General features: G+C 40.2%; 3 protein-coding genes and 15 non-coding genes across 18 annotated transcripts; 4 read left to right on the plus strand and 14 right to left on the minus strand.

Moving 5' to 3' along the window:
• Positions 1 to 35,628: 35,628 nt before the first annotated feature.
• On the minus strand, positions 35,629 to 36,582 carry LOC124227384 (olfactory receptor 2M3-like). The gene has a single exon (XM_046641360.1). The coding sequence runs from the start codon at positions 36,580 to 36,582 to the stop codon at positions 35,629 to 35,631; it is 954 nt and encodes a 317-aa protein (XP_046497316.1).
• Positions 36,583 to 37,528: 946 nt separating this feature from the next.
• LOC124227482 (U6 spliceosomal RNA) lies at positions 37,529 to 37,636 on the minus strand. Its single transcript, XR_006885492.1, has one exon. It is a non-coding gene; the product is annotated as a U6 spliceosomal RNA (small nuclear RNA).
• A 23,402-nt stretch (positions 37,637 to 61,038) lies between these two features.
• On the plus strand, positions 61,039 to 61,112 carry TRNAN-GUU (transfer RNA asparagine (anticodon GUU)). Its single transcript has one exon. It is a non-coding gene; the product is annotated as a tRNA-Asn (tRNA).
• Positions 61,113 to 64,306: 3,194 nt separating this feature from the next.
• On the minus strand, positions 64,307 to 70,365 carry ABT1 (activator of basal transcription 1). The gene is made up of 3 exons (XM_046641236.1): positions 70,092 to 70,365; positions 69,204 to 69,409; positions 64,307 to 69,049 (listed from the first exon to the last, which is right to left on the minus strand). The coding sequence occupies exons 1-3, from the start codon at positions 70,351 to 70,353 to the stop codon at positions 68,669 to 68,671; spliced, it is 849 nt and encodes a 282-aa protein (XP_046497192.1). The 5' UTR covers positions 70,354 to 70,365; the 3' UTR covers positions 64,307 to 68,668.
• A 2,088-nt stretch (positions 70,366 to 72,453) lies between these two features.
• Positions 72,454 to 72,543, minus strand: TRNAY-GUA (transfer RNA tyrosine (anticodon GUA)). Its single transcript is given in 2 exon segments — positions 72,454 to 72,489; positions 72,507 to 72,543. It is a non-coding gene; the product is annotated as a tRNA-Tyr (tRNA).
• A 4,829-nt stretch (positions 72,544 to 77,372) lies between these two features.
• TRNAY-GUA (transfer RNA tyrosine (anticodon GUA)) lies at positions 77,373 to 77,459 on the minus strand. The gene is given in 2 exon segments: positions 77,373 to 77,408; positions 77,423 to 77,459. It is a non-coding gene; the product is annotated as a tRNA-Tyr (tRNA).
• A 3,432-nt stretch (positions 77,460 to 80,891) lies between these two features.
• Positions 80,892 to 80,964, plus strand: TRNAA-AGC (transfer RNA alanine (anticodon AGC)). The gene has a single exon. It is a non-coding gene; the product is annotated as a tRNA-Ala (tRNA).
• A 1,847-nt stretch (positions 80,965 to 82,811) lies between these two features.
• On the minus strand, positions 82,812 to 82,900 carry TRNAY-GUA (transfer RNA tyrosine (anticodon GUA)). The gene is given in 2 exon segments: positions 82,812 to 82,847; positions 82,864 to 82,900. It is a non-coding gene; the product is annotated as a tRNA-Tyr (tRNA).
• A 15,414-nt stretch (positions 82,901 to 98,314) lies between these two features.
• TRNAK-CUU (transfer RNA lysine (anticodon CUU)) lies at positions 98,315 to 98,387 on the minus strand. Its single transcript has one exon. It is a non-coding gene; the product is annotated as a tRNA-Lys (tRNA).
• A 1,222-nt stretch (positions 98,388 to 99,609) lies between these two features.
• Positions 99,610 to 99,681, minus strand: TRNAP-AGG (transfer RNA proline (anticodon AGG)). Its single transcript has one exon. It is a non-coding gene; the product is annotated as a tRNA-Pro (tRNA).
• A 1,212-nt stretch (positions 99,682 to 100,893) lies between these two features.
• On the minus strand, positions 100,894 to 100,967 carry TRNAI-AAU (transfer RNA isoleucine (anticodon AAU)). Its single transcript has one exon. It is a non-coding gene; the product is annotated as a tRNA-Ile (tRNA).
• Positions 100,968 to 101,553: 586 nt separating this feature from the next.
• Positions 101,554 to 101,625, minus strand: TRNAA-CGC (transfer RNA alanine (anticodon CGC)). The gene has a single exon. It is a non-coding gene; the product is annotated as a tRNA-Ala (tRNA).
• Positions 101,626 to 102,477: 852 nt separating this feature from the next.
• Positions 102,478 to 102,550, plus strand: TRNAK-UUU (transfer RNA lysine (anticodon UUU)). The gene has a single exon. It is a non-coding gene; the product is annotated as a tRNA-Lys (tRNA).
• A 15,857-nt stretch (positions 102,551 to 118,407) lies between these two features.
• On the minus strand, positions 118,408 to 118,480 carry TRNAV-CAC (transfer RNA valine (anticodon CAC)). The gene has a single exon. It is a non-coding gene; the product is annotated as a tRNA-Val (tRNA).
• A 547-nt stretch (positions 118,481 to 119,027) lies between these two features.
• On the minus strand, positions 119,028 to 119,100 carry TRNAR-ACG (transfer RNA arginine (anticodon ACG)). The gene has a single exon. It is a non-coding gene; the product is annotated as a tRNA-Arg (tRNA).
• Positions 119,101 to 122,861: 3,761 nt separating this feature from the next.
• TRNAT-AGU (transfer RNA threonine (anticodon AGU)) lies at positions 122,862 to 122,935 on the plus strand. Its single transcript has one exon. It is a non-coding gene; the product is annotated as a tRNA-Thr (tRNA).
• A 3,935-nt stretch (positions 122,936 to 126,870) lies between these two features.
• TRNAL-CAG (transfer RNA leucine (anticodon CAG)) lies at positions 126,871 to 126,953 on the minus strand. Its single transcript has one exon. It is a non-coding gene; the product is annotated as a tRNA-Leu (tRNA).
• Positions 126,954 to 136,563: 9,610 nt separating this feature from the next.
• On the minus strand, positions 136,564 to 142,040 carry BTN1A1 (butyrophilin subfamily 1 member A1). Its single transcript, XM_046641308.1, has 7 exons — positions 141,974 to 142,040; positions 141,373 to 141,720; positions 139,278 to 139,559; positions 138,288 to 138,437; positions 137,777 to 137,797; positions 137,656 to 137,682; positions 136,564 to 137,237 (listed from the first exon to the last, which is right to left on the minus strand). The coding sequence occupies exons 1-7, from the start codon at positions 142,038 to 142,040 to the stop codon at positions 136,564 to 136,566; spliced, it is 1,569 nt and encodes a 522-aa protein (XP_046497264.1).
• Positions 142,041 to 144,179: the final 2,139 nt, after the last annotated feature.

The raw sequence follows: 144,179 nt of genomic DNA on the forward strand, positions 1-144,179 counted from the left end.
ATTAGAAAAGTAGTGTTCAGGGATTCATTTTATGAGGTATGTTGTGTTGAAAAGCTTGAATGAGCATGGCAAAGTTGAAGACCCAGGGAGTCTAGTTAAAAACTGCCCAATTGGAAAAGTATAAAACCTAATGTGGTTTTAGGGATATATAGACAAAGTACCAACTAGGGAAAGATGGAAATTGTCATGATTAGCAAACTCAAAAGGACAAAGCTGTTTGGTTACTTTGGTGATGGCTGACAGAGAAAGAAATCTAATAATGGTAAATAGGCATCCATCAAAATGATGTGAAAGCCAGTTAACGTATAACCATTTCATGCTAATTAATACAATTAGTGGATCATGTGCTGGACCTGTTGTGACATAAATATCTCCTATATGCCAAATCTAACTGTTTAGAGTCATATTGCTACAAATTTATGTAGATTATAAATAATATGGTCAAATTCATATATGTTACCTCTGAGACGCACTTCAGAATTAAATACACACATAAGTTGAAAGTGAAAGGATGGAAAAAGAAATTTCACGCAAATAGAAACCAAGAAGTAGCAGATGTAGCCATGCTTATATCAAAGAAAACAAACTTTAAGTCAAAATTTATCATAAGAGATAAAGAAGGTCATTGTACAATGATAAAGGAGTTAATTCACCAAAGGATAAAACAACTGTAAATACATCCAACTTTTCAGCACCTAAATTTATAAAACAAATATTAACAGATCAGGAGGGACAAATACACAACAATGCAACAATAGTGGGGGACTTCAATACTCAACTTTCAACAATATATAGATCATCCAATAAAAAATCAACAAGGAAACCTTGGAATTGAACCAAGCATTAGACCATATGGACTTAACAGAGTTATATAGAACACCCCATCCAACAGAAGCAGAATACAAATTCTTCTCAGGTGCACAAGGAACTTTCTCCAGGATAGACCATATGCTAGGCCATTAAAAAAAGTCTTAACGAATTTAAGAAGATTGGAATTGTATCAAATATCTTTTTCAAACACAATGGTGTGAAACAAGAAACCAACAACATGAGGAAAACTGGAAAATTCACCATTATGTAGAAATTACTCAACACAATCCTAAATAACAAATGGGTAAAAGAAGAAGTCAAAAGTAAGATAAAAAATGTCTTGAGGCAAACAAAAAATGGAAACACAACATACCAAAAGTCATAGGATGCAGCAAAAGTAGGTGTAAGATGGAAATTTTATAGTGATAACACCTTCAATAAGAAATAGGAAAGATCTCAAGTAATAAGCCAAAGTTTATACCTCAAGGAAATAGAATAAGAACAAACTAAGCCCGAAGTTATTAGAAGGAAAGAAATAAAGATTAGGGAAGAAATAAATGAATTATAGACAAGAAACACAGTAGAAAAACATTAATGAAACTAAGTGATGGCTTTTTAAAAAGATAAACAAAATTGACCAACTTTTATCTAGACTAAGAAAAAGAAGAAAAGACTCAAATAAATGAAATTAGAAATAAAAGAGGACACATTTCAACTGATAGCACAGAAATACAAATGATCATAAAGACTACTATGAACATTTATATGAGAATAAATTGGATAACCCAGAAAAATTAGAGAAATTCCTAGAAACATACAACATACCAAGACTGAATCATGAAGAAATAGAAAATCTGAACCAACCAAAAATAAGGAAAGAGATTGAATCAGTAATCAAAAATCTCCCAATAAAGAAAAGCTCAGGACTAGATTGCTTCATTGATGAACTCTGCCCAATATTTAAAGAAGAAATAGAACCAAACCTTCTCCAACTCTTCCAAAAAATTGAAGAGTAGGGAACACTTCCAACCTCATTTAACAAGGTCATTATTACCCTGATACCAAAACCAGACAAGGATACCACAAGAAGCGAAAATTATGTGCCAGTATTCCTGGTGACTGTAGATGCAAATCCTCAACAAAATTATAGCAAACCAAAATCAAGAGCAAATTTCAAAGATCATACACCATCACTAAGTGGGATTTATTCCTGGGATGCAAAGATTATTCAATATATACAAATTAATGAATGTTATACACCATACTAACAGAATGAAAGATAAAAATCATATGACCATCTCAATAAAAGCAGAAAAAGCATTTGCCACAATACAACATCCTTTCATAATAAAAGCTCTCAACAAATTCGGTCTAGAAGAACTGTACGTCAACATAACTAATAAAGGCCACATATGCAAAGCCCACAGCTAACATCATACTCAATGGGGGAAGGCTGAAAGCTTTTTCTCTAAGAAGAGAAACAAGACAAAAATGCCACTCTCACAACTTCTATTCAACATGGTATTGGAAATCCTACCCAGAACAATTAGGCAAGAAAGAAATAAAAGGCACTCAAATAAGAAAGGAAGAAGTAAAATTGCCTTTGTTTGCAGATGACGTGATATTATGTACAGACATACCTCGGAGATATCGTGGGTTCCATTCCAGACCACCGCAATAAAGCGAGTCACACAAATTTTTTTATTTCCCAGTGAATATAAAAGCTATGTTTACACTACATGATAGTCTATTAAGCGTGCAATAGCATTATGGCTAAAAAAAAATGTATGTACCTTAATTAAAAAATACTTTATTGCTGGGGCCGGCCAGTGGCGGAGCGATTAAGTGCACACGTCCTGCTTTGCCGGCCAGGGTTTGCCGGTTCGAATCCCAGGTGCAGACATGGCACTGCTTGGCACACCATGCTGTGGTAGGCATCCCACATATAAAGTCGAGGAAGATGGATACAGATGTTAGCTCAGGGCCAGACTTCCACAGCGAAAAGAGGAGGATTGGCAGCAGTTAGCTCAGGGCCAATCTTCCTCAAAAAAAAAAAACCTTATTGCTAAAAAATGCTAACCATCATCTGAAACTTTAGCGAGTTATAATCTTTTTGTTAGCGGAGGCTCTTGTAAAAAAATGCAAAATCTGTGAAGCACAATAAGGAAAAGCAGAATAAGATGAGGATGCCTTTATAGAAAGCCCTTAAGACTCCACCAAAAACCTCTTGGAAGTAATACACAAATTCAGTGAAGTTACAGCATACAAAATCAAATATAAAATCACTTTCATTTCTAAACACTAAAAATGAACTATACGAAAAAGATATTAAGAAAACAATTCTATTTACAATAGCATCAAAAAGAATAAAATACTTAGGAATAAATTTAATTAAGGAGATAAAAAATGTGTACTCTAAAACTATAGAACATTGATGAAAGAAATTGAAAAAGACAAAAATAAATGGAAAAAGAGTCTGTGTTCATGGGTTGGTAGAATTAATATTGTTTAAATATCGATATTACTCAAAGTGATCTATAGATTCAATGCAATCTCTACCAAAATTCCAACGGCATTTTCACAGAAGTAGAAAAAAACCTTAAAATTCGTTTGGAACTACGAAAGACCTCAAATAGCTAAAGCTATCTTGAGCAAGCAGATTGTAGCTAGACTATATCATTTCCTGATTTCAAATTAATTTACAAAGCTATAGTAAGAAAAACAGTATGGTACTGATGTAAAAACAGACGCAGAGGGCCGCCCCGGTGGTGCGGTGGTTAAGTTCCCACGTTCCACTACTCAGTGGACTGGGGTTCGCAGGTTCAGATCCCAGGTGCAGACATGGCACCGCTTGGCACGCCATGCTGTGGTAGGCATCCCACGTATAAAGTAGAGGAAGGTGGGCACGATGTTAGCTCAGGGCCAGGCTTCCTCAGAAAAAAGAAGAGGACTGGCAGTAGTTAGCTCAGGGCTGATCTTCCTCAAAAAAAAAAAATAGACACAGAGACCAACTGAACAGAATCAAGAGTCCAGAGATAAATCTTCAACCAGGGCACCAAGAAGATACAAGAGGGTAAAGTTAGTCTCCTCTATAAATGGTGTTGTGAATACTGGATATCCACATGCAAAAGACTGAAATTGTACCTTTATCTTATATCATATACAAAAATCAACTAAAAATAGATTAAAGAATTAAATGTAACACCTGAAATTGTAAAACTCCTAGAATAAAATATAGGGGACTAGTCTTTGGCATTTGCCTTGGCAATGATGTTCTGCATATGACACCAAAAGCAAAGACAACAAAGTCAAAAATGAACGAGTGGGACTACATCAAACTAGAAAGTTTCTGCAGAGAAAAGGAAACAACAAACAGAGTGAAGAGACAATCTACGGAATGGGAGAAAGTATTTACAAACCATACATTTGGTAAGGGGTTACTATCCAAAATACAAAGGAACTCAAACAACTCAATAGCAAAAAAACAAGTAACCTGATTAAAAAGTGAGCAAAGGAACTGAATATACATTTTTCTAAAGAAGACATATAAATGGTCAATAGGTATACGAGAAAGTGTTAAACATCAACAATTGTCAGTAAAACACAAATCAAAATCACAATGAGCTATCGCCTCACATCTGTTATAATGATTATCATCAAAAAGACAAGCGATAACAAATGCTGGCAAGGATATGGGGAAAGGGGAATCCATATATACCGTTAGTGGGAATGTAAATTGGTACAGCCATTATGGAAAACAGTATGGAAATTCCTCAAAAAATTAAAAATAAACGTACCGTATTATCTAGTAATCCTACTTCTGGATATATATCCAATGGAAATAAAATCAGCGTCTGGAAGAGGTAGGCCCTCCCATATTCATTGCATCATTATACACAATAGCCAAGCTATGGAAATAGCCTAAGTGTCAGTGGACAGTGAATGGATAAAAAAAATTGGTTATTCAGCCTTTTAAAAGGACAGAAATTCTTTCATTTGTGACAACACGGATGAACCTGGAGGACATTATAATAAGTGACATAAGCCAGACACAGAAATATAAATACTGCATGATCTCACTTATATGTAGAATCTAAAAAAATTAAACTCATAGAAACAGAGAATAGAAGGGCTGATTACTAGAGGCTGGAGGGCAGGAGAAATGGAGAGATGATCAAAGAGTAGAAACAATCAGTTATAAAATGAGAAAGTTCTAGAGATCTAATGTACAACATGGTGACTGTAGTTAACATTGTATTGTAAACTTGAAATTTGCTAAGGGAATAGATCTTATGTGTTCTCACTCTCCCCCTGAAAAACCCAAAACAATAAATATGTGAGGTGATGGATATGTTAATTAGCTTGATTGTGGAAATCATTTCATTTTGTATACATATATCAGAACATCATGTTGTATACATTAAATACATATAATTTTTATTTACCAATCATACCTTAATAAAGCTAAAAAATAAATAAATGAACGAATAAGCGGTCGCAGATTTAAACAGTAATTTCTCCAAGGAAGATAGACAAATGGCCAATAAGCTCATGAAAAGATGCTCAACATCATTAGTCATTAGGGAAATGCAAACCAAAACCACAATGAGATACCAATTCACTTCTATGATGATGGCTACAATTTTAAAAACAGCAGCCTCAAGAATAGTTTTACCATTTCACGACAGAGTTCCAAACTTTCTCAGGAACCCTAGGGGCATTTCATGGTCCAAAGACTCCCCCTTCTGTGGAAACTATATACTGATGTTCCCAAAATTTTTGTTCCAAGTGATTTCTTGAGTCCAACACATTTTCCATTTACAATGAGGAATTATTTTCCCTTAATCACCACATTTTTCTCCCTATTTGCAAACCCTGAACAGAGATGTGATCCACCCTTAGGTTTATTTGAGTGTTGAAATAAAACTCATTCTAAAGATCTAGAACCTAGCAAGGAGTTGTTTGGTCCCTCATGTAATGTAATTCTGAATTACCTTTTATTTACCTCAAATACTCCTAGCTAAGTAGTTATAAAATTGGATCAAATAGAAGCTTGACAGAAATTTAAATCTTGATGTTTTATATGACGATATGTCTAAATGCTAATCCCATGGTACATTATGTCCATTACACCCCAGTAGAAATAGTGTAAGTATAGTATTTGTTGTTAACCAGTTTTCTATAACAGAAACTTCGGTGGGAGTCTGACATGATTAGTTCAGTACTTGGACAAGTTTGGAAGTGCAAATGTCATTTTTCTATGTCATAAATTGTATTTACCATAATTCTTAGACAAATGTGGAAATAGCTTGCTGTTTACATGATACATGCAATAGATACAAACTGGTGTTTAAAATTTGTGGTGCTGCCGGTTTGCGCCTCCATGACCTTGCTGATTCACACGGTTTCTGCTATGACTGCCTAACCAAGCTGGGTAGGTGGGGGCAGGATCAGTTTTACTTGTGGCCTAGATAGTGGCAGCGAACTCTTGCCTTCACAGGGCCCCAAACTACCAGATGGGAGTTTCTCTTCAGTGGCGTTTCCTGCCTTAGAACCTCCTCTTTTATTAGGGCATCCCTGCGGGACTTCGCCTTTCGAAAGTGGTTCGAATTGCACATCCTGCCTGCCTCACTTGCGACTTGTAGACCACCAGGCGGTCTGTTTAATTGACATTGATTTTTTTTTTCCTCGCTAGTTGGAGGACTAAACTCCAGTGGCTCTTCTGGAAGTTGAGAGTTACACTCCTAGGCTTATTGGGAATCGCAGGGTCACAGCCCAGAAGCACCACGCTGTCGAGGACTGTGGGTCTTGGTTCCTCTGGGCGAAAAGATCGTGAGCCAGGGGGCGCGCAGTTCCTGACCCCAGCTTCTGAAGTCAGCACCTGTGGTCACCCACCCCCGCCCCAGTATGAATCGAAGAATTTGGGAGTATTTGCTGGGAGAAGGGGCAAGTTTCGTGGGAGCGCAGGACTCCCTTCCACTGCTCTTTCTTCGTCTTTGCCGGCAGCGGATCCTATCTTTCCTGAACCCCGTGCGCCCCTCTCCAGGTAGAAGGTTGGGTGCGCCGTTTGGGAGACACAGAGAGTTTGAGGCAGTCAGCGCCACATGACCGAGCTGTGGTGGCCTCCATGGGAGCTGCCTCCCTTGAAAGAAGAGTAAGAGAGGAAACAGGCCCCCAGCCTCTTTCACTTCTTCGGGTCCTGTCGCGCCCCCTCCCTTGGCGCCTGAGACCTGAGCATTGAGGGTGGAAATGGACTCGCGACAGAGCAAACAGGTGGCAAGGAGGACGCCATCTTCATTCTCCAGTCTCAGGGTTCTGGCTTTCCCTGCAAACTTCTTCTGGTCAACGATCCCAGGTAGGAAGGACCTAACGGAAAACTCTGAGGAGGACTCAGTTGGGGTTCCAGGCCTCTTCCCTGGTCTTTGATGATTCTTTGGTGGGTGGGGGTGGCCTAATTCCTTATCTAGTTGTTTTGCTAGTAGCTGTGTCATACGCAGGGAATATGTTAATTCAAGGTGGCTGTCTTTTGAAATGGACACCTCAGCAATCAAAAGCTTAATGTCAGGCACTTACACTACATACTCTTACCATACAGTCCAGCAGTCATGCTCCTTGTTATTTACTCAAATGGTTGAAACTTGTGTCCACACAAAAAACTGCACGCAAATGTTTTTAGCAGCTTTATTCATAATTGCCAAAACTTGGAAGCAACCTGGAAGGAAGATTTCCTTTAGTGGGTAAATAGATAAATAAAAGGTGGCACATCCAGACAATGGAATATTATTCAGTGCTAAAAGAAAATGAGCTATCAAGTTATGAAAAGACATGGAGGAATCTTAAATGCATATTACTAAATGAAAGAAGCCAATCTGAAAAGGCTTCTGTATGATTCCAACTATCTGACATTCTGGAAAGGCAAAAGTATGGAGACAGTAAAAAGATCAGTGGTTGCCAGGAAGGGGGCATAAATTTATCAATTTTTACTTTTATGGATCATGCTTTTGTAACCACAGGCCCACTAGAACCAGTTCCAACTGACCCGATCTTATCAACAGAGTGATTAACAGTTGTTTTTCAGAACCAGTAAGCAAAAAACCTTCTGCCAAGTTGTGTTGCCAGAGTACTTGCAGAGGAGAAAATCTTGACCTGAAATGACATGGGAACCAAAGATTCTCCCCCCACAGAACCAAAAGACCAGGACATGACCAGAACTTGAACTCTTGTTAGAAGCGAGGGGTCCATTGTCCAGGAAGATCTGGTGTTAAAGCCTCTTCTGTACCTTACCATAAATGTTTAAAATAGCACCGTAAAAGTTTAAAATCGCCCCATAAATGTTTAAGGCCCATCAATCAAAACCTGCCCATTGGTGTTTCTGCATACCAGCCTGTTCTCCTTAACCTCTTAAATTTTACCCCAAAGCTTGAATCAAGGAGACAGATTTGAGAGCTTCTGCCTCCTGTCTCCTTGCAGGTCAACCTCACAATAAAGCCTTTTCTTTTCTCAAAAGCGGATGTCATAATAATTGGCTTTTTTTAATGTGCATCAGGCAGAGAACCTCCTTTTGTGCGTGGCACTTTTGGTGTCAAGTTTAAGAACTCTTAGCCTGGACCCAGGTCACAAAGATGTTCTTCTATGCTTATTTTCCAAAAAGTTTCATAATTCTACTTATAGAATATTATACTCAATACAAAAGTCCACCAGCCAAGGCCAGCAGGGACTCACATATAGTTAAACAAAGTTAGATTTTTTGGTTTTCTGTGGCAAGTGAGGATGCACCCCAGAGGACACTTGAGAACATTTCAGTAAGGAAGATAGGGGAGGGTTGTTTGTCTGTTTGTTTTATATATGTCTAGTGTTTGACCTTGTACTGGCTGTGTATAGCTCCAGCGGAAGACATTGGTTTACCCATTGGCTAATTTAACTTCTGGAAGAGGCTCAAGTACCAACAGTGAATGTGGGTTAGTTATGGCTTAGTGTGCTTGATAGTTTTCAGTTTTATTTTTAGATATGAACCTTGTACAAATAAATTGATAAGAGTTATCTGAAGGAGTTTCCCAGAGAGCTATAACAAAAGTTTTTTAAAAAAATGTATGATTCTCCTTCATCTGAAAAGGGAAAGTAAATTAATTTCCTTCATCTTTAAGGAAATTTTAAAAAATGGATAGTGGATAATAAAGAGGAAATAAAGAACAAAGACATAACATCTTCAGGGCCTTTCGTCCCTCCCATAAAGTATAATCTAAATATCACTTATTGACAAAGGTGTTTAAAGCTAGAGACAAAATCTTTTTGGCAATGAATTTGTTGACATTCAATCATGTCAGTCTTTGTAAGTGAACATCAATATTTTTATTTTAATATAAAAAGGACACAATTGTATTTCAACAACCATTAAAACATATCATTAATATATTTTTTGAATTTATCTTTTTTAAAATTGTAAAGTTTTAATTAATAGACTTCATTTTTTAGAGCAGTTTTACAGAAAAAATGAGCAGAAAGCACACAGAGATCCTATATGCCCCCTCACCACCCTACAGTTTCTCCTCTTACCAACATCTTGCATTAGTAGGATACATTTGTTATAATTGATGAACCAACATTCACACATGATTATTAAACTAAATGCTACAGTGTTATAAACTAAATCCCTTTGTGTTACACAGTCCCATGGGTATGGACAAATGCATAATGTAATATATCCACCATTACAGTATCCTAAAAATTTTCGCTGACCTAAAAATCCCCTACTCATGCTTCCCTACCTCCCATCTGCCGCCTGACTCCCTGGTAATGATTGATCTTTTTATTGTCTCTATCATTTTGCCTTTTCCAAAATGTCACATAATTTGATCATACAGTATGTAGCCTTTTTAGTAATATGCATTTAAATTTCCTTCATGTCTTTTCATGGTTTGATACCTCATTTCTTTTAGTACTGGATGATATTCCATTGTCTGGATGTACCATGGTTCGTTTATCCATTCACCTAATGAAGGACATCTTAGCTGCTTTCAAGTTTGTGCAAATCGTGAGTAAAGCTGCTGTAAACATTTGTGTGGTTTTTATGTGGACAAACATTGTTAACTCATTTGGATAAATACTGAGGAGCGGAATAGCTACGTCACATGCTAACATTATGTTCACTTCTGTAAAGAACTGCTAAACTGTCTTCTACAGTGCCTGTACCAATTTGCATTCCTATCAGCAATGAATGACAGTTCTCACTCTACATCCTCATCAGCATTTGGTGTTCTGGATTTTAGCCTCAGCATGACCTGACCAGTGGTGCCATGTCCACGCCCATGATCCCAACCAGCAAAACCCTGGGCCACTGAAGCAGAGCACACAAACTTAACCTCTCAACCACAGTGCTTGCCTCACATCTTCTCTCTGATGTGCCCAGATTCACCAGAAAGATCTCTTTCAATGACATACCTGGAAGTTAAAGACTGCCTACTCTGAATTCTGGTATGAGAGTTGGGGAAGAGGGCCGAGATTCAGCAGCCAGCATGTATAAATTTGTGTGATAATTCTGTTTCCCCACCCATGATATCTATCACCTTACCTGGGTGATACCTGGGGCCTTGTGTCCCTCCTTCAATACACTATCTGTTTCATCTTGTTTATGCCAGGGTTGGAAAGACATTCTTCCTTATTTTAACCCTTCACCAGTTCCCTCTCAGTTCCAGAAGTACCTATGGTGATGAATTCCTGAGCCTTTAGAAAATTCTGTAGGGCAACTTAGGTTGGTTTTTAGTTTTCCCCACTACAAAGGTAGAATTAAATTTTCTCTTTTCATCTAGGTAAGTTGACTCTGGTCCATTTGTTCTTGGCCTTTATGGCTGTACGTTTTTTTCCAAAATCAGTTTTTGTGCCCCATTTGTTTTAAAGTCATATATCCTATAAATATACTTTTTTGCATTGTCTTGAAAATTTAGCACTTATAATTAATTTAACAATATTTAAAATTAATCAACATATTTACAATTATCCAAACAATACAATGGCCTTAGAACACTTATATCTTATGACTTCCCTCCCAAAGTTCATGATTTTATTATTCAGTAATCTGTTTGCTTTATATAATCATAATACCATTATTGTTTCATACAATGTATTAATTTACCCACATATTTAGTAATATCATCTCTCCTCACCGTTTATGCATGTAATATTTTCCTCTTGGAAATAAAAATATGACTATGAAAGTAAATACTCTGGCTGTATTTATATATCTTTGCAAAATAATAATATTTTTATGTTCATATATATCAAATGTGTGTACACAATACATGAAAAAATGGTAACATTGTCTATCTTTGGAGAGGAAGGAAATGACTAGGCTTAGGCATGATCAAGAGGATATTATTTTTGTATATTACAGTGTCATGTAATATTTCAATTTTTTAAATTAACTTTTTCATCTTGAGAGAATTGTAGATTCACATGGATTTGTAAAAAACATTACAGAGAGATACCAGTTTCTCACAGTGGTAACATCTTACAAAACTATAGTACAATAATACAACCAGAATATTGACATTGATACAGTGAAAATACAGAACATCTTTATAACCTCAAGGATCTTTCCTGTTGCCTTTTTATAGTCACACCCACCTCATTCCCCCATCTTCACCCCTGGAAAACCCTAAGCTATTCTACATTTGTATAATTTTGTCATTTTAAAAATGCTATGTAAATGGAATCACACAGGTTGTAACCTTTGGGAATGGCTTTTTTCACTCCAAGCAAGTATTTCAATATTTTATTTTTATTAAGTGGATCCTGATGAGGCTCAAAGCTGCCCCACTGAGAGAAGCCCAAGGCATCCTGGCCTACATGCCAATCTATATCATCCTCCAGGAAGTATATAATGTCCTGACCTGATTTGACCTGATTCATTTCCAAAGTTATATGACCACGCGATAACCAGACCCCACCTGCACTGATACCATTTTAACGACTTTTTTACATGATCTGTGCTTTGTTTAGTAAAGAAATAACTCACATACCCATGCCTTATAAATTTAGCCTACCCTCAACCCATTGCAGCTCTTCACTGCCCATGGGTCCTGTCCCCATGCTACTCCATGCTATTCTCTGAATAAAAGAGCACTACCACCAGACCTTGAGAGTCCAAAAGGTCTTTCTTTTGACTCCTTGGCTCGCTGAGCCTGCACCAGATTATATTATTTTTCTGGTTGAGGAATTAAAATTTATTTTCCTAAAAACAAGAAAGTGTGAAAACACTATCAAGTTTCATTGTTTATTAATTGGTATAATTATAATTTTCATTGAATTAACTGACTGACCAGTATCTCATCATTGGAATGGCAATGATTCCTTTGTAGTATGATTTTGACTAATGAACTTCATCTTTTAGTCATCAGTTCCTACTTTTCTTAAAGACATGTGTCCAAAATCTGTGGAGGTGGTTGTCTTTACTGATAAGAATCACGGGGCTTTAATAAAGCAAAGCCCACCCCAATGAATTTCTTAGCATTCAAAAACACAGGTTCATTTTTTGAAAAATAACCTAGACTGAAGGAAAAAATCGCATCAAACCCATAGAAAGAGATGAAACGCAGAGTCAAAATGATGATCTTTTCCATTGCTCTCATCTCAGGGCTCCTTTTGAAATTCGTGCTTGATCTGTGAAGGTGCTGTATTTGCTTATGATGTCTGTAGAGGCGAAGCATCATATACACACTAGTCCAGCACACAGAACCCAGGAAGGAGACATCTCGAAGGCCATGAATGTGAGAAAGAACCACCTAATTAGGTCATCCATTCCTAAAATAAAACAAGATTTGACAATGACTCTGGATAGAGACCCATTCCTTAAGGTTGACACTGAGATAATTCAGTTAGAACAAATGAGTAGATTAAGTATCCAGCTGAAGAAAACAGAGTAAAGGATGTACAATGGGTTTCTGATTTTGAATGCTGCCCAACAAGAGCTACCAGGACAAATGGTGAAGGCTTGCAGAGTGCTTAAAAGACTTGTCAAACAGATGGAAAGACCACGCGACACTCTGTGTAGATAAGCATTTGTCTTACATACAGCATCATCCATGAAAGTTCTAAAGCCCAAAGCTGCTGCTTCCTCAGGGATTCCTATAGTACAAACTAGTAACATGTGAACCAAGGATAAGTGTATTATTATTAAGCATATGGGGCCTTTGTTTGATTCTCACAATGAAAATATAAGCATAGCCTACAAAGAGAATGACATTCCCCATGATACCAAGTCCAGTTTGAAAGAGAAAAGCAATTCCCAGGATGCCACCCACTGAAATCATTCTGACACTTCATGGACTGCAGAATTACAGGATGAACTTCTAGTACTTGTTTTTTTAAATTCCTAATTTTAGCAATTATTACCTGTGGTCTCAAAGAGGCATTGAAAAGATTAACCATGCTCTAGGGTTGCCTTCTAGGGTTTTATTTGGTGGAGAATGTTGCTATAATCACTTTAGAGTGTTTTGCATCTGAGAATGCTTGACTATAGCTAACTGTGTGTTGTGTGATGATATATTAGTAATATTCAGCAAGATTTGCAACTCCATTTCCTAAGCCCATTTGTCATGCTCCAAGATTCCTCCATGTTGTTAGCTCTGAGAAGGAAGGTAATAACAGGAAGTAGAATAAATGGTGTTTTTTTTTAGCACAAAACAGATATGGAAAGGGCAAGCTAGGGTCAGCATTCTTTTGGAACAGTCATACAGTTCAATACTTACTCCATTCTTCATTGTTCATCTAAATTTTTGCACTGATGCCTTAACTATGTAAACGTCACCATTTAAAAATCTTAAATCATTTATTTTTCCTTCTTTTTACTGATAACTTCCCTATCTAGAGGACCATCCCTTTTATCAGTTCTTTCTAAGAAAAATAAAGTTTTGGGTTTATTGGTCCTCTGCATTGTCTTTTTGTTTTTCCTTTCATGAGTTGCTGGTTTTTATCCTCAACTATCCTTCAAAATAAGGGCACTGCTTACTTCATTGCATACTGCTGAGCATGGATCTCATTCCTCTGGGTTCTAGCCAACACTCTCTCTCCTTGGGTTTTCAGTTCTACTAATATTAACACCAAGTTCCTGCTGTATCCGTTGTAGATCCCGTTTACTTCACTCACATCTTTGTCGTCAGTCACTTTGCAAGTAACACTTCTTGATCCATCCTGATTTGTGTGCCATCTTTTTCCTGTTGAGATTCTGGTACCAAGTCTGCAATCTCTCATTATCAGTTCCAAAATCAGAAAATCTCTAAAACTGAAAGTTTTTTTTAAACATTCGTTAAGCAACAAAATCTGACCTGACTTGCTGCACACGTTGCATTTCCTCCCCACTAAAAGCTAGCCTGAAATTATGTGAAATTATGTGAGATTTATGTTGATGTCATCTAGCATGGATATCCATGCATTTTGTAGCAAAAATATCAATGTGATTAGTTATGTGTGCTGCCCTAGGCCTTGTTGCGTGTTCTGTGTAATATTCAGTACATACATTGTATTATATTTCTAAATTCTGAAAAAACTACTTATCTCTGAAACACAATTGGCCTCAAAGATTTTAGATAAAGGATTGTGAGCATGTAGAAACTGATTTCCATATATTTGTAACTCACAGCAATCTATTACATAGGCACCATTATTATTCCCAGTTATTTAATAAAAGGGTGACACAGGATTCAAATCAAGGACTCTGGCTCAAAAATTAAGTGCCTAACAAGTTATTACATATTGATTCTCCTATAGCTGTTTGGAAGCTCCAAGTACATGTTTGGGAACAGCAACTGAGAGTCTCAATCTAGGATTATCTAAGATATTTTGTTGGCAAGTCTTCAACTCAGTATATTGACTCTTTCTTTTTGTCATGTTCATCAAAAAAATTCTTCCAATTGTCCTGTATACATGCTGAATGCCTGTTTCCCAACGTCCTGGGACTGAAGATCACAGTATTATTTTCATGGCACCTTTGTAATATTAAAAACTATAGTTTATGACTGTGTTGGTATAAAAATTAACATAATCCAGGCTAGAATCATTATTATATATTTATTGTTGTCATACTGTTTTTTCTTAGGATCTTAATAGGAATTAAATTTAAAACATTCTCACAAAAAGCATCATGCTCGCTAGGCACTGGGCCTTCTATGCCTGCTGTACCTAATGGATTAGTTGAATTTCCCTTGTATTCCACGCACTATCTCTGCTTCTAGTGTGCCTCGTGTCTCCCATTACAGAGACCCTTTTTTTATTCTCTCCCCATGGTAAGCTTCTAGTTTTATGCCTGGGTTGCAAAAAAATGGCTGGTATATGGAAGGAATGGAGAAGATTTCCAGCTTTCAGCACCTTATTTTTATGATATGTCCTTTCAAAACCGCTTCAAGAATTACCTGATAATTTTGAATTCTTGATAATTTGGGAATTTTTGAAATTCTCTGGTTTTCATTGGTGTGATTCTTGTATTTCTGCATTGTTGGGTGAGATTCAACTGTCTAGAGTCTGTTAAGTTGGGCACCTCTGATTCTTATGGTTTCTTGTTACAAAAATGCTGTTGCTGTTTTGTCCTATTTTAGTCTCCCCATCTGGATTTATGTGTTAAAATTTCCACCACTGTTGTTTAAGAAACTTTATTCTTTCAACATACATGATTTTTCATGATATCAGACAAGATGTCTAAAAAATGTCAGCATTGGCTTTATTTAACAAGGCTTTATTTAAAAGGGATGTCATATAAAGAGACGTGAAAAAGTGAGGAAACAGGAAATGAGGTAGTGAGCAAAAGGGAGATGGATGTATATGAACATGTATCATGAGGCATTAGAAGATGTATAGTAAGTATGGGAGAAAAAAGATGTAAAGAGAAAGAGATGGAGACTGTAGAAGAGAAAAATAAAGGAAAGTGAAGCATCACAGAAGAGAGAAAGAGGGAAGAGTGAGGAGGGAGAGTGGGGAATGCAAGGGAAACAATAAAAGGACAATAGCAAAAGTGAAATTTGGAAGAAAAACACTATAGCATTGAAAAATCTATCAAAAGGGAAATTAAAACCCATCAAAATATAGTGGGAAAGGAAGAAAGGAAAAATAGAAGAGCAAGTTGAAGAGGGTCACATCAGTATCACAGCAGGATGAGTTGTTCCCTTTGTCTCTCCCCTCTAAGTAACAACCAGTAGGACATCCATTGACCAACAAAGGACTCCCTGCAGAGCACACCAGAATGCCTGAGAGATCTATGTATCTATACATCTGAAAGTGGGTGGACTGGATCTCCAGGAGGCAGTGGAAGGAGGGAAGTAGCCCTCTCCACCTCCCCCAGTGGAAATCCAAAACACAGATACCCCTGGCAGGGGCAGTGGTGCCCTAACCTGAGATTTCAAAAAGCACACCAGTGCACACTGGTGACTAGAAGCTGAAAGAGCAGTAATGCTGCTCACAGCTCAGCCCCTTCCACTCCCCCAGGAGTGGTAGTTGGCAATGTGACCTGAGGCTTCAGGAGCCACAGCATAACCCATGACAGTCCCCATTGGCAGCATCCTTGACACTGGCTCTACTAGCTGCAGGGACTGCATACAAGACCCAAGACCCCTGAGAGTGGCAGTGACACTTGTGAATGCAGCACCCTAGCAGTGGTTCTGCCAGCGCTCCCAGATAATCCAGGAGCAGCAGCACAGGTGGAGCATGGGGTAGCAGCATCTGAGCCTATGGAGAGCTTTCAGAGAGCTTTCAGAGAGCCAGTGAGGGAATAAAAGATCCAGGCCACCCTGAAGGCATCAGAGGTACTTGCAACCTGACAGCTCTGGTCGTGACACATATCACTGCAGTGACATCATAAGCAGCAAGTCACCAGCAACCTTGGAGGCACAAGCAGCAGAAGAAGAACACTGATGATGCCTTTAGCAGAGGAAGTAGAGGATGAAAAGTGAAGGCTCTCAAATACAACGAGAAGCAGCTCAGAATCAAAGTAACCAAAGCCTTACCTAAATAAGAAAGGTGTTTACTACCACAAATGCACCAGAAGAGGATCAGTTCATGAAGAAACATGAAGAACTACAGTAACACAGCAGAACAGAAAGAAAATGACAACTCTCCAGAAACAAAACTTGAACTCACAGAAGATTGCTATCTGACTGACAGAGAAGTCAAAATAGCTGTCATGAAGAAACTCAATGAGTTACAAGAAAACTCAGAAAGGCTGTTCAAGAAAATTAATGAACAGAAGTTGAACTTCACCAAAGAAATTGAAACTCTAAACAGAGACCAAACGGAAATTCTGGAGATGAAGAACACAATTAATGAGGTGAAAAATAAAGTATAAAACATTGGAAATAGAGCAGACAATATAAAAGAGAGAATTTGTGAGCTAAAAGATAGAAATCTATAAATGATTCAGATGGGAGAGGAGAGAAAACTAAGATTTTTAAAAAATGAAGACATTCTACAATAAATATTTGATTGAGTTAGGAAAGGCAACTTAAGGATAAGGGGTATCCCAGAAGGACAAAAGAGGCAGAAAGGAGCAGAGAACTTATTCAAAGAAATAATAGCTGAGAACTTCACAAATCTTGGGAAGGAACTGGATATACAAGTACATGAAGCTAATATAACTCTAATTATCTCAACCCAAAAATATCTTCTCCAAGACACATTATATTAAAACTGTCAAAAGTCAAAGACAAAGAAAGAATATTAAGGGCAGCCAGAGAGAAGATAATAACCTACAAAGGAACTTCCATCAGGTTTTCAACACATTGCTCAATAGAAACCATACAGGACAGGAGGGAGTGGAATGATAAATACAAAATACTGAAAGATAGAAATTATCAGCCAAGAATACTCTGTCCAGTAAAACTATCCTTCAGATATGATGGAGAAATAAAAGCTTTCCAAGACCAAACTGAGATAGTTCATTGCCACCTACCTTACAAGAAATGTTGAAAGGAGCCCTCCTACATAAAACAAAAAGGCAAAGGTATATAAAGCTTTGAGAAGGGTGATAAATAAACAGAAAGAATCAGAAAATTGCAACTCTATAACAGAATAGGTTAGTAAACAATTATAACATAAAGCCTAAAGGGAAAGAAAGCATCAAAAGTAATGATAACAACATAAACTTGGTCATAAACTCACAACACAGATAAGAATAATTTGTGACAACAAATATGTAAAAGGAGAAGAGGAAAACAAAGGAAACTGCATAGGCTAATGGAGGTAAGAGGCTATCAGAAAAAGGACTATCTCATATATGGCGATCTTTTATACAAACCTCATGGTAACCACTACACAGAAATTCACAACAGAGTCACAAATCATAAATAAAGAGAAAACTATTGCAGAAAACCACCAAACTGAAATGGCAGACAGAAATGCAAGGAGAAAGAAACAATGGAAATATAGAACAACCAGAAAACAAAAGACAAAATGGCAGTATTAAGCCTTCATATATCAATAATCACTCTAAATGTAAATGAATTTAATTCACCAATCAAAATACACCGAGTGACTGGATGGGTTAAAAAACAAGAACCAACAATATGCTGCCTCCAGGAGAAGCATCTCAGTTCTAGAGACAAACATAGGCTCAGATTGAAGGGATAGAAAATGATACTCCAAGAAAATGGCAACCAAAAGAAAGTGGGTAGGGACATTATATTACGATAAAAGGGACATTCCACCAAGAAAACGTAACACTTATTAATATATATTCATCTAACATAGAAGCACCAAAGTATATAAAACAACTATTAACAGTCTTAAAGGGAGAAATTGACAGCAACACAATAATACTAGGGGACTTTAACACCCCACTTAAGTCAATGAATAGATCACTCAGACAGAACGTCAACAAGGAAACAGTGGCCTTAAATGAAAAACTAGAACAGGTGGACTTAATAGATATATATAGAACATTCCATCCAAAAACAGAATACACATTGTTTTCAAGTGCTCATGGAACATTCTAGAAGATATACCATATGTTGGGGGGAAAAGCAAGCCTAAATAATTTAAGAAGACAAATCATGTCAAGAAACTTTTCCAACCACAATGGTATGAAACTAGAAATCAACTACAAGAAAAAACCTGGAAAAGTCACAGATATGTGGAGACTAAACAACACTCCACTGAACAACTATTGAATCAATGAAGAAATCAAAGGATAAATTAAAAAAATACCTGAATACAAATGCAATAAAAACACAATATGACAAAACTTATAGGATGCAGCAAAAGGGGCATGAAGAGGAAACCATATAGTAATGCAAGCCTACTGCAAGAAACAAGAAAAGTCTCAAATAAACAATTGACCACTACACATAAAAGAACCAGAAATAGAACAAAGCCCAAAGTCAGTAGAAGGATGGAAATAAGAAAAATCAGAGTGGAAATAAATGAAATAGAGACTAAAAGACAATAGAAATGATCAATGAAACTGAGAGCTGGTTCTTTGAAAAGATGAACAAAATTGACAAACTTTTAGCTAGACTCACTAAGGGAAAAAAGAGAAGACTCAAAAGTAAATAAAATCAGAAATGAAAGAGGAGAAATTACAACAGATCCAACAGAAATATGAGGGATTATAAGAGAAGAGCATGAAAAGCTATACACCAAGAAGTTGAATCACCTAGAAGAAATGAATAAATTCTTAAAATCATACAGCCTCTTAAAATTGAATCAAGAAGAAATAGAGCCTCTGAAGAAATAAATCATGAGTAGAGACTGAAAAAGTAATCAAAATCTCCCAAAAAACAAAAGTCCAGGACCAGACAGCTTCTCTGGTGAATTCTACCAAACATTCAAAGAAGATTTAATATTGTTCTTTCTCAAATTCTTCCAAAAAATTGAAGAGGATGACATGTTTCCTAATTCATTTTATGAGGCTAACATTATCCTGATACCAAAACTAGACAAGGACAATACAAAAAAGGAAAATTATAAACTAACATTGCTGAGGAACACAGATGCAAAAATCCTCAACAAAATATTAGCAAATCAAATACAGCAATACATTAAAAGGATCATACATCATGATCAAGTGAAATTTATACCAGGGACACAGGGATGTTTCAATATTTGCAAATCAATCAATGTAATATATCATATTAACAAAATGAAGCATAAAAATCACACAATCATCTCAATAGATGCAGAGAGAGCATTTTACAAGATTCAACATCCGTTTATGATAAAAAAAAAAAAAACTCTCAATAAAATGGGTATAGAAGGAAAGTACTTCAACATAATAAAAGCCATATATAACAAACCCACAGCCAACATCATACTCAGCGGTGAAAGACTGAAGGCTATTTCTCTAAGAACAGGAACAAGACTAGAATGCCCACTCTCACCACTCTTATTCAACATAGTATTGGAAGTCTTAGCCAGACCAATTAGGCAAGAAAAAGAAATAAAAGTGATCCAAATTGGAAGGATGAAGTAAAACTGTCACTATTTGCATAAGACATGATTCTATATATAGAAAACCTTTAAGAATCCACCACAAAACAATTAGAAACAATTAATAAATACAATAAAGTTGCAGGGTACAGAATCACCCTACAAAAATTGGTCATATTTCTATATACTAACAACAAACTAGCAGAAAGAGAAATCAAGAAAACAATCACACTTACAGTTGCAATAAGAAGAATAAAATACCTAGGAATAAATTTAATCAAGGAGGTTTAAGACCTATACACTGAAAACTGTAAGACATTATTGAGAGAAATTGAAGAAGACCTAAAGAAATGGAAAGATATCCCATGCTCATGGATTGAAAGAATAAACATAGTTAAAATGTCCATACTACCTAAAGTAGTCTACAGAGTCAGTGGGATCCCAATCAGAACCAATCACATTTCTCACAGAAATAGAGGAAAAATCCTAAAATTTGTATGGAGCAACAAAAGACCCTAAATAGCTGGAGCAATCCTGAGAAAAAAGAACAAAGCTAGAGATATCACCCTGATTTAAAGATATGCTACAAACCTAAAGTAATCGAAACAGCATGGGACTGGCACAAAAGCAGACATGAAATCAATGCAACAGAATTGAGAGCCCAGAAATCAACCCACACATATATGGACAGCTAATCTTTGACAAAGCAACCAAGAACATATGATGGAAAAGGGAAAGTCTTTTTAATAAAGGGCGTTGGGAAAACTGGACAGCCACATGCAAAAGAATGAAAATAGACCATACACAAAAATTAACTCAAAATGGATTAAAAACTTGACTGTAAGACCTGAAGCCATGAAACAGCTGGAACAAAACGTAGGCAGTATGCTCTTTGATGTGGGTCTTAGTAGTATCACTTTGAATATCATGTCTCCTTAGGCAAGGGAAACAAAAGAAAAAATAAACGAATGGGACTACATCAAACTAAAAAGTTTCTGCATGAAAAAGGAAATCATCAATAAAATGAAAAGATAACTTACCAACTGAGAGAAGATATTTGCAAATCACATATCCAATAAGGAGTTAATATCCCAATATATAAAGAGCTTATACAACTCAACAACAAAAAAATGAACAACCCAACCAAAAAATGGGCAGAGGATATCAACAGACATTTTTCCAAAGAAGATATACACATGGTCAATAGGTACATGAAAAGGTGTTCAGCATAACTAATTATTAGAGAAATGCAAATTAAAACTACAATGAGAAATAACCTTACATCTCTCAGAATGGCTATTATTAAAAAGACAAGAAATAAGTGTTGGAGAGGATGTGGAGACAGGGGAACTCTTACACGCTGATAGTGGGCATGCAAACTGATACAGTCACTATGGAAAGCAGTATGAAGATTTCTCAAAACACTAAAAATAGAAAGACCATATGATCCAGCTATTCCACTCCTGAGTGTTTATCCAAAGAACATGAAAACATTGATTTTAAAAGTTATATGCACCCCTATGTTCATTGCAGCATTGTTCACAATAGTTAAGGCTTCAAAGCAACATCAGCACCCATCAATGGATGATTGGTAAAGAAAATATATTTTCTTTATATATGGATAACATTATATATATATAACACATATATTATGGAATACTACTCATCCATAATAAAAGATGAAGTTGTGCCATTTGTGACAACATAGGTGGACCTTGAGGGTATTATGCTAAGTGAAATCAGTCAGACCAAGAAGGACAATCACCATATGACATCACTCATATGTGGAAGATAAACAAACAGATACAGAGAACAGATTGGTTGTTACCAGAAGGAAAAGGGATTGGGGGAGGGCAAAAGGGATGAAGGGGCACATACGTTTGGTGATGGATGGAAACTACACGTCTGGAGGTGAACACAATGCAGTCTATCCAGAAGTCAAAATATAATGATGTACACCTGAAATTTATATAATGTTATAAACCAGTATGACCTAAATAAAATTAAAAATTTTAAAATATTGTTTTTAACAAGGCAAGTCCAGGAGACTGAAATGAGAGAACCGGCCCCCTAGCACGTTCCTCCTTTGTCCTTAGTGATTTGCAATCACGATATTCAAGGATTTTTCTCTCCATTTTGTACCACCGGCTTACTGGTAAAGGCATAGCAATCTATTTAGGAAGATAAAGTACTGTTTTGTAAGTCAATAAATTTAAGGAAGTGGACTCAGGGTTTGGGGCATCTGCATTTGAAGCAACCACTTCCCACAGTTGAACATCTTGTTATTTAATAAACTAATCCATACGTTACAGAAAGCTTGAAGATTTAAATGTTTGTGAGTATATTGCTTTAGATTGAGAAAGAAACCTTTAAAGATCAAAATATGTTCCAGCATAATTTCATTGATGTATAATTCACTGTTGAAAATAACACTGTGTAATTCAAACCATCCTACATTACATGAGAATTCAGCATTTCAAAATAATTAAACATTGTTAAAAGTCTTGTTGCTTTAGGATCATCTATAAACTTCAAAAGGAATCATTTGAAAGAGCTATATGTGATTAAAGCAATTTTCAGTTTAACTGAACCATTTGTAAAGATGTAAAATCCAGGCAGCAATTTAAATATTTCAAACTGCTAGTCCACAAGCCTAATTGGACCCACAGTTTGGTTTTCGTGTTTTGGCTTATTCTGTTCACATTTATGTTACCTGCACATCCATATTTCTCTGAGACACTGAGTTAGTAATCTCTAAAGGTGATATTAATTTACATTAGCATAACAAAGAAATCCAGATATTTTATAGAGGCCAGCCCAGTGACCAAGTGGTTAAGTTTGTGCACTCTGCTTTGACAGTCTGGGGTTTCACGGGTTTGGATCCTGGGCACAGACATGGCATCACTGCTCATCAGGTCATGCTGAGGCTGCATCCTACACAGCACAACCAGAAGGACCTACAACTAGAATATACAACTATGTACTGGGAGGCTTTGAGGAGAAGAAGAAGAAAAAAAAGAATTGGAAACAGATGTTAGCTCAGGTGCCCATCTTTAAAAAAAAAAAAGATATTTTATAAAACATCCTTTCTTGATGTTACAGTGATGAGTTTTGTTGTGTATGTTTTAGGAAACAAATTAAAATAAGTACCATAAAAATTATCTTAATGTTGAAAATTCTTCTGGCACTGTTCATAATGACTCTACAAAACTCATCATTTCTACATTATAAGTAAATGTAATTATCTATGACTCAGACTGAAGACTCCTAGTTGGCAATAAGTCAAATTGTTTTCTTAAGGAAATAAGAAAAATCTGAACGGACTTAATTCTTAAGCTGCTTCCTCATTTCTTACAGATGATGCTCCCCATGGTCCAAAGTATTTCAAAACAATGCTTAGTTAGCCAATAAGTATTAAATTCCATGATTTTTTCAAATAACTTTTCTCAGAATGAAGTCTACACTCTAAGGAGAGTTAGTCTATCCAAACATTTTTTTTAATTTTCTTATTCAAAGGTGTCAGCGCTGCTTGAAGACTAGGATTGCATCCAACTGACTAACTGAACTGATTTTATTTACAAAATTTCGTCCTTTTTTAGCTGTTTCACATATATGTTATCCCTCCTTCTCATAGCCACATTCTTCAGAAAAAAGAGATTCTTCTCATTTGTTGTTTTGAGTATAGTTACCCTAATGTACCCTCAATAAGAATTCATTGTATTCTGTTGGTAAAATTCACCCTTGTTATGCTCCTTGTCTGCACACTTTTTCTCACAAACTCTGGCAGAAATATGTTGCATTTCTTTGCTTAGTAACATATTTAGATATACTCAACCCATCCCAGTTAATTCTAAGATGAATATCCAAATACTTGGATGTTGGTGATTTGAATCATTTCTCTTACAGCTCTGAATTTTTAATAGAATATAATCTGGTGGAGGCTTCTTGTCTAAGGCTGGTGACCCACAGTGGAATTTAAAGTCTGGTCCCAAGACATATTTCCATTCTTGTTCCCTCATATAAGTGTATTTCTGATACTCCAGATATGCTACATTTCCCATGTTTACTAGACACACTCTGAACTCTTTAGTCTGTGTAACACTCCTCAACTTTCTCTGTTTCTGGAGTATCTTCTGCCCATCTCTACCTCTTGAAATCCTATTCATTTTCAAATGTACCTATGAAGCATCAGCAACCCATTGAAACTTAACTGATACTGTATTCTCCTAAGAAAGTTTCCCAGAGGGTTATTTACACACGAACACGCATTCACATACATACCCCATATCTCACATTCTGATAAGGTATATACTGTCTATACATATGCTCATTACCTTTTCTGTAAGTGATTTGCCCTTTGTCAAAACAAATATGAAATAAAAATCATTCCAACTCTAGCCTGCAGTGCAATGAATATGTTCTGTGTGCACACATCCTGTGTGTGCCTGTGTGGGTATGGTTGTGAAAGGAATAGATGTGTAGTCATGTATTTTTGGAAAAGTGCAATAACAAATCAATAGCTGTGCCCTCACACAGGCAATAATGCTTATCCTCATGCATTATTTCTCTGGTTCCTCTTTTAAATGCTGACAAGATTTTTCTCTGCATCATACCATCTTCTCTGTCCTTTACTCCTGATCTTTCCTGTGCTAATGGGACAACTTCAAAGCATAGCTTCTGGGCATATTTCCAGTACTTTCACTTCAATTATCCCTTGCTGTATACCACATTACCCATCTTCCTCGATTTTATAATGGGGTTACCTTCTAATAAATGTATTGTAAATTGAAAATATTGTAAGTCAAAAAATGCGTTTAATAAATCTAACCTACCCAAAATCATAGTTTAGCCTGTCCTACCTTAAGTGTGCTCAGAACACTTATTTTAGCCTATAGTTGTACAAAATCATCTAACAAAAGCCTATTTTATAACAAAGTGTTGAATATCTCATGTAATTTATTGAATACTGTACTGAAAGTGAAAAACAGAATGATCATACGGGTGCAGAATGGTCGTAAATGTATTGGCTGCTTACCCTCCTGACCGCATGGCTGGCTGAGAGCTGCTGATCACTGCCACTGCCCAGTATCATGAGAGAGTAACAGTACAGCATATCACTAGTCCAGGAAAAGACCAAAATTCAAAGTATAGTTTCTACTGAATGTATATTACTTTTGCACCATGATAAAGTCAAAAAGTCCTAAAATAGAGCCATCTAAGTCAGGGACCATCTGTATCTGAAAGAGGAGATACACTGTCAGACTTACGTAATTTATTTCAATGGAAACTCTATTTTCATTTCCTGGAAGTTGTGCTAAGCACTGACTTTGGCTAGACCCAGGACTTCTAGTTTCTTGTGGGGCTACATAGCAACACTCCTGGAATGAGGAGTGATATGTATTTCTCAGTCCCAGCAAAGAATACTGGTTAATCCTTAAGAAGAAGGATTAGAAGGAAGTGTGTGTGTGTGAGTTTGTAACTTTAATTACTTAGATAATTAAAGTTTAACATTATGGGACTTTTATTTTCTTTCTTGGCTCTGTGATTATTTTAAAAAGGTATTTTTAAAGTGTTTGAAAAATATGTTTAGGTATTTATATAAATTTAAAACAAGGATGTAAACTATTCTTGTTATTTTAAATCAGTAAAATTCTTTATCAAAAATGACAAGAAAATTCACCTAAATATTATGAATGGGTGTTCATATTCTCTGTTCAAGGATGACTGCTTTTGCCTTTTTTTCTATTTCTTTATTCATTTAGAGTTTGACAAATTTAGGGTCAACTATGCATTGATTTTATATTGAGAAATAAAACTGAAATTTTAAAAATAAATATGAGATAGTTTAAATAAGGAAATTGGTAAAAGCCTACTAGGAAACTACAAGTGTGATTTTGAGAATATTTAAAAATTCTGAGTGGCTCAATTTTTCAAATGTAAACCTCATATTTTTCCACCCACTAGGGAGGTGGCATCCCACCTAGTCTTGTAAGGTCCTTCCAAAGAGTGATATGGGTTTATTGTCCACATTCTTTATTCTCTTTTGATCATATCCCATAAAAAAGATGAGAAAATACTTCTCCTTATGAACAAACAGGAGAAAAAAAACTCACCCAAATCATCAGAACTATAATGAGGCTAGTGGGAAAATTGAATAATAAATATTCAATCCTTAGAACAACACTATGAGGCAGGTATGATTACTATTTCAACTTTATAGAAGAAGAAACTGAGATACAGTGAAGTTAATACATTGCCTAAATTTATAAAACTAGTAGATGACAGAACAAGGATTTGCACCCAAGGAGTCAGCCTCCAGATCCATGATGTTAATTCCCATTCACACATGTGATTTTACATTTTTAAAAGCTCATTCCCAGCAGCTTCTATGGAGTAAGCATTTATTGGAGCAGCACCAAAACAGCACCAATGGGACAAAAAACCTTTGCAGTCACACTCAAGGATTCAGCCATCATCCCACATGTGGATTATCTTCAAACTTTTATTCTCACTCATGAGTTCTGATACTTCCTGAATTAATTCCCTCCAGTGCTCAAATAGTACTTTCTAAAAGCTTCTTGAGCACTTTTCTTTGCTGCCTTAATTAATTTTTATTCTTGGCCCTTTTTTTTCAAAGCCTAAGGTTTCATTTTACTCACCTGAGTGGAAAGCTCCTATTTGCTGTGAATCTTGGCAGTTAAAATCACATTAAATAGTAATGGTAAACGTAAGTAATAAAACCACATGTGTTTGGAATTTTAGAATGTATTTCTAGGAAACTCATGAGTTAAAAGAAGTAAGAATTGTAGAAGGGAACAATGCAAGTACATTTCAACATGTGGGAAATAATTATGATCCTTGGAACGGCTTTAAAATTATTTCATAAGAGAAAAATACCAAGAAAACAAATGTTTCCAATAAGTTTGGAATTTTAGGGAAAGAAAAGAATTTTCTAGACAGTAAAGATTAGAAACATCAACTTGAGAATAAATAAAATCATGAATAAACAAATAATTATTACAGAAATCAATTAATCCAGGTATTCAAGTATAATACACTCGAGGCACATAAGATTATATGGGTGAGTTATTACAAATCTTTAACAGATAATTCCTGTTACACCAAACTGTTTCAGAGAATGAGATATCAACCAACCACAACCAACAATGATCTAGAGTCTTTTACCCAACTCATTTATAATCTAGGAAAGTTGAGATATCAAAGCTGGGCAAATGTAGTAGTAGAAATAAAAGTATGGAAGACCTCATTATGTATAAATTTGAAAAAATCCTAAATAAATTATTATCCAGTTTAGTATAGCAATATTCACATACATATATCCAATTTCATGATTGAATGGGGTTAATCTCATAAATAGGAGTATACCAATAAGTATATTGGGCTGTACTATCAAATTCAATTGAAAAAACCAGCATTATCAAAAAGTTCAACTAAATTTAACACTGTACAATGATAAAAACCTTTAGCAATCCAAGAATAAGAAAATTGTCTTAATGAGGGGCATCCAGGAAGATCTCATTACAAACCTCAAAATTCATTGTGAGACATTTTAAATATTTTACTCAAAATCAGGAATGAGCAAAGATAATAACTATTACCACTACTATTCATACATTGTCCTAGAAATTCTGGTGATGCAAAGAGACAAAAACAAAGACAAATTAAAAATCAAAATGATTAAAAATGAAGAGATAAAATTGACATTATTTTCAGGTAATACAATTTCAACATAATGTCTTCAGAAAATCATTGTTGTTGCTGGATGTGAGCTTAATCTGTACATAAAAGTAAATAGCATTCTGATACACCAGACAAAGATGCCAGAAATATAAAAGCAATGTGCTAAAAGAGAAACACGAGGGGGTAATAAACTTAGATGTTCAACCTCACTATTAAAACAACAGTCAGCTAGAGATGGGTAAGTATTCATTGCAATGCTTATTTACCCATTGATATATAACATATATCAGCCCAAATTTCTATCAATAGGGGCATGGATAAATAAGTTGATGTTATATTTATACAGGGAAATATTCTACAAATGTTTAAAAGTTCACATGAATAACTTGACTTATATCGACATAGGTTAATTTCAAAAAACAGTGTATGAAAGATGCAAGTTGAAGAATTATTTGAAGAGTAGAATATCTCATGTATCGAGTATAAATATCTTCCTAATGACATTATATAAGTTTTATGAATGCATACATATTCAGAAAAATATACAGTATTTCCCCTTATCCTTGGTTTCCCCAGAGATAAACAATTCTGAAGTTTTAAATTGTGCACCTTTCTGCGTAGTGTGATGAAATCTCACACTGTCCCACTTTGTCCCACCTGGAGCATGAATCATCCCTTTGTCCAGCATATCCATGCTGTATACACTACCTGGCCCGTTAGTCACTTAGTAGCCATCTCAGTTATCAGATTGACTGTTACAATATCACAGTGCTAGTATCCAAATAACTGTCGACATCATCTGCTCCTGAAATCCAGCCATCTACCTTGTCTTGACTCAATGATTCTCCTTCTAACCTGTCTTCAGAAGGACCATAGTAGCCTAACACTAAATCATTCACCTCACTTCATCTCATCACATAGGTGTTGTCTCATCTCACATCACCACAAGAAGAAGAGTGAGCACAGTACAATAAGATATTCTGAGAGAGAGAGACCACATTCACATAACTGTTATTACAGTATATTGCTATAATTGTTCTACTGTCATGCATCACTTAATGACATGGATATGATCTGAGAAATGCATAACTAGGCAATTTTGTCATTGTGGGAATATCACAGTGTTCTTACACAAATTTGGATGGTATACCCTACTACACATCTGTGCTATATGGTGCTAATCTTATGAGACCACCATCATTGACCGAAATGTCATTATTCAGAGCATGACTGTATTTTATTAGTAGTTATTGTGTTAATCTCCTACTGTGTCTAATTTATAAATTAAACTTTATCATAGGCATGTATGTATAGGAAAAAACATAGTATATGTAGGGTTAAGTACTATTTTCAGTTTCAGGCATCCACTGGAGGTCTTAGAATGTATCCCCTGCATTTAACGGGGGGACTACTGTAATAGCATACCCAGGAATAATTATCACAAATTCAACTGTCTGATTAAGAAAAGAAAAATAAGAAGTGAGTGGTATGATTGTGGGAAGTTACACAGAGGGAATCAACTCTAGGTAGAATTTATTTTCATTAAAAACAGGAAAAGAAATAAAGTCATAAAGTTAAGATGCAATAAACTTTTAAATTGGATATCTGCATATTTATTCTATCACTCACTTTGTACCATGTATCATTAAAATATTATGCAGTAATAAAAACAATAAAATAAAGTAATTCCAGGAATAAAATTCTATTTTATTTTTATTTATTATTTATTATTTTATTTATTTAGTGCCTCAATAAAACTTGATTTGATGATTCAATTGACTACTGAAATCATGTAGAGTTGGTTACTTGGCTTTTAAAAAGAGAAAAATCCTAGTTTGAATACAGTGAGTAGTCTAAATATTGAATACAATGGAGTCTAACGTAAAATCAGTTGACAGAATAAATGATCTCTTATGATCTAACTATAAAGCAGATTACTAGATTATTTTCTATGTAAAACATCCTGGATTCGTCAGAAAAAGTGTTTTTAATTCCAGATGTACATAAATTTGTAGAGATATGATTTTAATTTTAAACAGATTTGGCCTATAGGAGACATTTATGTCATAACAAGCCTAGCACATGCTCTAGTAATTGTATTAATTAGCATGAAATGGTTATATGTTAACAGGTTTTTCATATCATTTTGATGGATGTCTATTTACCACTATTAGACCTAATTATCTGTCAGCTGTCACCCAGGTCACCAAACAGCTTTGTCCTTTTGAGTTTGCTAATCATGAAAATTTCCACTTTCCCCTAGTTGGTACATTGCCCTATGTCCCTAAAACCACATAAAGTTTTATACTTTTCCAACTAGGTAGTTTTTAACTAGACTCCCTGGGTCTTCAACTTTGCCATGCTTATTAAAAGTTTTCAGCTCCCATGAGATACCTCATTTAATGAGTCCCTCAACACTGTTTTTCTGATAGTACCACTGAGCGTGGAACAAAGTGCTCCAAGTTTCCAGCGATCTGAGATGATGATCACCCCAACTGATGTTAGAGAACATTAGAATAAAAAAACTCAGAATCAATTTTAAATTGTAACTTGACTTCCAGACATGTTGAAATCTAAAAGACTTATCATATATGTTACCAATCTCGTGATATATTTAGAGATGGCAATGCAGAACCTTTTTCAAAGAACTGGTAAAATTTGCAAGTTCAAATATAAATCTATAAGAAATACTATATTGGACTAGAAAAAAAGTGATCACTGTAGTAACAATCAAATTTCATTGTGTTAGAGTGTATTTGGTCCTCCCCAGCCTTGCACATTTATTGTGTTAAGTTTCCTAAAATTTTTAAGCTCTCTTTGATGAGTCTGTACAATGCAAAAATCTGCGACCATGATAAAATCTTTTCTTATCTCTGGACACCAATAACTACACTGGGTTCCAGGTGGGTATGGAGGTCTTTTTCAGTTTTAATATGTTATAGTAACATAGTAAACATAGTGGAATATTCTACTTTAAAATTATAAGTTAGCTGAACGGATTCTGAGGATTCTAATATTTTGCACATTTGTTTTATCTTAGTGGAGATGATATTTATCCTGACACTAAAGATCACAAATGAACGGGACACCCCTTCCTCAAACCAGAGAGGCTTGAAAAAAACGTATTTAGAACCATATTCAGGTAAATACTCGTTTATGATTTTTATATTCCAGGCCCCCTCCTCCATTTCAATTTCATTCTTGTAGAGATGGGTTAGACAGCATGATCATATAACTGTCACATAACACAAAATGTTGGCTGAGGGTTCTCTCTGCCCTTTCCTGCACAAATCTCAACTCTATATAGTTAATTTTCGTGGCACAGAAGCCCAATAAACCAGAATGAGAGGAAAGGCAAAGTGTCCCCTGATAATTTAGAGCTATGCCTGGACTAACCTGTCCACCTAATATCTTCTCTAAAGGAACTGTTCTTGGCATGACCTATTGTCCTTCACTACTTATATTGAAAAAGAGATATTTAACCCTTTCCTCATTCATACCTAAAGATCTCTATACTCTCACCATATGCATTTCATATTCCTATTCTTGATCCATTGGTACCAGCACTCCTACCCAGGAAGAAGAGCAGGGAAAAGTGTAGTTGAGCAGAATTGAACTACTCTAGACACCAATATTCTCCCAAGTTTCTTCCTTTTCCTTTGTAAACCTGGATGTGTTTAACATCTGGGTCTGTGAACAAGGATACTGGACTCCACACAGGGTATCAGTGGAACATTGGTGACCCTCAGATTATTCTTTATGGGTTCAATTGCTCACACTTGGCAGAATATCCACACGTTGTGAAACATATTAGATGTGCATTTAGGACCTTCAGTGTCATTAAGAGTGTTTCTTTGATGAGGATGAAGCAGTAGGTCCTGAAACTGATTAGGACACACTTAATGAAGTTTCCCTGAGGCCTATTGCCTTATCTCATCATGAAGTGTGTTCAGTGAGTTTATACAGTTCATCACTCACCATTTAATATGTACAAGATACAGTTTCACTCAAATAATGGTAGATACTATGATATCAGATTAGATGTGAGATGAATAGTGCCACCATCCTCTTCCCCACTTTCCTTATCCTTCTTAAGAAATGGAATCCCAATAGCTTTCAGAGCACTGAGTTTCTTCAGCATATGCAGCCAGGCAATCTTCCATTCAAACATGCATGGTTCCTTTAGCACCTCAGAGGTACACAATTGAAACTTTTGCTTACATGTATCCAAAGTTCCAAATATTCTTATGGTCTTCAGAATAACTAAGACTATAATAACACCAAGAAAATCTACAGGCTGTAGCAACCAATTAACATATAAGCTGTATTAATTCTTTATGATATTTTTTCTTAAGCAAAAGCAAACTCCCATGATCTGAATATAACAATCTAAAACAATGCTATATTTCCATTGATAGCATATTATATGTCAGTAAGATGTACCAAGAGAAAAAGAGAGAGAAAAACATAAATAAGAAAGAAAGTTTTAAAAAACATAATCTGATCACTTTTGAACTTAAAAGATCAAATTAGAAAAGCTCTCTGTAAAGAACTATTTTTTGGTCAACAAAATATTTGCAGACTGAATTCAAGAACACTTTGAAAGAATCATATACCATGATCAAGTGGGTTTTATTCCAGGGATTCAAGGATGGTTCAACATCTTCAAGTCAGTCAAAGTGAAACACCACATTAACAAATGAAGGGTAAAAACTCAATAGATGTAGAAAAAGCATTTGACAAAACTCAACATCTGATAAAAACTCTCAACAGAGTTGGTATAGAGGGAAAGTAACTCAACACAATAAAAAGCCGTATATGACAAGCCCACAGCTAACAACATATTCAACAATAAAAAGCTGAAAACTTTTCCTCTAAGATCAGGAACAAGACTAGGATGCCCACTCTTTCCACTATATTTGGCAGAGTATTGGAAGTTTTAGCCATAGAAATGAGGCAAGAAAAAGAAATAAAAGGCATCCAATTTGGAAAGGAAGAAGTAAAATTGTCGCTATTTGCAGTAACATTATATTATATGCAGAAAATCTTAAAGACTTCACTAAAAAACTGTTAGAGCTAATAAATGAATTCAGGAAAGTTGAAGAATACAAAACCAATATACAGAAAGTTGTTGTATTTCTGTACACTAATAACAAACTATCAGAAAGAGAAATAAAGAAGATTCTATTTACAATTGCATCAAAAAGAATAACATGACTAGGAATAAATTTAACCAAGTGAAAGATCTCTTCATTAAAAGCTATAAGACATTGATGAAAGAAATTGAAGAAGACACAAATGAATAGAAAGATTTTCTGTGCTCATGGATTGGAAGAATTAATATTGGTTAAATGTCCATACTATACAAAGCAATCTACAGATTCAATGCAATCCCTGTTTAAATTCCAATAGCATGTTTCACAGAAATACAAAAAAAATTTCTGTGAAAGATTGAAAGTAGACCATTATCTTACACAATAGACAATAATTAACTCAAAGTGGATTAAAGACTTGAATGTAAGACCCGTGGCCATAAAACTGCTGGAGCAAAACGTAGCCAGTATGCTCTTTGATGTGGGTTTTAGTAGTATCACTTTGAATATTATGTCTCCTCAGGCAAGGGAAACAAAAGAAAAAATAAACGAATGGGACTACGTCAAAAAACATATGCAAGGCAAAGGAAACCATGAACAAAACAAAAATACAGCCCATTAACTGGCACAAAATATTTTCAAATCATGTATCTGACAAGGGGTTAATTTCCAAAATACATAAAGAACTCATACAACTCAACACCAAAAAAACTAACAACCTGATCAAAAAATGCGAAGAGGATATGAATAAATATTTTTCCAAAGAAGATATACAGATGACCAAGAGGCACATGAAAAAGTGCTCAGCATACTAATTATTAGAGAAATGCAAACCAAAACTACAATGAGATATCACCTTACTCCTCTCAGAATGGCTATAATTAACAAGACAAGAAATAACAAATATTGGAGTGGATTGGAGAAAAGGGAACCCTCATACACTGCTGGTGGGAGCACAATCTGGTGCAACCACTATGGAAAACAGTATGGAGATTTCTCAAAAGATTAGAAATAAAAATATCCTACAATCCCACTATCCCGCTACTGGCTATTTACCCAAAGAACATGAAATCAACAATACAAAGAGATTAATGCACCCTTAAGTACATTGCAGCATCATTCACAACAGCCAAGATGTGGAAGCAATCAAAGTGCCCACCAACTGATAAATGGATAAAGAAGACTTGGTATGTATATACAGTGAAATACTACTCAACCATAAAAAAAGACAAAATCATCCCATTTGCAGTAACATGGATGGAGCTTGAAGGTATTATATTAAGTGAAATAAGCCAGACAGAGAAAGATAAACACAGTATGATTTCACTCATAAGTGGAAGATAAACAAACACATAGATAAAGAGAACAGATTAGTGCTTATCAGAGAGGAAGATGTCGGGGGGGCTGGGCTAAAGGGGTAAAAGGGCACATATGTATGGTGACAGATAAAAACTAGACTATTGGTGGTGAGCATAATGCAGCCTATAAAGAAAATGATATATAATCATGTACACCTGAAATTACACAATTTTATAAACCATATGACCACAATAAAATTTTTAAAAATTCCTAAAATTTCCTTGGAACCTGAATAATCAAAGCAATCTTGAGAAAGAAGAACAAAGCCCAAGGCATTACACCATACTGTTTTGGTGTGATGATTTTAAAGTATATTAGAAAGCTATAGTAATCAAAACAGTATGGCATGACATAAAAACAGACACATAGATCAATGAAACAGAATACAGAGCCCAGAAATAAACCCACACATATATGTTCAATTAATTTACAACAGAGAAACCAAGACTATACAATAGGGAAAGGACAGACTCTTCAATAAAAGGTGTTGGGAAAACTGGACAGCCACATGCAAAAGACTGAAACGATCACCATCTTACACCACAAGCAAAAATTGATTCAAAATGGATTCGACTTGAACGTAAGACCTGAAACCATAAAACTCTTAGAAGAAAACATAGGCCAAAGCTACTAAACATCAGCCATGGCAATGAATTTTTGGATTTGACACCAAAAGAGAATCTGCAAGTATATAAACACACTCAGCACATCAAGGGAGTCACTTTGCAGAAAAAAAAAAAAGAGCAAAACTCCTTCCTCTGTCAATATAAGAAGCATTCAATATAGAATAAACATTTTGGTAAATGAGAAAGTATCTGTGACTCTGGTTTGGATATTTATTTTGAGTGAACCAATAACAAAAGGAATTAGGCAGGTGTAGTATTAGGACATAAGACACAATATAAGCAGTTCAATAAGACTCTGGGCTTTCAAAATAAGGGAAAGCATTTAATACAGTTTTATTTGCTACTTAGTTCTGTAACCAGGGTATACTTGCTTATTGATTTAATTTTTCACTCTTTAAGAAATTTAATTAATTTATACTTAAAACCAAAACAAATACAATAAATTCAAAATATATCAATAGACTGGATGTGTACCCAGAGTCTATCAACCAAGAGTCTATCAACTCTGACGCATATAAATATCTTAGGAAAATGGTCTATACATGTGTAGCTAAAACATGTTTCTAAATAAATGAGTGTGTCAGATTGAGAGAGAGGAGTTATGAGAGGAAAAAGGCCCTTGTTGACCATTATCCAATTTATTCCCTAGATTTCCCCTTCCCTAGGACCTTACTGAATGCTTTGGCCACATCTTTGTTGCGGAAGCTGTAGATAAGGGGATTCAGCATAGGGGTGAGAATGGTGTAGAAGGATGACACCATCTTGTCCTGGGTTAGGGAATGATTAGAAGTGGGCCGCATATATATGAAAATACCTGCTCCGTAATACATCCCGACAACAAGAAGGTGTGAAGTACAGGTCGTGAAAGCCTTGTGCCGACCCTCCTCAGAACTCATGCGAATGACAGCCATGATTACACGAGTATAGGAGATAACAATGAGTAACAAAGGGAAGAGAAGCATTAAAACACAACAGATAAAAACAAGTGTTTCAAATGTGGAAGTGTCAGTGCATGAGAGACTTAGGAGTGCAGACACATCACAGAAAAACTGGGGTATTTTTCGGGAGCCACAATATGAAAAGGACAAGGTAGTGGCTACATCAACAATCCCATCAAAGGAACCAAGGATCCATGAAGAAGCAACCATGAGTCCACAGACTTTTTGGTTCATGAGATTGTGGTACTGAAGAGGGTAGCAAATGGCAACATAGCGGTCATAGGCCATGACAGCCAATAGGAAGCATTCACCACCAAGGAGAGACACATAGAAGAGTATCTGGGCTTCACATCCTGCTACAGAAATGGACTGCCTGCCAGACAAGTAGTTGCAGGCCATTTTGGGTACAGTGGTGCAGATGAGCATGAGGTCCATGAGGGAGAGTTGGCTGAGGAGGAAGTACATTGGGGTGTGGAGTCGGGTATCCAGGTAGATAAGGAGAATCATGACACTGTTTGCCAAAAGTGCCACTGTGAAGATGCCCAGGACCAAAGAGAAGAGGAAGATATGAGTGCGAGTGTGACTGAAGATTCCCATCAGGATGAAGTCAGAGCCAGATGTCTGATTCTCCCATTCCATGATGAATAGTTTCATTATCTAGAACCACAAGAAGTTATAAAGTTAAACATCTTGGTAGTGTTTGGTATCTATTTACTGTCTATTCTGTGTATGGTGCTCTGGTACCAACATGCATGATATGGCCAGGACTGTGTAAAGGAATGAACAGAGACTGTGCAGTCAGGTAGCATTAATCACATTCAAGCTCCATCACTACAAACTTGCATATCCCCTGACAAATTATTTCTATGTGCTTAACTTACTTCCTTTACAAAGGAGAAATAACATTTTAACTGAGTTGTTGTGGTTGTTAAACAAGATATCACAGCATCTGGACTGATCATCTGAGTCCTCAAAGACCATATTACCTAGTATTAGCTAAGAATATAACCATAAATAAATTTATCATATGTCAGTATGTAACAAATTCTGTAACAGAGGAATAGAGCATTTTGAATGTCATTGCCTATATAGTAAAATAAAATAACTATGATTAATAATCTGCTGTTTCCAAGATACATTAACATAGACATTTATATAATTCATTTGTGCACCAAACTTAAAGACCAAACATGGTTACTCGTTATACAGTTACATAGATGATGAACCTCCAGTTCAGAATAAGTGTGAAATAATTGCAAGTAATTCATACATTATGACTAGATGATTCAATCATGGATGAAGAAGTAAAACAATAAAATTATCATTTATGTCTCAGTTTGAGAAGGGCAGTATTTTAAGATTTCTTTCTTTTCACACCCACAGAAATGAAGAACCTTTAAGAAGGTATAGGAACGTATCCACACGCCATATACCCTGTGCTTCTGCTGAATTTCATTCATCAGCACCAAATGGAGCAAAATAAACATCTTGGTATATCTCTATCAGTGTAAGAGTGAGCCAGGGTCAGCTTTTAGTACTTAGGGGAAAATGTAGTTACTATACAGAGGATTAGACACAAGCGAACTGGACAGAGACTTTTTTTTTTATGGAATGCTTCACGAACTTGCGCGTCATCCTTGCGCGGGGGCCATGCTAATCTTCTCTTTATCGTTCCAATTTTTAGTATATGTGCTACTAAAGCGAGCACTAGAGACGCCTTTTTATGTTGTTGAAACATCAATGAAGAGGAACCCAGCCAACTGCATGACATAATTTCTTTTGTCGTTAAAGGAAGCATATTCTTTCATTCTGCCCACCACTGACTCAATCCAACTGTGTTTAAAGATTGAACAGGCTTCATGCTTTTACTCCCAAATACTGTTGAAGCCAGCTTTCACTGCTCCTGTGGTCTCTAGCTTCTATACTGCAGCCCCATTATGACAAAATTTTCTGGGAAAGAGGTAGTATGTTTTTAAATCCCCTTATTTTCACATCTCTCTCTGTTTTTTCATCCCCATCCAACGGAGGATTTACCTGAAGCTCAAGTCCATTACAAGGACTTAGCAGTTCTGTATTCATAATTGTGTGTTCGGTTTTTTTTTCTTAAAAGTGCCCTCAAAGGTGTACAACTTTGAAGCCCAACCAGGACTGGAGCAGCCCTAGCTCCCATCCCTCCCTTGGCAGAAGGCTTATACAACTCTGTCATTCCAGAGGTACCTGCTTCTCCTGCTGTGAAGGTGGGCTGTGGCAGGTGACCCACGATTGCACTCTACAAATCGTATGCAAACAGTATCTATCCTGTTTTCTCATACTCTCATTTTTCCCCCTCTGGAGATTGCTTCTCCACACTAGATTGCCCTTCCCTCAAAAATTTGTGGTGAAATTAGTGATTTGGGTGTGTGGATTGTAGGAGGAGACTAAGAAGGCCTATAATATGCTGTGGTCCAGTCTATTTAGGCAAAACTAATTTAGAAGACTAATAACATCCACATTTAGTCTTTTATTTTTTCTGGAATACATTGGGTTTTAGAGACAGACCCTCTATAATAATAACATAACAGTACATTTACTTGTAGCCTAATAATACCTCAATTTTATAATAGTATGTCATGCTTAATAAAATTCAAATGAAACTAACTATGCAGATAATTGCAATAAAATAGACAAATTAAGACCACTCTTAACTAAATTCCTTCATTCAGCCAATACTTAAATAAAACTTTTCTCCTGTTTAGAGGATTATTTGGAAGCAGCCAATAGTCAACATCCCTATTTACTAATGATAGCATTAGCTGACAAGAATTTTACTTTTATATATCTATGCAAAATTATTTTCTAAGTAAATGGTTAGAGAAATAAGCATGTTTATTTGGCAAAGTGTTATCAAAATATAAGGACTTCTCATATTAAAACCATCAGTTAGAATGCAAATTTGAAATTCTTTTTTTAATCAGGCTAATTCAGCAATCTTGTAGTGGTTTTTTGCTTTTCCCCACATTACTTGTTTTAAATTTTAAAGTCTATAATTATAATAAAATATGCATATTAAAATGTGAAATCTTCACTTCTATCTTATTCCCCAGAGGCAACTAGTTTTTAATAATTTATTATTTTACCTGCTGGTTACAGTCATAATAATATGTTTTTTTCCTCTATTTTGTGAAGACCATATCTGACATGAAAGTTAAGAATTTATGCCTTGAAATAGCTCTCTATATCTTATACCATTTTCTTCATAAATTTTGAATAATTATAGTATTTTTCATGTCCGTTTCTTCTATTATCTCTCTTTAGAAATTTGTAAAATATCATTAAAACTCGATTGCTTTTTTATTGCATTCATAAGGGAGAACTATGAGTCCCCATATCTCTCACTGTGTTCCTTCACCATCCCTTCCATAACCAAATATTGTCCCTGTTGATAGTAGTTATTAAGACGTCTTTTTGAAAGATCATATCATGGTTGTCTATTGATTTAAATATTTTAACACCAATGCAATTTTGTAATTTTAAGAGCATACAAATATTAGGAGCACAAATTCCTCTTTTTGTGGTAGAGATAGGACTGATTCCTCTACAGGCCTCTACCCTGAAGGGGTAGCTGAAATGTAAACGCTTAAAATGAGACAGTTGGATTTGGGAGTTTTAAGAGCTAACTCTTCAAATGGGACTTTCTGAATACCAAAATAAGAGGTGTATGTAGGGGGACCAACACACCAGGAAAAGCCTTTATCCTTTCAGTCAATTTGGTTGCTGTCCCCAGAGAGCAGTACTCATTTGTTTTGCTTCCAGGTATGCACCTTGCCGCCAATTACTCTGCATGGGGAGTGAGAACCAGAGACAATAGTGGTGGGGATTACTGGAACAGCATTTTTTGAACAGATCTTCAGTTAATGTTTTTTCACATAGGGCCTTTGTGTGTAATTCATGACTGCATAAATCTCTGGTGGTTTATTCAGCAGATATTCATGTGTTTTGATCTTTCCACGTATCCCGTGTAATATTTAGTTTACTGATCATCTCTTCTCCTATAATCATTGTCCTTATTTATTGCTACATATACTCCTCAATATTCTTGAGTTGGAAGCACTCCCATAACTTTTTAAACATAACTCTACAATAGCACTCATCAAATTGCATTGTAATAATTATTATATATGTATATATGTTAGGCATAGGTATATGCACACATATGCTCTCATCTCCATGAGAAAATAAATACTTCCTTGAAGATGTCCTCACCCATTTGCTCATTCTGTATTTCCAAAATACTTATATCCACAGTCTTCCTCAATTCTTTAGCTGTACATCTCAGTAATCGTAAAGCACTTCTTTTTTTACTCCCAAAGATCCAGTCACACAGTCATACAAATTTCTTCTTAAAACTAACTCTGTCATCATACAAATATGTCTGTTCTTATTTCCATAATAACAACCTAATCTCCATATATTGCTACATATTATACCAGCTAATTAAGCTTTACTTCTAAAGTTTCTTAAATTTTCAGCTCATCCTTGTCGGTGTCGCAGTCCAATATACACATCAGGATAGATGCGGAGAGGGCTGATGGCCACTCTGAGTTTATTATAACCAGTGTTTCAATACATACATAGCTTACATCTGTTAAACATACACAGGTGTTCTGGATGAAGTAATTAGCGAATGCCAAGAATTCTTAGTGATTTCTCAAGGAGCCCTCCCTTGGCCTCTGTTTTGATATTATCATGTTATTGCTGTGCTCCTATATTTTTATCTCGGAGCAGGCAAGGTCTCTTAGGCAACGGTCCCTCCTGCTCCTGATATCGATATCATTTCTCCATCTGTGCCCCCGGGCGGCCGCCGCCTGGCTTAGGTTGCCCCCCCAGGGGGTCTTACCCGTTATTGGCTAGCCGGCCTTCTCACCTCCGGGTCACAGTTTGTTGGCAAGCTTTTTCCAGTGATTATTAACCCTTCCTGTGTCAGGGGCAGCTACAATCCTACAAGTATATATTAATGACCATCATTGTACTTCAAAAACTCCAGAAACTCCAACTTAACGTTCAACATGTTCAAGGATGTACTCTGCTTACTAAATACAGTTTAATTATCCATGGGAAACTTGTACCTAACTCAAGCTGGCATATTTACTGACCTTGAAATATTTTGTTAGGTAACAGTATTGAAAACACTGAAATAAGGCAAAAAGGCAGTTGACGTGCCTTTACAAAATCATACAAAGAGATTATTTAACAGACTCTTCCAAGGATTATTTAATTCAGGGAATGTACCTGTATGTGTGTGTGTGTGTGTGTGTGTGTGTGTGTGTGTGTGTCCCTATCCCTGAGAACAAGTAGTGTGTCTGAATTCCTCGCAATTGTAATGAGAATTTGTGATTAAAAAGTTATCTTTAAATTTGCTAGAGAGTTTAAAGAAATAGCAGATTAAAAAATCTCAGTATTATCACCTGCAAAACTATATTTTGCAAAATATTAGTGGCCAATAAGATTGTGATTAAATAATTTTTAAAAACACCTTAGGCTGCCTTTAGTTATGGAAATAATAATACAAAGGGCTTATATGCATTAATACACTCAAAACTTAAATTTCATTAGTTCAACCTTTTGTAAAGTATAGTAAATTCTTCCTCATAAAAGAAAATCCACATCCAAATTCTCACAAAATGTTTCACACTATATAATTATGAATCAAAGGCTTGAGTTTCACTAGTGTCACTGGTTGTTAAAAACACTGCATCATAAAGCACTAATAGAAGCTATACTTAACTTTTAGAGTACAGAATTATACTGAGATTACCTTCATTCCTACTTACAAGAAGGACCATTCCAAATATATATTAAATATACGTATATGTTAAAGGAAAATGGGAGAAAGGAGGAAAAAAAGGACAAATGTGCTGATGAAGCTGATTAAATAAGCATAAATTTTAAGAAAAATAGAGACTTAAGAGGAATAAAAATATAGGAGAGAGGGGCCGACTCAGTGGCACAGCGGTTAAGTGCTCACGTTTGCTTCAGCAGCCCAGGGTTCACCAGTTCGAATCCCGGAAGCAGACATGGCACGGCTTGGCAAGCCATGCTGTGGCAGGTGTCCCACATATAAAGTAGAGGAAGATGGGCATGGATATTAGTTCAGGGACAGTCTTCCTCAGCAAAAAGAGGAGGATTGGCAGCAGATGTTAGCTCAGGGCTAATCTTCCTCAAAAAAATAAAATAAAATAGGAGAGACCATATGGAAAGGAGAGATAAAAACTTGAACACAGTTGGAGCATATCAAACATGAAAGGTCAATTCATGTGTGGATACCATAGTGTTTTCTAATTTGCATTCTCCCTCAGTTACAAACCCAGCAACACCATCCTCCTGCAGAGCACAGTAAAAAGCCTGCAGCAGGTCAGCTGGATTACCATGGCACACAAGCATGACATCTAAGATGGTTAGAAAGTACTCATTTAGTCCAGTGGTTCTCACAGTATGATCCCCCAACCTGGCAACACCAACACCTGGGAACTCATTGGAAATGTGAATTCCCAGGCACCACTCCAGGCCTATTGAATCAGAAACTGTGGAGGTTGGACCCAGAAATATGTTTTCACAAGCCTCCGGGTGATTTGGATGCTGGCTAATGTTTGAGAACCACTGATGTAGTCCATCTTCCTGCCTTCAAAGAGGACTTTCTCACAGTATCCCAAATAGAAAAAAGTTAGTACCTCTTGGAAAGACATACCGCTACTTCTGAAAATTTCCTCTGTCTTTCCTTGTAACCTCATCCGGTTTCCAGTTAAAGTAAATCCTTTACTTTCCATCCTCTGGATACAATATTCTCTGATTCATTTTTTTAGTACCATTGAGTTATGTCACTCTCCTCAAAAGCCCCCACAGGTTCCAAAATGTCAGAAAAGAAAATGGTAAGTACTTATTTTGTGGTTCAGGACACTGCACAGGAGGTTATATCCACCATCTCAAGAGGTTTCTCCTCATTGTTTTTCAACACAAACCCTGACAATCCTACTCTTTCGTCCCAAACATATCACTATAATTTTCTGCTGGGAAGTCTTGGCTCAAGTTACTTCCCTCATGCGGAATACACTTTGTTCCTCAACGACATTTTCAGTTCATTCCTTCATTCAAGCTCTAGAACAAGTTCATGATCCTCATGAGCTCTGTTTCATTTTAATAGATAACATTCTCCACATTCACTAATCTCAGTCATTTGGTGTCTTCTGCTCTTTACCAAAAGTGGTGCAGAGTCTTGAACAGGGATATGGGTTTGGGGATCAGACATGTCTGAGTTTCAAAAATCATTCTACTGCCAAATGTGGTATCATCAGACTTCCTTTTTTTTTAACTTCTATAGTGAGACTAATACATCTCTCTCAGAATTATTGTAAATATTACAAAAGATAATTTTTGTGCATCACTCAGCACAAAGCATAACCCAAAGTATATGTTTAAAATATACCAAGTATATATTTCTCAGGAAATATGTTTCAACTATTTTAATCATTACCATTATCATGATTTTGGCATGTAATCATATTGTATTGCTTTGAAAGTGCTGCCACAATAAGATGCCACAAATTAGGTGGAGTAAACAAAAAACCTTATTATCTCACAGTGCTGGAGGCTAGAAGACTCAGATCAAGGTGCCAGCAAGGTTGGTTCCTTCTGAGGGTGTGAGAAAGAATGAATTCTATGCCTCTCACCCAATTCTGGTGGTTTGCTGGTAATCTTTGGTATTCTTTGGCTTGTAGAAGCATAACCATACTCTCTTTCTTCATCTTCACATGGCAGTATCCTTGTGTTTGTATCTGTCTCCAAATTTCCTATTTTTATAAGGACACCAGTCTTTTGGACTAGGGCTTCCCCCTCCAATGACCTCATTTTAAATTAATTACCTCTGTAAGGTCCATATCGCCAACTAAGATCACATTCCGAGGTACTGGAGTTTAGGACTTCCCTATATAAATTTTGAGAGGATACAGTTCAACCCATACCACATATATTGATTTCCATCTTTAATTACCACCTATTATTTTGTGTAATAACTTACACTCAACTAGAGTATAGGCCCCTGGAAGGTAAAGTGTATGGCTTACATTATTAAAATAATATTTTAGTCAAACAGAACTACACACAGAGTTGACCAGGTGGACCTTAGGGGAAAAAATGTCTTCAGCTATAAGGCTAGGTCCATGAAGAGATTCTCCGAGTGATTTTTCAAGTAGCATACATTGGAGGACAACTAAATCATAATGAAGCATTACATTTTTGTAGTATCCTTTTAAAAACCACAGAACTCAAATTTTTAAAAACCCCAAAACTCAAGTTTTAAATATGGGATGAACTAATGCATGCCAAGTTAATACAAAAATGTATCTATTGCTTTGGAAGTATCTAAAAAATGTACAGGTTTTCACCCATTTCTGCCTCATTGAAATCAAGAAGTTCCTAGAATTTTTGTAATTTAAATTTCTTTTTCCAATCTTACCGTCTGATGTTTCCCAAGAAGATATAATAATACTGACTGAGTAAATTAAAAGGGCTTAAATTCATAGAGATTGTTTTCCTAGTTAAATTTCTTAGTCCACAGAGATTCAGTCCCTTGCCTTTAATTACAATGGTGAAATTGTCCTCCAATTTTTGCCTAAGTGACCAAGGTAATTGTTATTATTTCACCATAACCACTATTTATTTTTTACACCAGGTAGTAGAGATTACCTGTGTCTTTCATTCATTAATAATATAAACTGCCCGAAATGTTTCACCTCTCTAATTCTGATGTTTAAAAATATTAATAATTTCTCATGCCTCCTGTCCCAATGGTTCTCAGGCTGGAATACTCATGAGAATCTTTTAAGAAGCTTCAGAAATGTTTTCCAGGCCAGACGTTTCTGAGATCACTGCATTAAAGTGTCTTGGAAATAGTCCAGGCAGTGCTGTTTTTAAAATATTCCCAGTTGATTCTACTGTTGATTCTGTTCTTTCCAAAGTTAACAATGCCATCTTGGTCCTCAGATACTATTGTCTTCTATTCCATGATAAAACTTATTAAATCAGGTGTTTTTGTCCCTCATACTTTCTTTGTCAGTTGGTACTTTTACATTAAGCTACTAATAAGGCCAAACTATCCTATTATTCATTAAAGAGCATCCATATAATGCATAGGCTTGCTGCCAGAGACATTTTACTTTACCAAGGCTGGGAAAAGAAAAATAATTAGATGCTACCTCATCAACAAAAAGCCAGAGGTGATTACTGAGATAACGAGAGATTTTCCTTTTGGTACCAATTTTTTTTAACATTTTTGGAGGATTATTTCCACTATTCAGAAATTGTCACACATTGTCTTCAAGTAGAGATTACTAGACAATATTACTCTCTTTTTTCCTTATGACAGTAGTGGCTCAAATATTGGGCCTTTACTCTTAGTCATTACATTCTTAGTTCTCTCTGTAATGACTCCCCAAGGTGTTTCCTCCCCAGCCCTACTTTGGAGGCTTTAAAAGCTCAGATGCAAATATCTGTTACTTATCATCAATTAGACAGTTTGAGGAGATGATGTGTTAGTTTCTGTGGTCACTGAGAAATGTGGAATCTTCTCAAGTCCATAAGATGACCCTTGAGGGATGAACCCAGGTAAACACTCAGAAGCCCAGTAACTCTATGAGATAGAAGAGCTTGAGAGTTATTTTAAATAAGTGACAAATGAGGGATAGATGGAGCCTCACCAAAATTATACTTAACTTGCTTCATCTCAGTTTTTGAGTGAATTAATGTGTTACATCATGACTTTATTGGGTGAACAGAGGAAAGATGGAACTTACTCTGGAATAACATTAATGAGGGGGCCTCTTCTTTTTTATACAAGATGTCTCACATTCAATCAAAACAACTAGGCATGGAAAAAGACAGGATCATATAATTGAATACAAAGCAAAAAGATGAAGAAAGGATAATAGACAAGACTTATGGGTAATCCAATGGAATAGAATTAGGAGTCAAGGACTAAATAAAATTATTTTAAACGTGTCAGGAAAAAGAGAGACATGATGGAAAAATTAGATGAAAGTGTATAGCACTCACCAGTGATTGCAGTCTATGATAAAAAAAATCAAACAATGCAGTAATGAAAAATATAATAACCAAACTTAAGAACTCAATAGATGGATTTGATAGTACGCTAGACACAGCACAAGAGATCATTAGTGTACTGGAAATCAGGTTGATATTAACTATACAAACTGAAGCTCAGAGAAAAAAACACTGGGAAAAAAGAGCATAAGAGATCCATAGATCATAGTTAAAAATTCTAATGTACATTCAATTGGAATACCAGAATGAGGGGAGACCAAAGAGAAAAAGAAATATTGAAGAGACCAGAGTAGAGAATTTTCCAAAATTGATGAAAGGTAAAAATCCACAGAATGAAGATATTCTGAAAACCTCAGCTAGAGGAAAATTCAACCTAACACCAGTGTAGTCAAACTGCTGAAAAACACAAATAAATTGAGAAAATCTTAAAAATCAGCGAGAGATAAGATATATTCCTTTCAAAAGAGCAACAATAGGTTGAGAAGACAAATTATCAAAATTGACACAATAAGAGTTTGAATTCAGAATAGTCTTATACTTACTAAAGAAATTGAATTCATAATCAGAAAACTTCCCTTAATGAAAACCCCAGTTCCAGATGTTGTCACTGGTACATTATAACAAATATTTAAGGTACAAGTAATACCAATTTTAGTCAAAATCTATCAGAACATAGTGGAGAATTGTACATTTCCAATTTCACTTCATAAGACCCATGTAAGTTTTTTGCCAGAACTTGTCAAATAAATCACAAGAAAAGAATGTCCTTCATGAACAGATGCAAATTCTTAAACACTATTGGAGAACTGAATTGAGCCATATAGAAAAAGGATAATAAATTGTGACCCAGTCAGATTAATCTGAGGAAAGCAAACCAACTTTATTTACCTTGGTAAAATCAATCAGTGTAATTCACCATATTAAAAGAAAAAACCAGAAATACAATAGACCATATTCCATAAATGCTGAAAGAACATCAGATAAAATCTAACACCCATTCATGAATAAAAGCTCTCTGCACACTAAGAATTGAAGGAATTTCTCCAATTTTACCAAGGACGTGTACAATAAAAACCTACATACCACCAGATTTAATGAGGAAATATTAAATTCACTTCCCCTAACATTAGGAAAAAGTCAAGGTTTTCTTCCCATCCCACTTCTGTTCAACATGAGACTAGAGGTCTTAGCTGATATAATGAGTTAGAAAATGTAGTAATGGATGTAAAGTTTAGAAAGGAGAAAAAAAGCATTCTTTATTCCAAGATGACATAATTTATTCTTGGAAAATACTAAGCAATCTACAAAAAAAATACACTAAAGTCAACTGGATTTATATATACTAGCAGCAAACATTTGGAAGACAAAATTTTAAATAGCTATATAAAATAATATAAAAGCCAGAAGACACATAGGACAATTTTTTGTAAAAAATGTAGAACCATTACTGACAGAATTTTTAAAGGTCATATATAAATGCAGCGATATACCATGTGCTTATATTGAAGAAATAATATCATAATGTCAGTTCTCACCACCTGATCCAATGCAATTCCAATGAAAATTGTATAAGGTTCTCTTTGCAAATACTGAGAAGTTGATTCTAAGATTTACATAGAAAGAACCACAATGCTGAAGGAATTACATTATTGGATTTAAAGAATTCCTATAAATGAAGATGGTGGCATCAAAGGAAAATCAAGCAAATCAATGTTACAGACAGAGAGCCAGAAATTGATCCAATGTATATGGCCTCAAGGCAATTTAAGTGTGTGGTAGGCAGACTTCTAAAATGGTCGCCAAGATTCCTGGCTTAGCTTACACACTCTTTCACCCAGTTATTCAATCAGATGCTAATCTAGGTATTGCTGTCAAGGGATTTTAATGTAATTAAGATCCAAAATTCATTGTATTTAAGATAGGAAGATTATCAAGGTGAGCCTGACTGAATCACATGAGCTCTCTGAGACCAGAGAGCTTTCACCTGGGGTCCTAGAAAAGAAAGTCAAAGATTTAAAGCAAGGTAAGGATTTGACCTGCCACTGTTGGCTGGAAGATGGAGTGGGCTAATGGATGTGGATTGCCTCTAGGATCTGAGAGCAGCCCTTGGCTGACAGTCAGAAAGGAAACATGGACCCAAGTTTTACAACAACAAAGAACTAAATTATGCCAACAATGAGAGTGAGCCTTGGAATGGATTTTTTCCCCAGGCCCTCCAGATAAAAACTTGGCCTCACTGGCACCTTGATTTTAGCCCTGAGACTCTAAGAAGAGAACCAAGCCACTCCATGCCAGACTTCTGACTTACGGAACTGTGAGATAAGAAATATGTGTAGGTTTGTGGTCAATGTCTATGTGGCAACAGAAAAGTAATACAAACAATTTGTTGTCTTTTCTACAAGTGGTACCTGAACAACTGATCAAAATTCCCAATTACTCTGCATTTTGTATTTCAGAAGGATCCAAGGAATTTTCCCTTCCCGAAGTCATTGAGACTTGCATTGACGATATAGCACCAGCATGTTGGAGAAGCTCTGTAGTGGCACACATGAGCAGGCCAGGGATGATGGGGAGATGTTATCCCTGAAAAGACACCACTGATTTCAATGAGGGGTGGTGGGAATGTGGAGTGGCAGTGAGAAAGAGGGTAGCACTTATCCACCAGAGAATATATGGTTGCCATTTCTGTAATAGGCATAATTCCTGGAGTAATAAGTATAATGTATTGGTATGGAGGGTTATATAGCTGTGGCTAATTACTCATAGTGACTTTAGAATTAAACTTACCAAAACACTATGGTTTTACTTAAACTCTATAGTTGGAAAAACTCTTGGTCTGGTAAACAGAAAGTTTATTTGGTTCACCCAGTTGGAGAGTCATGGCCTCTCACCTGGTTTCCAGACGTGGACAGCCAAAAACTTGGAACCCCTTCAAAGAAGAAGCCAGTTCCCTTTGAAGAAAGACTTTGCAACACTGCCACAAATATAGAGGCAGTAAATCTTCCTCCAAGTCTTCCTACACCATTTACTAGCATTTTTTTTCGTCTTTGATGATTTTAGCACAGACCAATACAAGCAATCTGCTTTCATTTGACAGCAACCACAATACACTTCCACAATGTCTTGCTATCAGCTGTCCCACTCTCTGTCATAATCTAGTCCTCAAGAATGCTGAATGGATTCCCACAGCAATTTATACCAGTTTTCTAATTTGTTAACATCATGCACATTAGACCTGGTAAACAAAAAGTAGCAAATACTTAATATGCCTTAGTAAGACATATGCATGCTAGACTGTGGGAGATAACATGTTCAAAATTGCAGTGGTCTGCATATTAAAATGTGATATTGTTTTTTAAATTCAAAACACTCATTATTATGAGGCTTCTTTTGTGGTGTTAAGGAGTGTAAAACATAGCAACATGTCTTTAAGTTTTCTGAGGATTTACCTGGTTTCCTCAGACAACTACACCTCTAGAAATGTCAACTCCTTTACTTCAACCACTTTACAACAGTATTGAGTGAAGCCCAGAACATCATAACACTTTGTAGCTGATATGGTATTGGGAAAACTGGACAGCCACATGCAAAAGAATGAAAGCAGACCATTATCTCATGCCATAAACAAAAATAAACTCAAAATGTATCAAATCTTGAAAATAAGTCCTGAAACCATAAAATTCCTGGAAGATAATATAGGTAGGTAGTACCCTCTTTGACATCGAACTTAAAAGGATCATTTTGAGTACCATGTCTTTTCAGACAAGGGATGCAAAGGAAAAAATAAACAAGTGGGACTTCATCAGACTAACGAGCTTCTGCAAGGCAAAAGAAACTAGGATCAAAACCAAAAGACAACCTACCAATCGGGAAAAAATTTTTGCAAATCATATATCCCATAAGAAGTTAATCTCCATAAAAATAAGGAACTCGCACAACTAAACAACAATAAAACAAGCAGCCTGATCGAAAAATAGGCAGAGGATTTGAACAGACATATTCCAAAGAAGATATACAGACGGCCATAAACACATGAAAAGATGTTCAACATCACTAATCATCAGGGAAATGCAAATCAAAACTACGCTAAGATACCACCTTACGCCTGTTAAAATGGCTATATCACTAAGACTAAACATAAATGTTGGAGAGGGTGTGGAGAGAAGGGAACCCTCATACGCCGCTGGTAGGAATGCAAATTGGTGCAACCACTATGGAAAACAGTATGGAGATTACTCAAAAATCTAAAACTAGAACTACCATATGACCCAACTGTCCCACTACTTGGTATCTACCCAAACAACTTGAAATCAAAAATCCAAAGTAACATATGCACTCCCACATTCATCGCAGCACTATTCACAACAGCCAAGACATAGAAACTATCCAAGTGCCCATTGAATGATGATTGGATAAAGAAGCTGTGGTGTGTATATACGATGGAACACTACTCAGCCATAAAAAAGACAAATTCATCCCATCTGCAACAACATGGAAAGACCTGGAGGGAATTATGCTTAGCAAAATAAGCCAGACTGAGAAAGACAAACACCAGATGATTTCACTCATACGTGGAATATAAACCAGCACATGGACCAAAAAAACAGCTCAGTGGTTACCAGGGGTATGGGGGTGGGGGGTTGGCACAGGGTATGAAGGGGAGCACCTATGTGGTGACAGAAAGAAATAATGTACAAGTGAAATTTCACAATGATGCAAACTATTATGAACTCAATAAAAAATTAAATTAAATTAAATTAAATTTAAAAAGCTGTGCTCTGGTGGATCAACAACGTCATGGAGGAGCAGACTGAGACCATCAGACTATGTCCCTGAGACTGCACCTGCCACTAAGCTGGTCCTTTCTGCTGCTAGGAGTGCTCCATTTCCAACTACCCCTCCATTTGTGAGCACTAATCCACTGCTAGAGAGCTTGAAGATGAAGCAGAACACCTCAGGCCCATTGGCCTTCCCACAATCTGCTGGAGGGGTAACCTAGGTGGCTGCTTCATCTCAGAAGACACACAACCTGCTGGTCCCTCTCACATCCTCACAGCCAGAGACACTTCCAGAAAGCTCTTCAGACGTGAGGCCAATAGTCGCTTGCTCCCTGTTGACTCCTGCTTCTAACATATTACCCATCACGGACACCAACAAAGCCATTTCTGACCCTTTAGGTTGCCAAGCCAAGCTCCCAACCACACCTGCTTCAGTTCCATTCCTCAAGCCAGTTCTTCTGAGTACCCTGACTCCTAACTCTCCTGCATATACAGATCCTGTTGGGTCTTCTGATCTACCCATTTTAGGCCAGTGTTGGAGGCCCAATCAAAAAGCAAGAATGGCAGCCCCTTGGGAGCTGCCACCCACTCACCTGACAGTGTGGCCGGTGGCTCAGGGTTTGGTAGCACAGTCCCATCAGCATGGCTGTTTGGGGGAACAGCTGATCCTAAGGGCAGTGGGTACTCTGAGATATGTGTGTCTGGCCCAGTTAGGTGCTCTACCTCTGGATCATTCAGCTTTGTAGAAGGTCCTAGTTGGACCACTGTTCCATCAGCCCTTTTGAGGGATGCTTGGCGCAGAGTAACCAGGGCCCCTCTACTCAGAGCCCAACCTATGCCTTCTACGGAGCCAGTCCCTGAGGGAGCAAGCCTGATTTGGGAACACCCTCACTGCTGCCTCAGTCAGAATATCCTGTGCTTGGAGGGGGCTGGTAGGCAGCAGAGGTATCCCTAGGGCACTAATGCCCCTGCCCGGATCTCTGTGGGAGGAGGACCTGTCAGAGCATCAGCACCTTCATTTTCCATCAGTTTAGGATCCAAGACAACAGGAGGTCAGTCCCAACTGCAGGCACCCAAAGGTAGAACCTCACAAGAATAGCTTCCACAACAGTTCTGCCCAGCAATTGACGTGTCTCATTTTCAAGTGGAAGCTCAGGTGGGCTCTTACCTTCCTGCTTTTCCTTGGAGCACTCTGGCCTGAAGGGTGGGGAATATAGCCCTTCCTCACTTGCATCTTGGGGACTGGGAACTAGATTCTCCCTTAATCTTTCCCTTCCTTAGGCAGCCTGTAAAATGTGATTTCCTTCCTTCGGCTTTTTAGGGAGCCTATTTGCCCATGCTGTTAGTTGTCCATACATACTCCTTGGAGGAGCTTTTTCTAAAATAACCTTGAATCTAGCTTTTCTTTGGCAAACACTAGTCATCCCTGAGAGACATCCATGGATGCTGCTCCTGCTGAACCACTTCCTCCAGGTCTGCACTGTCCCTTTGAGAGACAGTAAGCCATCCCCACCTTCTCTCTGCCCAATTAGCCCCTAAACACCTAAGGGTTTAAGACTATTAGCTTGGCAGGCACCGGTGGTCAGATTCCTTGCTCCTTGAGAGAGAATCTCTCAGACAGTTTTCTTCCAGTGTTTGAGGGGGCCTAATGCCCATGGCTGCTTACAGCTGTTACCTCCCCCTCCTCCCCTATTTGCTTCAATAGACCCATCTCTGTCTCCCCTGGTTTATGAAAGGCCTTGTTCTTGTGACTTTGTCAGATGTTTGTGTGCATTTGTTCTTTGAGTTGGAGGAAGAATTGATTTGTATGAGAGATGATATATTAGTTTTATATTGCCTCCATAATAAATCACCATTAGCTTAGTGGCTTAAAAAAACACTCATTTATTATCTCACAGGGCTGTGAGCCAGGAGTCCAGCACAAGATGTCCCAGTTGAGTCCCCTGCTCAGGGCTTCATATGGCCAAAATCAAGGCGTTGACTGGGCTGGGCTCTTATCTGGAGGCTTTGGAGAGATTATGCTTCCAAGCTCATTCAGGTTACTTGCATTTTATACTTCCTCACACTTGTAGGACTCAGTCCCCTATCCTTGACTTGTAGGCCCTTCGTTTTCAAGCCAACAAGAGATATCAAGTGCTTCTCTTGTTTCAAATCCCTGATTTCTCCTTTTGCATTTCTCTGAATCCAGCCAGAGAAATTTCTCTGCTTGTAATGGCTCATGTGACTAGATTGGGCCCACACAGAAACCTTAATTATATCTGTAATGTCCCTTTTGCTATGTAATGCAACATATTCATGAGTTCCAAGGATTAAGACATAGACATCTGGGGGAGGCCATGCTGTTAGTAAGAACTGGACTTTATTGCTTGACATATTCTGGGGCTGAGTTTTGGGGATGAAGAAAGCAGCACCACTTTTGTCCCTAAGTGCTGATTCCTGGGTTGTCAAACAATGCATTGATTTTCATGAATGAGGGCTTAGGAGGCAATGGAGACTAAGGAGACAAGGCAAGGGACAGATGGCATGACTGACCCTTACTTCTTCCCTCTGCTGGTTCTCATCCGCCTTTCTGACCTCAGTGCAGCCTATGTTATCTCTAGTATATATTAAGAATCCTGAATTCATGAACATATTTTTGAATATTCATCTTTTTCATGCTTTGAATCTTTTCGTCTAATTTATAATTATTCCTCATGCTCATTTTTCTTCCAAAAGGGACAAGCTTGTCAGCTGGGTGGTTTAGGAAAGAAAGGAGAAATGGCAGCAGGCAGATGCCTAAGGTCATTCTCTGTAACAAGGTCAAGCTCTGTAACAGTGAAAATTCCAATTTTGAATGGGGCATTTTTGTTAGTTTATTTTCACTGACAAACCCCACAGAGTATATAGATGCAACAACACATTGTTCTTGTCCTCATGAATGGGGCATATTTGTTTGGACTTTTTACCATTCTGATTGTAAAAAGACACCCCAAGAACATCAAAATTTGTTCCCTGTGCCAAAAGAGCATACACCCTAGTTGATAAAACAGTATTTGGGTCTTCAACATGACTATGAGCAGCCGAGAAGTCTGTAATAAAACGTGCATGATGAAATGACTACCCAGAGGTCTATAAAGAAGGTATGCATGAGATAATGTAGTCATTTGGAGCAGCCGGAGACCTGTGAAGTCTGGAGGGAGGGAAACTTTCTGTGGGGAGGGTCTTGTGCCTAAAATGTGGGCAGGATTTGATAGACATCAAAGAGAAGTACATCAGTCAGCAAATCAGGGACCACAGAAGGTATTTCAACATGAAGTTCATACAGGGAATTGCTTGGTCAGTGTTAGAAGTCTAATGAAGCAAAAAGGAAATACTGAGGTTACTCAGGGTTGAAAACTGCAGGAAGCAGCTCCTGCCCACTATGATTGGGGTGGGGGGAGTGAAGGAAAGATGTTGGTGTAACAGGAAACGAGAAGGTTAGAGAAGAGGTCTCGGAAAGCTGGACCACAAAGAGGAGGTGCTTGTTGGCTGGGGTTAGTACCTTAGGAGTTCCTAGGATGGGATCTTGTGCAGCTAAGAATCAGACAGCTGAGGAGGGGACAGTTCCTGTATGATGCCAGTACCTCTGAGGGTGCAATAAGCCTGAATGTGCAGGTGTTCTATAAAATTTGGAGAATGGAACAAATTGTTCTCTCAATGCAGAGTGGAGGGCTGTTGCCCTGTAATGCAGAAAGTATCAGAGAACCGACAGTCTTCTAGGGTCCTCTAGTGTCCGACCCTAACAGAAAACCAGTCAACAAAGGAGTAATGTGTTTGGCAGAGTCTCAGCCCAAGCATCCCAAAGCCCAGTGCACAACCAGGAAGCAATCGTGTAGTAATCAGTACATATGAAATAATATCATATATTTTATATTAACTCTTGTGCATACGTGAGGTTTCCTACTATAAGTTACCCCACGGCAAAGATTTTAAAAGGTGTTATTGTTTTCAGCCTTTACTGCATGGGTATTATATCTGTATATATTTTTGTGAAGTAAATTGAATGGAAATTATTTCAAATGTTTCCTATGCTTTTTTCCCCCTGGGCTTCAAATCTAAATCTGAGAGTCAAGATCTGCCTCAGTTACTGGGGCATTTAGTGATTTCCCTCTTATTCCCTCCATAACCCTAAAACCAACAAAACTTTGCTTTTACACCATGATCCTCAGGATTTCTTCCCACATCCTAATTTATCAGGCTGTTTTTGGCAATGCACAATGACTTTTAAAACCAATAAAATGTATTAGGTAAACATCAAGCTACTTTCATATGTGTCTCAGAATTATAGTAAATACAATATGTGAAATGGAAAAATGACCTTTGCACTTCTAAATTTCTCCATTGCTGGTCTGTTCATGTCAGACTCCCCTGAAATTTTCTTTATAGAAGACTAGTTAACAATAAGTACTATACTAACACTATCTCTACTGGGATGGAATGGACATAATGTACTATGGGATTAATGTTCAGACACATCTTTGTACAAAACACTAAGATTTGAATTTCTATCTTCCATTTGATCCAATTTTATAACCACTTAACTAAGTATTTGTACTAAACAAGAGGTATTCAGAATTACTTTACACGAGGGACCAAGCAACTCCTTGCTATGGTTCCAGATCTTTGGAATGAAATTTACTTTAAGGCTCAACTAATCCTGAGAGTGATCACATCTACTTTCAAGGTTTGCAAATAGGGGCAGTAATCCAGCGATGGGGAGAATAATTTCTCCTTGTAAATGGAGAATGTGTTGGGTCCAGGAAATCACGTGAGGGAACAAACTTTTGGGGAATGTCAGTATATGCTTTCCAAAGAAAGAGGAGCAGATGGAAGTCTTTGGACCATGAAATGCCCCTGGAATTCTTAAAAATGTTTGGGACTCTAGTTGTGAAATCGCGGAACAATGCTTGAGCCAGCTATTCTGGTTTCAGGTGGGGGAGATGTTCTTAAGTCATCAAGAATGTCTTTATAGCATTTCTAATTAGATTCTATTTCTGAAGATGATGGACCACGTATTTTATCAATTTAAGGTGTATTAATACTTCTAAAGTCTGCAGATTCAGAAAGTCTGCCAGAGTCAGGAGTCTGTTGGGAGGCAAACTTGGATCAGGACAGAGTTGTCCTGGGGGATCATTTGCTTCTAAGTCTAGGTTTCTTCAGGATCTCACAGGGCGACTTTGGATCCTGGATTTCTGAGCCAACTCACTTTAACCTTCCTCCTTTCTTGATGATCTGATATTCCAGGGGAACCCTATCATCTCAGGCCTTTCCGAAGTTCCCCCTTTAGAACAGGAGCATGTGGATCCTCTTTGACTTCAATATAGTCTTGTTTGCTGTCTGCATTTTATTTTCTTAAGTTGACAATTTTTCCTCAGCACACAGAGCTGACATCCAGTTATCATGAGCTTTCCTCTGGCTTTGGAAAGAACAAATGACACTTTCCAGATTTTCTGCAAGACCTTTAGCTTATTTTCTGTAGGACGCACCTGTTCATATTCATGGCTATCCTCATATACTTTGGAAAGCTTTTCCTTCATATTAAGCAGTGAATTCTCTTTAGGGCAATTATTCCCTGGAATTTCATTTCATTTTCTTGAATGTCACTGTGAAGGTATTTTGTAGATGTGATTAACATTTAAATCAGTTGAATTTAAGTAAATCAGATTCCCTGGATAATGCGGATGAACCTCATCCAATCAGTTGAAGGCTCCTAAAAGCAAAAATTGAGGTTTCCTCAAGAAGAAATTCTGTCCAAAGACTGAAGACTTTGAAACTCACTTTCAAACTGAGCATTTTCTATCTGCATAGATTCTTCTCAAGTATGGACATATTTAACACAATCCAAACGTACTTTTTTCATATTGTCTTTTTTCAGTGAATTTAGTATATTTGATTTCTTTCTTCTTTAAGAGTTTTTCAAGAAGCATTTGATGCACATAAATCAGCTTCTTCAGTGATCCTTTTAATGAATTATGGAAGGAAATCCATTTTCTGAATTATTCTTTATATACAGTTCCAATTTACATCATCCATGTTATCTTCTCCAGGTACAGCAGTCAGATCTGTCATGCTTAAAGAACTGATCTGACATTCCCTATGAGTAAAAAGTCATCCATATTATAGAGTTTCAAACATTCAATTTTTCATTCTGTTCTGCTTCTTGTGAAAGCAGATTGAGACTTTTCTGAAAGTGGGTCTTTCTATCTAGACCACTGTTTTTAACAATCAGAAGTTGTTCTTTATATTTCTGATATATTTTTGAAGGCTTTAGCCACTTGGTCTTGGAAAGTTGTCAATTCATCACCTAATTCTCTGTTCTTGTGAAGATAGCCATCAAATCACCTTATTCTGGACATTTAGATTTCTCTTCTTTCATTTTTTTTTAATTCAACTTCAGTAAAGAGCTGACTTTTAAAAATGACTCCACACCTTCATACTCCCTTCTAATAAGACAGAACTCCTGAAGATTTTTACAAATTTTGCTCATCTAGAGCAGAAAATATCATAGAAAGCTGATTTTTTAAACGTACCTAAATAGGCTTTAAGCTGCTAAAAAAAATTACAGCTACACAAATCACCAACCCCCACTGACCTCACATCCTTAGGTCACAGCCTCCCACGTCTTCTTCAGAGCTTGCCCAGAGTAAAGCTGCTCGCCAATCCACAGGCTCTCCATGTTTACCACAGCACCACTGGGCAACAGCAGACTATACACAGCACAAAGCTGAGCATTCCCTTCAGAATCAGAGCAGTGCTGGCAACCAGAACAGACCATCTATGAAGCCGTGGGGCGGGGCAGGTGCTTAACATGTTCAGTATAGTAATACTTCTCAGTCTCTTTCTGGACATGTCACACACAGCTGTCATTGCTCCATTGTCAGCAAATGGGCACACACTACAAACTATTTTTCTTGCAGACAGTAAATAGGGTGTTCTGGCTAATCAAATATTCTGGTGTTTTTGCCTCCACAGAATTTATCCTTTAGAGAAATAACTCTTTCCCCACTAGATGTGATTCTGATTGTTTTCAATCATGGAACCCCATGGCCCTAAGCACGGCTGTCAGTTTGTAACACAATATAGATGAAGCCAATTGCTTTTTAACGGACTTTTAATCCTGAGTGGAAATGACACAGAGAAGGATACACCATTGTGGCTGGAAGGTGGGAAGCAGGGAAATCCTGCTATAACCAAACATTAAAGAGGCTGCCAGGGCCAGACCCCTGTTCGGGGAAAGGAGGGTTATGATCAGGAGATGGAACTTATTCCTAGGGCAATGGACAGCCACAAAGTCTTTTAAAGAGGGAGTCTCTGCCTCTCTCGGTTTCAAATTGTCTCTCTCTTTTTGCCTCTGGGCCCCTGCTTCCTATGTCTCTGAATTTCTATCTCTCTATGTCTCTAAAGGTGTCTCTCAGTATCTCTGCATGACTCTCTTTCATCTATCTCACTGCCTCCCTCCTCCCTCTGTCTCCATGTCTGTCATTCATAATGTGTCCTTATGTCTCCATATCTCTAAACTTCCTCACTAAGGTCCCCATCAATCTTACTCCTGTTGCTGCATAAGGAGCAGAGGGGCATGAAAGCATTTGTGTGTCTCCACAGTGTTTCCTCGTGCACCTGCAGATGCCCTTAAATTAGAGACTTCCTGAGACCTCCCAAATCTTCACTTTTTAGGTCTTAATTATTGACTTTTGCAGACAGCTCTCCTCTGACCCTAAAGACCCCTGTTCTCCGACTGAAGAGAGCTCTCAATCATTAAATCCCACAAAACTTCAGTCATTGGCCCCAAAAACAATCCCTGAATTCCATAAATCAGGGGCCATTCTCCCCCACTCTACCTCTCAGTTATCACACAGGCCTGTCCCTACTGCTCCCGCCACCCTCTCATGCTATATTGTGCTCCATTTTCACGTGTATTGACTCTGGAGGTGTCCCGGGGATGTTCCTCTTTAACATGAAGGAATATAGACAACGCTGCTGCCCATCCTCAACATAAATGTACTCCCTAGGAAACACACACATTCACACGCTCACACTCTGATACTTCCAGAAACACTGGGCTCACAGAAATACTCAGCTGTCCATCCCATGCTGACCACTCATGGACCACACACAGGCTGACAACACATTAACACAGGCACATACAAACAGACACACAGACACTCTGATGCTTCACCACGAACACTGAACGTACACATGGATCACATTCACACTTTGAACAAACTGACCCATCCTGACCTCACACTGATCCCCAAAACACATAAACACACATCTGACCTTCTCATCCACACACACACACGCTCTCTGGCTCCAACTTGCTAACAACCTACAGACTGTACATTATCACTTAAATATATACCTTCACAGTCAAGACACACACACTCCTCCCACTTGGTAGTCAAGTGAAAAGCAGAATTGGGGGGTAATACAATCTGGAAGCAGGTTTCAACTCACTCAGGTTCCACTTCCACAGAACCCTGCTGAGCTCCCCATGGATGCCCAAGGACTTGCCCAGTGTAAGGGCAAGTGGTGCCTGGATTCCAACTAGCGTCCCTGGGGCTGAAGGAGGCTGGATTGTTCAATGACTGCAGGATCCTTAACCAAGAGGTGACCCACCTGCTTTGTTTGTGTATATGCACGCGCGCGCGTGTGTGTGCGTACACACACATCTGATTGTGCGGATAGTGCAGACAATTGCACTAAAGAATCATACATGTTCATTAACATGATAGGTATGATAAAGATAAATAAAATTCTACCACACAACTCTAAAGCAATAATTTGGGAAAAAATGAAAATCAGAGTGTGCAATACTGAGCTATAGTAATTATAAAAATAATTCCACTTGCGGAAAGTGGAGTGAAATAACGCACACAAGAGAATAACTTAATTAGTTGAAAAGAGAAAACGACATTCATCATTTTTGCTGATAAATGCAGAGTCACCCTAGTCAACCTGCAGGCCTGTGAACATGATAATAAATGCTTGTGTTTAAGATGCTGTGGTGGTTAATTTTATGTATCTACTCGGCTAGGCTATGGTGTCCAGCTGTTTGGTCAAACACTAGTCTAGATGCCTCTCTGAAGGTATTTTGTAGATGTGATTAACATTTAAATCAGTTCAATTTAAGTAAATCAGATTCCCTGGATACTGTGGATGAACCTCATCCAATCAGTTGAAGGCTCCTAAAAGCAAAAATTGAGGTTTCCTGAAGAAGAAATTCTGTCCCAAGACTGACCTAGGAATCCTGCCTGAGTTTCCAGCCTGCTTGCCCACTCTACACACAAGCCAATTGATAGACAGATACATAGATAGACAGACAGACAGATAGATGATAGAGATAGATATTGAGAGAGAGAGAAGGATTTATTATATATATTCTGCTTCTCTGGATAATCCTGACTGATACAGCCACTGACATTTTTTAGTGTCTTGTTACACAGCAAAAGCTAAATGAAGCAACTAAAGGCTAGAAGTTATGTCTAAAGTCCTAATTAGATCCAAGTTCAATCTTTTTGGCAAGAAGATCATGTAAGTGATGCTGTATACTTTCTGTGACTTCGTCAGTAAGCACATAATGTTAACTTGTCCCATGGTTAATGATGCTAAATTTGATCCCTAGTGTAAGCGGAGACATAGGTCTCTTTGTAAAGATTTGTTTTTCTCTTTGAGTTGGCAAGTGATCTCTGTGATGCTTCTTTGGTACCATGAGAACATCATGTTTCCTAGGAAGTATCCTTTTTTACCTGATAGTTTTAGGGTCCATTGATAAACCTTGCAAAAGATTTTCCCTAAAATGGTTTTCCCCTCTTCGTTGCTCTTACTAGTGCTAGCTTCCTCTATATGGAATCCTTCCAGAGGCTTCTCCATCAACTGAATTATGAGTGAAAACTCTCTCGTTGAACTGAAAATAAATGCTGCCCAGCTGTCTTTCCTTTGATTATACTCACATTCATTCACGCTTATTTGGGTGAACAGTCACCAGCTCGCGTCCTGCTCCCCACCCACTCGACATTGATGTTCCTCTCTAAGAATAATATCTATATGATTAAAACTTCTGTTTTTAAAACACACCATTAACATAGTGATAATGAAGATCAAGAAGCGAGGGAACATTTTTCTAATATATATACTCAGCAAAAGATTCATTTCTAAAATAGAGCATGCGGTTTAGACTGAAAGAAAAATAATCTTGTTGGAAAGTAAAACGGCCAGCACCATCGTCTCTGTGGCGCAACCGGTTAGCGCGTTCGGCTGTTAACCGAAAGGTTGGTGGTTCGAGCCCACCCAGGGACGGTGTCGGCACGTAGGGTTCCTTAGGGGCTTTGTCTACGAGTTTTACGTCTGAGAACTGCTAGTTTTACTGCCGAGATTGTGTCTGACAAATATCAGATTCTGACAGTTTTCACAGGTTAAATGAAAATCAAACTAACGTGCCTCCCCAAGTACTCTTTGGGACAAACTCACTGATTAAAATTTACCGAACCCCTTCGATATACTATCAGATATGAGTGCAATCCGTCATTTTGGACGTAACTTCTCATTTTGTTTCCAGACTCCATCTCCCTCATCTGTGTTGATCCATCCAGTAGAGTCCACACCGCGAAGAGCAACAGCGATCACTTGGCCAAGACCTCGCGAAGCTTGCCCACCACACCGAGCTGACGTAGACGCTACCTGAATCAGCTCCTTGCTTCGGGCTTTGGACGCAGTAACAGACGGCGAAGGAGAGTGCTGGAGGCCCCCATCTGGGATACACCTGGGTTTCCAGTAACTTTGGTCTTTTCCGAAATCATCCGAGTTTCCTCGCTTATAAAATGAATACCAAAGATGATCTCTTATACTTTTCATAAAAGGTATTTTGACATTATCTACCAAAATTACTCAGCAATTCTACTTCTGAAAATTTATACAATTACTGTATTTGTGCAACTAAAATTGACCAGTGTCAGATTTATTCATCACATTTAAAAGAAAAATAATGACAAGAAGCTACAGGTCCATCCATTAGGGCCTGGTTAAATGATTCATCACACATTGGAAGTGGAGGCAAAGGGGAAACCAAAAAGGAACTCTGTATTGACGTGCAGCGGATGTACTGAGAACCTCCCTGGGCTGCACTAACCCAGGCAGCCTCAGGCAGCCACAGCCTGCCCGCTACCAGACCGGTTGAAAGGGGCTGGGCGCGCCCCCGGCCATTGCAGGAGGCGTCACGAGGTTTATGATGTCTCTCCCCTCAGCCCGCCTTCTTGTCTCCAAGGTCGCCTATGGACCAAACTTGCCTGCAAGCCAGCTGACAAGAGGTCCAAAAATGTGGTTTGCAGGCCCTGGTAACAGAAATTTGGAAAAGGAGTTGAGAGAAAACAAATGACCATTATGAAAGCCAATCAAAGCAAATTGTTCCTTGAAAAGGACTTGTTTTCTATCTTCTATCCCTTTAGGTGAGTAAACTTCTATTGTCAGGCACTCTCACATTAAATTAAGTGAAAGCTATAACTGGACTCTGTTGTCTTATTCTTTACTCCATGGTAATTAGTGCTTCCTTTTAAAATTCTGCCCTAGATTTTCAAACGGTGCCATAGTGAAATGTACACCCGGAAATGCAAGACATTTTCCATTAGATTATTTGCTCTTTTTTTTTTTTAAGACTTTATTATTTCCTTTTTCTCCCCAAAGCCCCCCGGTACATAGTTGTATATTCTTCGTTGTGGGTTCTTCTAGTTGTGGCATGTGGGACGCTGCCTCAGCGTGATCTGATGAGCAGTGCCATGTCCGCGCCCAGGATTCGAACCAACGAAACACTGGGCTGCCTGCAGCGGAGTGCGCGAACTTAACCACTCGGCCACGGGGCCAGCCCCTATTTGCTCTTTTTTTTTTTAAGACATTATACCATAAATTCCTGTTCTGTTGATTTCCAAGAAAAAGCTTTTTTTGTTGCGGAAAAATGGGTATTTTCTTTCTTTCCCATCCTCATGTCTGATTTTCCTTACCCTATTGCATTTAACAATATGCATTTCTGTATCTATATGACTCTCATAATTTTTGCCTTCCTTTCAGTTTTCATAAACTTGCTCTATCAGATAGCAAGACATCATTTTACCCCTCATGTTCACTTACTCTTTTTAGAAATCTCAGAACCAAAATTTACTGCTCAATTAATGTATTTGGGCTCTAAACAACATCTTTCTAAATAGGTTTGGGCATTCCCCCCATGTATTTTTAAAGGTTTGCAGTGGAAGTGTATCTCCATTTTGTTGAAATAGTTACCGTCATAGATTTTTGCATTAGTTTCCAGTGGCTGCTATAATCAATTACCACAAACTTGGTAACTTAAAATAAGACATTTATTCTCTTACAGGTCCGGAGGTCAAAAGTCTGAAATCAGTTTCACTGAGCCAAAATCAAGATGTTGGTAGGACAGTTCTCCTTCCAGAGGCTCTAAGGAGGAGTCTCTTTCCTTACCTTTTCCGGTTTCTAGAGATCATTCTTTACATTCTTCAGCTCATGGGCCATTCCTCCATCTTAAAAGCCAGTGGTGTAGGTGGGAAGCATTCCCCCAATCTACCTGCCATTGTATTGTGACAAGGTCTGGCAATGGAAGGAGAATCGTGCAAGGCACTTCTCCAGGGAACATAATTCTTTAAGCAGAGTCCTTTGTCCTCCTTTCTAAAGCCTATTACTGATTAACGTCTTCCCTCTGTCCTGGAATCCTTGTAAAAACAGGCAGAACTAGCAATAAACATATCTCAAAGAACAAACAGCAGCCCCCAAGGATGAGGGGGTCTATATTCCGTTAATTATATACTCGCTGTCCTCCTAACTTCTTTGAAGACCCTGAAACTATGTAACCTCTTCCTAAACAATCGATATGTATGCTGCACATCTGGTATGTAGATGACCACCTTTATTACCTTTCGTCACGCACTGCTCCTCACCTGTTGTTCCCATGACGACAATAGTTAGACCACCTCGTGTGATTTTTTCCTATAGAAGTGTACCCTGTCCCCGAAATAAATTGGACTTGCTTGCAACTGCTTCGAGTCTCACGTCTAGCACTTAAACACTTTCGCCGACGCCGTCTCTCCCGCGGGAACCTGGACTCTGCCGAGGCTGGACCCCGGCAGTATAGCTTTTCTCTGACTCTGCTCCCCTCTCCTTCCATCACATGGACTTTTCTTCCACATCAAATCTCCTCTGCCTCCCTCTTATAAGAACACTTGTAACTAAATTTAGGGCCCATCCAGATAATCCAGAATAATCTCCCCATCTCAAGAGCCTTAACTCAATCACACGTGTGAAGTCCTACATAAAGTAACGTTTACAGGTTCTGGGAATTACATGTAAAAAAATACTTGAGTTATCTACACTGAAAACAAGTTATTTCTGAGAAAAATTAAAGAAAGCTTAAATAAATAGAAGAATACTCCAAGTTCATTAAATGGAAGATTCAATATATCATAAATATATCACTCCCCAAAGTGATCTACACAGTAAATATAATCCCAATCAAAACTATAGCAAGATTGTGTAAACTGAAAATTGATTCTAAGAAAATACAAAGGGACAAAGATAACCAAATCAATCTGAAGAAGTAACAACTGGACTTCTATTTCCATACGTCCAGATCCATCATAAAGTCATAATAATAAGACATTGCAGTATTGGGGCAAAGACAGACAAATAGAACTAATGGAGCAAAATAGAATCAAATTTATGGCAAAAATCAACCTGCAGCACAGTGAATGGATGTTGAATATTATCGTGATTTTTTCTGCAAATATGGAGATTATTATATGATTTCCCTTTGTTCTATTGATATGATTAAACATATCAATTTTCAAGTGTTAAGCCAACTTTGAACTTCTGAAATAAACCCAACTTGCTCATATTATGTTATCTCTTCTATATTTTTCTGGATTCAGTTTGCTAATATTTTGCTTAGTAGTTTTGCATCTAACATCAAAGTGGTTAGCCTGTAATTTTCATTTTCCTTAATTCTATCTTGCAGACATACTCATACCATACACATCAATATAAGTACAAATATGTTCATCACAGCATTTCTATGATAGTAAATAACTGGAGGCAACCTAAATACACAGGTTAGCAAATGGCTAAAACTTTGTTACAATCATACAATTATATATGGTGGTTAAAAAGATTATGGAGCATGAAATTGTACTACTGTGCTCACCAAAAAGCGTATTACAACTCTACTATCTACCTTCCTATTTCTATATGAATAGAAAATATCCCAGGGTACACATTTTTTCATTTACTCCAAGAAACGTGTTTTCGCAAACTGTTCTGGAATAGTTTTCCCTGGCTAAGAGCCTTTATGATGGAATTATTTATTCCTAAACGGATTGAGTTTAAAACAGACAGAATCACACAATCCTTTTGAAATTCCAAGCCAGAGCGAGGCCGAGGGGCAGGCTCAGGTTTCAGACCTGGAGTACCGTGGTTTGTGTAAAGCCACAGTAGTCCCTCGAGGGAGGCGAGTGGGTGGAAACTGGCGTGGAGTTCAGGTATTTCTCAGGCACTTTAGGGCCAGTCCTGGAACGCAGCGGCCTCGCCCTCACCCTCATTCACACTGAGCTCCCGGGAAGCCTCAATCCATTGAAGCTGCTCTTTGCCTGTTAGAAGACAGCCTTCTCAAATACATCTTTCTGTCTCTCCCACCCTTTTTACCCTTTCTGGGTGGTGCTCACGCTAATCCCAGCCCCGCCCTCCTCAATCCTGTAGGAAAGGCTCCCGGACAAGACTGGTTGGTGTCCTTACCTGCTCAGGGCTCTAAATTCTTCCGCATCCTCCTGTCTTCACGCCTAAGAGGGAGGCTGACAGGGGAACACTTTACATTAATCTTCACAGGAGCTTGCTTCAAGTGTCGAAGCTATTTAGGACGTTTTTGTATTGTAAAAAATTAGAGACTAGAAAAGCACACGATTTAACCATTTCTTTCCATTCCATTCCTCTGGCTGAGTTATTACTCAGCATCTCAGATGCAGTTTTGTGTGGGCGTGGGGATAGCAGATGTAACTGACCAAAGAGGAACTGCCTCTTCGGCTGGGAGTTGGACACAGGACTCCCTCAAAACGGGCAGCAAATCTAATACTGGACCTCAAACAACTTGCTAAAACATTAACTCTATTGGAGGAACTGGGCACTGAGGCTTACACAAAGAGTCTTTCCCTTCCCAACTCTACTGTAATAACAGCAAGACAATTTCCAGAGATATGAGAAATCATGGAAAAGTAAATTGAGGAAGAGTACGCTAATTGTGACTTTAGAACATTTTTAGGAATAATATCACTGACTCAGACACCCCATATTAAAGCCGTCGTACTCTTTTTAACTGCCCTTCCTCTTTTTACTGATTTAGTCTATTTCCAACAAATGCATAGTCCCAGTTTCTCAGTTGTGAGTGGAACTAAGTTGATTCACAGTATTAATTATAACAACAGGTTCATAATTGAGTCTAATTGTATACGAGATAGTTGGGAGTTAAATTATCCAGTTAGCAACTCTGGGTATTAGATAAAATAAATCCATTCATTTTTACAGCTACTCTTCACTCTTTACAAGCCCATGTCCCCTGAGATTCATCCAACAATCATTTATCATATGCACACTGGGAAAGCATCCAGGAAAGATGCTGGGAATAAAAAATACTAAGTGGCAAATTGTGTCCTATCTGAGCCTGTCTTTAATGGTGGAAATGCGGGGATAATACAGTACTTATGATTGTATATGAAGTAATTCATATAAAAAAACTGAGTGCTGTTTAAGTGGGAACAAAATTATAAGTGTAAAAAATGTATTTTCCAGCCCTCAAAGGAGTTAAGTCTAGAGGGAATCAAGATGACAGTTTCTGGGAAATTTTATTCTACTCATTCTTATTTTCATTCCTCACTCCACCTGTGATTTACCCAGCTTACCTGGCTGCAGGTGTGAGCTCTTTGTGCAGAACTATTTGAACTGGAACCTGAGATGCTCACCTTGAATATACTGATACCTAATGTCAACCAGTCTGGGAACATAATTTCATTCTTTCAAGAAATTATTAAGCCCTATATGTGTTTTACTTTCTAAGCTGTTAGCAACTTGAGCGGAAGATAAGTTTCTTCTTCATCTTATATTCTCTTTATCTAGCAACAACAGCAATGGGCACTCAGAGTTTTGAATAAATGAATACAACAGCTTGTGAAATTCTGACACTGGATTTTCCTGGTAATCTTGGAAGACATCATGACCTGAGGAAACAATCCACATGAAACAAACTCACAAGAAATGAACACAGAAACAAGGATATCAAGTTTCTAAAATGAGAGTACAACACTACACAGGAGATGTGTTTGTGTGCTGGGTAGGAGAGAGAAATGTTACACCAAGTAGACAGTAATTTTTTAACGTATGGTCATTTTTATGCTCCCAAATAAAATGTACCTATCAAATTAAGATCTTAATATGGGTAGGTTATTTTAGAGCCAAACAAGTGGATGAACCCACTTCACCCAAAGAACACATGGATACTTATATTGATGACAATGAAAAAAAAAATAAACAGCACAAGCAAAATCAAATTATTATTATCACTCTACCACTTCCTGTTAAGTTTAACAGCCTAGACACGGATCAGTTTTAATCTATACAAGGCTGTGTATAGATTTCTTAGTTTATTGTGACCTCAGTTTTCAGTTCCTGAGTGGCTCACACTCACTCACTGTAGCCTCCAGGGCTGCTCTGCATGTTGTTTGTGAACCTTCCCTTGTCTAAGCCCCAACACGCAGAAGTGCACCTGAGAGGAACCATTTGAACCCAACTACCGCCAAGGTTCTGCCCACCTTTACAATGGTTTGAACCCAACACTCCATCCATGGAGCTTTGTTTCCAATTACAGGAACACAATAGGCTCTTTCAGACTTCTGTTTGCTTTTCAGGAATGATCTGGAAAACTGGGTGAAAAGTGACCCACCTCTGAAGACTGGGCAGCAATCAGGTCCACACGGAGGGCACTGCTTACCTTCCCAGACAGAGTCAACCATGCTCTCCCATGGCTCCCACTCTACCCCTAATACACATCTACCGTGATGCCTGTACATTTATTTCTATACATTTATTTTTCTACACATTTATAAATATCTGCCTCTTTCTAGTAGTCTATAAGACTATATGTCCCCATTTAGTAACTTAGTAAATGCTTAATTAGATAACTGATTGATAAAATGGGCTAAGAAATTAATTAGATAGATAGAAAAGGGTCCAGGTTGAATGAGGGAGCTCTGAGACCAGGAGATAGAACAAAGGTGAGTCAATGGGACACAAGGAAATGGAAGCTGGAACTTATCCAATGACCACTCCCCCATAAACTACCAAAGGCATATAAAAAAAATACATGTTTTTCTTTTCTATAAATACATTTGGAAGGTGGCTCCCAATCCAGTCCTACCCCATTTCCCCAGTCTCTGTTAATCTTTTCTAAACAAAAAGGATGTTGCTGCTGCCTTTACCTGTGGTTAGTAAACAGCTGCCAAGATCAGCCATTATCACCCTAGCTTGAAGTAGACGCTCTTTCTGGAGGCAGGAAGGATTTTTACAGGGGCTCCCTAGGCAGGAGGCAGGTAGGCAAGAATCAAACAAGACAAAACAGGCATCTGCAGTAGTCATAAGTATGAATTAGGCTCTTCAGCCAGACATGTACAAGAGTTGGAGCCAGATGGAGAGGCCTACACTTCTATGTCTGGGCTCTCATCAGAGACTCCTGGTCTGAGAAATACAAGAAAATGTCTGTCGGGAGAGTCAGTATCAGGAAGCAGGGCTGGGCTAGGAGGTGGAAGGGGCCTCTCTCCTCCTCAAGAGTCCTTGACCAGAGAGGGTTCCTCCATGCTCTCTGAGGGTGGTGGGGCTCCAAAGATCCTAGCAAGGAGCCCTCGGTTGGAGCGGGCCTGGTCCTGCACGTTAGCCAGGCGAGCCCGTTCACGTCCCCCTGGCCGAGCTGCCTTCCGGGCCCTCAGCTCCTGCTCAGTAGGACGCTGGGCAAAGGCCCAAGTGCTATCCGGGCGGGCAGAGTCCCCATCAGCGGCAAGGAAGCGCTGTCCCCGCTCCACACTTTGAAGATAGAAGTCAGTCTCACGCTTGGCCTGGGCAACCTCGGCCCTCAGGCGTTGCCTGCGCACCTGACGCTCAAAGGCAAGATGCTCGCTGAGATGGGACCAGGTGAAACGGTGCAGGTACTGCGGACAGGAAAACAAGAAAATATCTGGGTAGAGTACGTCACGGATGGAAAGGAGTCGACAGAAGTGGGGCCAACAAGAGGTCACAGAGGTGTCTGGGCTGGGGTTGGGAAGGTGGGAGGATGAGAGGTGCAGCAGCAAGCCTACCCCTCACCTTGAGGTTCCACAGGTCGTAGCGGAAGGGGCTGCGCCTGCGGGCGCCCATAGGCGTGTTGTGCAGACTGGCCGCCACTCGCTTGGCTACTCGCTTGTCCCGGAACTCCACCCAGCCCTCGGTGTAGTCCTTGCTGTACTTGGACCGCTTTTTTCCTCCCGTGGTCGAAGCTGCCGCTGCCTTCTTCTTGCGCCTCACGAACCCATCTACGCATCAAAGACACAGCAGTGGTCAAGGAGGCCGACGCAGCAACCACTCAACCGCATCTTCGACTCCCCGAGTTCTGCAATCCTGCCCGCGGGCCAGGACCCCACTCAAAGTCTTTGCCCGGAAGAGAAGAACTACAGGTGCACCCCTTCCCCTCTGCACCCTTCCCCCATGTCTAGCTCGATCCTTTCCTCAAGCGTCAACTTCAGGAAATCAGGTCTGCCCTGAATATTCTATTTAAAAGCCGCACAGACCCCCAAACCCAAATCCAAACAGCGCCTGTAGGAGAGCCAAGGGCGGCACATTTATATACTGTCTCCTGACCTGGGCCAAGACGGCAAAGGGATCCGTTCAGTGTAGTGAAAAAACCACCGAGGTTTCTACTCAGGCTGTACTCATTTAACAAAGTGGTAAAATGAGATCAGGAAACGGGTGGGCAGAGGTAAGACAATCCAAAAGCTAAGTGTCCGAGAACTAAGGCTCAGCTACCCTGACTGCGCCACCCACACCCTACCCGAGCCTCCTAGCAGACACGCGCACTACAGATTTACCAAAGGGGGACGGCGTCCGGCCCGAGCGCCTCAGCGCCTCAGACCCACGCAGCCGAGGCAACCGCACATGCGTGCTGACCGGCTGCGACAACCACCCTCCTGCCCTCACCGCAAAGGCCAGCGCGCTTACCCTCAGGCTGGAAAAAAACGCGCCCGACCTCGCCATAGGCGCTGAGAAGGTTCCGTACGTGCAGAGGCCGAAAGCGGGGCGGGATGTGGCCCAGGTACACAATACCCGGCACCACCCGCTTCTTGCCGCCGCAGGCTGCCTCTTCGGATTCCTCCTGCTCCTCCTCCGCCTCTGGTTTCTGGTCTCTCCCTTCCAGAAGCTCCTGCTCCGCGGCTTCCTGTTCCGATTCCTCTGCCTCCATGCTTGCGGATCCGTGAGGCATGACAGCCGTAAAGCGCCGCGCCGTCAGACGCGCATCCTGTGCGCCGTCCAGCAGCGAGGGGGCGGGGCCGATGCGGGTGAGGACAAATGAAAGAACGAGACTGGCCTGCAGGCGGATCCGGGCCGAGCGGAGAGGGCGGAAGTGGGGTCCCAGGTCAGCCGGGAGATTCAAAGCGTGGCGCGGGATCCAAGGCTCGGGAGAGTCAAAAACCGCCTGACTCCTGAGCGGGAGAGGCAGGACCTGAAGAGGCAGATCCCCAAGTATAACATACCCTTGATGAGACGCAGATCCCCAAGTATGACAGACGCCTAATGAGACGCAAAAAGGCGGAATGAGGCAGGCCATTCCGGAAATCTTGAAGAACTGTTTTGGGAGTGGGGGTGTTTTCTTGTTCTAGCAATCAAAAGAGCATTTTACCCAAGGGACCCGGGTGCGACTCTGGTTGGGAGAGTGCTCACCCTTTTCAAGTTTATTTAAATTTCCATTTTTAAATTAATTGAGTTATGAAATTTTAATTATTTTTCAAAATTTAAGTTAGAGCTTTGTGTATTTTTAAGCTTAAGTTTTGAAAACCTAATTTAACTGCAAATAGAGCTTAGGGAAATTTAATTAGTTTAAGGTTTGAAAATTTTAGTCGTGAATTTTTAGTTTAAAATATTCGTTTTAAATTTGGCTTTGTGTGTAAGATGTCTAGAAAATTTAAATGAGTAACTATTTTATTTTAAAAACTTATTTGGCGTCTATTATATATTTGCATTGATACATTATTCATATTTATATTTATATTACAAATACATTCTGTCAAATGTATACACTGCCCGGATTTAGGCGACTCCGGGGTGGCGCGCTTAGTTCTGGCCTCCGGGGACCTGTCTTCACAGATTTGGCCTCATCACAAATTGCCTTTCCGTCTAAGCGCTCAACAACCGCGGGAACAGACCAGGTCCCAGCGGTTCCTCCACCCCTGGCGGCCTGGGGGCGATCCCTACGCCAAACCAGAGGCCGCTTTCCCCGCGCGGGCGCTGGGGCTCGGCGCCTTCTGGTGGACGGAGGACGCGCCCACCAGGGGGCTTCGTCCGCGTGCTTCGAGCGTCGCGGTTCCTCCGACTCGCATCTGCGGCGGGGCCGACTGCAAAGGGCCTCGCCCAGGAACACACACAAATAATCCCACCGCTTTTCCGGAAGGGGCCCGGGACGAGTTGGAGCATAACATAAATCCGCCCTTGCTGCAGCCAGAAAAAATCTCCCGTCCCGTTCGAACGGGGGCGCAAAGTAACCCAGAGGACCTAAGCAGGGGGGCAGATGTGTCCGCAGTTACAATCCGAGATGACAGAATTGCCGGGCGGGCCTCTAAGTGTATTTCTAAAGGATCGCAGCGCCACGCTCTTCCTTGGAGTGGTCTAAAGATCTCATAAACTAGACTCCTCGAGTTCTCACACACCTGCTTCTTTAATTTTATTGAAGAGAACTGTCAGTTGCTTTCTGCTCCTTTTTTGGAGAGAGGAGAGGACAGAGAGAAAGAACAGACTTGGTCCCGCTTTTAACTCTTAACCCCGACGTCTTTAAAACACTGAGCTACAGTGAATGAAATGAGAGCACATTTTGGGATTGCTTCCAAAGATCAGGGGCGGAGAGAGGGGCATGTTGGGGAGTCCGTTTTGCCAGTGTGATGGCTAGGATAGTAATTTATGCTATTTCCTCTACCTTGTTTATTGTCCTTAATAAAATATTTATTCACGTAAGTGTCAACATAACAGAGAGCCCTAAAGAACTTCTTCCCCAAAAAATTAAAATGAAAAGGTTGGGGCAGGGCGTCCTTCCCATTCTCCACGCTCGGCATGACCCCTTCGCAACTCGGTTAAATCAGTCTCGCTGGAGACTCCGTCTTACTTAAGCGACCCGGTTGACCCTCCGTGAAGCAACCTTTGTCAGCAGTTTCCTGTATATGTACCTGAGGATCATTTATTTATCGATTGCTTATTCTACCAGTTCACCTATGAGCACAAGTTACAATCAACTGCTCACTGCGTTCAAGTTTTCTGTTATGGGTTAAGGGTCCAAGGGTGCAGAGTCTCAATGACAACCTTTCAAAAGGTTGAGTCCTTCGAGCCGGATTCGAACCAGCGACCTAAGGATGACCACGAGCAAGCTACCTACAGTCCTCCGCTCTACCAACTGAGCTATCGAAGGATCTAGAGGATACTTTCTTAGAATACTTTAAATAGTGTGTCTACTAATGGTTTTGGTTTTGACTACTACATGTTTATTTCAAAAACCAGCAAACTGAAGGAGTTTTCTGGGCTGCTCGAAATATTCTAAAATCGATATGGGTAGTGATTATAAAAGTATATTAAAAAATTAAGGCCCTTGAACACTTAAGGTTTGTGCTTTTTACTGTGTTTTAGGTCTTAAAAAAAGCCACCACCAATGTTCGTTGTCCTGCTCTTTTAGGTATAATATAGATAGGTGTAGATAGGAACATCGCACGAATTATTCCTGCTGTCCCACTACCAGGTCGCTTTGTCTATGAAAAGTGAGTGATAGATGATAAGGTTATCCTAAATATAAACAATTGGGTTGAAGAGGGACCTACTATCTTGAAGCAGAGTTACTCCCAGTTCATTTTGGAAACACTGCAACTCTCCTTTTTAAAGGACAAAGAAAATAATGTGTAGACACAAATGTACTAGACAAAACATGAGAGACCTGTGTGTGTGTGTGGGGGGGGGGGGGGTGTTTAGGAATTGAGTGGCTCATATTATATTGCACAGTGATAGTGGGGCAAACAAATGAAACACACGCTTCCCCAAATTTAAAAAAAGAGATGTAGACATTCCATTTATGGCAATGCATTGCTAATGAGCACATTTAGTGGCATTCAGCTTCCTGGCACCTGAGACAGAAACGAACACCAATGGAAAAAAGAGGAAGCCATTTGGTCACACTCTTCCCAATGATGTATTTATGGAAAAGATTTCTGATGAATTTGTCTATGAAAGATCATTGCTTATTAAAATCAAAGTTCTCCATAACTCTAGTCTTGAAAAAATAAATTTTTCCTCAAAAGGTCCTGTCCAATGATTTCCATGAGAAACATCTGTGACACATAATTAATATTTAATTCAGTTACTCAGTTCCTTTCCATGAGAAACTAAGAATATATGTTCTAGTACATTTCTTTCCAATAATCTCACCTAATCTGGGGAAAATGGGAGAAGCCAGAGTAGAGAAAGTCCAGAGAGAGGGACAGTTTCTGTGTGAGAAGGTCTCTTTCACATATCAACTGTCCTATCTGAGCCTTGGACACCAGGTATGAAAGCAGAAAAACCTCAGGATCTCAGGTCACATTGTCACTCAAATAAAAGCTTCACCAATTTCCACAGAAAGCAGCAATGGGGCCAGAAAAAAAGATTCAGTGTTTTTCTCATCAACTAATGCTAACGTACAAGTGCTCATTTGTGATCCCAAAGCCTCATGTCTCACAGTCACATGGTATTGCAGAGTTGATTTTAGTCTGAAAAACTCTAAAAGCTGATCTCGCCAATTATTTCTTTTACCCATAAACTAATGTGAGTACAAGATTCCCCCTTCAGGGACTCTAAAGTTACAATTCCATCTGCCTGGAATGCTCTTTCCCCTGGTAGTCCCCTGGAGATACAAGGGCAAGTAATCCACATCTCTTCACACTAGATTTACAGGTCATCTTCTGGGAAGACTTCCTTCTTCCTCTCCTTTCAGAATTTGGTGTCAGAGCTACCCTTCTCTTCCCTCTTGCTTCAAATCCAAGCTGAGAACTGGCTTATGGGTAAATCTGACTCTCCTGAATCATGTCTGGAAACACATCATCATCACTTGATTGTAATCTACACTCACTCTGTACATTTCCTACTGTTTTAGCACCTTCTCATCTTGCTAATTGAGACCGAGATGGTTCTGACTCAACCTTGCCCTCTTCTCCTAAATTTATGGACAACCCTAACAGTCCAATGGAATACTAGTCAGCAAGAAAAAAGGAACAAACTATTGATAAATGTAACAACAAGGAAAATCTCACATGCATTGTGCTGAATAAAAGAGGCCAGATACAAAAGGTCACATAACTATATGATTCCATTCATATGACATTCTTACAAGAACAAACCTATAGGGACAGAAAATATCAATAGTTACCAGAGTAGAATGTAGGAGGAGGAATTTACAAAAGGATCATGAGGAAATTTTGAGAAGTGGTGTAACTATTTTATATCTTGATTGTAATAGTGGTTACATGACTGCATACATTTGTCAAAATTCACTGCACTAAAAAGGGTCACTTTGCTGTATGTAAATTTTAACCTAATTTTAAAAATGGGAAAATAAACTTTCAAAAAATTAAAGTGTAGGTTATAACTTATTAAAAAATCAATGTAATCATCTTATAAGACCGAAAAAGAAAAACTAGATGATAATAGATGCAGAAAAACAGATGACAAAATTAAGATATATTCATGACGAAATTTCTGCGAACTAATGATATAAGAGAATTTCCTCAAGCTATAAAGACATATTTTAAAATCCTACAATTAAAATTATATTTAATGGTGAAAGACTGAATGCTTTGGCTCTAAGATCAGGTCTAGAGCAAGGATGTGCATTCTCATGAGTTCTATTCAACATTGTCCTAGAGCTTCTAGCTAGGGCAATGAGGCAAGAAAGAGAAATAAAATCCTGTGAATTTGAAAGGAAAAGGTAAAACTGTATTTGTATATGACACAATATATCTATGAAGAAAATCCTGAAGAATCTACTATAAAGCTACTACATATGAGTTTACCAAAGCTGCAGGGCACAGATATAATAGATTATAATTCTGTTTATTAGTAAGTGTTCCTACTTATAAACAATGAATAGCTGGAACTGGAAATAGAAAATACCATTTGGAATGGTATAAAAAGTGTGAAATATTTGGAAATAAATTTAACAAAATACAATGAAAACACATTTGAAGACCATTTTCATTATGGAAAGCAATATTTTTTAGATGTCGATTCTTCCAAATTGACTTATACATTTAATGTACCGTCTCAGTGAGGGTTTTTGCAGAAGTTGACAAGCTGATCCTAAACTTTGTATAGACATGCAGAAGATGCCAAATATCCCAAACAGTTTTTAAGAACAAAGTTGGAGGACTTAACATTACCTGATTTGAAGATTTACTATAAAGTTATAGAGTCCAGAAAAACATACCCACATATATACACGGTCATTTGATTTTGACAAAGATGCCAAGATAATTCAATGTGGAAAAGACAGTCTTTAACAAACGGTGCTGGACAATTTGAGTATTCACTTGCTGATACATGAACTTAGACCCTTATATAACATAATATACAAAAATTAACTCAAAATGGATCAAGACCTAAATGTAAGGACTAAAATTATAAAACTTCCGGAAGAAAACATAGGAGAAAATCTTTGTAACTTCAGGTTAAGCAAAAAACTCTTAAATAGGACACAAAAAGCATAAACCATAAAGAAAAAATGATAAACTGGACTTCATCAAAGTTTAAAAAAAAAAAACTGTCTTGGAAAACAAGAGAAACAACGGAGCACACAAGCATCCCCTGCAAGTTCAATTCCCACTGTGGTTCGCACCGCAGGACCTCGTTTCCTCACGGCGTCGACCCAGAGTTAACGAGGGACGTCACTGAACGCTGGACCCTTGCAGCAAAGTTCCCATCTGTGCTGAGACTTCCTGCTCACGCCCTGCCTGTCGTTCTGAATCGGCAGAACCTTGGGAAACTACCTTCGAAGGCTCCTTCTCATGCAACTCTCGGCTCCTAAGTCAGGCTGGCGAATGGGCCTCACCTCGAACCCAGGGCTTTTATTACTTATTATTCATGTTTCCATTATTTATTAATATATATCGCCCTTGCTGGCACCCCGATACATTTTTTTCACCCCCACGCGAACCTGCTCTAAGCTACGGAGAAGGACTGAACCCAGTTAGAATGCGGGCTTGACAATTTTTCTCAGGACGCGTCCCAGTTACATTCCTAACATACGGGCGGCCCAGGCCGCCTCCTCACCTCGCGGCTGCCACGCTTTCCTCGCGGTCCCACTCGCGCGCTCCTTGTTCATTTTAAGGGAGATGACTTTTTGTTAATCGTCCTCCACTCCCGGTGTGTGTGTGAGGAGGGAGAGGGGATGAGCTGATTCTGTCCCTTTTTCATCCTTAACGCCGACCTCTTCTAAATACAACGCTGGGCGAAATGAGAACACATCCTGGGTTTGTGCAAAAAGATCAGAGGCTGGGGCGGGGTGTGTATTTGGGGCAGTTGGTGTAAAAATGGTGGTTGTATCTGGGAGATGGCTACGACGAGGTGCATTATACTATTTTCTACTTTTGGGTATGTTTGAAATTGTCTCTAATAAAAGACTTCTTCAGAAATCGCTAAGATAACGGAAGACCCCAAAGCCCAACGCATGTTCAGATCTCCAAAGTGAAAACCTTGGGGGCAGGGCGCCCGTCCCATTCCCCCCACTTCTCACGCACCTCCTCGACTGAACTCCGTCGTGGAGGCTGCCTCTGGTTTGTTGGTGCAGTGTAGACGCGGCAGGAGCCTAACCTTTAACTCGGGTGGGCGAGGGGGAGGGAAGTGAATAAAAGCTGCGTTGGATGATTAGCAGTGGGAAGCAAGAGTGACCTGGAGAAGCCGGGAGCGGGCCGGAGACTGGGGAGGCGGGGAGTTGAGAGGTGTGAATTTCACCCTGAGAGCTAAGACTTCCTGGAAATGTCTTTCAGTGACCTAGCTGCCCTTCCCTAGAAGAAGCAGGCTACTAGTCCATTCCGGACGTCTTTTATGCATGTAAATAAGAGAGGTCAACGAGTTCATATTTGAACAGAAACGGCACCCTAATTGGTGGTGTCTTCTGGCGACATTCTTTTGCAGGGGGAAACAGATTATTCCTTAATGTTGATAAGCATCTAAATTTTATGGTGGGTTCATTGTTTGCGTCTACGAGTTTCAAAACTCTCGTCCTTCGAGCCGGATTCGAACCAGCGACCTAAGGATGTCTATTAACACACCTACAGTCCTCCGCTCTACCAACTGAGCTATCGAAGGGCTGACTATGAGAAATCTTACAGAATCCTTAAAATAATGTCTATCCTAATTCTGTTTTGATAATGATACTCATTTTTTTAAAGTACAGTCAATTTTAAGCAGTCTTCTTAAACACTGAATGTGTTCTATGTAATGATCTAGAAAGTTGGTTTCATGGGTTTATAAATATGTGAAGTTCAATGGATTGTACATTTAAGACGTTCAGATGTTACTCCATGTGTATCCGTCCGGTCTGATTACCTCCTCCTTTTTCTATCAAAAGTGTCTAGGTTTGCTCGATGAATGAATGATACGGTTGCCCTAAATACAGATAACTGGGTTGATGAGGATCCCAAAGTTGTGAACAGAGCAATGTCCAAGGCATTTTGGCACAATAGTGATTCTCCTTTCTGAAAATCTAGTGGGACACACACTATATTCATAACTCTAATGATGAAACATGTGGAGTGTTTTGTGCATGTGTGTGTGTGTGTGTGTGTGTGTGTGTGAAATTTTCTTAGTTGATAAACAATTTGGATGGTTCATATTATATTGCATAATATAGTGGAGCAATTAAAGTGAAACAAAAACCCCTAAAAAATTTCAATGGAAATGTAAATATTCCTTTTCCAAAGCAAATCGTCAAACATTGAGAGGTTCAACAGAGATTGCTGCATGCTCGGTTTCCTTGTGCCTAAGGCAGAAATAGACACAAATGGAGAATGTGTTAAATTACCAGGAGAGACAAGTTTTTCCTTGGTAATATATTTAAGGAAAAGATTAACTGAATTTCTCTGTCAAATACCTGTGCTTATTAAAATACAATTTCTACAAAACCATATTATTGAAAACATTCCAAATTTTTCTTCAAATGGCAATTACCAATGCCTCCTAGTAGGAATATCGAGAGCACATAGTTGATATTGAACTCAGTAATTAAATCTTTTTACATGAGAAACTAAGAAAATAGCATCTAGTAAATCTCAATGTTCCTAACCAAAAAGGGAATCAGCAGCTAGAGAGGAAGGATCCTAAAAAGTGGACAGTTTCTCTTGACATTGTTGTGTCCTATCTGTGCCTTGAATACCAAATAGAGAACAGCAGAGATGGCAACAGGTGGTGAAATTTCAGGATGGTGCTGGGTTCAATAGCTGCTAAAGAATTGTTGTCTCTGTTGGGATGCAGAAGCATTACTGGGGTGACACGTAGAGGGAGAGAAAGCCCCCAACAAGGAAACAGGGAAGACAAATCCACTTTCCTCCTCCTCCACGAGCCTTGCATTCTCCCTCTAGCTTCCCTTTTTAGCAAAACCTAATGTGGAGCCAAGTAGTAAATCAGCAGAGTTGTTTACAGAGTACCACCTCCTTTATCACAAGGCAGATTGAAGAAGGATGAGTGTCTTAGTCTGCTCAGGCTGCTATGACAAAATACCACAGACTGGGTGGCTTAAAAAACAGACATTTATTTTCTCATAGTTCTGGAGGCTGGGAAGTCCAAGATCAAGATGACAGCCATCCCGTTCCTCGTGAGAGCTCTCTTCCTGGCTTGCAGACATCCACATCTGACTCTCACACGGCAAAGAGAGAAGGAGAAAGCGAGCTCTCTGGTGTCCCACCTTATAAGGACACTAATCCTATGGGATCCAGACCCCATCCTTACGACCTCATTAATCTCAATTACTTCCGCATTTCAAATACAGTTACACTGGGGTTAGAGCTTCAAGGTATGAATTTTGGAGGAACACAATTCAGTCCAGAGCAGTGAGCTTAGAGGTGAGTCAATAGTTTAACAACTAGTAAACCTTCCATGTGAATTTTAAGATAATATTCTTGATCTTCATTTTACCTCTGTGGAAACTAAGTGGTTAGAGAATTTAACACCTAATTCAATATTATTGGAAACCAGAACTCCCAGCTCATGGTTAAAAGCCCCCAGACGAAACAATCACTTCCAATTCACAGCCAGTCATCCTAAAGCTCAGTTCAGAGATCAGAGCTATGGAATTGGGCTACTTTCTTTCACTCCAGTTCCACACCTGCACCCTTAATAGAATCATGGAAAATAAATAGAAGAGTGAGTGGAGGCCAAATTGACTTCTGTAGCTGCGTAAATTGTGTCCAGAGAAGAGTAAGGAGAAAGCACTCAGCCTATGGTGAGAAACAAGGTAAGGCTGACCTTGAGTCAAGCTTTGAAGTGAATGGTAGTTTTCTACACTCTCTTGGAACACCTGAGTTTTGAACTCTCTTATCTAAGATGGGAGGTGGGACAGGAAGGTGGAGGGTTTCCTCCCACAGAAAGTTATCCACTTTTTTGTCAGCCTTGATTGCAATGCAAAAGCAAAAGAGAAGAACAAGCACTAAAGGCATCATAAGGGTCTTGGAAAGGCCTGCTTGGCATGCCCTGCATAGCATGGTGGCATAGAGTCACTTTCTTAAATAAGATGTTCCACCTTCTCCATTTCAGTTTTGATCACCTTACCGCAATATGATTGAAACTAGAAAATAACGTTAAACCAAAAAAGAAAAAAGAGAGAGAGAAGTCTCTAACGATGGAATTTCAGGCAAAGAAGCAATTGAAGGTGTAGCTGTCAGGTGAGGGCCTTCGTATGTCTTTCCTGCAAGTGATGGGCCTCTGGCAATGCCTGAGAATCCTCCTTTTCAGAACTAGCTCTGAACAGTACCCAGCACCCAGCACAGTACCTGGTACCTAGTCCTCCATAGGCCCAGAAGAAAAAGAAGCAACTGCTGCCTTTGTCTTTTTGCAAGGACTCTGGGTCTAAGCCTGCAGCCATAATTATATTCGCTTTTCCTATTAATGTTTACCTTAGAAAAATAACTTGTACACCACTTGATCAAAATTGGGACTACAGCAGCCAGAATGAAGGAAGAAATTAACTGGGGCGCAAGCCTCCTGGAGGCCACGTGTCCATGGACAGTAATTTAAGAAAAAAAGCCAGAAAAAAAGCGGATCTTAGGGGACATTCATAGGGACTCTGGAGTATCTGTTCCCTGCGCAGGCGGAGTCAACTGATGGAAAATTTAGGTGTGCACGGATTGGCAGGAACTATTAGGAAGGCCAAAGCTGAGCCTCATTGCTTGAGAAACTTGATTTTCCCTCCTGGATGTTTCTGCAATTTCCTGCCGGTTTCCTGTTTCCGTAGATAAGATTCCAGTGGCAACGTCTTGCCTAATTTCAAAGACAGGCGTTTCTGTGGACTCCACGCCCTGGTCCACCTGCACTCTTCAATCTTCTCCCGACAGGATGCAGCACCATAGAACAGGTTATAGGTGGCCCCGAGGGGCGGAATTCGTCATGGGGCTGTTTGATCACCATTGATTCGCAGTCCCGCCCTTCATCTCCTTGGCTAACTCGGACTACACACAGGTGGCAGCCAATTTTGAATTACTTCCAGATATTAAAGTGTGCAAGGGAGTAATGGGGCTACGTCGAGGTGGGGAATTAGCTCAAATGGTAGAGCGCTCGCTTAGCATGCGAGAGGTAGCGGGATCGATGCCCGCATTCTCCAGTTTTATGTTTCCCCCTTTGGTCTTTATTAGGTCTTTATTACCGTGCTCCTATAAATACCTTGCCAGTTAACATTACCAGTTAATGGCCAATCATTACACAGAAGACTTTTCCTTCAAGAGCCACGTACTCAAGGTTACCTCACCTTCCTTGAGGACCCACGTACTGTGAAGATACTTCGGCTTGTGACAGTACTAGGATAGGCAAGATTGAACTCTTTGGGATTTTTCTCACGTTTTGCAGATTTGAATATTGGTCTCGCCAGGTAGATTTACAAGTTTACGTTTCAACTATTTATGCGTTAATATTACATTTTCAATTTTCGGAATCTATTTCCCACATGTCCGACCCATTGGGGGCCACCTCAAGTTCTTACAACTGGAATAATTTCCATTTCTTAAAGAGATAGTGAAGAGCCAAAGAATATGTAGGTATGTTTGAGGTTTAACATTCACTCTTCCTCTTCAGGAGTCATTTGGCTGTATATTCGGAGGTGGTGGTGTTGTTGCTGCTACTAATACTGGAATATGGCAGAATATGGCCCAAATATGGGAGGGAAATTGCGCCGCAAAACCTATCTGGATCGGAATCTATGGTGCCGCGGCAAGAACCACGACTATCTAATAAACTTGGCATCCAAGGCCCAAAAGTCATCTTTGAAAAGAAAATTGGGCCATTTTGCCCCCAATTCGCTTTCAAAAAGCAAGGAGTTAATGGGGAGCCACCAGTTTAGACCAGTCTTTACCCCTCAATATGGGTAGTTTCCAATGCTTGTTAGGCCGGGGTTCTAAAAACACCACCCTAATTCAACAAACCTGGGTTTCTGTGTTCTGTATTAGCTCTCCAGGTGGTTCTGATACACACCAAAATTTCGGAATTATTTACTTAAAGAATAACAGTTCTGAATCATGGGAAGGAAGACACAAGAAATTGCCGGGCACAAAGTCCACAGACAATTCTTCCCTACTTTGATTTAATATCTTCGAGTTGAGGACTCTTCCTTAGGTATTCGAGACCACATTTTTGAGACACGGTACAAGTGGGATTAATATATTTCAATGAGATTGGCACAAAATTAGCAAATGTTTTCTATTGTTAAGAGAGAGCTCTACCTTTTGAGCTAATTCCCAGCATGAATAGAAAGTCCTATCCGTTTTTTCCCTTGTTTTATTTTTTTCTCCTCAAATTTTTGTTTCTCTTCTAGCGGTGATTCTCAAAACTTGCAGCACATTAAAATCACCTGGGAGCTTTTAAAACTACCAATGCCTAGGTCCCATCCAAAGTGGCCCAAACGTAACTGCCTTGTAAAATCTTTCCAGGTCATTCGGATAACCACCAACTTTTCTCAGCCAGGGTTGAGAGCCACTGTTAATTAATTAAACGGAGAATCACGAGCAGTGCCGCTGAATTTTATCTCGCCCCCCAGGTGGTGGGCAGCTGCATCCCTTGAAAAAGAACCTTCCCAACCATAAGGAGACTAAGCCCACCAGGGGGCGCGCGTGCCCCACCAATTACCACCGGGTCCGCTTCATTCCTACCAGCCCGCCCCTCTCCCTGGGTCCGGATTCCCTAGTGGTGGGGCGAAGACTCATCTCTGGACCCCTAGCCCAGGGGGCCCGCCTCTGATCCACCTCTTCTGGGCTCAGGACATCTCTGCGGCGACAGCTGTATGTGAACTATGGGGCTGAAGTCTGATCGCGTGTATTAATAATTGTTGCGGAGAATAATAATTTGAAAAATTAGACTTGCTGCGCAACAAGAATAATGTTAAATAGATGCACACCGAGGAAATGTATAACTGAGATGACTTTTTGAGGGTGGGCATGAAAAACAACGCAAAACATGAACTCCTTCGAGCCGGACTCGAACCAGCGACCTAAGGATGCCTGGGAGCTTCACACTACAGTCCTCCGCTCTACCAACTGAGCTATCGAAGGAATCACACTCTTTCGCTTACCCGCCGAGGATGCCATCTCTGCATAAGGTTGGGAGACCGTAGGCGTTTGCTGCTTCATTTGCTTGTTGCTGACGAGTTTGCTCTAGCCGCTTCCGTGTTTTTGTTGTAAGCCAGCACCCCTTCGGAACTAACACTCAAAGGTCCCCTGCCCTGGACCAAGAAGAAAACGGGAGCACGCACTGATTTGCTAAAAAGGAAAATAAAATGATAAGGAGACACAAGAAGTGATAACGACTTGGCGATGAATGTCTTTTAGTGTGATGAGTGAATTTAAATAACCAATTTTGACTGCACTTATAAATAGGCTTTGAAGAACTTTAATCTGCAATTTTAAGAGGATAATTAACAAAGGAGAAGGAGGAGGAAGAAGAAAGCAAGCATACGGTTAGACTCTTCGAAACCATACTAAAATGTTCTTTAATGGACATTAGTCCCTACAGATAAATCAGACTATCACACTAATTCTAAACTCGGCAAAAATCTGTCGATGAGGAGCTAAAACAATATATTTGTAAATTTTCTATCTTAACACACTATAGAAAGTAATATTCAAATGCTAGTTAATTTTGCAAAGTGTAAGTTTCTAGTCTAGTTTTGTTGAATGTTTGAATAGCTCAAAATGGCTATTACAGTCTCCTGTTAATCAAATCTACTTGAGGTGGCCTCCCACATCAGGATCTGTTTTGTTCTTCACCTTCAAATAAATATCGTTACATTGTCATACAATAGAGCCACACACAAAGGGCCAATGATCTCCCTTAAGTAGAACATTAAGACCAATCTTCACTCCTCTATGGCACAAAGAAAGATTTTGTTTTTTCTGAATAAGAAGTAAAAGCAAGTTGCTAATTACTTAATTTGGCCATTAACTTCCTCAAATCTTCTCGAAACCGTTTTTGGGAGGGCCCAGCCTAAATGAATTAAATATAAAATTTTACCTCCTCCTCAGCTCCAATTGACTGAATAAGTTATCCCATTTTATAGATATATTTAGTATTATCCATTTTGTCAAAGTAAACACTTTTCAAAAAAAATGCACGGCTCATACAAATGTAAAAAAAAACTTGTCAAAAGATTTATTTTATTAATTAATGAGAGAACCAACAATATGGTAAAACTGGTTCAAAGAAATTATTTACATTCAATGAAAGAAACAATGCTATGGTTAACATTCTAAATTAGATACAGAAATGGAAAATGCCCTACAGGGCTAAAAGTGTTACTTTTTCTACAGGGCAGAAAACAACTACATCTTTACCAAAGTTCATTTGCACCACTATCAGTTATCTACAAACTAACATTTACCCTTACAGAGGTGAAAATAGTCTAATCAAAAGGGCCTGCCACTCTCCCCACAGGCCCTTTCTTGTGAAAGAAAATAATTGGGTCCCCTCCCACCTTGTCAAAACAAAGTTACTTACTGACAGAGCAGCAGTTCTCCAGGGGGGCAATTTTGCGCCGCACCAGGGGACATTTGGCAATGTGAGGAGACATGTTTGATTGTCATGATTCAGGAGGTGCTCCTGGCATATAGTGGGTAAAGGCCAAGAATGCTATTGTAGGGGAGGAGGACATTTCCTCTCCCCAAATGGGGGTTCGTCTGGCCAGAGAACGAATTAAATTCACAGGAGACAGAATAGCAAGAGAAAATTAAACAAAGCTTTATGAGGAACCATGGCCCAGGGCCTTTCTTCCCGAAAGAAGAAAGGGCACCGAAGAAGTGGGGTGCACATAGTGGTTATATAGCCCTAAACAGGGTGTTTCACATATGATTGAAATGTCCCTTTTACAATAGTCACGAGGCCGCTCTGTCAGCACAGCGCTTGATGGAAATGACAGATAGGTCTGCTGTCCCAGTGAACGCCGCGGGGTGGCAGGTGTGTTGCCTCAGGCTGGGCGGGGGGGGGGGGTCCACAGATGAGCGCCGCAATCGGTTCCCAGCCTAAAGAAAGATGCTTAATCTTTAAGGAAATGCCAACGTTGGGAGGGGGAGGGAAGTCAGTTACAGGAGGTTACCAGACTAGCACAATAAAATGCAGACTTAAGTCCTTGCCTTTGGTATTGATTAAGAGTTTTTGGAGAGAAGGTCATCTCCTTTCTTCTTCCTGGTACAGTGAGGGAGGCACCTTTTACAGATAGAGATTTACCTTACAAATGTAAATGTGTCCTAAGGAAGGGCAAGTTCCATTCCTCAGAGCCTCCTTCCCTGTCCCAGTTTATCAAAAGCAATCAGCCTCAAATAATCCTGATGCCAAAGAGACATATCTTGGGGTGGCCAACCTCAGGTCCCCACACTATCAAGGATCCTACAAGGCACAGGACAGCCCCTACAACGAAGAATTTTTTATCCAGTCAAAATGGCACTAGTGTTGAGGCTGAGAAACCATGCCCTAGAGAATGAAAATAATTCTTAGGCAGACCTGTTAGAAAATGCTCTAGATCTAAGATGATGATATTGAAAAGTTATGCAGCCTTCTGTTTATTTTTCTATTTTATTGCCTATTTCCAAGTTTTTGTGTGTTTTTTTAATCTAAAGGCTGGAGAAGGCCTGGAAAATACAATAAATGTATATTTTGAAGTCAGTATGAAGTTTTTTTGAAAAATTAATTCCATTCATTTATTTTTGGGTTTTTTTATATTAGTGATACATACCCCGTCACTCAATCTGTACCTTTCCCTAATCATGCACAGTCACTTTTCTAAAGTTCCGAGTTCTTTCCCTTAACATTTTCTTAATCTCTCTTCTCAGTTTTTACAGCTACCGCCTCATTTAGACCCTCCCCACCTTCTGACTGGACTGCTGCAATCACCTTGTAATGGATCCCCTTGTCCAGATGTGTCCTTTCTGTTCTGTTCTCCACACAAGCGTCGAAAGGTCTTACTGAGAGGAGTGTGAGGCCCACGAGATTACCACCACTAAAAGAAGTCCTTGCTTCCTGCCACTCTCCCTACAGGCCCTTTAGTGTGAAAGAAAATAATTGGGTCCCCTCCGAAATGAAAATTCATTCACAGGAAGGAATGTGAACCCTCTTATCAAAAGTCTGATCTACCACCAGAACCATCCAGTTTACGACGAATTTGATTTCATGAAGTCTGGCAAGCACAAGTCTTTGTGATAGTGGATTGGGGTTCATACTTACATGACTTTATGTGTAATCCTACACCCGCCTTAAGAGACAGGATCCATGACTTCCTTCATTTTCTCTGGTTCCACAGTATAGAAGATTCAGATAGAGAAAGACAGACATGCCTAGGGAGCCTTGAGAAGAGGAGGAGTGGGGACAGGCGGTAGATTGGAGGGATTCTGAGGGTGTGTGTGAATCACCTGTATCCTTGTAGGTCAGGAATCATATCTGATTCTTCCACATATAGCTAGAATTCTATGTATTTTCAAAATAAACTAGAACTCTGTGAAAACGGGAAGAAGCAAGAAAGTTTTTATGTCCCTATCTTTATCTGCTTCAAAAGCATTCCCAGATGCAGGTAGGAGATGAATTTCGAGTCCTCCTCCCTACCCCTCTCCCAACCCGGCGAGAGAAAAGAGAATCAGCCTTGCGTGTTCTGAACACAGCGGCGGTGCCGGGAGCCGAGGCCGCAGGTGAGTGTGGGCGCTCGGAGCTCCCTGATTTAATACCTCGGCAGGCGACAAGAACTTTAGAGACGCAGGTGCGGTTTAGACACACACAAGAAAAGCTTCGCCAGGTCCCCCGTGCACCTCGGCGGGAAGAGCCTCCGTATCCCCGCGCCCCGTTTTGGGCTCCGGACCCGGAGGCACTACTCCCTCTCTTCCGCTTTTCCTCAGCTTCTTCGCCCGCCCCGCCCCGACACGCTTTCTTTTCCCCTGCGTTGGGCAGCGGAGTTACTTTCCCGAAGGGTGGAGAGGAAGCTGGCGTCCAGGAAGCCCACGCCAAGCGTGCTCCACGGCCCGGCCGGCGGGTCACGTGGCGGAGGGCGGTCACGTGGCGGAGGGGGCGGGGCCTGTTTGCGATGCCGCGGAGGGGTCGGGCCGCTGCTGAACTCAGCCCGGCGGAACTGAAGCCCCGTTGATGGGGCGAAGAGAGGACTTAGTAATACGCTCTGTGCATCCGAGTAATTATCAGTCAATAAGTGTCCTTTTGTTTTAAACGCGGCCCAGGTTGCAAAGCAACAGATCGTTTATTCACTGACTTCCATTCATTCACTGATCTGTTCATTCAGCAAAGGTTTACTGTGCGCCTGCTGCGGGCTGGGGGCGGAAGCTCTGCGTTCTTTGTGATCTGGTGGTTCCTGAGGGTGAGGAAACCGGAGTACTGACCTCCACGTGTCCGGCAGGACTTGGTAATTATTGCAGCAGCGCGGGATGAGGCCAGAAGAACCCCAAGTGGAGACTGCTTGTGTAATGCGGGAGTGAGTGCAGAACAAATTTCTGTGAATTGTATTTGAATAGTTACTGTATTGTGATACTTCAAAAAAAGAATAAATATGTATTGAACGACTCGTATACACAGACCCCGTTGAATACAATTTAGAAGTGAGTAATGAATTTCCGTGGTAGATTATACAGGACCACGACAGGTTACTTAGTAGTAGTGTATATGATGTAATGAAAAGAACCAGGCTGTGGAGCCACTTAGGGCACTTTTGAATACTGTCTCTTATTAGCTGTGTGATCTCTCTAACTTCCTTGTGCCAAATGGGGATGATGATAATAAAGATAATACAGATCCTATGGGGTATTATTGAGAATATCAAATGAAATAGCATTTGTAAAGCACGGTGCACGGGTCATCCCTACAGGCTCAAACAGGAGAACCCACACAGTGTTTTGAAAGGCTTTCATCTGGACCCCATCTTTGGGTAAGTTAGAGTGGAAATTTCGAGAATACACCATATGAAGCATAAGAGTAACAATTTAATCCTTAAAACAACAGGTAGCAAACAATGCCACAGTTAAGTAGATGGAATTTAGACTACCTGAGTGATCAGATTTGGGTGAGATTCATTAAGGAGGGCCTCCTAGATCTCGTGAAAATTTTTAGAGAGGAATTTTGAAGGAAGTGATTGATCACAATCAAATTAGACAAAATAGAGATATTTTTAATTGATTCCAGGATCATGTATATGTGAGCAAGGTCAAAAGGTTACTTGATATATTTTTTTTTTACATTGGGCTCAATAGTCATAATTGAATGAAAACTTCAACTGTTCGAGTTTTGTAACGAAAATTAATGAAAAGAAGTAATATGTACACAACAGTGACCTTCATATTAAAAAACGCGTTCTGAGCACTATTCCAGGCACTATGCTAAGTGCTGGGAATGTACAGAAACAATACAGTCTCCCTAAAAGCTGTCAGAATTTAAAAGCTCAAAGAATAAGTTTGAGTCGGTCATGGAGTAATGGTTTTCAGCTTGGAAGTTTTGGCTCAGAATTCTTGGTATTTAAGTTAATGAAACCTCTCTAGTTGGTAATTTAGTCCATACTTTAAGAAAAGTGTATGCTGCTAATGTAAACATTTGTTTTTTTATAAAAAGTCCTGGGATTATTTGAACTCCAGACTTCAGCTGATTATAAAAATATGTGCTGGAACACAGATGGTGAAAATGACTAGACAAGGCAAAGCTAAATTAATCATACTTGCCAACAAATGCCCTGCCGTAAGGTAGGTCATTCCTTCATTCCTTCTCTGATATGCTCTTTAGATTGATTGCAAATATCTAAGACGAAGACTATCATAAGACGGTTAAAATGCACATTGTGCATACCAACAGACATGGGATTTCCAGGAGTTTTTCAAAGTAAAATTTAACATGTTTTTCCTTGTTTTTTTTTTTTAAATTGATTTGTGGCTTCTCATTCCTCTATGATTTTTGAAAAGATATTCTATACTAGAAGTGTAAGATAAGAAAAGAAAAAGCCAGAGGATCTAGGAATGTAAGACAAGTTAAGTCCATAAAACTTAGCTAGACATTAGATAACCATCAGGAAAAAATATATAACATTTCCAAGTACGTGATATGTACTAGGCATTACACACACTTTACTGACTGAGGTCAGGGGCCTTCTGTTCTGTTGTGTTCGTAGTTAGCTCTCAAGCAGATAGCATAGTGCCTTGTGTGTGGTAAGGTCTTAATAAATAACTGTTGTTATTAATGCATAATAAAGAAATTTTAGGGAATAAAAGAATGATCATATGTAGTTCTCTTGACACTATGTGAGGTGGGAATTAATATTGTCAGAGAGGTAACTTGTCCAAGATTTTATTGCTACTAAGAGGCAGCATCACAATCTGTTCAGACTTCAGAGGCAGCCGTCTGATGCCTTCACCTGTTGATGCTGAACACAGCAAATGCATGCAGTGAAGAGAGTCAGGTAGCTTGGTTGGCTCTTCTGGAGAAAGGGTACAATGTAGAGAAATGCTGGAGGAATTTGAGTTGCAGAAGAATTTGGTGAAAGATAATGTGCATCAAACTTGAATGAGAGAACCCATTTTCTGATTATCTCCAATCCTCTTGGCTGCATTGTCTTTCATACAGTCCTCCAAAATAATGTGGGGACTTTTCCCTGGAGAGACCTTATTACAACATGGCTGTTCCAGGCCTATCCTGACTCCTGGTCCTTCTTCACGGTGTAGCCTTTTGAGACTGGGTAAGATTGCTGGCTGCAGTGTTCCTTTTTTTGTTTTGTTTTAGTTTTCTTCTTCTTCTTTTTTTTTTTTTTTTTTTTTTGAGAAATCTTAGCCCTAAGCTAATATCTGCTGCCAATCCTCCTCTTTTTGCTGAGAAAGACTGGCCCTGAGCTAACATCTGTGCCCATCTTCCTCTACTTTATATGTGGGATGTCTGACACAGCATGGCTTGACAAGTGGTGCATAGGTCTGCACCCAGGATCCAGTCTGGTGAACCCCAGGCCAGCAAAGCAGAATGTGTGAACATAACTACTGCGCCACCAAGCCAGCCCTGACATTTCTCTTTTTTTTTACACCTACTTAGTTATTAGCCAAGATCTGGAGGAGGCAATTTCCTGTCCCATACTTGGATTCTTATAGGTGTTAAGGAGAGCTGTCCTTTTTCTGACCTCTTTTTATTTTACTGTTTTCCCTTTCTGAAGCCTGTCTGGTGTCCACTGTTTGTGCATTTAACATTGATATATTTAAAATGATAATATACGTCCCTAGAAAGGTACATATTGATGGGATTCAGGTATTATGTCCAAAAGGTGATTTGTGTGCGTTGAAAGTACTCACTCATATTATCCTGATTCTCATAAAAGCCCTATAAGTACACAGAACAAGCATTACACCCCTTTAATAGGAGACTAAGATTCTGATAATTTAATTGATTTGTCTAACACCAAAAAACGTTTAAAGTGACAAAAGCTATGTCTAAAACCTATAATCTTCACTCTTAGCTCAGTGTTTTTTTCATGCTCTCTCCGCACTCATATCTGCTTTTATACCAACCAGCACAGAAACAAGATTATAAGGTCTGGTGTGCCATTCTTTTTTGTGTAGTAGGTTTATGCTGCTAATCAAGTTCATCACTATTTTTACTTTTCCGCAATAGAAAATCAAAGTGAGTTTTATGGTCTAGTGGCTAAGATCAGTGGGTACCCTGACAGTGGCAACAACACTAAATTGGGTACAGCTTATGGAAAAGTACTAGGGCGTGCTGTCATTGATCCATGTGTGAGCACCTTGAGAAAGTCTAATTGGAATCCAGTTACAATAGGACATGTGTTCTGTGTTCTTTTATGTGTTGGTCTGTCAGGTATGGACACAAGAAAAGACACAGGAGAGACTCAGCAAAACAAAAATTTATTATACTAACAGGTCCTAGAGACAGGAGGCACAGCACACACAACGAAGGGTCACATGGGGAAGCCTCAGAGTGGTCAGGAGGCAGAAAGCGGGAGTAGGGAAAGGCTGGACCAGACTGGAGGGTGGTCCCTAGATACCTGTATCTGGGATGACTGAGGCTGAGGAATCTTGCTTCCTGTGGTGTTAAGAGACAGATAGAGGAGGGATCTGGATTGGTTAGTTTGTATATCAAAAGCATGCTTCTGGCAAGTTCCAGGGCATCATCTCTTAGCCCTTAGCTATCTCTAAGAATTGGCCAGCCCCAGGAGGGGCATTCTCTCCCCAGACAGAAAGGTTTTTAAGATGTCAAAAGGTAATACGTATACAGAAAATAAAAAATATAAAAAATACAATATGAGACACACACAGAGCTGTAATAGACATGGAAACAGAGGTAAGCTCCTGAGGTGTGTGCTTTGTACTTTCTGAGCTTACTTATGAAGAACATATTGTTAACATGTTCAATCAAAGGATATAGAGATGACTTACAAAATGTGAAAAATGTTCAACCTCACTCCTAGTAAGAAAAAGATAAACCTATACTGAGATACTACTATTCACCTGTCAGATTGACCAAATAATGTTTCACAAAACACTGTTGGTGAAAGTGGGAAGAAACAGTCATTTTCAAATATTGCTTATGGAAAATAAGTTGATATCATTTTTATGGAGCACGGTTTGACAATATCTATCAAAATTACAAAAGTGCATTACCTTTGATCCTGTACATCTAAGGATTTTTCACTAACCAATGGCTTGCACATGCACAAAATAACTGCAGGAGGTTAATCGTTGCCGTGGTGTTTTCATAGCATGGACACCATGATGACCACCAGTGCAAGGTTAAGGAAATAAATTATGGCATATCCATATAATGGACTACTATAGAGTTCTGAAAATGGAGGAAGAGGTTCTATGTACTGATAGGGAAAAATCTATTATTGTGCACACTGTGCAGAACAGTGTGTGTTATCTTTCTATAAAAAGGGAGAAAATAAAAACACCTATTTGTATTGACTTGTGTATACATAAAGAAATCCTGGAAAGATACACACAAAATTAATAACAATGAGAGTTAGGTTTTGGGGTTTTGTTTGTTTTGTTTTTGTTTTTGAAGAAGCAGGAACTAAATTGATTGGAAACAGGGTTTTTCAGTTTATACTTTTTTATATATAAGCATTGTGACTATTATTTACATAAAGAATTAAATAAACTGAATTTTTAAGAGAAGGAGCAAGCAATTTTTTTTTTTTTAAAGATTGGCACCTGAGCTAACAACTGTTGACAATCTTCTTTTTCTTTTTTTTTTTCTGCTTTATCTCACCAAACCCCCCTGTACATAGTTGTATATCTTAGTTGCAGGTCCTTCTAGTTGTGGAATGTGGGACGCTGCCTCATTGTGGCCTGACGAGCGGCGCCACGTCCAAGCCCAGGATCCGAACCCTGGGCCGCCGCAGCGGAGCACGTGAACTTAACCACTCCGCCACGGAGCCAGCCGCGCAAGCAATTTTTATGAACATGAATTGCATTGATCAAATGTTTTAATTATTAAAATGCAATATTCAGTAGTCATCTGCATATTCCCTTTGATCATTTGTAATTGCTTAGAATTGTATTTATATGCCATAAACTAAAAATTCTTTTAAGAGAAGTTACTGTTTTATTTTGTTTGAAAACCACCATGCTTTGGAAAAGAGAGATTAAAAGAATATTTTAAGGAGCATGTTCCAGTATGCATGCAGTATTTATTCACAAAGCTAATTTAACTATTAAATCTTTTTACAGATTTTTTAAATGAATATTTAAAGAGTTACAAAGCCTTGACATCTAGAATTCCTTCTTTCCTTCATTGTAAGGGAATATGGAATCCACAAGGTTCTGGGGAACCCCAGGGCACTGCTTGTGAGAAGTGACATTTGAGTGAAGAGATTAGTACAACGTTCCCAGAATTTCTCAGTTCATGGCACCTTTAATGTCTTGTCATTTTTTTACAGTGCCCTTCGGCCAAGAGAAATACTTAATTCAGTTCATTAAGTAGTTAGGTTCAGACAGTTAATAAGAATTTGTCCTAACAACTGTTGTTTGAAAAAAACATGACACACATGACTTGAAAAAAGAATTTTGATTTGATTCTTAATTAAGCACAGGTGTTTGACATGGCATGACTCAAATCCAGTCGTGTATACAAAAGATCTCTTGAGCTATAATCTCTGAAGATGGCTGAGGTCATGTCATTACATTTTCCTTTTTATTTCATGTTCAGAAAAATAATACTGTCTTTAGTTTCTGGAATGCCTAGGCTGTTGTCCTCTTGGGCTGCTGGAGCAGATCACCACTCTTGAGTAGCATATTCCCTTTTTCCTTTACCTATGGCCTGGCTTCTACAGTTTTCCAAGTCGGCCCTGGAAACAGGATTAAGCCCCAGAATTCCAATTCCTGTTTACTCCTCTCAACTACCAAGGCTTCCTGAAGCAACTTAACTGCACAGATTACTGTTGATCACCTTCCCAGAATGGGCTAAACTAGAACCTTATATTCACAAAATTTTGGTTGTGTCTACCTTGGCTTTTTTTCCAGAGACTGACCTCTCAAGGTCATACCTATCTCTAGGCTTACGTGTTCCCTAGGCAGCCCCTCAAATTACTGACTTTAGGCTTTTTTTTTCCATATCTGGTTCAATCCAGTATCAATCAAGCTCCAGTTAGGAACAGAGAGTCCGTGGATTCTGCTTTCAGATTATCTGTCCTGAGGAAAAGCCACTGTAGGATATGTTTTCATTAATTCAATAGCATTTACTAAACAATTCATATGTATAAAAGATTGCATTGTCATAAAAGCAATGCAGCTAAATCATTCATTCAACAAATATTTGAGTGCCTACCATGTGCCAGACAAGTTTCTGAATTACAAAATGTCAAAGTATGTTTTGGTTGTTTTTTTTTTTTTTTTATCCACCTGCTGTGGACTGAATTGCATCCCCCCCAAAATTCATATGTTGAAGCTTTACTGTAGTCTACACTGAACACCCAGTGTGGCTGTACTTACAGTAGGAAGTCATTAAGGTTAAATGAGGTCGTAAGGGTGGAGCCCTGATCCAATAGGATTAGTGTCCTTACCAGAAGAGATACCAGAGGGCTCACTCCATCTCTCTGCCATGTGAGGACACAGCACGAAGGCAGCCCTCTGAAAACAAGCCAGGAAGAGAGCCCTCACCAGAAAATGAAACGGCTGGCACCTTCATCTTGGACATCTCAATCTCCAGAACTGTGAGAAAATAAATTTCTGCTGTTTAAGCCACCCAGTCTGTGGTATTTTGTTCCGGCACCCCTAGAAGATGAAGACACCCCCCTTGCCCTTTTTAACCTCCTTTAATCAAGGACTCCTTTGCAGTTCAAGTGTTCTATCAAAGCAGTTAGGTTAGCTGGTGCTCAGGACCAAGCTCAGGGATAACCTTGGCCTTGGAGATGATGCCACAGGTCTTGGGTTCAGAAATTAAATTTTTAAGAATATAAACTCAGTTTGAACAATATAACTAAGGGGTTATAAGAATAGGAAAAAGCAGTCTGTTCCAAGCAACTCAGAAGATGTTTAGAATCCAGAGACCCAGTAAGTTCATTGATGATAGGATATGTTGTGTATTATTAGCAATGCTTGTTTTCCTATCGAGGATATCCCTTTATAGTTCTCATAGGACCCAGGAAACCAAAACATTAAGCAGAGGCTTCTGGGTGAGTAAAGGGAGTTCAGGCTTTACAATAAGACTTATAGCTTGTTAGTATCCACACCATCTGGTGTGTAAATCCTCAATGATTAGTCTCTCTAGTAAGTAGAATATTCGTATGAATCAGAAAAAGAATCTTTGTTCCTTTGATTTCACTGGATAAGCACTGGTAATTTCTTAACTATCCAATCCCATCACCATCACCTATTTTTTAAATCAGTCACTCCCAGTGTCTTCATTTCCTAATGTGAGACATTAAAATACAGCTGAGGATTTAATTTTCGTTGAGTCAATTACATTCACCCAGTAGGAAGACAACAGCCTTCTTGAAGGCACGGACCATATTGTCTGCATGTTTTCATTTTAAGTATCCAACACAAAAAAGATGCTTAATAAAGATGTCTTCATCAATTGATTTGAAAGACTCCTTGCCTTGTTTAAAAGAGAGTTGGAAAAGTGTCAAGGCTCAGTGTACTCTTCTAGGAAAGTTACTTCTTGTTCATGCATTTTACGTTGACTCATGATTCTCGGTTTCATTGTGTGTGTTCTGATAGCACCTCTGAATTCTAGGGAGTCCACCTAGTTTAAAACATGTGATTCCCTGTGCCCAACTATAGATGTTGTTGATCTAGATAGGCAAAATATAGAATAGTTTTAGATCTGAATATAACATCACCTGTAGCGAGTTGATGTATTAATGACAATATTCAGGTTCCTGGGTAAAGAAAAAAGGAAGGTTTGGATGGGGGAGGATGGAGAGTGGTAATTTTCGTGTCTCCAGCATGCTCAGAAGTGGGCATTCTTTCAATGCAATATCCATATTCCAGGGCTCTTGGCAGTCTCAGTGGGGTGCAGACAGCAGTATCAGGTTTTCACAGTGACATAAATATTGTTATCATCTAACTCCTTTACCTCTGAGTATATACTAGGCAACCCTTCATATCAATTTTGCCTTCCAAAATTTGAGGGCAATCAAAAAGAGAAAACACTGGGTCACTTGACAGTTTTGTTTCTTGGTATAAATTTATAAAGCTGGCATTCTGACTTTAAAGTTATTCTTGACTATCATTCACACCCCCATTCGAATCCACCAGGAAATCCCTTTGACAGCCTTCCAGATATACCCAGACATTGTGTCACTTCTCCCTTCCTCCCCTGCTGCCACTTTGTCGCCAGGAGCCTCCTAACTGGTTTCCTTGTTTGTACCATTGTCCCCTTAAGATTTATTCTCAACACAAAAGCCAGAGATCCTTTTAAAAGGTAAGTTAGATCCTGTGACTTTTCTGTGCAGAAACTTCAGAGACTTCCCACCTCACTCAGAGGTAAGTCCCAAGTCCTTACAAAGCCTGTAAGGCCTCACACCTTTTTGACCTCCTCCCCTTACTCATCTCCCCTCAAACATTCTGCTCCAGCCACACTGACCCCTGTTGTTCCTACAACACACCAGACATGCTCCTGCCTTAGGCTCTACCTGATTGCTCTATTTAGAAACTCTTGTCTTTGCTCAAATGTCACCTTCATGAGGCCTAACGTGACAACTCGATTTAATACTGCAACATCCCTCACACCTATTCTTAGCACTTCTGATCACATTCTAACATCCTCTATAGTTTGTTTTTATATTTATTACTTATTATCTGCCTCCTTCCATAGAATGTAAGGAGCAGGGATCTTTGTTTTGTTCACTGATAAATCCCAAACGCCCAAAACAATGCCTGACACATAATAGTGCTCAATAAATGTGTGGAATGAATGAATGGATGAATATGTTTCATTTGGTGTGTCAATGCAGATAATCAATAATCAACCTATAATAGAAGAAAGTTGTTGGAGCCAAGCTAAGGACCAGCCAAGAAGTGCAGTCTTCACCAAGGAAGAAAGCACTCTGGAGAAGTGTGGTTTTCAGCACAGTTTACACCATGTCAGAACAAAAAACATACATCACGCATAACAGGGGTACTACCTTTTTTTCCTCAAGGTTTCAGGAGGTATTTTGTTTAAAGAGTAGCATGTACACAGTGGGTCAACATGACCCTGGTGCCGTGGGAGGGGAGATCATCTGGCATCACAAGAAGGGAGGCATTAATTTTTATCTTCAAAGAACACATTCTTTGGCTGTAGGGTAGTGATCAAATGCAACCTTTACTTTAATGGTTAAAGCAGATGTACAGTTTATGTCTAACAGGCCGTAAGTCAGGCTTCTTTAGTTCACATAAAGTTCAGGCCAAATCAGGTATAAACCAGAATGGTTTCCCCATATACCTTGATAGGTAAAAATTTCTTTTCAGGTGAATCGGAACCTCATCCCTCCAGAGTCTCCCTGAACTGGGAAGAGGAAGAGAGATTGGCAGAAAAATACATAACAACAGGTTTCTAAACCAAAAGGCTAATGATTTAAACCTAGAAACATAATGTTTCACATAAGGTGTTGACTCTCCATGGCGTTCTAGCCTGAATAGGCAGCCAACTTGCTATATGCATCAGGTTAAAATAGAAAAGAACATCCTCAAAAGCAATGGTTTCTGAACCATCAGAGATTCAGATTCACTAGGTCTGAGATGGGGCCTAGGAATCTGAAATTTTAGAAGCTCCCCAGGTGACTCCCATGTACAGACAGACTTGGATGCCAAGCTAGAGCATTCCCACAGAATTGTCCTGAGGCCTGAAGAGAACATTAGAACAATGTTAGTGAAGTGAGACATAGGTATGTGGCTTTTAGAATCAATGAAGAGGGATATGTGTGAGCTTTCTCTACTCACAGTCATGGTTGTTTTGGTGATGAACACATACCAATGAACCTGTGAAAGCTTCAAAGGATTGATAAAGGATGACATGCCTGGTGGAATTTTCACACAGAGACAGGGAAATCTCTTATAAAAAGTCTTGATCAATTTGACCAAGGGACTGATTTTCAAGTCATCCAAATAATAGCAAAATCCACTCCTATCTGGGATAATATTTCTGAAGCACAGGGCTTAATCGACCTACTCCACAACCAGCATCGATTTGTATGATTTGTAGGAACGAAGCGAATAAACATGAGTGGCTGGACAGGACAGATGTTTTCTAGAGGGTAGAAAGTTCAGAGGAGTAGGAGGTAGAAACGCAGTTTGGACTTTGAAAAACAGACTTAACTCTTTAGATTTTATTTTGTAGACAACTGCAACCTGTTGTGGGTTGGTTGTTTCTTTTACTTGCCATATGAACGGGGAAAAGATTGAAAATAGCATTATCAGTTAGGTGATCCATGTGCTATCCAGATGTGGGTAGTCAGGAACTGAAAGTGTTTGTGAGGTAGTGATAATAGAAAATTCTTCTCCCATTTGACCATAACGACACTTGCTTAGACTAGAAAATGAAGTCACCATCCTCAAAACTCTCCATGGTCACTGCTGCCTCTGAGCGTCTGCCCATCAAACTGTTCCCTTTGTTTGGATTGTTTTCTCCACCTTCACACTTTACCCTTTCCAACATCTGTGCCATCCTTTTCCCTGCATCCTAAACCTTTTTTGGTGGAGGTAGTGCTTCAAAATCATTTGAGGACCTTAAATATACAAAGCCCGTGCCTTACCGCAGACCATGTATTTCTAGTATACAAATACAATCTCTAATAGATCAGAAAAATGTATTCCCGCTAGGGGGCGAGATTTATACAGCGGGCGGGAGTAGCTCCATAGACCCAGTAAAACATAGCCAGCCGCTCACCGGTATCCCATAATGCCATACTTGTGTTAGGCTCTAAAACTCTGTTTGATCGTGGTGAGGGACCTCGTTTTAGAGATTACACGAGTATACACAGATCAAATCGAGAGGTAAGCATTGGCAAAACGTTTCTCCGCCCAACGTGGGGCTCGAACCCACGACCCTGAGATTAAGAGTCTCATGCTCTACCGACTGAGCTAGCCGGGCGCGCGTGACCCAACCTTCCCCATTGCAATATGAGAATATACAAATTCTTCTTGGCATGGCATGCAATACAGGATTCTAGATTTTATTTGTTTTTGTTTTGTAAGTAAAATGACATGAAACTCAATGTAAGCTATTATCTGAAACTATTAGCGTGCGTTCCACCCACTTTGCCTCTATCTTCCCTCTTCGCCCCATTCTCACCAACCTGTATTGATAGACCACAAAAGGTTTCTGGGATCCAGGAGTCAGAATCTCCGCATGCTGCATGAGTGACCCCAATTCTGGCACTTCCAGAGCTCCTGACCTGGTTACCAGCGTGCCTCCAAGCACAGCCCCAAAGGGCCCAGATCGTCAAGCCCAGACTCTGTATGTACTGGGCCTTCCCTGTAGCCCGTTGAGGCATTCCTCTCCTGTTTGCCTCACCTGTCAACTCTCGCTCTTCTTGTCACACTATGTGGATGTGGCCCTGAAGATAATCTGTGGCCCTGAAGATAATTTCAGGCCCCTTATTCTTGTTCATTTGTTGTCCTTCTTCACAGTCAAGGTTTACACACACAGAAAAGGTGGGGAGGGGTGTTGCAATTTTATTTTAATATAAAATATTTGACAACCACTGGAATATAGGATCTAGTGATTTTTGTATGTTTTGTTTACCACTAACCGCAAAAGTTCATTGAATATAATAGATGCTAAGCAAATATCTGCTTAATGAGCGTACCAACGATATTCTCCAGGAGGAGAGAGAAAAGTGCCGAACTCCTGAATTAGGGGGGAATACTCAACTATATACTGAAGAGGAAAGCCGAAATAACTTGTACAAAGGTTTCCAACACCCCAACTCTAGTTCCGTGTTTGATGCTTCCATTTAAATCTGTGTGAGGTGATGAATGAATGATGGATGACACATAATTGATATGTGACCAGAGTCTTGTTATACTTTTCATATGATCACAACTGTGGAGTCGGAACTCATAAAAGAACCAGAAACATTTGCCTTTGCAAGAGTCACTGGTGGAAAACTGAAGAAAAGCCAAAATTGAAAAGTACTTGTCTCTCTTTTAATTAGAATTATCAAGTTACTTATTGGGATCAAGCATATCCAGCCTACACATTTCTACATGAAGGTATAGCAGTTTAATTTAATGGCAGCTGTACCAGTCTCTGTTGTGTGAGAAATGTCACGCCGAATTAGAAAAGGTTCAGCAGCCGGGAGACAAAAACCGGGCTCGTCCGGGATTTGAACCCGGGACCTCTCGCACCCTAAGCGAGAATCATACCCCTAGACCAACGAGCCACACGTCTTTCCCTTTTTTCTGAATATGTTAAATGTTTAGTAAGTTTCTCTGCTTCCTTTCATGTAAGACGCTATAATAACCGACGTTTTCTTTCTCTCTCTCTCTTTCCCCCTTTCACCCCTATTTTTGAAAGCAGCTCTACATGGCTCTTAGAACTTCCCCGGATTTTCCCGCAACCCAAACTTTTTGAGGACTGTTTTAAAACGTTGTTTCTCAAAGGTCTCTGGCTCATCCTTTCTAAGAAACAACCATGGCGTTTGTTAAAAACGCAGAAACCTGTGCTCTTTCTCAAATCTATTGAGTCAAAGTCTCTGGAGAGAGGCCCAATAAGCCGCATTTTTGACAAGCTCCCTAACTCATCTACAGCTGTAAGCGTGAGGCTGCCAGAGGTCCACTTGGGCGTTCCCAAAACCCATGTGGAGCTCTTGGCTTGATCTCAGTATTTTCCACGGACAATAGTGAAAACTGGAGTAAACTCGCTCAACAGCATACAAAGCTGTGAGATCGTGAATAAAGGAAATTAGCTGTACAAAGAACAAGGGGATACATAACTTAGGAGCTGAAAGTGGGTTTTGGTGGGAAATGAGGCTGATTCAAGGGACTTACCATCAAGATACAGACAGAACTGAGGGACTGCTGACGTTGTCCAACCTGAACCAACAGATTTATGACAGAGGGCAAGGTAGATTCAGGAAAAAGCCTTAGTCTTTTCTTACGTAAGAAATCAAAGTAACAAGAGAATACTCTCAGGATGAAATTCCTCCCTTGATGTGTGAGTAAGGATCTACCAGACTGGGAATCCGCAACTGAGCCATCGGAGATAATGAGCACTGCCTTCTCACACTGGCCCCGCATTTCATTTATTTGAAAACATCTATGTTTTCAGACTCTTTCGAGGGCAGTAGCAGTATTTGGCAACTAAACACACAGGTGATGCCGTTTCTCCTTCTAAGGAATTTAATAGGAGTCTAAGATGTCTTGCGGCTTTCCTGTTTCTCTAGGGCAAATTTTTGGGGCACCCTGAATTGCAAAGGTGGGTGCTCTGGACTTCCCTAAGATGGTTAGGGCTAGTGGCGAAACGTCGCTTCTGGAGTAAGCCCCAGGGTGTGCTGTTCTGCATTCGCGGAACGTGTTTTTTCCCCTCCCTCTGGGCAAGCAGCCAACACTATCTTGTCAAATAAGGGCAGTGTAAATTCCAGAAAAGTAGGCTTTGGCCCGTACGGGGATCGAACCCGCGACCTTGGCGTTATTAGCACCACGCTCTAACCAACTGAGCTAACCGGCCACCTGCTGTGAAGGGGCTTGGAAAGCCTTAATCAGTAGTTATTCTCGTTCTTGATAGTGTTTTTTTAATGGCAAAGAGTGTGGTGCGCCCGAGCTGTTGAATTCTCCTACACTAAGCTAGGCTTCGTCCTTTTTCCAATATTTGTCCTATTTTTTCGTGCCATGACGTAGCAACGAGGGACTAACAATACCTCCTCCTCCCCTTTCTGTGTTTTCAGGCCAAGATGATTTCTGCCTTTTGCAGCAGCCAGATACCACAGATAGCCGTTCATTAATTGGTTCTGGGCAAATTTCCAGGTTGCTCCTCTTCAGCCATCTTTCCATTGGGTGTGTTTTTCTACGTTTCAAATTTCATTCATTACAGATAAAGCTATCCCAAAATACCTTAAAGTTATCCTATTTCCTTCTCGACATATACAGTTCTATATGCAGTGGTTAAAAGAACACTGTAAGGAATTAATGAAGAGGAGGATACAAAGTATAATGATTCGTTATTTTAAAAATATAATTTCTATAGAGGAAGATTGGCACAGATGTTAACTCAGGGCGATATTCCTCAGAAAAAAGAGGAAAATATTCCAAAGGCCTGGAGATGCCGGGGATCGAACCCGGGGCCTCATACATGCGAAGCATGCGCTCTACCACTGAGCTACATCCCCGCCCTTGCCACGCGGGCGTTCATGTCTCTCCCCAACTCTTTGAATCTGATTTCTCCCCCCGCCCCCTGCCCCGCAGTTCTAAGATTTTCTAAAGGCTGAAGCTAAATTCGTCTTTATGTATTCCGCAAAATCTTGAAACGGTTAACGGGGCAGCATTCATCCATATTCCAAGTGGAGGAAACCTTCCAGCCATCGGACCCTTGTCAAGCGCTTAACCTAGAGACGGAAGGGTGGAACTAACCACCTCGAAATCTGAGGAGAAAAAGGAGAGTGGAACTCTCCTTTAAAAACTTCTTTCTTTCCTTTTTTCTTTTTCTCCAAAGACAGCTGAGACTCAGCACAAAATCAAACCACCCTTCTGTCCCTCGACCCATATTCAGGAGTCCAAAGTGCCGCCGAAAAGGTGATTCAATTACTCCTTAAAAGCATCAGCACCGGGTCGGCTTCCTTTTGAAAGTGTTCTGTTTGGGCCCAAATGTAGAATATTTGAGATATTTCTCTGGGACGCCTAGGAACTGAAGGCCAGCATTCTGTAGTTCTTGACTGCACTGAGTTCTATATAGTACATATACTGTGTAGATTTACAGTATTTATCTATACAAATAATATAATGTATATCTATACTGTATAAATAGAAAGAATTTGAGGGATCTTATAATTAACGTTACATGATTATATCTCGGTCTTAAAGAAGACCCTCGTTGTGGCTGAGTTTCTATGCTAATTATGGCGTTCACAAGCAATTCCTGAATGGCTGGCTCTGAACTGGAATCACAGGTGCCGCTTCTAAAATCACTTTCAAGTACATAGTTAAAGTGACTACAGTTGATATGGGAAACAGCTCGCATGTGAGCCCGGATAGCTCAGTCGGTAGAGCATCAGACTTTTAATCTGAGGGTCCAGGGTTCAAGTCCCTGTTCGGGCGGTCACCTTTTCTTTCTCAGGTCTGCATTTTTATCCTAATAAATAGAAACAAAAACGCAACTAACAGGCTGATATCGCTAAAAGATGAAAGGAAATCCTGACCATGGCATAGACATCATAATCTAGGACCTGTCCGGATGATAGAAGGGCGTTTTAGCAAAGCGGCTGGAAGCCACGGCGCCACACAAAGCATTTCATCTAGAGCGCAGCAAAAGTTTCATTAACAGTGGTCATAGGTTATCAAAGGTCAAGCTCGCTCTTAAAGGCAACAAAAGCGCAGAACTGCTCCCTCATTCCTACACTGGTGTGCTCCTTTTGATCCTCTGCTTTGCTCAGGGCTGGGGATGCCCAGGTACACAGGTGGTGGTGCTGGCGCTCAGAACCCAGGGCCTAGTGGGAGCGGTTTCCAAACGTTCTTGGCCATGACTAAAGTTTAGTGTACATCTGAACACACACACATACATGTAATAGGAACAAAAGTTGCCTGAATTACCACTTATTCTTACCACATGCACTACATTCTGATATTTCAGATTCTATTTTATTCTTGACAATGCTGGAGGCTACCCGCCATCAAATTGATTTCACATCCACCTCATTGAGAAACACTGGGTTGTAGGATAATCATAAAGATGGCACATAACATATAATACAAGGCAATGGGTGCTGTGCTGAGTAACCTGCCTGATCCGCCCCTTCCGGTAAACCCAAGTCCCCTCTCCTACAGTGACCCAAAGCCTCAAGTCGCCTGAGCAAACGGGCACCAACACCATTTCTGCCCTGCGAGAAACCAGTGAAGAAAGAACTTAGCAGCCCCTGACTCAGACTTCGTGTGGTAACTGCCAAAGCAGAAATTTCATCCTAACGGATCCAGAAGATAGCAGAGAAATTAGATTTTACCTTACTATTAAAAATCATCAAACGAGCTACAAAACCTCTAGAAAAAAATAACAATGCTTCTTCTCAGCTGCCTTGTTGGTAGAGTAGGCAGCATGTCAGCCTCATAATGTGAGGGCCTTGAGCTCAGTCCTCAGAGAAACTGTAGCATTTTGTAGCAAGAAAAACACGGCCGAAGAAGCAACCCAGGGTGCTCATTATTATTGCTATTACAGTCACACAAAAAATATCTTCTTTAAGCACTCATCACCTCATACTTTGGTGAGGCCACACAGCTATAGATGACAGTTTTCCTGTCTGTAAGCAAGTCCATTTGGGTTGTGACCCCACAGTTTCTTTACAATGCTCAGAGCTTTTTCAAAAGAAAAGGAACTTGCATTAACTTTAATTAAACACAACAAGGCAACTGTCTCTTGCAACCTTGTTAAAATAAGCGGTGGGAGAGGGTCACAAAATTGAATATTAGTTCCAAAATGATTCTGGCTTGGCCTCAGAGAGTGTGCCAAGCGGTAAAATAATAAATGTTAAGCTGTCACACTGCTTGAGAAGATGAAGGACTTACCGATACATCAGTATTTATGTTTAGAAGAGGGTCAAAAAACTCCCTTTCTTTTCATAGTCTTTGGGGGATAGAAAGAGAAGACAATCACTTGAACTTTTACATTTTGCGTCTTGGATCTTAGTGGACTGAAACATCAGCCTCATTATGTTGGTTGTTATCTATGCTTCAGCAAGGATCCACCTGGCTGCAATTGGTGGACTAACAGACTTGCCAAAAGTGTTGCTCCAATTCCAGGAGCCACGTAATTCATATATTAGATAGTTATAAAATGGCACTGGATCAAGTTAACAGAAAATTATATTACCACTCCACACTATTCCCCAATCTCTAAACCTGTCTCCATTAGCCTGGATATCTTCAAACACCTAAAAGTCAACTAGTTCTAATCATTTGCTCTTCCAGTCAAAACCAAATGTGTGGCTGGCACTCTCCATTCAAGAAACCCAATACTTCAAGGTTGGTGTAGAGGAAAAAGCTACTAAAAGTTTCCATGGCTCATTTACCCGTCTACTGGGCAGGCTGGGTTTAGACAAACCTTCAGATTTAAATTTCCCAAGCTACACTTCTTTTCTACCATTTATTAAAATATAAAACACAGAAAAAGTATACAAAGGACTAATGCAGACCTCAATAGCTCTGTAGAGGTTCTTTGAATCTTCTGGTCTGTGAAGTCGAACTGGCCCCCTTCTTCTCCACTTCTGAAATCTCATGTGCCTTCCACCTAACTCATCCAGTCTCTGAAGACTTGATTAAAAAAGAAAGAAAGAAACTCAACTAGTGAAAACAACTCATTGTTGGGAGATAATTCTTCAAGGATCTCTCACATTTTTGCATGTATTGCTTGGAAGGCACTAACTGCCCTTTGTTCTGAATTCTTTTCAAGGATGCTTATACAGCATAGCAAACACCCTTGGAAAATAGAGATAACGTTTCTCTCCAGAGCAACCGGCAGGCATGCTTCCTGCCCACTATAAAGGATCCCTAGGGTTAGGGTTTCTCTCTTATATCACAACCTACTGCATGTACAAATGTCATGGTGTTGCCCTCTGGGAATTTGAGCCAGACAACCAGAGAATTGGCTATCGTTATTGGTGGAATAATAAACTGTTCACTGTCTCTGACCCAGGAGTCTTCTGAATTGTACCAGTATTCATGAAACTGTGTGTGACAGGCTAACATAAGAAGTTTAGCTTGCAAGTTGGGTAAAATCTCAGACTCTTCACATTTCTTGACACTCAGCAGACCTCATCTCTCTTCTTCCTTCTCCTGTATTCCTTATGTTGATTAGTTACACAACCATCCACATAAATTCCAAAGCTAGAAATTTAAGTGCCTTCTCAGACTCCTTCCTTTTCCTCACCGTACTCCTCCATATCCAATCCATCACCAAGTCCACCTTTTAAATACTTAAGAGGGAAAGGTGCGGGGAATTTTGTGAAAATCTCATTTCCTTTTCTGCTCCCATCCTACCATCCAAATTTAGACTCTTGCCATCTCTTGTGGGGACTATGGCAATTATAACTATCTTTTTCAGCAAAGTGTACAGCTGTTCTGTTACATCCTCTTGAAAGTCCTCATTACTAGGCCTGAACAAAGCAGTATACTTTAAAGTCAGGAAACCTCCACTTCCAATATCCTCCTTCTAATTTAACCATACAAAGGCCAACTGACACAGTTTTTCGTGAAATGCAAATTCCCCAGAGTTAAACTTTCAAGACATACAGGAAAAAAAACTAAAATCCTTTGCAAGAGAAAGATCCTTTCTGAACTGCCTTGCCTCTGATGTATTTCTCCCCTTATCCCCTTTCTTTGTTCTTATGCTTCATCTAAGCTCAACTTAATCTGTGGCTGCCAGAGCTGTGGAGAGAGATGAGCACTGTCTGGAAATTCTTCACATCAAAGTTCATGCTTTGTTCATAGCTAAAGCCTTTCTGCAAAGTTGCCTTCGAGTCTTTCCTTGCAAGGATGGACTGCTTAGAAACCATGGAGTCAAACCTTGGAGCTTTTCACTTTTGCTTTTTTCTACACTTTCCTCAGATAGCAGAACTTTTTCTCCATCTCCGGGAAATGGATGCCTGTGCTCTCTGGCGAGGACAAGGCCCTTGGGCCTGCCTTGTAGCCTTGGCACTCAATCAAAGCTGTATAAATGTTTGCTGAATAAATCAAAGAATTAATCCTTAAAAGCATGTCATCCTCCCTGAAGCCTCCCCCTTCTCCTCACTTTGCCACCCCCACACCCTACACCCACCAAATTTTCCCTTCCTTTATACCACAGCTCGAGTGTGTGGACAGCACTCTTTTATCACTTATATCTAAATGACTGAATTTACATATACATATTGCAATTAAATATATGTATTAGTTATATATTTATATATATTATTAGCTAAAATTAATATGGTTAATAACACTGTATTGCATATTTCAAAGTTGCTAGGAGAATAAATCTTAGAAGTTCTCATCACAAGAAACAAAATTTTTTTGTAACTATTTACGGTGATGGATGTTAACTAGACTTATTTTAGTGATCTTTCAGCAATGTATGCAAAAAGTTGAATCATTACATTCTACACCTGAAAGTAATATGTCAATCATACCTCAATAAAAAAATAAGTGACTGAATTAATAAGCTGAATTCTGATTCATCTTTGTGCTCCCTCAAGACTTCATGTGATTAACTTCATCATGGTCACCAAAAAGGAATCTGAACAAGTGCAAGAAAAGTAATAATAAAATTACTAATATCTACATTTATGGAGGGACCGGCAATGTGCCAGGCACTTAAGTACTTCTGCAGGGTTTCTTAACTTGGGGACTGGGGAACTTAATGGGAAAAAATTTTTTTACATCTTTAAAATCTCTAACAGAAAATTAGCATATCCTTCACATGTAAATTTAGGCAACAAACTACAGTCAAAAGAGAAGTACCTATGGCTTTGTCGCCAAGAAAAATCACAGAAATTCTCACATCTCATACTTGAGATATGAAGTATGTTACAAATATCTCACACTTAACTATTTCGAAATTATAGTAGTCATAAGACGAGTCTTCGTGCCTAATATTTCACATATTAACGAAGAAACAGACGTATTAATATATCATAAATTATTTTGTTTGCTAACTGTAGTATAATTGGTTTTCTTTGTTATTCTGTGTATTTTTTAATGATTTTTAAAATAGTTTGAGAAGGGCCCCATGGGCTTCCTCACGCGGCCACAGGGCTCCCAGGCACCTAAAAGCCACCTGTCCCGAGATGACCTCCGGGCGCTGGCCATCCCCTTCGGCCGGGACTTCACTAGAGGGCACTTGGGCTTAGAGCCCGGGACGCGGAGCCCGAGCAGGGTCTGCGAAGGGTCTGAAGAGCAATACAGAGAAGCAGCTTCACGGTCCCAGCCGCCGTACCCGCCTGCGTAATGACACAGTCCAGGGACGGCTGCGCGAGGGCACAGGCAGCAGCGCGGAGCTCGGGGCGGCCCAGAGGGGCGGGAAGCGCCGCCGAGCGCGGGTGGCCGCAGGGGCGGGACATCAGGGCGCCCGCCTGGCCGCGTCCTCGGGCGGTTCAACTAGGGCGTTTGTAGGTCATCTTTTCTGACCCAGGGTGGAAGCCATTGGAGCGTTTTGGAGAGGAATGGCGTACGTTTCACAAGGGTCATTGTGACTACTGTTGAGAGTAGAACGAAGAGGGGCACGGGCGGTTATGGGAAAAGGTTTCCCTCCCTCTTCTTTCCAGCTCTTCCAGGAGCAGTGCCTTCGTTTTGAGGGTCACAACTTTGATTACTGAAAACTCTGGATCACTCTGGCTGTTTCATGTCAGACACCCAAATTCTCAAAATATTTGTAAAGCAGGATGTTAATTTATAATTTAAAGATAGCAATGTAAGTGCCAAATGGATCCGAAAAGTGGGCAAGGAGATTTAAAGGCTAGTTTATGATTTCTTATTTTGCTCTTCCCCACTTCAAGAATATTTGTCTAAAAAGTTAGCATCGTTGTGCAGAAACAATATCCCTTCTAGCTTTATGTTGCTAGAAATGCACTAAAATTCTGAATTCTATATGACCACTTTCCCCCTGGAATTTATTGTCCTTTCATTACTGCCATTGTTCATTGGCAATTACAGCTCTTTAGCTTGTAGAATATTATTACTTGCATTTCATTGTTTCCTAATGGTATCTTCGGAAATTCCTTAACTTTTTCAGAAACACCAAATTACTTTTTTGGGTGGATTACATTTGAGATTTATACCAGTGATCTTTCAACAATAAGGAGGCTTCTAAACCCTGGAGTTATAACGTGGGTCTTAATCTGGATTTTACTACTCACTGTATGACTTCAGGGCACGTTATTTTGCCTCAGTTTCATTAAATGTAAATTAAAATGAGGATATATGATTCAACTCATAGTCATGGAAATAAAATTATGCACGTAAATCAATGGGCATACACAGTGTGTGGCAAACAATAAGCACTTAAGAAATATCTTATTGTAAAAAACCTAGTATTTGGTTATGCATTTACTTTTTTGAATCAACAATTTACTGAACATCTACTATGTACCATATTCTCTTAATATCTTTGCAAATGTTATTACTCTTACTAGAAGCTTTTTCCCCACTTGTTGCTTGACTAATCCCTATGTTTTCATATTGCTGCTTAGGTGTTAAATGGCCCAGGCGGTCCTCTCTAATACCCCTGCATGCTCTGGCATCAGGGTTAGTCTCCTGCAGCATCGCAACACTGAGCACACTACTACGTGCTGACTTTATTGCATTTGACTTTGGACTCTGAGAACAGGGAATGTTTATCTTTGACCCTGATCTGTTTAGTAAACAGAAAGCACAAATAAATGTTTGTTGTTTACTGAATAAAATGAGGCAGGAATAGTTGAGCACAGGAAGGATTATCATACAGCTTGATAAAGTAAGAATTTCCAGCATTCAGTTGTGACAGCCATCTGACTGGTCTTCCTCCTTCAATTCTTCTCCACTTTCAGCGTGTTGCTCATTTCATCAGCCAAACACATACACTAAGTTAGATTGCATCATTTCTCTGTTCAAAACTCTAATGGTATCCCATCACTTTCAGAGAAAAATTACAGCCTGGAGCTATCAGCTATCACTCTTACTTACCTTCACTCCAATTCAGCCACATCTGCTCATTCTTCCTCTGAGTGCCAAACACATTTTCACCTCATCTCTTTGCATTTGCTATTCCCTTTGCTGGAATGCTTTCCTCTCATATTCACATCTCTTTTTCTTTTACTTCATTTGTTCTGCTCAAATCTCATCAGAGAGGACTTTCTTAACTACCCTATTTAAATAGCACTCACTTACACTTGTTTACTTAAGGCCCCTTGTCACATAAACTTGTGTGTTTTCTACCCTCCCCCCAACTAGAAGATAAGCTTTGTGAAAACAGAGACTGTTTTGTTCACTGCTGTACCCTCAGCACTTGGACAATGCCTCACTTTAGAAAAAGGAAAAGGACACATAAGGACTGTGAGGAAAAAAAATTGTTTGCATACACAGAATATATGGTTATCTAGGCAGAAAACCCAAAGAAGTATACAGACATATAAGAATTGAGAGTTTAGCAAGGTTGCTGGATACAAAAATCAACTTTAGCTAAAACCAGAAAATGTAGTAACTAAAATATACCACATAAAAGAGCATCAAAAGGTATAAAGTCCCCAGGAAATATTAACAAAAGAAGACATTTATGGAGAAAATTATAAAACTTTATTGAAAGACATTTAAAAAGCCTAAATAAATGCTATACCATGTTCATGGATTGGAAGATTCAACACTGTAATTAATCCATAAATCTAATAAAAATTCCAACATTTTTTTTGTTTGATTTAGAACTTCTCAATCTAATTCTAGAAATTGTATGGAAAAGCAAATGGCTAAAAATAGACAAGATACTCTCAAGGAAGAAAAATTTGGTGATGATGTTGGAGGTGGAGGTGGGATTTGTCCTGAGATATCAAGACCTTTTTCTAAAGTTGTCATACTCAGGATTGTATAGTACTGCCACAGGTTAGACAAATTGACCAGTGAGTCAGAACAGAAACCATCAAGAGACCCACACAAACACACAAACTTGATTTATGAAAGAGACAGTGTTACAGGTCAGTGAGGAAAGGATGAACTTTTCAGAAAATGGTGCTGCAACAACCACTTATCTATATGGAAAATATATTATATTGAACTTCTATCTCATACTTTTCACAAAAACCAGTTCTAAAGACTAAAGACGTATGAAAAGCAAAACTGTAAAACTTTTACAAGGCAGTAAAGAATATCTTTATGACTTTGGGTAGGAAATGATCCCCCCCTTCCACCAAGCCAACTTGTATACAGCTCCATAAGATACTTTTCAAAAACAGTTATTTCCAGCAGGACATAGGTGACAATCCATAACATTTTACAACTTCCAAACACCCCTCCCCAAAAAGTCAACAAAGTCTTCTGTTCCTGCTTTGAACAGGCAAAGTTGCCAGAAGGGGTGGATATTTCACATGAGGCATGTAAGAGCTTTTCACAGGTCATTTCTGACTTGGAGAAAACTACAAACTCCAGGATTATCAATGGGATGATCCACAAATTGCAAACAGGAATCTTGGCTCTTTTGAGCAACACCATGTCGATGTCTTCATCAGAAGGCCTGAGGATTATTACCCAACACAGCTGATTTTAGGGATGCTGGTTTTCTGAAACCATAACTCTTGGGTTCAGAAAGTCAAATATATGCTGATGGTATCAGGAAAGGCAAAGACATGAAGTTTTGCTTCCACACACTGTAAGGCGTCTGAGCCAAAGTGACTGACTCGTGTGTGAATGTCAGAGAATCTCTCCCGGGGACCAAGAATAATCTTCAAAAATGAGGACAGAAAATACTATTTTCCTCCATTTTAATCCAGCTTCTGAAACACTCTGTTAGTGGTATTTGCCCTTTCCACAAAAGACAACAAAGTGTCCTGTGTGCTAACAATATAACTTAAAAAGAAAAACAAAATTCTACATTTTTATAAAAGTTGATTTAAAAAAAAACAGTATTTCAAACAGCAGAGTCACTAGAAGTACAGAGCTATCAAAATAGCACACTTCACTTGGCATCCCCGCTGCCTTCCGCTTTCTGTGACTGGACTGTGGCGGCATCTCGGTTTTTCGCAGGGTTGTTCCCATCCTTGCCACTATCTGCTTTCCCCTTTCTCCCTTTGGGCAGCTTCTCTCCCTTCTTTGCAGGGGCCTTTTTAGGCCTGGGCTCTGGTTTTGGGGGGGCAGGTTTAGCGGACAACCGTGCTGATCTCCTCTGTGGCTCATCCTTCACCTTTGCTTTGTCACCTTTAGCATCTCCTTTTGCCTTTCTCTTGGGCATGGTGGCAGCAGTACTTGGCCGGTGGCCTTGCCAGTCCAGAGGGCTCGTCTGTCCTCCTCACACTGCTCCTAGAAAGATTTCTTTAACAAGACACAAAAAGTATAAACCATAAAGGGAAATGACAAATTTAACTACATTAAAATTCAAATTTAACTATATTAAAATCAATAATTTGTGTATATCAAAAAGACAGCATAGGGTCCAGCCCCATGGCCGAGTGGTTAAGTTTGCGCACTCCGGTTCGGCAGCCCAGGGTTTCACTGGTTCGGATCCTGGGTGTGGACATGGCACTGCTGAGGCCACACTGAGGCAGCATCCCACATGCCACAACTAGAAGGACCCACGACTAAAATATACAAGTATGTACTGGGAGGATTTGGGGAGAAAAAAAAAAGAAGATTGGCAACAGTTGTTAGGTCAGGTGCCCATCTTTAAAAAAAACAAGAAGATAGCATAAAAAAGTAAAAAGTCATAAGCTATGCAAAGATTTTCATAATGCATATAACTGACAAAGAATTAGAATCTAGAATATGTAAAGAATTCCTACAAAATAAAAATTTAAAAACAATGGACAAAAGCATTAACAAGTACTTCTTAGAAGAAGCATGAATGGTGAATAGGCACATAAAAATATGCTCAACCTCATTAGTAATATGGGAAATCCATATTAAAGTCACAGAATATAACATTTCACACCCATCAACTTGGTGAAAACTAAATTGTCTGACAATATCAAGGGCTAAGCAGATGTGAAACAATTAAAACGTTTATACACTGCTGGGGTGTGTGTTTATGTGTGTAAATTAGTGTGTTCACTTTGGAAAACAATGTGGCATTATCTAAACCAATTTCACTTGTAGGTGTTTAGCTAGAGGAATTCTTAGAGGTGTACACAGGAGACCCCCTACAAAAATGTTTATAGAAAAACTCTGTAATTTCAAAAAACTGAAACTGGAAACCACCCAGTGTCCTTCAGTAATAAAACAGATAAATACATTTTGGTGAAATCTATGCAAAGGGATACTATTCAATAGCAGAAATAAACAGATTACAGCTACGTACAGGCAAAAACATGGATGAATCTCAAGAACATAATGTTGAGCAAAAAAAGCAAGTTGCAAAATATGTATAGATCCATTTATAAGTGTAAAACTAAATGACATGCTTAGGCCACAAGCATGTAGTAAAACTAAAAAAAGCCTAAATATAAAAATCAGGACAGCAGTCACCCCAGAGGAGGTTGAGAGGGGGACGGTGGTTGGAGAGGACATGAGGGTTAGTCCAGAGACAAGGGAGTGGGGGTGGCATTTTCTTCCTTAAACTGAGGATAGAGGGGGTGCGGAGGGAGAGGCACATGGCTGGCGTACCATTATTCTCTATATTTTACACAGAGAAATTTTATGTGTCTACTCAAGAATTAACAAAAACTATTTTTAAAAAGTGGGTAGCACAAAGCACAGATTCAGGGCCACATAGAAGAGAAAGCTATTTATTTTGAGTTTGGGTAATTAGGTCCCGGACCTAATGGCCAGCATTCACAAGCACTGTATGACTTTTTTAAAGCTTTAGACCAAGACTAGCTACTCTGTTCCACCTTTGAAAACATTTCCTGGGGATTTATGTAACCCTATGCCCTGCCCTACTCCATAATGTTTTATTTTAAGAAAAAAAAATTATTATCTTGTCTCTAAATTGCTCCAGAGTTGTTTTTTTGCTAGACCTCACCATCTAGATATAGTGGACAAACATGATCTTTGAGCAAACTTAGATTTGATTTTTATGTTCCTTGGCTAACAAAAGTGACCACCTATAAATGGTGCTAAAACACCAAATTATCCATTTTTCTCCCTATTTTTTCACTATGACTAGAATTTCTGGAAATTTTGTACTTTTCCTTCATTCTTGTGGAAGAGAGGGAGAAATGAAAAGAAGAAGGAAGAATCAAAGTGGGAGTGTGCCTTGAATCAGTCATTATGTCCCTTGGTACCTTATAAGCAACTTTGGGACCAGGGATTAAACTGAGAACAAACCGTTCCATTCTCATGTTGAACAGCGATTCACTGAAAAGCTAATGTGAAATTAGCTGGACACTTCTCTTCCCTTACTGTGCTCTCCCCTTGCCTCTAAATACCGTATTCTAAATCAGTGATGGGCCAAAAAGTCCCTGTTGTCAGGGAGACACACTGCAGTTCTACTGATCCAGCTAGACCCGACCCGCTCGCTCCTGAAGACATCTTTCCCTGGACATCACATGCATTTAGGCCTAACTGCAGTCCCCTTTTCTTCCCTCCCCAATGCACCACTAAAGAAATGCTTGAACAATTCTTAGACAACAAAATTAAAAAAAAAATCCAAAGTTGGACATAATAAAGAAAAATAATTTTTAAATAAAATGAAGGAGAAGGATGCCAGAGATCACACAGGTCAATTTGGGGTATGGTAATGGTGTGCCCAGAAAGGAAGAGGGAGGCAAAGACAGCTGTTCTTACAATGAAGGAAGAAATGTTGAGAGAGATGTTATGGCATGAAAATCACTTGGCCTAGCATTAGCATGACTTGGTTGGCACCTGTCGCCCCAGTAATTATGCTCCCTTTCCCTCTCAAAGTGTGCCGATTTGGACAATAAATGATAAGGTCATCCTAAATATTCTGCATATATTCTCAGAGGGCTTTTTGTTACCAGAGAGTGAGAAAGGAAACCGAAAGGTGAGCCTTTGCTCTAGGACACACTTCCCTAAAGAATGGATACTTCATACCACTCTCCTTCCATTCCACTCCAAAACTGTGTTTCTTAGCCCACGTCCCAGTATGGGAAGGCTCACAGTCTGTTTCCTAGACTCAGTCTTCTTCCTGTTAGATCCCTTGCAGTCCATCCCAAGCAGGGAGCCATGAGTGCCACATGTCAAAGGCCGAAACACAGCAGGTGACAATAAAGATAAATTCAAGGAAAACAGGCCACTAGCTGGATGCTGTATCTGAGTCTATGAGTATGGGTTAGTTCCTTGAGACTCACTTTTAGGAAGTTTATCAGGACACCAGGTGGCTGACTCTCCAGAGACCTTACAAATGTAGGAGACACATACACAAATAATGAAAAAGGGCTGTTGGGATAAAAGGTCATTTTGTTTCCATCAAGCTCAAGGAGGGTTGGCGAGGGAGGGGCTCTTACCACACAGTGGTGTTAATGTAAAAGAAATTATTTGAGGTTGAGTATAGGGGATTGCTTAGGGCAATGAAACTATTCTGTATGCTCTATGTATGCAATACATATGTGGTTACATGACATTATGCATTTAGCAAAACTCACAGAACTGTATACAGAGTGAACCCTAATGCAAACTACGGACTTTAGTTAATAATAATGTGTAAATATTGGCTGAGCAATTCTAACATATGTACCATAACAATGCAAGTTGTTAATAATAGAAGAAATGGAAGTAGAGGAAGAAGAAGCATACAGGAACTCTCTGTACTTTCCGCTCAATTCTTCTATAAATTTAAAAGTACTCTAAAAAGTAAAGTCTATTAATGTAAAAAAAGATATTTTAAGAATAAAAAAAGAAAGAATTTGTTAGCTAATAAAATATAGAAGTCATAGGATCACACATATTAAATCATGCATGTGAAAGAAAATCATTAACTGGCAGATAAATCTTCTAAGTAATTTTATAACTTTTGGGAATACAGAGATAGGACTTTCCATGGTATCACCAGGACAAGAAATTATCAAGACAGATACTGAGGTACAGATACAGATACTGCCAAGACACGGCAACAATTTTTAAAGTTTTAGGAATCTAACAATTCCCCTTTGTTAAAAATAACACTTCCAAGGACAAAATTATATTAAACAGAGAAGAGAACAAGTTAGCGAAAGTTCTGAATCACTCATCTTCTTATTGCAAAGAACTGGACTGAAATTCTTGTGAAAGTTCTCAGTTTAACTCTTCATTTAACCAGACTGCTTGTTTTAGAATGTGGAAAGGTATCTCTCCTTCAGCAGCCTCAGGGGAGAGGAAATACCTGCTCCATCCTTTTCTTAAAATGCTGTTGTCAGCTAATGAAGACTTGCATATTTTTCATTTGAAAAAGACCTATGAAGTTAAATTAACTGGCAGAAATAGTTTACAAAAAACAGTGAAATAAAAACCAAATGTCTCTTCTGCAATAGAAATATGCAAATACTGAGTAGATGGGGAGATGTGCCAAAATATTCTGTGGGGTTAACTTCTGGGAATTCCCCAAACTGTGTCAGTAATGTACATAATACATTGATCTCTGTCCTCAGAAATAAGCTGAATTTTAGTCCCCCCCCCGCTGGATTCACAGGTTGAAGTCCTAATGCCCAGTACCTCAGTCTGTGACTGTATTTGGAGGTAGGGCCTTTAAAGAGATAATTAAAGTAAAATGAAGTCATATGGGTGGATCCTAATTCAATATTTCTTGTGTCCTTAGAAGAAGAGGAGATTAGGACACAGACAACACAAACTGAGGGAGAATCATGTGAGGACACAGCAGGAAGGTGGCCACCTGAAAGCCAAGGAGAAAGGCCTCAGAAGAAAGCAAACCTGCCGACACCTTGATCTTGAACTTCTAGCCTCCAGAACTGTGAGAAAATAAATTTCTGTCGTTTAAGATATGCAGTCTGTGGTATTCTGTTATGGCAGCCCTAGCAGACTCATACAGGAGGGAAGAGTGTAAAAACCTTAGTGACCTACGACACACCGTGGATTAAATTAATTTTGAGGTTTTCCCCAGCTCTCATAATCTTTTTCCCATGTTTCTTTCTCTTTCATTGTGAGTCTATCTCCAGTGTCCATGAACCAAATCCAAACTCATCCAATACACCCCCACCCTCTAAGGCACATTTTAGCAGCATCCTTTCGCTCCTTTGACTGTTACTGAACTGGGTTTCTGGCAGATAGTTCTAACTTGGTTCTAGTCTCAATCCCACCCCAAAGTCAGAAGGCCACCCTCTGCTTACTTATGGTGAGATAGTGCCTCAGGGTTGGAGGGAAGACCTGGAAGGTTACTAACATCAAGCTTAGGAAAGAGAGAATAAAGGCTATAATAAAAAAATAAAATAAAAGATCATATGCAAGGTGCAGTGTGCTACAGGAGCAAGAGGTCACACAGTGCCAGTCACTGCCCAGGGCGTATTTGTTCTCCATCTTCCAAAGGAAATATCAGACAAGGCAGACAGCCTGAGCTTCCATTTGGGGTTAAGTGAGGGAGGGGTAGTGGAGGACGGTGAGAAAGGGCAGAGTGTCTAAAAGGGTAGGCAGCTGCTGCATCTTGCAGAATGCACCTGGTTTGAAGAGAAGGCGAGAGCCATAGGCTTCCAAACACTGTCACTCATCTGCAAGCAGTTGGCTTGGGGCACATTCAGCTTCCCAGCTAGAGTACTCCTGCCCATTGGCATTAGAGAAAGATGGAGAGGACAAATCCCTGTCATCTCCTGGGCCCCAAGACTCCTGTCTCCTTTCAGGGCACCACACTAACTCACTTGTATTTCTGAGTGGTATAGAGGGGACTATAAATAAAAATGTCTCAGACAAATTTCTATTGAGCACATGCCCAAGCTTATTATCTTGCTAACAAGGGAACCTACAAGATGATAAAACCATGGTTCTTCCAGTGAAGGTATGAAAATGGAGGAGTAACAGGGCTGGGAAAGCAAATGCCTATACAAGTGGCCTGTTTTAAAAAAAAAAAAACAAGAAAGAAAAGAAAACAGTTCATTAGGTAAGGGTTGCTCTTTCTTTTCTTAAGGCCATAAAAACATCACATTCATATCAGTCATTTGAAGGAACCTGGAGCAATGTGATCTGAGAGACTAGGCTGGGCTAACCCTTAAAAATAGTAATAATAATAATACACCTAAGAAGGAAATCCTAAGGATCTACCTGAGGATGTTAGGTGGAATATCGAGACTGCTTTCCCAGAAAAGCGTGTGATTGATCCACTTAACATGGAAGCAGGTTATATGTCAGATGGAGGTTATAGGCCAAACACCAGGGCGCAAGGCTTGATTTTAAACTGGTGCTGCCAGTGACTTTTCTCGAGCTACAAGGCAATAGGCAGAATCCACAGTTGGTCTATTTCTTAACTTCGGGGTCTTTTTTTCCTTTTGACAGGTAGAACAAAAGGCCAAAGTGTTGGAAGACTCAGCCCTTCGACGTCCCCTTAGTGGGAGTTTCCCGAAGGTGAGGCCTCGTAAACTGGGGAGGGAGGGAGGAAGAAAGAGCCCAAGCCAGGCCAGCCCCACCCGCCCGCCACGACCTCTTCCAGGCCACAGCCCTGCTGGTCCAATCCTTTCAGATCCCCTCCTCGCCTCCCTTTTTGCAGCCCTGGATTCCCACTGGGGGCTTCTCATCCTAGAAGGGCCTGCGATCTGTGACCCCACCTCCCGGATGCCACCTTTCTCAGAGGTTCCCATTCGGAGCCCAGAGACAGAGACTGCAGTGACTCTGGAGACGGGAAGGCAAGGCGGGGCTGTCGGGGGCCGAGGTCCCTAATCACGGCCAAGGCCGGACTGCACGAGGGTCCCAAGTACACGGAGGGCGGCGGGACTACTCGCATTTTCCGGAGACTCACACTGAGGCCTCCGAGGTGGTCACCGAGTCGCGCGGCCGTCCGAGAGGCGCGGGGCTCCCAGCTGCGGCCCTGGCCGCGCGGGTGCCCTCGGCTGGGGCAGGGCGGGCGCGGACCGTGAGAGAGCGAAGAAACGCCCGGAGCCGGGCGCTGCTGGGAACAGGAAGGCCAGCGAAGCCGAGGATGCGCTTCCGGGGCTGCGGCGGCGGGTCGCCTTGCGTCGGAGCGGGGGAGCGCCAGGTTCTCCCCTCGCGATAGGTGTCTCAGCTTCCGAAGCCGCGGGGCTCCGGATCCACCTTGAGCAGCGTCGCCTCAGCACCACGGCCCTGGGCGAGCAACACAAGGAAAAGAGAAGAATGTATTTATGAAGGCGTGAAAAGTTTTAAAAATAAAATTTTAAGGGACATAATGAGGGGGAAAAAACTCATGTTTCCGCCCGGTTTCGAACCGGGGACCTTTCGCGTGTGAGGCGAACGTGATAACCACTACACTACGGAAACAGGACGAGAATCAGCTTCCCCGGGTCAGCTGTTCACCCTACAAAACATGCCTCTACTGTTTCGTGGGTGCAAATATGCATCTTTAATGTGCGCATGCGTCTGTGTACTGCTGCCTCAAACCACAGAAGCGTAGACCAAGCCCCTGCAGCATATACATGTAAAGCCAAATTATTAATAATTTCTTCTGGAAATGAGCGGATGGGGGAGAACAAAAGAGAGACTTAGTCATTAGGAATGACCTTTCACTATTATTTCTCATTCTGAATCTCCCGTTTTTAATTTTTTCCCTTTTGTTTAATAGGTTACTTCAAACTGTTCCTTCAGCCGGAGTGCACTGGCGAGGCATATTTCTCTCGCAAAGCTTTGGTTAGCGCCACCGCATGGCCGGATGCGGAATTTGCTTCACGAAGGAGTGATGACGTCGGCTGTGGTCAAAAGCGGCGCTCTCTGGCTCCTGAGACTTCTAGGCAAACTTTGCAAATTTACTGAGTGCACTGAATTCTTCAGTGGTCGGCAGAGAAAAGGAGTAAAATGGGTCTGCGCATACCGAGCCAGCCAGGAGTCGAACCTGGAATCTTCTGATCCGTAGTCAGACGCGTTATCCATTGCGCCACTGGCCCCGCACGTAGGTGGGCTGCTGGCCGACCTGTGTTCAGTAGAAACCAGACAGCACCGGTCCACCCTGTGGGGTCTGTGCTTGGGCCTGAAAGCTGCGTTGTCCTGGCTCGCAGCGTGTGGACTCCCCGGCAGCCACTTCTGCAGGCGTCCCCATGTCTGTCCTCCTTTCTCGGTCTGCCTCTGCCGACCGAAAAGTGGCGGTGGGAGGCGAGCCCGGCATCTCTGGTGCCACAATATTATCTCTCCATTCATTCAACCAATATTACTGTTTAAGGCACTGGAAATACAACCTTGAAGAAAACAGATGTGATCCCTGCCCTCAGGAAGCTTACATCGCCGTAGGGGAGACGATAATAAAACACTTAGTAAGTAAAATGGTGATAAGCACATGGAAGAAAAAAAAACAGGAGAAAGAGAATAGGAAAGCCCAGCAGGGAAGGTGATGAACGACAGAGAAATGCGGATATCAGGAAGAAGAGCGATCTGGAACAGAGGAAATCTCCAGGGCAAAGGCCTGAAGGTGGGAGTGCGCCTGGGATGTTCCAGTAATGTCGAGGAGGCCAGTGCTGAGCAGAGATGGCCAGGAGACCTGGGGAGTTGACCTCTGGGCTTGCAGGCCCTTGTAAGGACTTTGGCTGTTACTCTGTAGGAAATTGGAAGCCGCTGTAGGGTAGGATGATCTGATATTCTTTCTTGTTCTCCTTGGGTCGTTAAAAATTTGTAATTGTAGATGTTAACCACATTTACAAAATACTGATACCTCACAAAATTGGGATTCTCTGCCCGATGCACATAAACAAGCCAATTAATTATGGCATCAGCCTTTGAGAGAGAAATCAGCTTTTATTCTGCGAGATCCATCTGCAGGGAGACAAGGGGCATGTGCCCTCAGATCTGTCTCCCTGATTCAGGATTTAGGGCAAAATTTAAGGGGTTAGGGAGAACAGGCTGGCACATCAAAATGTTGGTGGGACAGGTTTTGATTGGTGGGCTTCAAGCAGTTATGGTAAGGTTTTAAACATTTATGACAGGGTGGGGAAGGAATTTTAACACCGGATTTTCCTGAATGAGAGACCCCTTGCTTCTGATATGAGTCCGATTTTCAAGTTTTGGTCATGTCCTGGTCTTTGGGTTCCCGGGGGAGGAGAATCTTTAGTTCAGAGGTCATTTCAGGTCACGATTTCTTCTTTTATGCATGCTCTGGCTATGTGACTTTGAGTTTTTTCTGAAAGACAATTCTTAGTCACTCTGCTGATAAGAGATGGGGTCAATTGAACCCGTCCTGGAGGGCCTGAGATTTCAATACCTTCACAGCAACATCTAGATTAGTGTTTAATTAAATAACTGGGTACTACAGCCTAGCTAAGTTGACACATAAAACTAACCATCACAGTGGTGGACTCCTCCTCCTCTGTGTCTCAGTGCACTATTCTTCCAGTTTCTCTCCTAAGCATAGGGAAAATGGCCCTGTCTGCCACTCCCACATTTCTTCACATTATTGTCAGCAGTCTATGATAGAGTGATCTGTGCATTCTCCAATTTCAGATGTGTGAGACAGAACCAGTGTGAGGGGCCTTTCCATGGTCCTTGCTGGTGACAGTGGATATTGAGTAGAAGATGCGATTCACACCCAGATTTCTGGAATGATTGCTCTAAGTGTCATTTTTCTCCCAAGATTTGTTTCTAGCTTTTTAACTCCTTTGACTTCCCAGAATTTCTGTGCAAATTTTGACAGCTGCCAGTCAAAAGAAAAACCCAAACCAAATACTGTTTGCTTTGCTGTCTTTCTGAATGTCTGCCACATTTTGGTCAAAGCTATATCAGGTGTGACAGTGCTGTTTATGATTATATTGGCTCCAAGCACACTAACAATATGATGGCTAATCTTATAATATTAAAGAAATAGATGCTTATTTCATGGAGTCTCAATCAAACTATATGTTGAATTCATGGATTTTCAATCCTTTTCTGAAAATAGGAAATCTAGCAAAGTCATGGGCTTTCACTGCCCCCCTCCTGCCCCCATCATGTATGTGGGCAGAGGGAAGTACCAATGGCTGTCTTATTGTGTGATAGAGAAATCTTTCAAATATTGATGCAATTTAGAAATACTGAAATGTTGATTTCAGCATTATCACCATGACAACAGATTTCAAGCCAGACAGCCAATCATAATTACAGATTTCATTTGGGAAATTACTTTCACAGCTATGGCAACAATATATAAATTCTTCAGAGTTTCACTAAAGCCTTCAAATTATATTCCCAAGGACAGATTCATTTCACAGAGAATAGAATAAATTGGAAACAGTTACAATACTCACACAAGCCCCCACCACAATATAGAAATTCTTGTGAATGCTCTCAATTTGACATTTTATCAACATGTAACCGAAAGTTCGGTCTCTGAACCTGACGCCAATCCAAATAACGAGAACAGAGTCTTGAGTGGAAGAGGAAAGGTTTTTACTATGCCAGGCACAGGGAGCAAAGCAAGGGCTCATGCCTCAAAAATTGCTAGCTCCCCGATGAGGAATGGGTAGGGATTTTTATTGGGGGTTTTGGGTAGGGGAGGGGGTGCATGTAGCTGTGCAGGCTGGCGTTTTCCCACCAGCCTGGTTTGGCCTTGAGAGGCTGCTTGCAGCAAGGCCGCGGGGAGGGTGAGATAGGAGGATGGCAGGTGGGCGTCCTTCGCGGTTGTCTCTTGTCTCGTCTTCCTGTTTGAGGCCGGTTCGAGCCCCAGGAGTGAGGAGTTGAGGTCTGGGAAGCCTCCGCTCCTTGATGTTCTTGAGACAGCAGCTTTCCTGGCAAACTTAAGGACACATGATTAGCCAGACTTCAGAGTGCCTCCAACTCCAGGCCACCTGGGCTTTTAACAATTTGTAACTCCTATTTAGTTGTAAAGCTCAAGGAGTCCAAGTTTAAAGAAACAGGTATTTACATATGAGTGGAGCTAGAGAAGCAGGAAAGGGGGTGGTGGGTTTTAGTTTTAACCCCGTATACGCTGGGTTCAATGTGGGGGAACTGATATCGGGGCTGATGTTAAGAGCCTGTAACAAACAGAGATCCTTTGGACAAGTTTTAGGACAAGAAAGCTTCTCTCCTCTGTAGCTGCAGAGGAGAAGGGACGGCTCCTTTCTTTCTTTCCAAGACCAGATTTTAATTATGAAGTCTTGTATTTTTAAGGTGCGACTCTGGGATTCCAATAGTTTAACATTATAAGCAAGAAGCAGGCAGAGGGAACCTAATTTTACGGAAAGAAATGGGATAAGGAATGACTGGAATTTTATTTATGAGATGAGAAACATAGCTTGCTTCCTGCAGGGACCAGTTCTTGGTGCTGGGACTGTTCTGACATAAATATGTTACACGACCCGGAGGAGTGTTCTCCTGTAAATGCGGCCGGTTCCGCTTCCCCTGCTCCTCTCCTCCGGGCGCTCTAGGTCATGCTTCACCCTGGGAAGGAGGAGCTGCTGAACTCTTGCCCTTCCGGGCGGTTCCTCGGAGAAGGCTCCCCCGGCGAGCGCCGAGGGTTCAGGCTCGTGCCTGCGTTTTCCTCGCCCCAACCCCGCGCGAAGGGAACTCAGTTTTCCTATAGCTGCGCCGTTCCTTAGGTGTTTGTGGGGCGAAGCGGAGGTTCATCTTTGGGGTCTGGGAAAGCATCTGAGCTACTCCTGCCACGCAAAGGCCGGAAGATAAATGCACAGAACAAAAGCAAACACCATTCCTTTTCCTTGTTGATCTCGGCAGCAGCAGACGTGTTGGCTCCGTGGCTTAGCTGGTTAAAGCGCCTGTCTAGTAAACAGGAGATCCTGGGTTCGAATCCCAGCGGGGCCTTTTTGTGGTTTTCCTGCCATTGATAAAGGTCATGGTTGATCGAAATGTTGCCTTAATGGTTAATTTTCCCTATGGATTTTCACGGAAGTCTTTTATGTTGGTGTGTGGGTGGATACTCTTCTTGTTTACGAAAAAACAGACAAAGACGAATTTCGTTTTCTTTTGGAAGAAAGAATTTCTACCTTTCTTGGTGTTCTTAGATTTTTATTCCTCAGATAATATTTTCTCAGCAAGTATGACAGGAACCAGGGAAAACAGAAGGGAAAGTCACCAAATTTAAACTCCAAGCAACATCATAATCTCTGGTCACTCTATTCTCTTACCTGGGGAAATCCCAAACCGATGCCCTATCTGCAGCCTATATTTTCAGAAAAGTCAACCTCTGTAATGATTGATAAATGTGTTGTTCAGAAGGCTGCAGCATCTCAGTTCATAGCAGCCACTAAAATCTAACCGTATAACACAAGTTGTAATTATCTATTTAAAAGGGTGGCCTTGTGCTCAGAGGTTTTTGGAGGAAAATCAAAAAGAAAACAAATATTTGTAACCGTGATTTCAGAAAAGAAAGTGTGGGGGAAGTGTTCATTTTATTGTGTATCAAAGTGGATAGCCCACTAGATCGCGCAGACTTGAAGCAGGCAGCATCCAGGCTGACTTGAAGAAGTGCAGGAAGGGCTGAGGTGCGTTCTCCCAAACTCTCCAACAGGGAGGAGGCAAAACTGGGAAGTATGAAAAAAGTCCGGAGTTTTATTCATAGCTGGGCTTCTTTACATAGAAACTCACGACCAAAGAAACAGAAATTTGCTGTAACTGTTACCGGCCCTCTTACTCATCTCCCAATACCAAGCACCCCATCACATGGCGCAGAAAGTTCCACCAGCCTGGCTCTCGCCTTCAGAGCACATTACTTTAGGTAGATGGTCAAGGCTTGAAATATGATCTCCTCTCCTATTTGTGGAAACACAATGTCCCAATACTTTGAGGCCTCGTTCAGGAAACAACTCTACTTTTATGGAGACTTTCTCTACTCACTCTGCATCTTAATTCCCCACCTTTCTCTCTGGGCGTCAGACATTGCTGATGGAATGTCTGTTCAACAACAGCAATGGAAAGGCAGATCCACTCTTTCACTACATTCTCTTATCTTCTTTTCACAAAAGCCTTTTTTCCAGTCCCAGAGTACAGACCTTCCTCAAATGGTAGGCCAGCTGGGTCAACGCTAGACCGCTATTCATCCTGTAATGAAATCTGCCTTAACTTTCACCTTCCTGCTCAATCAGGCTCTAGGAACACCTTTACAAGGATGCTTTCAGCCAAGTGGCACTCAATAGATTGCATGAGCTGTAACACCGAGGTAGTGATACTGGCTACTGAAGCTATGGAATACTCCAAGTGAGGAATCTAACCATCTCTCCCCAAAGCTAAAAATTCTTCCTAACTCTCTATACATCAATCATCAAAGTGATTTATGTGTACAGGTGGAAATGGTTTGCAATCAAATGTTTGTTTAACCACTCAGTGCCTATTTGCTCAAGGCCTATTATGTGGCAGGTACCATGCTAATCACACATGGCTCGTGAGTTCTGCCCTAAAGAGGCTGGTGGGAGGGTGAGGCAAACAATTCAACGGCAATCTCAGTACAGTGGGATGTAATCCACTGGTAGTGGAGGGTACTGCTGGCCACACTTCAATAATTAACCCAGACTGGGTAGAGGTAGAAGGAGGTGGGGAGAGACTTTATGAAAGAAGTAACACCTAAAACGAGCATGAAGGAGATGTAGAACTTATCGAGGCAGGAGAGTGGGCCAGGGAGAAGGAGAGGAAGAGGTACTCCAGGCAAAGGGAATGGTGTGTGCCTAGAGGTGAGAAAGAGGATACCCAGTTTAGGTAAATGGAAGCAATTAGGGGAGGGGGTATGCAGATCTTGAAACTTTTCTTAGTCTAGAGATGACCCATAGGCCCTTAGGCATCCTCATCATTTGTGGCCTCATGAAGACCACAGATGGACTTGACTTGACAATTAATAACTATCAAGTGTCTCATGCTTTCTTTTAAAAAGATAGTGTATTACCAAAGCAGTGTGGATGGCATTTGAATTTACAGGTTGTGGATTAAATAGGGCCTATAGCTAGGCTGCTGCTATTTTCCTATGAGGACATGGAGCAAAAGGGATTGTATTTCCCATTTCCTCCTGGATAGCAACACTCATCTACTTGCTTCATATCTTTTTCTGCTCCAGCCTGTCTACTCCTCAGGAGAGGGGCTGTACCAGTCCTGTTCACTGCTGGATCTCCAGAGTCCAGCACAGGCCCTGCAAACAGTGGGTGCTCAGTTTAACAAAAAATACAATTTATGAGGCATTTATTTTTGCCAGGCATTTATCAGGAGTTTATTATTTGCCAAGCACTTTACATATACCAAGTCACGCAATCCTCACAGCATACTTAAGAGGTAAGGTTCAATTATTTCCTCCATTTTAAAGAGAGTACCAAAGCACAGGGATACAAAGTCACTTGCCTAGAAGGTCATACAGCTCATAAGTGGCAGAGCCTAGGCAGCCTGAATACCATTGGACCAACTATTGGCCCATGAGGTACCTTTAACTGCTTCTCCCTATTATCCTAGGGGATGTACTATTTGCCATTTCTTCCTTTCTCAGCTGTTGCCAGAGCCCAAGTGGGGACTCTAAATGGGCAGAAATGGACTGAATGTGTGACCATCTAGGCAATAGGGGAATTTCCACTTGTTTGTTCTTTTTTAACCTTGTTGATGACAGTCTTTCTAATACATACCAATTCGCTTTTGTTTCAGTATGTATGAATCTTTCTGTGAGTTTTGAGGAATTTGGGGGAGAGAGTGAAGGAAGAACAATTCTAAATATCAATGATCATAAAACAGATTTACCCTATTTTCTGCCTTTGTGACCTGGAATTAGATTGGATTTCTTTTTTAAAAAGGAATGGTGAGGAGAAAATTCCAGTCACCTGAGGTTTTGTTTAATTGGGGCTTTGCAATAAATTCTGTAAGAATAATACTCACTATCCAAGTTTTGAGTTCAAAATAGAAATGTATGTTAATATTTGTAACTCTAGCTATTAATGATCAAGATAAGCAGGCTGGACATCAGGAAACTTGAATTTGAGGAATATTTCTGGAAATGTCACTAAAGATGAACTTCTGTGTGTCTAAATCACCCTCCCTCGGTCCTGGATTCTGTTCTGAACCACAAAACTGTCAGACTCTCATGACCTGCAATTTGCTCCTGCTGTATCTCAAGGAAAATCTTACACAGATTCATAACGGAATATGTAGGAAGATGTTCATTGTGATGGCAAAGTGTTGGACTCAATCTGGGAGTCATCTCTGGCTGAGTAGGTGGACACACTGCAGACAAAAGCAGTTGGTCTAGATATGCACACAGCAACACAGATAAATCTCAAAAATGTGGTTCGAAAAGACTAAAGTAAAAATAGGATAAGATATATGACACGGTGTCATTTATCTAAATTAAAACTCATGCACTGAAACCAAAAATACATGTTCTACAAAAACGTATAGAAAGTAAAGAATGAGCTTTTCAGTGATTTCATCTTATGGGGATTGGAGATGGGAAATGAGATTGAGGAAAGGGAATTAAAAAGGAATCTACAAATAAATAAAAGAGGGACCCTGCGGACATCAGGTTATCACACAGTATCAGTGTGATAATTGACGAGTAACTTTCGTTCAACTCCTTGAATATGAAGGAGAGGGACAAACTAGATAGAGACTGAGAAAGGAGGTGAGATTAAAATGACTAGATCTTAAACTGTCTTTTGGGTACAGAGTGCTTTCATTCTAGAGCTCGGATAATTTATTTAAAAAAATTCATCACTCCAGGGTGGGAATATGGGAAGAAGTAGGTGGTACGATCGTTAATTGTTAAAAAGCATTGCTGTCAGGAGTGGGATTCGAACCCACGCCTCCAGGGGAGACTGCGACCTGAACGCAGCGCCTTAGACCGCTCGGCCATCCTGACTATCTGTCCGCGGTGCCTGCTCAGAATTGGTTTCTGTGTCTAGCTAACACTAGTCACCTTTCAAGATGTGGGAATTCTTCAGTTAAAAAGCGAAACCCTCACTTAACTAACCTCCCCGGACGCCGACGCTCGGTGGAAGAGCGGAATAACGCTGGGGTTGCCGGGGCCGCAGAGGAGCGTCTTCTGCGTGAACTCGGATTCGATTCCAGGCTGCTCCGAAGGACTGCTGGCGGGCGGCGGGGCGCGTGCGGGCCATCTCAGGGCATTTTCTGTCCTCTCTAAAGTAATGGCACCCCTGCTGCTAGATTTGCCTTGCTTGAATTTACAGTTTATCTCAGGAGGTTTTAGGCTATTCCAGCTTAGTGCTGGCTAACTCCTCCCCTCCTTTCCTTTCTCTTGTAAATCTCCCCACTCGTGGTTACCCCTTGGGACAGGTGTAATGGGGCTGGGGGGGTGTCTTGCTTCTTGTTCTGAGTTTATCTAGCTGTACACTGGGGATTTGTGGACTTTTCTGTATGGGTGTTATACTGCAATAAATAGTTTAAAAAGCGAAAAAGGGTGAGTAGTTTCTGTATCTATTAAAACCGGTAGAGAGGGCTCTTGATACCCGCCCTCTGCTGCACCTACTTTTCTAAACATTCTTGAAGGTCAGACGTCACCTACTTCCGGTTTTGTTAGCAAGCATTAGCCGTCGGGAGTCTGTGGTGGAATGTCACTGACTGGAAGCCAGGGAACCGGACAGTTCAAGTTTCAAACAGAACTAGAACTAGTTAATTAACTGCCTGGAGGATTTTAGATAAGTTATTTTGCCTCTGTTGACCTCAGAAACTGCTAATTTAGGCACTTTCCAGTTTCATCTGAGTTCGCTTGATGAAATAAAATGCTTAATCTCTTAAATTAAGCAGCAAATCCCCGTCCCCAGGGAACCAGTTAGATGGAAATCCTCAGGCCCGCTCAGACCTATTGAATCAGACATCCTGAGGATAGAGTCCAGCAATCTGTGTTTAACAAGTGCTCCGTGTGATTGAGACATGCTCAAGTTTGAGAACCACTGGCTTAAAGTGCAATAACCCTGTAATTCTTAACAGAGAAACTGCTCTGACATTAGTGGGAGGTGGAATGTGAAAGCATATAGATAATGCCTCTCATACTCTACTAGGGCAGTGGTTCTTCCCTACGGAGGTTTTTAAATATACCAACATCTTCCTTACCCCAGACCAATTGAATTAGAATATCGGAGAGTTCCACCTGGGAATTGTATTTGTTAACAGTTCCCCTCTACCCCGAGGTGGTTCTAATGTGTACCCGGGTTTGAGATCCTTGTTTTAGGGTTTAGCTTTAGAGAAAGGCTGAATCTTCCTTTTAAGGATGAGGTGTAGCCACATTCAAAAAAGTGCTCAGGCCTATGTACCAAAATATTTGTAAAACATGGAAAGAAGCTGTCCAAAGCACAGTTTGCACTGGATGTTTTAAGCATATGCATGCCGAGTGTGTGTGTGCCCACCTGCACTGGGATGTCTGAATGGGAATCTTTGGAGATAGCCAGAGATGACTATAACCAAAGGAGGTGTTCCCAGGTGCCTGAAATGCTGGAACCCAGCCTTTCTGGGATATAAAGTGGAAATAGAATATATAGAATATTAAAATCTGATTATTGGAGTGGTATGGGAGGAGGTTGTATGTAAGCATTTTGTGAAGACAAATATGTATCATCTCAAGGATTCAAGTAACATTTCTGGGTTTCAGAAGTCTAGCAACAGCCACTGTCATCATGGGATGAAACAAAAAATGAATCTAGATAATTTAAAGGACAGAGAAAGTGAAAATCCCCAGAGGAAGAAGAAATGAAAGCTTCATAAGGTCATTGACAAAAAAGTACAGTACTTTTATTTCATCTCTTCATTCATGAAGTTGATGGTCCATGAATGAATGTACCAAACAGTAATGAGAGAGAGAGATCATGAGGAGTTCGAGCTACATGAAAATGGACATATTTATTTGAATAAGGACATATTGTGGTTAAAACATGAGTTTGGTTTAGAAGAGAAAGGGAGTGAATGTTCATAAGGTGGGCTCTTTTCTGGTGAACATATGGTATTTACCTTGGCCAGAGGATGAAAGGACCCAGGCCAGGTAAAATACAGGACCCCCAGTTAAATTAGAATTTCAGACAAAGAATGAATGATTTATTATTATAAAGTATGTCCCGGGGTCTGGCCCGGTGGTGCAGCAGTTAAGTGCACACGTTCTGCTTCAGTGGCCTGGGGTTCGCCAGTTCAGATCCCGGGTATGGACATGGCACTGCTTGGCAAGCCATGCTGTGGCAGGCGTCCCACATATAAAGTAGAGGAAGATTGGCACGGATGTTAGCTCAGGACTAATCTTCCTCAAAAAAAAAAAAAAAAGTATGTCCCATATGGACATATTTTATTTGCTAAATCTGGCGATCTGACCTACTTTCAAAGAAGCTGAGACAGTAAAGGCCCAACTTCTAGGTGTGGTTTGGTCTATCCCCACGTGTGTCTAGAAAACACTCACACCCATATCTCTGTGGTAGGTTGACCATAGCTGCCCTGACCTCCAAGTCAGTCCCAAACTTTCTTGAGCTTGGAGCATACTTATAACTTAATCTCTCAACTGATATTAACTGAACAACCATTATGTAGCAAGGACTTGTCTTTGTTTGCAACAAAACAAAATCCCTGCTCTCACGGGCGCCTACCTCTATGAAGAAGACAGACAATAAAGAAGACAAATAAGCTTGTAGTTTCAAGTAGTGGTAAGTGCTTTGAAGAAAAATAGAGCAGTGAAGGATCAGAAAGTAGTGGAGCAGGGGTGAGTGCAGTGCTATTTTACAGAGGGTAGTGAGGGAAGGCATTTGAGTAGAAACTCAAATAAAATGAGGGATGAGACATACGGATATCCAGGGGACAGGCAGAAGACACAGCGAGGGCAAAGGACTTGAGGTGAGAATGAAGGAGCAACAAAAGCCCTCTGTGTCTGTAGGAGAGTAAGTAGGGAGTGGAAAGAGCTTAGATGCAGAAGCGGACAAAGGCCAAGTGGTATACATAGGGCCTGAGTTTTATCCTAACTGCACCGGGAAGCCATTGGAGGATTTTAGTGATATAATCTGGTTTGTCTTTAAAAACAATACTCTGATCATTGTATGGATAGCTGGCCACAGAGGCAAGAGTAGAAGCAGATGCTATTTCAAAAATCCGGGTAAGAAATGCTGATGACTTAGACCAGGGAGCTAGTGGTGAAGGACGAGGGACATGATCCCATCCAAGATGTAGTTTAAAGGCAGAGCTGATGGGTTTACATCTATGCTTTATGGCTTGAGAAAATGGGTGAATACTAGACCCATTAACCAAGATGGGGAAGATGAAGTGAGAAGTAAATTCACCAAAGAGAATCCAAAGTTGTACTTTAGGCCTGGTAAATGTGAGGTGCTTATTAATGGTCCAAGTTGAGACATTTAAGAGTTGGTGGGATATGTAAGACCAGTGCAGAGGCCATGTTGGGGCCACAGACATGGCTTCTGGAGTCATGAGCAGATAGATGGGAGTTAATATCATGGTAGACAGAGGAAAGAATGCAGTCTTTGTCAGGTTCTCAAAAGCATTAAAAGTCTCTAAATACCAATAAACTAATCCTCTAGAACTTCAACTCAACAGCTACAATAATATAACAATGTCTCTCAGTGGTTGTTGAAGTGTCCAGAGCCATTGTCCCAGAACTTCGTCATCTTCCAGTGCTGTTTGGCTATTTGAATGGAACTCACAGCTGCCCTGACCTCACTCTCTTAGAAGATCTTGAGGCCAAATTCTTGTACAGTCCAGTACAAGACCTTTGGCATTAGCTTGACGTTATGTTAATTCTCTTACTTGTTCCAAGTTATACTTGCTCTGTAAGCCAACAAAGGATCTGTCCAGCCCAGAGGATTGTTTGAAGGTCATTACCTAGACAACATCTTTGTAGTGTAGTGATCAATAGCATGGACCCTGGAGCCAGGCAGCCAGCTTTACTGCTCACCAACAGGTATTGGAAGCCATCACATCTCTCTGCACCTCAGTCTCTTTGTCTATAACATCAGGATTGGACTCTACCTAGCTCCTAGAGGCATGAAAAATGACATGAGTTACCAAATGTAAAGCACATGGAACAGGACTCGCATATAAATGCTTTGTTACTGTTAGCTACTGTAATTATGCATACTCAGTTGTCCCAAAAATGCATTTTGCACATTGATTGAAATTTGAGGGCACATCTCTTGAAGGATTCTTGGCACCGTAGCTGAGATCTTCTGCCCCAAGTAGATACATAATATTTTGAAGCAGACATCTAGTCTGTTGTCAAACTTCAAACTGCACATGAATCACCTGGGGATGTTGTTAAAACATAGTTTCTGATTCAGGAGGTCTTAGATGGGCCTCAAGATTTGTGGTTCTAACAAGCTGGCCAAGGACAAGCATGAGTAGCAATGCTCGAAAGTGTGTGTGGCATCTATATTCAGTGCTCTCTGCAGTGGTCAGCCAGTTCTCTGGGATGAATTAGAGTTGCTCAGTTCTCAAGTCTGACCTTCCCTTGGGAGGCTCTTGGTCCCAAGTCAAGCACTTTTATGAACACAGGAAAACTTGGCAAATCATTGTAAGAATATCAGTTGATGAGAAATACCAGTTTAAACAGAATCATTCAAATGGTCTAGCCTTGGAATCCTCAGCCTCATACAAAGGCACCAAGAGCCATTTAGGGCATGTACTAGCTAGGATATACCTTCAGTTTTGTGTAAAAAAGTTTCAAACTAACTGTGGCTTGAACAAGAAATAAATAAAGAATTATTTAAAAAGATAAAGAATTAAATAAAGAATTAAGAAATAAACTTATTTTTCTCTTATGGAAAATCAAGCTGGTAAGGAGGCTGTGTTCTGTGAAATCATCAGGACCCAGGCTCCTTCCATCGCACTGTTCCACCATCCATCCTAGGTTGTTGCCCCCATTCTCCTGTCTAAGATGGCCCTCTCATCCACAGTCCAAGCAACAGGATGCATGGAGGGAGGCCCAGTGTCTGCCTTTAAAGATGCAACCCAGAAGTTGCACGGATCACTTGCTTTCACATTCCACTTGCTAGAATGTAGTCATGTAGATGCAAGGGAGGTTGAGAAATGTTTTCATTCTGGATGGCCACACGTCCAGCTAAAATTTGAGTGCTAACGTTATGGGAAAAGGTAAAAAACAGATTTGAGTGAAAACTACCAGTCTCTGCCACATGGGATCAAAATAAGGACCCTACTCTCAAAAAGAGGCATCAAACTGAGACCAGTTCTGCCTTTCATTTTCTACAAATGTATCACTCTTTCTTCCATTAATTCAGACAGTCTTTTCGAATCTCTTGTTATGTTCAGCACAGCTACCACATCTGTACCACAAAGAGTTTCTAACTGGTGTGAAACACTCCCCAAAGAGGAACTAGTTTAAGTCCATTGAAATAAACAAATACAGATATAAATTCTGTTTTTAAAGGTGAGGATAGACCCAAATGTTGGTGTTGGTTGTGAGTGATAAGATTTTTGATCATTTTTACTTTTTTAAAAAAATTTTCATGTATATTCAGCAAAATAGGTTATTTCCATTTTACAATAGTAAGATGAAAGGTGGGAGCAAATGTGTATGTAGTTGGTCTGTCAGAGGCTATTCCAAGAGGGAGATTTGAGAAGACGTAGTGCTGTCTAGAGGCAGAAGGGACAGATGAATTGGGATGTACAGAGAGATGGCACGAGAGAGCTGCAATCGATTGGGGAAGAGAGAAGGTGTACAGTTATTTTTCTCTTAATCTGAATGTCTTGGCTCAATTGTCTCACCGAACCTCTGTTAAACAGAGGCAGGCACTTCCAAACACGTGATGACCAGAGGTAGCATTTGAGAGGTGAAATGAAATCTGCTATTATTATTTCAGTAGCATTTGCGTTTTTAGTCTGATCTTTAGTTGTGGGGTGAAAGGTTTTTGTTTCTGGCTTAAAAGGAAAATCAGGCCTTGGAAGCACTTCAGTTAGTTATTTGCGGTGGTGGGAGAGAGGCCTTTCCGGGTGCTTCTAAAATCACAGTGTGACTGATTCTGCCTCAGGCGATTCAGACTTTGGCACAGCATTAGCAAGGTGACATTTCTTCTCTTTTAGAAGATTCAGAAATAAAGCTAGAACTGCCAAGACTGATAATTTTCTCCAGACAATGGTAGTTGGTACCAACTGGAAAGAGAGCCTCAAGGCTCATCAGATAAGTTCTTCCTCAGGGGTGCCTCATGAAAAGAGGCTAGAGCTGGGGAGAAAAGGAAGGACACAGATGTTTCCTGAGAATCTACCACGAGCTCAGTACTGCACCTGGTGACCATTTTCCTTGAAGATCATGCAGAAAAGGGATGGGGAGGGGAGTCACAGAGCTGATTAAAACACGTGACTGTTTTTCTTTCTACTCTCAGAGAGGAGTTCCTGTGGCAGCCCCATCTATTCTGGGTGAGATTTCACATACGCATTTCAGGATACACATTATACATAGAACTAACAAAACAACTTCCTGAAGTTCTCAAGTATTTTTAAAGAAATTTGGACTTTATTTTTTTTTGACTTTGTAAAAGTGTAATTGAATGCAAATAAATACTTTTAAAGCAGGAATAAATGATGTTCTTCTCCCAGGTGTACAGTGTAGAGTAAGAGGCATGGGGTGGGCAGTGTGGGGTAAGCAGTGTTTGAGGAAGGGAGAAGGAAAGGAGGACATTGGGTGCTGGGAATCCATGAAATGATGGAGGAAGGAGCCCTTTCTGTCTGGTTCTCTGGGTGCAGGCCTTTGGTCCAAGTAGAAGGTGGCATGGTTAGTTTCTTTTTTATTCTCCTGACCCTCTTTATGCCTAAGAATCTCCTGAACCGATGGGTTCCACCTTGGTAATTTCTCTAAACAGTTTTCTGAAGCTCCAGTCCCCAGATGGACTTAATCTGTCCTCCTACTCAACTGCGGTTTGCTCAGTGGAAGGCGTCTTGGACAGATAGCAAGAACACTTGCTTTCAGGTCCTGGCACAAACTATGTACCTTTAATCAAATCACTTCACTTCTCTTGGTTTCAGTTTCCTCATCTCTGAAAGGAGGCAGCTGGAGTCAATGTTGACAGTCGCTTCTCACTCATTACGTTTTCTTCCCTACCCCTTCCCAAATGAAAACCTCTGTAATCTCCTGATTTATAAACCTGTATGCAGATTTATTTTTAAATAATCTAGTAACACACCATGGAAATGTGATTATGTAGACATTGTTATGTAGATCTTGAACCCCAAGTCAGTAGAAAGATACTAAAACCAAAACCTAAATGGCAGTGGGGCCTGGGAGCTGACGATGACAAAAGGTGTGTAATGAAGTGTTGTTGTCATTGTCGTATTTTGCTTAAAGTATAGTGAATTTGATGATACTAGACCTGTGTGGTGTTCAGAATTTCTACCTAAGAGAGAATGTTTGGCTTTAATTTGTCATGCTCTTCTGTGAGGGTAGCAGGTAGACTGAAAATTTAGGAAAGCTGGTTTTCACTTAATTATGAGAAATATAATGTGGTGTAATAATGGGAATAATATGATAGCGTGAACATAATTTGGAATTTGTTGTTTGATAAGTAATAGGTCTGATTTTGATGATTTCTCAGCAGGAGGCATAAAAAGAGGTAATTTTCCCACCATTTGGTGGACCTTTAGAGACGTACATTCTGTCTTTTTGGCAGCAGAGCTGTTCAAATTGCATTAAAATCAGACCCTCTGTGAGGGGGACAATTCCTGATTCTCACTTGGGGCAACATAGGGAAAGGGGGCATCTCACTGAACTACGAGGGCCTTCGAGTAGGAATCCATAGGGCCTCCCCTGTGGAACAGTGGTTTCCAAAGATCACCCAAGCTTTTTTTTTTTTTTTTTTTAATTAGGAAGCATTACCATCAAAAATTTCTCAAATATTTCCTCCTCCTAGAAAAGTACTGTTAAAATTTGAAGAGGCTGCTTCACTCACTACACCAGGAGTCAATCACCTTTTCAGTAGGAGAAGGGAAGTCACCACCCAAACAGAGGCTGAGGGTAGGTAGCCAGTAGCACTATAGCCTTTTTGTAGGCAGCTGAACCCTCGTGGGACAACAGCCCCATGTGCCTGCTTGTCCTGGTGAGCCCACTGTCATCAGGCCTGGGGACGGGTGTTAGATAAATAGAACCACACTGCTTTGGCCAGCTGCATTCCCATGAAGATTTCTTTCCTCTGTTTTTGTTTCAGTTTCACTTGTTGGGATAAAGAAAGGAAGGTGCTGATGCAGCTTTCAGCAATCAGACAGACTTGTTTATTAAGTTAAGACCATGGGTGACATCTACCCTAGAAACTGGAAAAATACAAAGGGAAATGGAAGGCGTGAGCCTGGATAAATTTGCAGTCCATTGGCAAGACAAGCCACATGTATACAGGAAAATGCAAATACAAACAGGTGAATACAAACAGGTGCAATCCATTCAGCTGCACTGAGCACAATGACACAGCATTCAGGGAACTCTGGGGAGAGCAGCATGTAGGAAAGTTGGGTGGGGAGAGACTGAATGGTGGCATGGTGTGGAAATGGATGGCAGTTGAAGCTAATTGAAGGTGGATTTGAGGGGTTTAAACTGGACATTGGGATGAGGAGTGAGGGGGCATGAGGCTGAGACGGTGGCTGATAAAGTGGTGATATCCCTGAAGGATGATTCGTGGAAATGCCTCTCAAATGGAGAGATTGTAGATCGAAAGGAAGAAAAGAATTGGAAACTTGTGGAGTCCACAAAGTGAGGTTGGAATGACCCCCAAGCAAGGGAGAAACAGGAGGGTGCAGAGAGGGAAACAGGGCCTGAGGCATGGCTGAGCACACAAACTTTGAATTTTGTCTAAAATTCTCTCCTTGATCACATCTCTGTCTGACCCCCTAGCCCTGCTTCTTTCAGCTCTTCTCTACTCCCCCTTACCAACTGCTCAGATCCCACAGAAGTAGGGCCCATGTCTTCTACCCTGTATGATAGGACCTTGAAAATTTGAGATACAGACCCCAAAACTCCAGGGGCAAGCCAGATATCCATCACTGGCCTGGGTTCACCTCACTTTCCTCCATCATGATGTCCCCGAAGTTCTTTTATGGGGTTTCAGCCTCAGATCTTCCCTTTCCAGAACTCTTTGGGTTTTCTGCTTGCCTAAAACCCCTTCCTTTACATACTCCTATTCTGGGCATCAAGAACTGTTTCTGTGACAACTCCATGCCACCCTAACCCCATCTTCATCCCTGAGCTGTTCTTTGAGTTTGCTTCAAGTCCATTGCTATAAGATTTGGCCTCAAGAGATAGGAGAACACTAGAAGCAGTTTAAATCACCTTCCTGCCTCCTGAACATTGGTACAGAAACAGATTAGGAAAGTCCTACATGCCACACTCTCTACAGCAGCAATACAACCTTCCCAAGACTAATTAATCCCTACCCAACAGGAAGAAACAGCGGCTGCGGGAAGCCAGCAGCTGAAGCCTGAGGGGGTGATGGAGGAGAGGGTTTGAGCAAAGGAAAACAGTTAAATTGACATATTCCTTAAGGTGCCCCCTGGTTGGTCTGGGTAGGGATTAGTTTAGAATGGAGGGTGTCTGTATCCCCAGAGGCAGAGTCCTCCCCCATGGGGGACAGTGGGATCTCCTTAGAAAGGTCCTTGCCATTAGCAACTACTAGGACTTCCTCAGGCCCATCAGTGATTGGGCAGATGGTCAGGGGCTTTTTACCACAGGACCACAGGCAGAAGAAGGGCCGGAGGGGACCAGAGAAAGAGGTGTTGGGAAAAGTATAGATATGGGATCCATCAGTCATGTTGTAGAAGGAGATGTCTCCTGACTCATAGTCCAGGAAAATCCCAACCCGGCGAGGGGGTCCTGCCAATGGGAGAGGGGTCCGGAGTGGGGTGAGAGCCCAGTACCCATTTCCGTACAACTCCACAGCCCAGAACCCATTCTCTGGAGTCATGGGGTCAAATCCTTTTTTCATCACATTCTCCCTACACACCCCAATTGCCCAGTCAGTCCTGTCTCCCACTTCCACCTCCCAGTAATGTCTCCCTGAGGTGAAGGCCTCACGACCCAATACACAAGGCCAGGAGTCAAATCTCTCTGGTTTCTCAGGCAGTTTCTGACGGGCATCTTCTAGTCGGACAGATTTTGAGTCCTCATACAGAAAGAGGTGAGGGTGGGCGGTGTCTGGATCCAGAGTCACATCAACTAGAGACAGAGAGAGAGCGAGTCTGAGTATCAGTGAATGGTAGAGGTTACAAGAACCATAACTTCTTCTCCAAAGAAATAGAGCACTGTTCTAGGTGTTGACAGGTTCATCAGGAGGAGAGCTGTTTGGCCTGCTCAGCTGTTTCTATTCCCCTCGTCCATCCATAGCCACAGGGTGATGTATGTGCTGACTGTCCCCAGTGCCTAATGGGACCCTGTCAGAGGGGGCTTGTCTCTAGCCATCTTCCAACAGCCCTCGATGTGCCTCAAGGAAAATGTTGAGGCCATTTTCCATCATCTTTCCTCTCTCTATGCTCATCACTAAAATGTGTTAGTGTTTTTATTTTCAAGTATTGTAGGACTTTGTATCCCTAGGGGCTAGAGCCTCAGAGCCCTTGAGAAGTTCAGAGCCACTGACCTGCATGCAATGTAGCCTTTTTCCATTCTGGAATGAAAGAGAGAGAAAGAGTCATTGATAGGTTTTATAAAAGGAGAGAGAAAACCTTGTGGGTGAAATATGACAAAAAGGTAGAACTTACTGAGTTCTTCCAGGAGTTTCTCTGGAAAACAAAAAGAAATACCTTAGTGACCTATTAAAGCGGGCATGAGGGAGGGGACAAAATGGTGTGAGAAACACACAAAGGAGTAATTGTTTAAGTCACGATTACCTGATTACTGAAACACTATCAATAAATGAAGAACAAGGATTACGTCTTTTTTTTCTAAGAAATATACAGGAAGTTTCCACTGACTTGAGATCATATCTTTAATCATTACTGGGAAACCGAGTTAAAAGTGAGGATAGAGTCTGGGGGTCAGAAGTGAGTAAACATCATGGCTAATATCTCAGAATTGGTTTTGACTCCCCCCACACCCCAAACTTCTGTTCTTCTTCACATTGGCTATCAGTGAACTCAGGAGCCTTATAACCCCCTCTGGTTTCAGAATTCTAGAATCAAATATCTTCCCATTGGCAGTCGTCCTAAAGGACTTGGATCCAGCTCTACTCGGAAACACTCCTGCCAAGTAACCTGGGATTCTATGACTTACCTTTAGAACTGAATGTATCCTTCCTCTGTCTGGATCTTTCCTTGTATAGTCTCCAAGTGAAAAATATGGACCCAATTGTGAGAAGTGCTAGGACCATCAAGATGACAGCTACAGCCACCATCCAGGGAGTCAGTCTTGGGAAGAAGGGAACTAAAACAAAATCCCCAAGAAGAACATTTGCTGAGAAACTCTGAGCAAGTCCAGCTCTTCTCCTGATTCAAAAGGGGGTTAGAAGAGAGGATGATCTGGACCGCTCCCATTCCACTCATGGCAAAAACAGTCCCTCCAATGCCACTCTAAGCTTTTCAGAAAAATTTTGATCTTAGGTAGAGAGAGCAGAGAAAGAGAGGAATGAACATGAATAAGAGTCATTTTAGGACAGAACCTGTGAAATAAAGAATATAGTAGGCCAATTCATCTTCTTATGGAAATTCCTCCTTAACTATCAATGCAGGATGGGAACCAAGGGGATAAGGGAGGTAAATAAGGAAGGGGAAATGTCACCTCTGTGTGCAAGAGAAGGGGACTCAATGACCAAAGAATAAGGAAATGTTCCTACCTGAACCAGAGGTAGTGTCTAGGGAACAATGAGAAGATTTGCTTTCCTGACGACCCTGGAAACTTAGACAGAGCTCTAGCATGGGATGAAGAGGAGAGAGGAGGGCAAGGGTAGAAACAGGAGAACTAAGTTAGTCTTCTTGTTTACTCAAGGAGAGATGGCTTTGGATCAGGAAGGCACCCAGGGACAATGCTTCTCTATCTAAGATATATCTCCTAAGATGGAAAATCTGGAATTTCTATGAGATCTAAATAGAGTTTACACCTTTTGTATCTTTACTCTTCTAGTGAAGTTGGTCCCTCAAGTCAGTGGACAGGAGCTTAGGTGGGGAAAGTAGACAACTCTCCCACGAGGTCATGGCTGGCCAGGTGCCCCAGGTGATGTGGCCCTGAAGCTGCATCAAATAGGAATCCAGCATTGGTTTTACCTACCTGCTATGGAAATCTCTCCTTCCTTCTCCTGGCCAAGAAGGAGGTTCTGGATACAGCAGGACACATTCTTCATGGAGGTGTCCCTGATGACCACTGAAGCTGTCACAGTGAACAAGCCTTCTTCATCAGGATTCCTGGCCTCTGACATGGATGGAAACTTTTCTCCCTTGGGAGTTCTCCATTGCACCTGGGGCTCTGGGTACCATCCCACTGAGGTGCACTGCAGCCAGATCTCTCCACTTTCTTGAACTTCCATATGGATATGAGGATCAGAGCCCAGAGCTATGGAGAGAGAAACTGGCCTTACTCTTTTAGTGGACACCCTTCTGGGAATTTTATAAATATAGGGCCACATAGTTTGAGAAAGAGAAGCATGAGGGGACTAGGAATGAGAGGAACTCATCTCCATATTTCATTATACAAGGAAACTGAGATATTAATAAGAAGAATTTCATACACCTTATCATAGAGCAATGCCATATTGAGATTTAGTGTACAAAATGTGAGCAGGAGTTTGCTGGGCAGACATGGGGGTGCTTGTCCAGTCAACAGGAACAGGAAGACCAATGGTTGTGATGTGCATTAGTGGTCTAGGCTGGGAGCTCCAGAGACGGGAGAGACCTCTGTGGTTGGAAGTAATACAAGAAGGCTTTAGGGAGGAGGAGAACTAAGATTGGGTATTTAAATATGAAAAGAAAAGGCGTATCCTTGAGGAGAAGGGGGGTTGGAGGTTCTTTGCACTGAGATCATGGCTGACAATTTAAATTTCCTCTATCTGTGATACTGAGTCAGGAATTTTCTTAAATGATTTCAACCTCTTCTTCCCTCACACAATTATGTCTTAACATAAATCAACATAAAGCTGCTTTTCCTGTCTGTTTAGCCTAACTAATTTCTTACAGTTTTACAATGTATAGAAAAACACCAATCTGCAGAGAAGAGTCCTTAAACACGTATCCACAGCTATCGATTTAAATCCATATTCCACGTTTGTGTGTGTATGTCAGAATGCGTATTCTTTTCATTAAAAGGGCTCCCACTTTCAGCAGATTCTCAAAGATGTCTATCACTCATAAGAGGTAATAATGACAGTTTTATGCTATCAAATCTCTAGGGTTTTATAATCAACGTTTAAGATACTTCCCTAAAAAAGGAAATATGAATTATGCATGATGCTGTCACAGGGGGCACTGGGTTGTGAGGCAGTGACCCAGATTTCTCCCAAATATTTTTCAAACTTTATCTTTTTTTGAATGTATACACTAAAGGCAATATATTTGTATATTAAATATTTTAGAGAGTCTGAGGTACAGTAATAATATCTTACAAGTATATAATGTCTTTAGAAGTGACAAAACACTTTCTCATATATTGTCTAATTTTATTTCATTCTTGCAAGATCTTGTTTGACAGATGCTGCTCTGGTATTACAGCAGGAAACATGGCTCAGAAAGAGATTCGCTTGACGGCATTCACTAGTAAGTGGGAAAGTCAGACCTCCATGCATACGTTCCTCCTGAATGCTTATCATTTTCCTTATTCTTTCACCCTGAATTTGGGCTTGGAGCAAAAACAAAAACAAAAACAAAACCTTTTCTAGGTGGATCAAGGATGTTAACAAGCAGCCATGTTCTATGATCTTAGGAAATCAGTCCTTGGGTACTAATCCATAAACCAGCCTTGAAGTATGTGGAGATGCTCAACACAGCCCTACTGTAATGGTGAAAAACACACACAATTTAAGTGTTCAATTCTGAGACTTGATCAAGTAAATTATGGTGCACTAATAGAAAAGAATGGCATAAAGCCATTACAGCTTATATTTACCTAACTAATAACATGAGGAAATGCTTATCCTATAATTGAGAGGTAGGGGAAGGACATAAATGAAATAAACTTCTACAAGAAAGATAATTCGCTGCTCAACTCTCAACTCAAACCTCCTTCCTACTCATCTCCCACTCTAGGCCTGCCAACCACTTCCAATCTAAAAGAGATTTGGGGGATGAATCTGATGGTTTCCAAAGTAACATATCCATAGGAAAAATTGTATCGCACAGCAATCACCAGAGAAAGTCAAAACTAGTCTACTCACCAGCCACCTTCAGTTGCACAATTGCCTCCTCAAAGCTATCTTCCTGCCTGAAAAAGCATCGGTACTCCCCATCATCAGAGGCCTTGACCCCGTGTATCTTCACAGCAACGCGCCCCGCTGTGACGTTGGTCTTCACCAGCGTGGCTCTCCCCCGGTACTCAGCCATCTGCTCTCCCTCCTGCTCCCGCCCTTCCCGGTGCACGAACACTGCGGGCGAGACTTTCTTCCGAAACCACCGCAGCTCCATGTGCTCGGCACTCACATTTGGAGAGAGATGACAGGGCAGCTCAGCATCTTCCCCAACTATGGCCAAGATGGGCTCCGGAGGTCCAATCACATCGAAGTGAGCTGCCGAAAAGCCGGGAGGGTCAGACAGGATGTGGAGAAGGGAGTTGAGGACTGACATAGACCAGGCTCGCGCCAATGGGCAGAGTTCTCCCACTATTTCACTTATTCCTAGAACAGCCTGAAGGAGTCCATCTGGACCCCAGCGGAGGTCGCCACTGAGAACCAAATGCGATTGTTTACACTTACTGAGAAATTTCAACCTCGGAGCCCTAAGAGAGAGAGACAGAGAGAGAGACAGAGAGGGGAGACCTACCTGAATCCAGCGTGGGCAGCCAGAGGAAAATGAGGGTGATGAGGCAGGAGTTTGGGAAACCTGCCATCTTCAACCTTTCTGGGGCAGCAGGGCACTGGTGTCCTGAAGTCCGTCAGGAGCTTCAACCTAGGAGATGAATGGATACTAGATAACTATGGGTTCTCTAGACATTGTCTCCCCAGTCCTCCCAACAGCTCTTTCCATCTTGAGTTCTCTAGTCATTTGCACCTGGAACCTTCTCTCCGTCTCCTCCCCAGTAAAGAGTTTCAGTCCCTGCTGCCATCAGCATCCCCCACCCCCACCCTAAGTTTGGTTAAGCATGTATAAAACAACAAAATGGGCCCGTAAATCCCCAAAGAGATTTAGGAAAAGGGAGTTGTGAGGCATAGTATCCATTAATAGTTGCATATAAATGTACAGATCTTGGAACCACCACCCTGAAAAAACTCTTCTTTCAAACACAGTGATTTCGTATTTGCTTTTAGCAATGATAACAAAGATAAAGCAATGGAGGTAGAGACAGAGACCAGAGGAATAAACTGGGGGAAAAAAGAGGAAAAGGTGGGAGGAGATAGGACAAGAAAGGGGAGCTGAATAGAGTTAAAAGGCTTGAAGAGTAGAAAGCCTGGGATTAGGGAGGAAGGAGCCAGAGGGAGAGAAGATGCCCTCCTGGCTGATGGCTCTCTCAGGGGACCGAGAGTAATCCCAGATACTGACCTCTGATTTTGGAGGAAAAGACACCAATGAGCCACTGCTACCAAGTGAGAAAGCTGGTTGTGGCCCCAGGGGCCAGAGTTAAAGGCCAGCAGGAGAAGGAAGGGGAAGTGCTCTCAGGAAAGCCTGCCCCCAGGTCCCTGATGTGCTCACTTTGGGAAAAAAAGAGTTTTCTAGAGAGGTAAAAGGTCTGTGTATTTGTGGTCTTCACCTCTGAGATCAGGATATACATTAATGAGCTGGACTAAATAAAAGGGCCTAGAGTGAATAAGGAAGAGCATCAATAAAACGCTGAAATGAGATGTAAGGCCTTGGGCTAGTCAATTCACAGCTCAGAGCCTCAGTTCTTTTATCTCTAAATGGGAACATAGTTAATAATACCTTCTTTGAAGAAGTGTTGGGAGGACTAAATGAGATTCAGCACGTAAAGTGTTTAACATATCGTAGGGACTTGGAAGTTGTTATTCTATTATTGTTTACATGGGTTGAAAAACTAAAGGTAGGGTGGGAATGCATGTGTGTGATTCAATTTTCAGGGCCCCAAAGTTGCCTTCCTGCCAAAGCTACCTTCTTGAAAGCAATTCGTGAAACCTGCAATTCCTTTTTTAGGGTTAAACTTCTTATTGTTATGGAAAAGCGAAAAACTAAGGAAAAATATTTTTTCAAAGTAGAAATCATTCGTAATGTCACCAACTAATGAAATCCTCTATTTACATTTTGACAGAATTGATGAGGCTTTTGCATAATTAGAAACATAGTTAATAGCTACATAATACACTGCAGGTGCCTACATTCCCAAGATTGTGAGACATCTCGGGTTTTTTGCCTATTATAAAGAGCGTATTTTATACATAAGTCTTTGTCTACATCTTTGATAACTTCCTGATAAGCTTTCTGATAAATTTCCAGAAATACAGTCCCCAGGTTAAAGGGTGTGAGCATATTTGCCAAGGTTCCTTCTTAATATGTTAAGTAACCCTATCACACTGTCAGCAGAAACCTCCTTCTCACCTTATTCTTGCCAGCATTGAGGGTTATTCTTCTTCATCATCACTAATGGGATGGGTGAAATTGATCAAATTATTATTTTACTATGCATTTATATGATGGTGAGGACGATCATTTTTCATATTAACGATTTACTATATCCTGGAAGTGAGCTTTTCAGGCCAATTGCCCATTTTTTCTCCTAGACAGATTCTGATGTTGTTTCTTATCGACCTGGATGAAACTTTTATTTATTTTTATTTTTATTTTTTTGAGGAAGATTAGCCCTGAGCTAACATCTGCCACCAATCCTCCTCTCTTTTTTTGCTGAGGAAGACTGGCCCTGAGCTAACATCCATCCCCATCTTCCTCCACTTTATATGTGGGACACCTGCCACAGCATGGCTTGCCGAGCAGTGCCATGTCCGCAGCTGGGATCTGAACTGACAAACCCCAGGCCGCCAAAGAGGAATGTACAAACTTAACCGCTGCGCCGCCGGGTCAG

The sequence above is a fragment of the Equus quagga genome, chromosome 15 (assembly GCF_021613505.1).
Source record: "Equus quagga isolate Etosha38 chromosome 15, UCLA_HA_Equagga_1.0, whole genome shotgun sequence".
In the NCBI taxonomy this organism is placed as follows: domain Eukaryota; kingdom Metazoa; phylum Chordata; class Mammalia; order Perissodactyla; family Equidae; genus Equus; species Equus quagga.

Bases quoted from the DNA above. Each gene is read 5' to 3' on its own strand.
- LOC124227384 (XM_046641360.1), bottom strand. From the start codon at position 36,582: ATGAAACTATTCATCATGGAATGGGAGAATCAGACATCTGGCTCTGAC.
- BTN1A1 (XM_046641308.1), bottom strand. From the start codon at position 142,040: ATGGCAGGTTTCCCAAACTCCTGCCTCATCACCCTCATTTTCCTCTGG. The intron at 138,438-139,277 runs GTAGGTAAAACC...ATTTTGTTTTAG, and splicing joins AGGAGAGATTTCCATAGCAG to TTCCCTTCTTCCCAAGACTG. The intron at 137,683-137,776 runs GTAAGTTCTACC...CTTTCATTCCAG, and splicing joins GAAACTCCTGGAAGAACTCA to AATGGAAAAAGGCTACATTG.
- ABT1 (XM_046641236.1), bottom strand. From the start codon at position 70,353: ATGCCTCACGGATCCGCAAGCATGGAGGCAGAGGAATCGGAACAGGAA. The intron at 69,410-70,091 runs GTAAGCGCGCTG...TTTGATGCGTAG, and splicing joins CGTTTTTTTCCAGCCTGAGG to ATGGGTTCGTGAGGCGCAAG. The intron at 69,050-69,203 runs GTGAGGGGTAGG...TCCTGTCCGCAG, and splicing joins ACGACCTGTGGAACCTCAAG to TACCTGCACCGTTTCACCTG.